The 144,179-nt window shown below is 39.4% G+C and overlaps 4 protein-coding genes across 7 annotated transcripts in view; 3 read left to right on the top strand and 1 right to left on the bottom strand.

The window, feature by feature from the left end:
* Positions 1 to 40,663: 40,663 nt before the first annotated feature.
* On the top strand, positions 40,664 to 119,167 carry LOC103458003 (heparan sulfate glucosamine 3-O-sulfotransferase 5). 2 transcript variants are annotated; one of them, XM_081602412.1, is made up of 4 exons: positions 40,666 to 41,211; positions 91,360 to 91,434; positions 114,431 to 114,572; positions 115,998 to 119,167. In XM_081602412.1, the coding sequence occupies exons 3-4, from the start codon at positions 114,466 to 114,468 to the stop codon at positions 116,920 to 116,922; spliced, it is 1,032 nt and encodes a 343-aa protein (XP_081458538.1). In that variant the 5' UTR covers positions 40,666 to 41,211; positions 91,360 to 91,434; positions 114,431 to 114,465; the 3' UTR covers positions 116,923 to 119,167. The 2 variants fall into 2 exon arrangements, with proteins under 2 accessions (XP_081458539.1, XP_081458538.1); XM_081602413.1 differs by lacking the exon at positions 91,360 to 91,434 and having other exon boundaries at positions 40,664 to 41,211.
* On the top strand, positions 79,640 to 83,462 carry LOC145549800 (uncharacterized). Of its 3 annotated transcripts, XM_081602659.1 has the most exons (5): positions 79,640 to 79,967; positions 80,663 to 80,694; positions 81,400 to 81,553; positions 81,891 to 81,983; positions 82,688 to 83,462. In XM_081602659.1, exons 3-5 carry the CDS (start codon positions 81,536 to 81,538, stop codon positions 82,964 to 82,966), a joined length of 390 nt encoding a protein of 129 aa, XP_081458785.1. In that variant the 5' UTR covers positions 79,640 to 79,967; positions 80,663 to 80,694; positions 81,400 to 81,535; the 3' UTR covers positions 82,967 to 83,462. The 3 variants fall into 3 exon arrangements, 2 of the variants coding, with proteins under 2 accessions (XP_081458785.1, XP_081458787.1); XM_081602661.1 differs by lacking the exon at positions 79,640 to 79,967 and having other exon boundaries at positions 80,072 to 80,694; XR_014085654.1 differs by lacking the exons at positions 79,640 to 79,967; positions 81,400 to 81,553; positions 81,891 to 81,983; positions 82,688 to 83,462 and adding an exon at positions 81,047 to 81,393 and having other exon boundaries at positions 80,072 to 80,694.
* Positions 119,168 to 123,930: 4,763 nt separating the features above from the next.
* LOC103458004 (histone deacetylase 2) lies at positions 123,931 to 139,002 on the top strand. The gene is made up of 14 exons (XM_081602326.1): positions 123,931 to 124,108; positions 129,490 to 129,602; positions 129,730 to 129,847; positions 129,952 to 130,026; positions 131,393 to 131,531; positions 131,620 to 131,761; positions 131,925 to 132,017; positions 134,168 to 134,276; positions 134,356 to 134,496; positions 135,322 to 135,430; positions 135,549 to 135,679; positions 137,443 to 137,595; positions 137,675 to 137,732; positions 138,736 to 139,002. Exons 1-14 carry the CDS (start codon positions 124,054 to 124,056, stop codon positions 138,767 to 138,769), a joined length of 1,470 nt encoding a protein of 489 aa, XP_081458452.1. The 5' UTR covers positions 123,931 to 124,053; the 3' UTR covers positions 138,770 to 139,002.
* A 4,091-nt stretch (positions 139,003 to 143,093) lies between these two features.
* The window catches only part of marcksa (myristoylated alanine-rich protein kinase C substrate a), a 2,128-nt gene continuing 1,042 nt past the window's right edge, over positions 143,094 to 144,179 (bottom strand). Inside the window, exon 2 of the mRNA XM_008398524.3 lies at positions 143,094 to 144,011. Coding sequence (XP_008396746.1) covers positions 143,322 to 144,011 — 690 coding nt within the window. The 3' untranslated portion in view covers positions 143,094 to 143,321. The remainder of the gene's footprint in view (positions 144,012 to 144,179) is intronic.

Raw genomic sequence — 144,179 nt, 5'->3', positions numbered from 1 at the left:
GCAGTCTGTTGAACTGTTCTGACTTTACCTGCTTGTTTTGGGGAGGAAGCTTCAAACAGGGAATTGTCTTTTATGGTTGTTTGTGATTCTGTGGAGGAGGATAAGAGGTCAAGGCATCAAGCACTGATGGGTTTCTGTGTAGAAAGGGTCGTGGGTGAACATGTTTACCAATCTAATTGTCATCATAAACCAGGCAAACACAATTAATGTGTAATTTCCTTACAGCTCCTTGTTTCAGAGGTATTCATTAGCAGGTAGGAGGAGAAAATATGAGACCAAAGAGACGTCATTCTGACTTCTATACAATCATGATCTTTAATATACACATTTTAAGTGTCAAAGTTTGAACAAAGGAAAAAAGTATTGTTAACTGTTGTTGTAAAACTTGAATTTTTGATCATTTTATTCTTGCCAGAGTAGTGATATTTGAAAACAATTACATACTGGCATTCATTTCTTTTGCACTAAACATGCTAAATGGCAGAATACTGAAGCACTGAATTTTCTACAAATCTGAGGTTTTCTAGTCTGGTTAAACAACAGACTCTTGTTCTACGCTTCACTTTGTACACATCCTCAGCTGCTGAGAAACGTTTGTTTCTGTGTAGAAATGGCAATTGTTTCTCAATAGCTGAGGATCTGTATGAAGCCAAGCGTAGAACAAGAGTCTGGTTTTTAGAAAACTTCAGAATTTGTAAAAAAAAAATAAAAAATAAAAATAAAAAATACCCAGTGCTTCAGTATTCTGGAATTTAGCTAATTTGAATAATTTACTGACCTAAAGCAGGAAAGGTTTAGTGACAAAAATAGCTGAGCAGCAGGAACAGTACTTCAAAAATGAGTTGACATAAGAAAAAAATTATGTGGACATTTTGAGGCAACATTTCAGGACAACACACAGATGGATGTATGGGATGGACAATTCCCTTGAACAAACCTCCATGTTAGTAACAGAACAGCTTAAAGATAAGAAAGTAAATGTGGCATGAAATGTTCATATCACGCACAAAATATGTCTCTCATTCATATTCTGATACTTTCTATGGCTTGGGGACCTCACTGTGTTTCAGATAGCAATGAATGAATGTACACAGGTTGAACAATGAAAGGGTTCACTCTGAGGTGATGAGGCATGGATGGTCACAAAACACCACCATTCACTGCCTTCATGACAAGAGAGACAGTATCAGGACCTAATTTTCCATCTCTCACTGTGGAAGATTTCATAAAAGTGTCCCCTAGATGGAACATTGGGGTCTCCCTTGTGTGATTTTGTCCACCATGATGAAAAGTTGCCTACTGCAAAGATGTCCCTGTTCTCTAGGTGAGATCTGAACCAGTCAAGTACTGTTCCAGAGAGTCCTATCCAGCTCTCTTGCCTCAATAATGTCATGGTCAACAGTGTTAAGTGCTGCTGTAAAGTCCAACAGAACCAGCGCCGTGGTTCTTCCAGTCTATGTTCATGTGGATGTCCTTGAACACTTTGACAAGGACAGACTCAGAACTGTGATGAGCATGGAAACCAGGCTGAAAGGTATCAAAGGGATTGATCATGATGGTATTTACCTGTTCAAACAGCTTTTTTCAATAAGCTTTTTGCAATAGTGACTCGTCCAGACAGCTGTTTTTCTGTAGTAGTTTTAAAAGCCCCATGAGCTGATGAGAGGGACGACTTTATCTGGATCAAATGAGATACTATGACTGGCAAAACTGCCCTAAAATGGTTGTGGGTGAAATATTGAGACAGTAAGAGCTTAATTGATGTAGACAGTGCATCTAGTATTTACATCGCTTCACTTTGTCCATATTTTATGTTCCAGCCCTCTTTCAAGTTGCATTGAATTGATGTCTTTTCTTAAAATTCTGCACAACAATGACCCATTATGGTGTGTAATGCTGGTACAGTAAGAACAGGAATTTCTTTGCGTCAGTAGAAATTTGTAGAAAATTTGCCAAATTTATTAGTTTCTCCTTTCTATTAGTGGTTATACGTGAGTCACATTTGGATGGCAGCCTTGCCTCTGTCAGGTGCGCCAAGGCAATTGGTGATACAACAAAATCAGCAAGTGAATGTGTTGATGAATAGGTGAATGATTGACTGTAGTGCAGTGAAAATATAAAAACAGTCTGTGAAAATTCTGGGAAAAAAGAACTTGAGCTTTATGGACAAAACATGAAGCCCTAGTTTTATCTGTTTCTCTCCCACCTGCTCATGTGAATCGTTTAATCTTTAAGCCAGAACGACAAAGAGTTTGTGGACTCTTTCTTGAAAAAACCCCCAGATGTGTCTGAGCCCTTCCAGATAAGATATACGAGCTTGTTTGACCTTCATTGACATTCCTCTCCCTTTTCTTAGAAGAGTTTGCACAGGGGGTCACTTGGCTGTCCATCTCTGAAATGACACCTGACTGAGGCCTGGAGACAAATAAATTCCCCTCATTTACACAAAGAAGCGAAGATGGGTTGCCCTCTCAATCACACTCCGCGGCATGACCATGAATCTCAGAACATTTCATAAAGTCTGCGGAAATAAATGAATAAAATGTGACCCTCTCTGAGCATCAGGGTCATGTCTGTCAACTCCCATCTTCTTATGTCCAACCTTGGGGCGGAGGCCATGACTTGCAGTCCCAGAGAGCGGACTGAGACTGACGGACAAAGAGAAGACAGACAGGCAGACCCAGAGAGGAGCCTGTCGTGATGTGAATTCAGCTACAGCTCTCTGGCGCCAATGTGACAACACCCCACCCATCTTTGCGCACTCATGGGACAACAGGCAGATTTCTCTCACTTCCACTGGCAGCCTTTCATTTTCCACACTACTGGAAACTGGACACTGTCATCTGTTATTGAGTTTGTGGGCTGCTGAGGCCATCTCTAGACGACAAATTGAAAGCAAGGCTTTTTGTTATAAGTGGGATTCCTTTACTCTGGTGGACCACTGAGCCACACCTGAGGACAGCATGATAAATGAAACTCATCACTCACCAGGCTGGATTCTGTGCTTTGCTAATATGTTAAGTTGCTCAATACATGCTCATAGAGACACACAGCCTTTTAAAATAACACTGAATGATTATGAACTAAAAAAAACCCCCAAAAAACCCTTAAAACTGACGATTTACTATCCTGGTGAAAACCAGCCCATTGTTTTACGCTTTGCTTCGTGCAGAGGCTCTGGACTCTCGGCTATTAAAAAACGATTGCTTACTGGAGTTGTGGACTTAAGTTTGAAATTGTATCCAATCATTAACGTTTGGCTGTGACATGTAATGTGCTATGCTGTGAAGCTTACTGGATATTCTGTTAGGAGTAAACAACCATCCTCCACAGGGAAGTGCAGAGCTAAACAAGGTGGCTGTAAATGAGAGTTGCTGCAATTTAGTCTTAAACATTTCTCCATTCCAACTTTATTTGCTCAGTATTTTAAACCAACATGAACTGAATGACTTGGTTCACTCCCTCCTCTGTCATTGCCAAACTATGACCACAGACAGACTATAATCCATAAAACAGTTCAGAGAATTCATGTCATTGTTCAGAACTGCTCCTTCTGTTTACTGATTGACCCGCTTGAAATTTAACAGGAGAAATCCAGCTCAAAGGATGGAGCACTGAAGGAGATGAAAGTCTAGCAGAAATACGTAGGAATGCAATGGCTAGGCTAGGTATTTACATACACTCCATAAAAATCGACATGCCTATTTGGACTTTGACTTCTGAAAATAGTTGGTTGGATTTTAATTAGGAGCATCATTTTAATTAGGGAGCCGAGTACCAATCAACATCAGTTTTCTTTTCTTCTTTTTTGATGTTTTAAGAACTGTAAATATATGCATCATATTCCTCCCTCTTAAATGTGCATTACTTTGTGTAAGTTTAAAATCCAAATATATTCATTGAATTTTGTGATAAACTGTGGAACAGTTTGACTACTGTACTAGGTACATCACTGTGTTATTTAGCATCCAGCCTTTAAAACAGTACTTGTGATGGTGTATTATCATAAGGTATCACGGCAGAGCTTTGAGATCCTGTGGATAATCCAACATAATAAAAGAGCAAGACATCCATCATCCATCCAATTACCTTTCAGGCCAAATTACAGGTTGTCAACAAAAAAAAGGTCAAGGTTGTGTTACTGCCAGTGTTAATCGTCACCTCGTGAAGCGCGACTTGATTTTGATAGTCGATTTCCTCTAGTTCTTCTCTTAAAGGATGGAGCTTTTCACACATCCAGAGCTGTCAGGAGCAAGGAGGCTGCATCGCTAACCTAAATAACCCTACCTGTGACAGCCTTCACCGCCTGGGAAGGAATAAATCTGCCATGCTACCCAGGGCCAATTTAATAAAACTCAAGAGACTGCTTCTTGGCAAGCAGCGATTGGGCTCTGCATATATAGCACAGTAAATGTCACACTGTTCAGGTATGACAACCGAACAATAAATCTTTACTGGCACAAAATATGACACACTAACCTAATAAGCATAAAACAATTTTCTCCTGTGATTAGTGTCACTGATGTCAAGTGCATTTCCTTCCTTAATTTGAAGGAAGGAAAGTTATTTTAGGGCTCAAATCACTTGAGATTTGTGTCATCACATTTTGAACATCACTGCTTTTCATGCTATTGCATTCAACTACTTTTAGGGGGTAAATATAATATAAAATATCCAGTAATGCAACATGTGCATAGTAATGAGTAATACTTAGAACTCAATATTTGATCAAATATATAATAACAAAATAATGGTCATGAAGCTGGTCTAGGCCTGAAAACAGAACCAGGGGAGAATAATGAAAACATGTCAGGAAGGACATTTAGGATTTTCTTGTGCTACAGGCTCAATTTTCTTTTCAAATTCAGACTGAGGGGCTACATGATGAAGACGCTACATTACCATTTATACACTTGAGAAACTATAAATACTTTATGCTTTTATACATAATTTGAATATATGTATATTTTTATTTTTGTCCGTCCTCAGATTAGTGCATTTTACGCCATTTAAAAGCAACTTTCATCTCGTTGCTGTCCATCTAGCTACATATGGGGTATTAAGCATGATCAACCTTTTGGAATCTACTTTCAGGTTTATTTCAGTGTCAGTCTTGTCAATATTGTAATCTGTAAATGTCCTTGGCTCATTTTTTTCTTGTTTAAGTTCACAGAGTTTTAGCCTTGAATTCAGCTGTCAGTGGATGAGAGGCTGCATACCCTGGTCAGGTCATGTGTATCACAGAGCCGAAACAAAGAGAAGTTCCTCACAGCAACAGTCAAACAGCTAGTAAAGGTAAAGAAACCCATACAGACATGGAGAGGACATTTAAACTCCACCCAGACAGTTGAGAGTGGTAATAAAGCCACAGGAAGGTGGTATTCAAACTTTGTGTCTTATGGGCCAAAAGTTAAAAGGAAAAAATGCTGCTTCTGAGTTTTATTGTGATTTTGTTTATTGCTCAACAATAAATTATGCCAGCTAATGCAACAAAAACATAATCCTGTCTTTCTCAACAAAGGTATTTAGGACAGTTAGAAGCACCTCCTGTCGTAGAGGGGAAATAAATGGGTTGTCATCACTGTGAATAAAGATTAATGGCCGTTTGAAATGTTTGTGCAGCACGTGAGCAGAGTAAGAGAGGAGACACCTGGGCTATGGTTTGATCATGACACCTACCAGCTGTGAGTGCATTCTTATGTACAACACTTTGGGTTACAGCCCTTGGGGTCATTAGCAGAGCTTCTGCTTCAGTGTTTCAACCAAAAATCTATTAATCTGGTTTTCTCATATTGATCTGCGGTGTCTTCCTGCTCTCAGTGTCAGACCTCAACTAAATCTTCTAATCTTTCAACAGGGACGGGTAGTGAAACAGGAAGGAAAACAGAATGCCTCAGCAGTGTCCTTCTAGCCCCTTTGGCTCTTCCTTCACCTATATGGCAGCATAATTCCACACACCGAGAAAGGAAACTACCACCATTCATCTGCGTCACCCCGTCCCGCTGCCTGCAGTGGGCTCTGCTGCTGTGCTTCAGTGAACAGTAAGCAGACAGACGCTGGGAGCCATTTCCAACCATCTCTGAGAGAATATCAGGTGCTCTCCCAGTAATGAGACCTTCAATGGAGCTGTCTGCCTTCTCCTCTTCAATGCCTTTACCTCTTTGTAAGCACAGCTCCTCTCCAGTCTTACTCTGATGGTCAGTGTTTCTCTGTTTCTATTGGTTGAGCAGTAGCAGAGTTTTGGGAACATAGCTGATAGATCTGAAGAAGATAGTAATATGTTCATGCTGAACTTTACACATAATATAAATTTATAACACAAGTGGAGTGTTTTTAACTCAAATTAAAACACACCTTGGTTTACAGAAGGACACAAACTACTCTATTAGCCTGATTAAAAGGGCAATGTTATGTAAAATAGACTGTTTTTATCATGTTATTCCCTGTGATGGCACAATGTGGATTCTGCATTCAGCTTGTTGAATATTAATTATAAACCAAATGAAAATGAAATAGAAATACAAGTCATTGTTATCGTTTTGGAAACTGACAGTTAAAACTAGATTATGAAAGGATGTTTTTGACCCCATTAGTCAAAATGAAAGCCTCTGACATGGACACATAAATATTCACACTGATCTTTGAATTGAAGTTCAGAAATTTTGGGGTCAAATCATTTGCTAAAAAAAAAAAACTGCCTATGTCTGCAGATATTTTTGTAGAGCAGATACTTCAAAAGAAAAATGCAGCTCTGGAAGCTGAAACATGCTGTCGCAATGCTGGACTGTAGATGTTAGCTTCTGCAGTAGCGCTAAGGTAAACACCACTATTCTAATGGTGTTTGAACTATAGAATAGGTAACTATATGTTTGTTAGATGGGGTCTGAAGGATTTCAGCTACAGTCCCTAACCACCCCCTTCGAATGCCCAGGTCACCTGAACGCACCATTACAGCACTCCACCCACCGACCCTCCCTCTCTTCCTTTCATTTCATTTCATTTCATTTCCCTCCCTCCCTCCCTTTGCATTGTAAGACTTATTGCAACCACTTATTAAAAGGCAATTGCTTGTTAATATAAGGAAAGGTTGGATTGGACAGTTTGTTTACCCAAATAAATAAAATCTGTTCAAACTTAATTTCTGCAGGTTGTTTGTTAGAATAATTTGGATGATCTGAAACGCTATGGTAATAAAAACTCTTAATGATAATTTTATGTTTTCTTAACACCATGAATGTGGGTTATGATTTACCCTGTAAAACCTTGCAGGATGCTGTGATAAGAGCAGAGGAAGTATACTTCTAAATAGCAGTAAAAAGTTGAGCTGAAGTTACTGCATGAGTCATAAACTCATGCAGTAACTTCAGCTCATCATTCTGAGATGTATGGATATGAGCTCAGCAAAAGGCTTCTAAATATTTCCTCAGTGTTGCTTAACAAAGCAATTTCTCTTTCTTTGTATCAACTGTATCGTTTTCATACAAACCCTTGTTATCATTATTTCCATAACAAAGGCTGTTTTTACCATAATTGTGCTTAAAACGTCCACAATTTGTGTCCATTATGATGAAACTGCTCTATAAATCATGGAGCGCCACTGGGGAGGAGAGCAACTAATAGGAATTTTATGCTGCTGCCTTTTGCTGCTAATTACAGCTCTTTGCTTTCTGATTTGCCTAACAAATAAATGGCCCATAAATGCTCTAATGTTCACGTTGTATTTATTAGTGTAGTAAACAGAGGAGACTCAGTGGGCAGAACAGGACCAGGCTGGATGAAAGTCACCCCGCTGGTTGCAGTAGATGAAACTCGATTTAGCCTGAGTGAGATTCTGTGCGGACCCCCTGCTGTGATGTGTCCTCCTGCTGCTGCTGATGATAATGGGACGCTTGGCCCTTATTGTCCTGTCAGCTGTTACAGATGTGCTGTTCCCCCCTGTAGGTCACCCTCAGGCTGCTGCAGCTGCCTCCTCCTGCTCAGCGCCACTCACCCACCTTCCCTTTAAGACGGCACCAACCAAACCTCAAGATTCACTGCCTCACAGACAGCTGCTGGCACCAACAGCTTTACAAAGGACTAAACTTATCTGATGTAAAAACGTGAACACAATTAATTAATGAATTGCTTGTCTGAAGTGTTTGGATCTGTTTCCTTTCATGTTGATGTATAAACTGATCCATAAATATTGAAATAACCCCTATTAAATTTCTATTGTTTTCATGAGCCAATGACACTGATGACATATTCTCAGATTCCAGTCACATAGGTTTTATGCATTGGTTGTACTAACAGAAAAGAGTGAACTGCAACTTTGTCTTTACATTTTTGTGCACTCAGCACAATTAAGCTGCTCATGTATTCCACTTGTCAGCATAAACAGGTCTGTTTATTCTTTTCTCTTCCTTTCACTGTCAGATGAATTGTTTTATCATCCTGCTGTCTAGATTTGCATGACTTGTACCAACATGTGAAGGGCCAGCTGTGGCCGAATGTGCTGACTGAACGATCCATTACCAAACCGTTAGAATGTCTCTGATTTTGATTAATACTTTTTACAATCCATACATTTTTAACATCTTTTCACACCAATGTAATTTGGTACTATACAAAGTTTGACTCCTGTGTCTTACACCATAAAACATTATTTATAGTGAAAACCTAATATTTGCATTTCCTGCATTATAACATAATGCTGGGAATCAACTTTAAAGCTGCAGTATGTAACTTTTATAAATATATATATATATATATATATATATATATATATATATATATATATATATATATATATATATATATATATATATATATATATATATATATTTTTTTTTACATAACTGTCACTCTGTCATGACAGTATGGTATGCTCCTGCCTTCTCCCGGTGCTAACTAAAAAAAACAACCCATCAGAGCCAGGAGGCGGGTCTTAATGCTGTCAATCACAATCCCATGTGAGCTGCTCATTCTCCCCTCACCCTCTTGCTCCATACTACACTGCAGCTAGCATAGCCTGTTGTGAATGCTCAGTCTAGTTAGCATAGACACCCATGATGGCAGATAAATGGTTTTCCTGTAATGGTGAGTCGTTTCTCCACCGTTAGCACATTTAGTAGCGAGTACATGAGGATGACTGACAGCTTTAAGTCCCTCCTCCTGGCTGTGATTGGTTGGTTTTGGCTGCATTTCTTCAGACCTCAATAGTAGCACAGGGAGGAGGAGGAGTCTGATCTTTCCACAAATTATCTGTCTCACAACAAACTGCCACAAAATGGTGACAAATTTAACAAATATGTAAGAAATTGCATATCTAACCTGCTGCAGCTTTAAAGCAGTAATGATGCGTTGTGTTTATTTGGGCAGGTGTAGCGGTTGAGACAAGAGAGGAAGAATCACTCTGGAATCAGGAATCAAGATCGGTTTATTCCTGTTCAAAACAAAAATACTCTCAGCACAACAGTTCTTGGGTTCTGGCTTCCTCACAAACACCTTCACCAACCAAAAGAACAAAAAATAATCACATTGGCACAGAAACTTGATAGATGTTACTAACGTGGGAAGTAAATGCCCAGTACAGTGCTGCGCTAAACATATATATATATATATATATATATATATATATATATATATATATATATATATAAAGGCTTCTCCACCAAAATAAAATCAATATAAAACAGAAATAGCCCTGCTGATTGCAAAGGTGATAACAGACAAGTCAATTCAAAGAATAGGAGTTTTAAGAAGGTTCACAAAGAAAATGAAAATAAATAAGTAAATAAAATTAACTTTGCTACACACACACTGTAGGAACAGATGATGAATGATTTAGTGATGGCAATGTTTCTTTCTGTTGGTCAACAGTTACAGTGCAATTAATTTCCTGAACTGCATGTAAATAGAGAAGAAGTCATCAGAGGTTTGCATGAGTTGTTAGACTGTGGAACAACAAGAAAATCAGAGTGAAAAACTTAATTAATGTTAAGTATGTGTAATTAATTACACAATCAGGAGTAAACTGCTCTATGAGAAAAGGGCAAAACAAAAATATGAGCGTTTGTTCTTTCAGTGAAAGCTTATTCACAGCAGTCTACTTTTCTTTTCTTCCCATGTTGCTTCATGAATTCTTCTTTTCCAAGCTGAACCAGGGAGAGGAGGCTGGTGAATTAGAGCTGCAGCTGAGGACGAAGAAGAGAAGGGAGAAAAAGGAAGAGCCTTCATCTTCATCACTTCATCTCTGCTGAGCCGGGTCGCAGGAGTCACGGGGCTATCATGCATGTCAGGCGGCCCAGCCTTTAATCACAGAGGAGATGCTCTTCTACTTTTTCTTCCGTTGCCTCATCACTTACCCCAGATCAGCCGAGCAATCTGCCAGCTCCCTGTCCAACCGGCTGCTGAGTCAGCTAACAAATGGGTGTCTGAAGATTTGCCCGCTGAACGCCCTGTGATTACAGAAGTGACACTCTCAGACAGAGCCACGGATAAACAGGCAGGATTTACTGTCCGTTTGGGTGACAGAAATCAAAGCCTTAGTGGAAACCAAAAAGCTTTTTCTAGTTTGTAAAGTTGCTGATGCGTAAAAGTTAAATAGTCAGTGAACTGAACTGAAGTGTCTGCACTCCTTGAGCTTTTCCACATTCTATCATTCTACATAACACAATGCTCAGATTCACAGTATTAACACTTTTATTGTTGACAGAATGATTATATTGTCTCTGGTCACAAAAAGAATAATTATTATACTTTTGATTTATTAAATAATTAAGCAAAGTAAAGAAACGGATTTGAACTCAAGCTACACAAAGGGAATTCTCAAAGGACTGGATAAAAACTGAACTACGTCAAAGCTGTCTCTCATTCACTGGAAAAGTAAACTCAGCTCACTGGCACAATTTAGAGTTTCTGTATGTCTGACTGGAAGCTGAGGGAAACTTAGCAAAAGAAGAACAAACTCTGAGTTAGCCGCCTGGCCTTTCTGATGAGTTTGGACAGTCGGTGCAGTTCCCACAGTCCCATCTGAGTCACTTCAGGATATGAATCTACTTTGATTTAAACCATTCCATTGTAGCTCTGGCTGCATGTTTATGGTCCTGCTGGAGCAAAAGACATCTGCCTCAGTGTTAGCATTTTACAGACTTTAGTAGATATTCTTCCTCGTTTGCCCGATAGTTACCTTCACCCAAATAGTGAGGCATCCCACAGTTTTCATCAGATTTTTATTGTGCAAGAAATGTTTTAAAATCATGTACCATTTTCTTCCACTGCACAGTTTGATCTACTCTGTCTTTATCTGGCTCATAAAATTCCAATAAATGAGATTGAAGTTAAAGTCGAGTTTGTTGGTGGTTTTACCGCCTCACCACGTTATCAGAAATACGACAGTTTTGACTCTGTTTACGCATTCAAATAAGGAAACGTTCCGAAATAAATACATTTTGAGCAATACTATATAAAGCACTAATCTAATGCATGAAAACTGTCAGAACAATTTGTCCTTTCAACTGAGTAAAAAACATCAAAAACAGCAGAAATCTGAGGTTATCAACTTGTGTGCTAATTTTATTGTTAGAGGAATTTTTGATGTGTTCCTGTAGAACTAGAAATGTCTTTTATGCAGCAATCAGCTAGTTTAAAAAAGAAAAGAAAAACATATATAAACGATGTTTGCAAGATTTTTCAGAAAATTATTTATTCTTTATTTGATTGCTAATAGGGGCATTTAAAAATAAGAGACAGTATATCTGGGGGTGTTTTGGAGCTCCATGATGCCACAAAAACATTTGCAAGATCATACTGTTTTTTTGTCGCTGCTTCGGCTGCTTTTCTGCCAGCTTTCCTGTATAAATCACAGGTTGAGGTTTTTTAATGTATGCCACAGCCTCGCCTTGGGACTTCCAGGCATCATGAGCAGTGAGATGACGATGCCTTAGAGGAAGAGGATCACACTGTCTCACTCTTTAAACATCCTCATTAGCAGCTTTAAGTTGCAAGCTGCACAACACTTTAGAACCAGCGGCTGCATTTAGCTATGAACTTCTGATTAACTTGGTCTGATTTAAATAGACCCACTTAGGACTAATCTATATAATCAGGCATTACACCCCCGTGTCTCATTCAGCATCAAAATGTCAATGTGAGCATTAGTCAAAGATGAGCACTCAGGAAAGGTTTCATTTCAAAATATTGCATTAATCTAGTTGGACTTATGAGGCAGAGCTGCAGCAGCAGAGAGAGTTGCAGCAGAATTATCCCTCAACCGGAGCTGGACTGGGTCAAACCTTTTGGCTCGTACTGTGTAGGAAACCATTGATTTTATGCACAGTAGTACATAATGGACATTAGCTTGAATATAAGTGTGTATTAATTTATCAAATAAACATAAACATAGACTGAAACCAAATGATTCAGCAAAGATCTGAATCTAAGTTGCCGTATTCAGTAATTGAGTGATTTTTCAGCTTATTTTCTTTCTGACAGCTCCTCTAAATGTTGTGGACGTCTTAATACACACGCACATGCAAACCCATTGCACGGTTGCTACTCTGACAGCGTACACTGACCTGACAGAACATTGGACCCCCCTAGCTCTGCCCTTGGTGTGAAATAGTTTTAATTTCAGCATTAAAGCCATGATTTTGGACCGCTAACCTTCAAGCTAATATTTGTGTAACAACACCTTGTAAGCTGGGATTTGTGTATTTTTTGTGAGGCAGCAGTACTGGCCGCTGCTACACTGTGTAAAAATGTTGTAAAGCTTTATTTACTTTTAAAAATGGAGGTAAATTAAGAAGCAGGTTTATTTTTCCATGTGACTCTCTCCTTTCATCTTTGACAATGATACATTTTTTTTCGTTTACCATTTTCTCGGTCTCTGTTTAAAAACTCATTCATAATACATTTGGAAAACTAATCCATAAATCACAAATATGAAACATGCAGTCTGCTAAATGTTCTGAGGTAGCAGCCTTTAAAAATATCTCACATTTACAGTCGCAGAATTTAACAGGCATGTAAAAGTCAGAGTGACAGGAGCTCCTGTCATGAGCCATATTTTCTTCTTGTACTATTTGACAGCATCCACAGAGCTAAGCTAGGAGCTAAAGCACTCTAATCATAAATGCCTTAATCAGCAGGACATTTTATGAGGTGTTACACGAGTTGCTTTTCCTTCATCTATAATTACATTGCTTAAAAAAAGTTTAGAATGCCAAGCTGTCGTTTATCTGACTCCTAATAATTAAGCTATTTGGAAAGAATATTTTTACAGAACTAATATTTTCTTAGCTGTTTCTAATAATGTTAAGTATTTCTTGGCTCATGGTCTTTAGAGCGAAATTCCCCAGAGGTTTGAGTCTTCGTAATTCAATGATTCCATCTTCCCTCAGATCAGGTGTTGCACTGCATGAGAAACATTTTTGTCAACTTAAACATAATGATTTAAATGCTGTGTTACCACAAATATCCAAATTAATCATTCACTGTGAGTGCTTCCAAATTATTTTTGCACACTTAGGAGTCAGTGCAGGGCGATGACCTGTTAAAGAGAAAGTACCTGCTCCTTAATTGCATTGTCTGCTCAGTAAAGGTCTGGAAAACAGTGCTTGTGATGAAATGGCCATGCATGGTCATGCATGGCTTGCTTGGCAGCGACAAGGAGAGCTACGGTTCACTTATACCACATTTGGACCTGCTGAGCACTGCAAATATTTGAAATGTCAATCTGTTTGATAATGTCACCAGGCTCTGGAAAGCAGACTCTGCACTAAAGGCGAGTCCGGTGCATGAATCTGAGCTGCCCTGTTCCCCCACATCCCCTGTAATGTTTTTGTTGACTTCTCTCCTTTTCTGTAGACGCATCGGGACACGTTACGAGCAGCAAGCAAGCAGTGAGGTTACCATGTTGCACATGACTTGTGAAAAACTACGTAATGTTGATTATAGAGGTTTTCATAAGCTGAGGTGTAAAACAACCAATGATATGACGTGAATATCCAAGGGACCTTTTTTTTTGCTCACTGAAAATAAACACTATTATGTCTTGTTTCAGACTGAAAAGTCAGTTTGTCCATCTGCAAAATCATACATGTGAGCAGCATTGAAGAAGAAATTCAACATTTGAACGTATTTTAGTTGTTGGCAACCAGACATTTAGACATTTTTGTTGTCCGCCATTTAGACTGACAGCATCAAAAATAAATAAATAAAAAATCTATTTTTAAATGAAATTGACATAGGCTAGTTTAATTTTTATGCAGTTTAATTAATATTCAGCAAGTTAAACAGAGAATCCAGATCCCATCATACATCAAGCAGATGAATACATTCCACAAGTCACATGATCAACAGCCGAATGTTGGCCGTCGGCAAAAACCATAAAGGAGTCAGGAAGAAGTAGGAGGTCGATGGTTAGTTTTTGTGTTTTTTCGGTCAATGTGCAGCTGGCTCCACCAGAGCTTTCACAGCATCACAGTTCATAAAAGGTTTTGTCATTACAACGTGTTGTATCATAACTCTTCTGTAAAATCGACAACTATAATTTCCCCAAAACAGCAAGTAGGCGGGGCTTGCTCTAACCGCTGAATGTTAAGCACATCTCCATTGTGGCTACATTCAGAACTCCAGAATTTTTAAAACGGGATACTGTATTCATTAGCATATGCTGCAGTTTGTTGGAAGTTTTCTATATGTCAAATATCGAAACAAACCCCAATATTGTGATTATCTATAAATACTCCGTAGACAGAGCAATTTCAGCTGTACCACCAACATTTTTGACTCCACACTCCCAAAAGACGGTTCCTACGTCACACACAGCTCCAGATTGAGTGTTGATAGCAGCTGAATGTGATACAGCAACCCGACAGACACGCTGACTCCAGCAGCCTGAACACCCAGTCAATGTCTGAGGATTTCTGCCATGATTGCATTTATGGAAATAATGCTGTTTCTAGAATCAGTACAAATGTTAATGTGTGCCATCCTGCATGCGGAGAGTGGAGTAATCCATCACTTTGTCTATTCAGCTGAAACAAACTGGATTGGCGCGTGTGTTCTTTCATACTGGCTCTTTTCCCTCTCAGTGTGCTCTGATCAGAGCTGAGGAAAAGTCCACATAAAATACTTCGATGTGCAGAGAAAGTGTGTGACATGCTTCTGATTGCAGCTTTAAAATAAAGAGTTGTTTATGTCGGGTGTGTGTTATGATGAGGCTCATCACCAGTTTATAAAACTTCTTATCTTTGAACATAGATAAGATAGTAAACGTTGATATTTCCATGACTGATTTCCAGCTGAAAATGAGACACAATTCACTCATTTTTCTCTTGAACATCCTCAAAGCCTGTCCATACATACAGCCTTCTCTATCCTTGTGAGCCACTTAATGATAATGGTGACAGACATGTTAATCTCCCAGCTGCAGGATGTGAGAGAACCCAACACAGTCACAGATCAAAGAGAGATATTGGGCTCCCTTTTCATTCAGTGCATCATATCTGCCCTCTGACAGTGATATGAACCACTGAGGCACAATAAGTTTCCCTCAGGCTCATTTCCCCTTTTCATTCATCTACTTAATAGAGACAAAAAATGGGACATCAGGAGAAAGAAGGAGAGAGCAAGAAAGAGAGAGAGAGAGAGAGAGAGACATCTGTACATTCAAATGTCTAAAGCTCTACAGGGTGGAAGGGGAAAAGCTGAACTCGAACCTGAGCATACTGAGCATCACCCATAAATTAGTTCATCACACACAGCCAATCAAAAGCAACAGACTTATTTCAGAAATATCCTGTCAAATAATATAATGACCTACACATTACTGAGCACACGCCCCTGCCTCACATGGTGTCAGCAGTTTACATATTAGCTCCAAATGTATTTTCTTACCTTGTTATTCAACAAGGAGTCAGTTGTTACCTTACCTTGTTATTCAACAAGGTAAGAAAATAATGAACTAATGAACTAACTGTGAACTAATTGTTTTTGTCATCAAACAGTCACTAAGGTACTTTATATTATCGTTATTTTACCAGGAAGTCCTGTGAGATTAAACCTCTGTGTGGAGAGAGAACTGGCCAACAGGCACAGCAGTGTACACTATGCAAAATAATTAAAAAAGACTGATAACCTAATTTAAGATAAATAAGTTAGATAAACATTAGATAGATAAATATTCAGGTAATACTTTATTTGAAGGGGTGTGCATAAGACTGACATGACATCTGTCATAAACAACATAAACAAGTCTTTATGAATGTTTATGACAGTTGTCATGAAGTGTCATTTGGTAAATAATGACACTTTTAATGAAAAGTTCATTAAAAATGCCAACTTTGCATTAAATTATCATTTACAAAATCACGTACGTCATTAATAGATTTAGATTATCTATCTATCTATCTATCTATCTATCTATCTATCTATCTATCTATCTATCTATCTATCTATCTATCTATCTATCTATCTATCTATCTATCTATCTATCTATCTATCTATCTATCTATCTATCTATCTATCTATCTATCTATCTATCTATCTATCTATCTATCTATCTATCTATCTATCTATCTATCTATCTATCTATCTATCTATCTATCTATCTATCTATCTATCTATCTATCTATCTATCTATCTATCTATCTATCTATCTATCTATCTATCTATCTATCTATCTATCTATCTATCTATCTATCTATCTATCTATCTATCTATCTATCTGGTACTTTAGACTTAAATGAGATTGTTTGACAAAACAAAGTGAGATTATTTCGCTCTGTTTATGTCTCCTTTACAGAGTGGCTCGCTCTTGCTCAGCCATTTTGTGAGTGAAAAAAAAGCATCCATTCTCTTAAATCACCAATGCATGAGCAGATGATAGACTAAGAATGAATTCTTCCAACGGTTATTGATTTCTATTTCAGTTAGAATTTAATCAAATATTTCTTCCTTGGAATAAGGTTTTATTATTGCACATTTCTGGTGTTGCTGTATGAAGAAATAAACACCATATTTTGGAAGGAAATTTGAATTAGTCAAAACTAATGAACACATTCCAAGTTGTTCATAAAATGAATCTGGGTTCTCAATATTCACAATTCATTCTGAACTCTGACATCATTTTAATTGTTCTATTTTTATCTAGTTTATTTTAGTTTAATCAACAATGTGAATTCTGATTCCCAACACTCCTCAAGTCTTTTAGCTCTCAGGTAATTTCAGACTGACACAGAACAGTCCACATGCCTGGACGCTCTTCTGGTTGTGGTTGTCTAATGTCAGTTTGTCCTGTGGGAGGAGGCTGGGTCCACATTGGATTCATGTGGACGGAGTGGCCAGCGGCGGCCAGCGGCGGTGTGGGTCTCCTGGGCGGCTGCTGCTCACACAGAGCACACAAAGGCAGCTGCTGTGATTGGATTCAGATCAGGTGTCTCAGAAAGGCTGAGCTCAATGACAATGAGGGTTTCCTCAGAGACCGCGGCCGTGTGGATCCATCGCTTCCTGCAGCCGGCTGAGTTTACACAGCAGCAGCCAGACAGAAGGGCTCTCTCTCTCTGATGTGGCCTCGTGGCCCCCCGGGTCCTTGGCCTGCCATCACAGCCACCTCTTTGTTTAAATGTGACATTCTAAAAAGCTGAACAATATTTCTTTCATACATGGTGTTTTTTTTTGTTTGTATTTCCCACCTAACAGAGAGGTCTGGCCCATATCAGGTCAGCACTGCTGGCACGTCAACCGGTGTTTTAACCGGTACTGGGTCAGTTCTGGCAATAATGGCACAGATTTTATTATGGCATACCACAATGGCCCGATAATGGTTTGGTCTATGTGACCCGAATCTGTAGATACCATATGGGTTGATGCATGTGCTTGTTGTGAACCTCAAATAATTAATTCATATCTTTCTTTTGTACATTCAGTGATGTCATTCTTACTTTCGATCAGTCTTCTCCCCTGTCCACATCCAAGTATGTCCAGATCTTACTTTTGTTGGTCATTCTTTTCACTGTTATTTGTCCCCAAACTGTGTTGTTATGTTTTCCGATATTATGTTTTCCAATATTTAGTACAATTTTGAAATTGCAGTGTTTCCATTAAATGCAAAATTAAATCAAAACCAAACATGAATAAATTTGTTCATGCGATAAGTCATTAAAAATCATGGGGCTCCATCTTCCTCCTACCACTCCACTTCCTGTCGTCTTCTTTTTGGTTTTTTTGCCAGTAAGATTTTGAGTAGTTTTACCAAAGGATCAACAAAAGCCAAAAAGACCATGTCTTATTATGTAGTAAATGTAACTTGTGGTTGTCTGGTGTAAAACTGATGCATAGGTAATCAGTCTCTGTTCAGAGTCTGTAGTTCAGTTTAATAAATAAATCAGACCGCAGATGCTGACAGATTCACTGCTACAAACAGCTTAGGGGCCTAGACATACAACGGTCAGCTAACTTCATTTCAGTCATAACTTATCCTCAGCACAGATGATGCTGAGAAAGAGTCCAGCTAACACCACACTTCCAATCTAATCAGCAGGCTGACTGCTAGAAAAGGGGACAGATGTGGAAGTAATCATGGTCTGCTTGTGTTGGCAAAGCTTAACTTGAAAGTAAACTCTGCAGCCATCATCACTTTGCAGAAAGAAGAACCCACATGAAAGGAGAGGGCTGCGCCAAAAGGAAGAGTTTACTAGATCAAGAGAGAAGTTGAAACATGTGAGTGAGCTCCTTCTAAACCCAGAACACATTAAACTGTTCTGATGTGTTTGCATTTGAAGTGACAAAAACAACATTTTCTGTTGCTCAGCTTCAACCTAAATAAAAAGCCTAAAAAATATGTCACATCTAAGCTCAGAGGGACATAAAAAATGAAGTTTTTCTAAAGGTCACAACTGATAAAGCACAGAATGAATATTCTACAAAGTCATGTCACATGTTATTACCCTCATTCAATTCAAGGCATGAAACCCTGCAGCCTGTTGTGGTGAAATAACGTCCACAGTATGTCAAGTCATGTTGCATATTATTTCACTACAGCACAACATTCTGGCATGTTGTGTCATTTTTTTATACTATGTAACGTGACAGGATGGCATGATGCCCTGCAGTTTTATCCTAAAGACAAATCAAACAGCATGCAGAAGTTTGCCTGAAGTTATGTTCTGTTTGTTCTCATTTCTGTATCACAATATTGTTTTAAAGTGCTTATGATTCACACTGGGAGCTCAAGAATCCATGGATGAATTAACTTTACCTGTTAGTCAAAACAAAAAAGTTTATTCAAAGTTCTACTAAATGCTGTGTAAACTTTTTTAATGACTCGAAACTTGTGCTTTTATGGTCATAAATAAACAAGAAGGAAAAATGCATTGTACAAAATGTTCATACAAATATGTACAATAGGGTTGAGTGCATTCACTCATGAGGGACATGGATGGAATGGATAGAATCTAAACTTCGTGGTGGAATGTATATACAACAAATTCAGGGATCTTATTTAAAAATGTCTTGGATATAAACACAGCCAATCACAAAGGGGTAATTAACAGTGCTAAGACCCTCCCCTTGGCTCTGATTGGTTGTTTCTGACTGAGCAGTGTACAGACGAGTTAGATTTTTTTAATTGTTTGTCTCATAATAAACTGTCACAACACTGCCAGTAAAAAAAAAAAGAAAAAACTCCCCTGCAAAAAACAACTTTTTAAATAAAAATTATCTATACTGCATTATTCTAACATGGTATTTTATGTCAATTTGTAATAATATGATTTTGCTTCCACTGATAACTTAGTGGGCTGCACAGTGGCGCAGTTGGTAGAGCTGTTGCCTTGCAGCAAGAAGGTTCTGGGTTTGATTCCCGGCCCCGGTCTTTCTGCATGGAGTTTGCATGTTCTCCCTGTGCATGCGTGGGTTTTCTCTGGGTACTCCGGTTTCCTCCCACAATCCAAAAACATGACTGTTAGATTAATTGGTCTGTCTAAATTGCCCCTAGGTGTGTGTGCATGGTTGTGTGTCCTGTGTGTCTCTGTGCTGCCCTGCAACAGACTGGCAATCTGTCCAGGGTGAACCCTGCCTCTCGCCCGGTACGTTAGCTGGAGATGGGCACCAGCAACCCTCCTGACCCCACTGAGGGACAAGGGTGAAAGAAAATGGATGGATGGATGATAACTTAGTGGCTGTTTGTTATGAAGATAAATATCTATTTTAACATGTCACTTGGGATCCCTAGTCAGAATGTGCCCAGGGTCAGAGGTCATCAGGATTCATCCATGGTGTATATAATATTTACAACAAGTTTTCAAATCATTTTAAACTCACAGACAAAGTCTCTACCTGCACAAGATTCAGGTTCTTCATCTTTATGGAACTTCTGTGTCAGAGGATTCATAACTTTGTTTTATGAACATGAGTTTTTTTGCTTTCTTGGATCACAGCACAATATAAGCTTTAATTTTGGAAAGAAAACCACACTTTGGTTGTTTACAGGTGCCAGGCTCCGCCTCCTCCCCACTCATACACACAAACAGAGCCGCCTTCAGTGTGTCATAATATTTAGACCCCAGTTAGAGGAGATGTCAGCAGCGTGTTTCTGGACCTGTGCTTGCTGGGATTTATGGGCCATTTCATGCTCCCATTTCCTTTAGTAGGTAATACACGTCACTTTTATAACACTGCTGAAGTTGAAGTGTGGAGGTGAAATGTTAAGTGATGCTTCAGCGATATGCAAAAAGAAGAGATTGGTTTAGGCTTTAAGTGGATAATCCAGCACTCATCCAGCCTCCAGCCGGTGCCCAGCTCCAACAGAGCAGATCTGTGTCCTTGATGAGCCCTTGCAGTGGATCACAGCCTCCAGGAGGACAACTTTCCACAGAACTGACACTTCAGTCATTTTCCCAAAGAATTTCATTTCTTATTTGCATCATAAAGTAAATGTATCTATCATCTCTTGTTAACCAATAGTTCTATATGTTATGGCCAAATGTTAGCAATTGGGTAAATTTAAAAACCTCTACGGAGTCCACGCCTCCAGAAAGCAATCGTTTCTCAACAGCTGGCAATCCAGACCCTATGTGCAAAACAGAGTGCAGAACGAGGGAGTGCATTTTACCAAGCAGCAGGAAATATTCCATGGAAAGAAATATAAATGTTGAAGCCATAAAATTGCAACCTTTTAGACAGCATTGTACAAATGTGTCGGTCATTAATTATTATCTGTATTTAAGAGTATTTTGCATAGAAACATCAGTATTTCTGTTGGTGCAGTGAGTGTGTGTGTGTGAGAGATGTGTGTCTGTGTAGAAAGGCGAAAGAGAGTTATAATAACCACTCGTCCTTTAAATTCAACCATAAACTTTTAATTAATCAGATGGACTTGAGTGGCTCAAGCAGTAGCTGCATTATGAGCGGCAGCAGAGGAGGTGTTGGGGTCATGGTGGTGTCTGCCAGGGACACGACGCTCTGTGGAGGTTTTCTGCTGGATCATGAACTGCTAACCTGGCAAAACACTCTTGACCTCTGACTCAGACTGCGTGGAAACACCGCTGCTCTGCGGACTGGCAAACCATTTAAACTTGCTGACTTCTATCATTTTCTGCGCAATGCCAAGAAAGGTATCCATGAATCAATTCAATTAAAAGAAACATATCTGTCATGTTCATTTAATAGCACATTGGACAGTGTTAGTGTTCAGTGTGGGAGCTGTAACATGGATTGATGGAGCTGAAAGATATCCTGGCAGATTAATAGCATTTAGTTTGATTTCATTACTCTGGATTAGGGTCTAGAGGCCCAGAAGATGTGGAAACAGCAGTGAGAATGTATACAGCAGCAGTTAGCCTCCTTTAAAGCTCTGGCTTAATGCAGGCTAATGGAATGTCTTTGATGTGCATGAATGAAAGAAAATTAAGGTTAAAATGACACTTTTTAAACCTGCTCTGTTATCCAACCATTGTAACCTGTTGTCCTCTGTTGATAGCATGCTGACTTCAAACTAACCTTTAACTTTGAACACTTGCCAAACTTAGACTTTTATTTGCTGTGATATTTAGAAAGAACTATGCATTTATTTACTTCTTTTATTCATCTTTTCCAGATGTCCAGAAAAACGATACATAATTCCAAAGCCACATTATAATGGAGTCTCTCCTCAGTGAAACAGCCTGAAAACGCGGAGTCCTGGTCAGATATTTGCTGAATTTCAATGTACAGGGCAAGCAGCACTACTACAGAATGTTCCTCTGGATGGCGTAGCGCCTTTTCATAAAATTTGCTTTGTTGAACTCCCTGTTTCCTTCTTAAGTGCCTTAAATTTTCATGGCACAAATCCAGCAAATTGTTAGAAGCATTCCTCAGAGAATCTGGTCCAGAGTGACACAATAGCATCCAAGAATTGCTGCAAATTTGTCGGCTGGACCTGGATGATAAAAATCTAAAGTTCCACCACATCCCAAAGGTTTACTGTTTGCTAAAGATACAATGAACTTACCATAATGTCCAAGAAACCATGATCTGATCTTTGAGTCTGGGTGGATTGCTCATAAAAAGATGGGTACACTGTGGCCATAAAGGGATGAAGATGGTCCACAGCAACATTCAGGTAGACTGTGGGATTTAATCAAGGCTCAGTTGATTCTAGGGGACTAGGCAGTGTCCTCCACACCATTGTACCACCATAACGTCTGCTGCCTTGATATTTTCTTTTCTTTGTGCCATTTCCTTTAACCTTCCCACAGTCTTAGTGCAATACTCAGACAGAGTACGGTAGATGTTATGGTCGGACTATATGGAAGTGATGAGGTTGTCCAATCAGATCATCAGTTCCCAAAATCATGCACAAGGTTTTCTCCAGAGAAAAGGAGAGCAGGGATACAAAGTAAGTATAGGATGAAGTGATTGGTTAGGTTTGGCTGACAGGATGAGGGGAGGAGAGAGCTTGGAGAGGGGCGGGGCCAGAACAGACATTCTGGGTAGGGCTTGGAACCCATCCGATAACTATTTGCGGTCTAATTTGGATTTGATGATTTTTGTTGTTTAGATACAATTTCGAGAGGCACTGAGGAATCCAAGATGGCTGCTGGATATGTTCATCTTTTCTGACTTCCATACATTTTTTAATAAAACAATGTAAAATCACATGGTGCAAACTTTACTAATACATTGCTGAGGAAAATGACTGCAGTCCTAAGCAGTCCCCTCTGATGTTACCAGACGGTAAACATACTTCTGTCTTTCAGTTACCTTACATAGTACATGTACTGTAATAAGGAATGGTTGCTTTCATATAGCCACCAGCTTGCTCTTGTTCAAGTTATAAATGTTTCCTGTGTTAATGAGGACTCTGACTTAGTATAAAACGTCTCTTGGTTTTTCTTGACTGTAATGATCGACAGTTGCCTTATGATCTTTCTCCATCACGACCTTGTGAAATTTCAATTTTCAGGATAAACCTCTGTTTGCTGTCAAGAAGTTCTACTAACAAGATCCTCTGAGGATGCTGTCAAATATTTCACTATGTTTAGTCGAAGTGCTTTCACTCAGAGATAGGATTTGCTTGAGTCAGAAACGTGTTTCTGAAAGGCATTTTCTTATGTCTACAAGGCCCTAAATCTAACCACAAACTTTACCTGCCACTACCTTTTTCCTCATTCTTTGTTTTTGGGATGATTTAGCTGGAGTTTGAATGAACCCTGTAGAATTTTTTTACATGTTTGGAAGGTCATTCTGCCATTTGATTGAAGTGTTTGGGAGCCGGGGAGATTCTCTACGTTCGGGACTTCAACCTTTAAACACTGAACTTTGAGACTTCTGTCTTAAACAAAGGCAACAAACCAGGTGAGTAGTTTTACATACATGATGATAATGACTTAAACTCATTAATTTCATCCAATCATTCATAGAGCTATGATCAACAGTCAACGAGTTCCTACTGGAAATGCCGGCCAGATCTAAGCTATTGCATTTCTATATTGTCTCTGTTTCCTCCTGTTTATGACATCAAACAGTTAATCAGACTCAAAAATATTCAAAAGAGCAATAAACTGGCCATGTAGGAAAGTAACTACAAGTCAAAGAATGTGTTTTAAACTATGATCATGAGGCTGTAGAGTTTGATAAGGATGCAGAGTAGTGCTGTCATGTTTGGAGCATCGTGTTGTGCTCTTGGAAGTCCATTTTCTGCTTTCGAAGAGTTACAGTCATCTAACAATGTTAGAAGGAAATACGACTGTGGTGAAGAGCAACACATCCTGCCAGTAAGAATCCATCTCTCTTTACAGTGGCCTTGTACTGGATACTAAGAAGTCACACTTTAGCCAGGCAAACCCAGACATGACCTCATGAAAAATGATCACATAGACCTTGTGTGGTCCATCTTTTATATCTACAGTCTGATAATCCATATATTCGTCCCCTTAATCAGTCAAAAGTGTCTGATTTATCTTTTTTCAATCTAAGGAAGAGAACTGAACAAAGAATGAAACCAATTCCTGAGTTATGAAGCTTGCAGCTGAACTTCAGCATTTAAACTGGATGTGACCTTTGATTGTCACAAACAACTAATCATGTTACTGTCCACCTATAAACAATGCCTTAGTTACTTTAGCAAATGTACCAGTAGAGGCTGAGGTGCATATTATGAGGTGTGCCCAGTGTGTGCAGAAGAGACAGAATTAAAACTTGTGATTTTTCTAATAAGAGAAAAAAAAGCATGGATTCTCAAAACAAGAAGAATGACCATGCAGTGAGCATTTGATCTTTTTATTGGATAAAGTTACAAAAACAACAATATACCTTTGTGAAAAGGCATATTGCCATGTCTTTTCACAAATTCAGAAAGCCCTGATGATGACATCATGGATGCACTTAATGCAACACCTCTAACACTCTGCTTCCTTGTGTGATATCATGGGAAAATGTTTGAAAATTAATTCTTTAAAAAGAACAACCAAGACAGAAATCGCAAGTCATATACTCTCTCTTAGATCTGTACTTGCAAACTTCCCAGCAAAATGAAAATGAAATGAGTTACAGTTAGTAGGTCATAGACTTCTCTGACAAACAAATGATACGCCCTGGTCTTAATGCACTTCCTACGTTCTGTGCACAGATGTAAGGTGGGTGTTTTATAACTCTGTAAAAACACTTGGAAACAACAATACCTCATCTAACAAAATCCTCGTCTCAAACAGGAAATTTACTTACAAGCTTAATTTTTCTATGTGATATAAATGCTGCAATGTGTAAATTTCATCGTCAATATGTCACATTATTCTGACACTAGACTGTAGCCTTATTAGCATGGGATAAGCATAATAACTGAATGACTGCCAACTGCTTATGTGGTGCATTCAACCGATAACCAAAGCCTGAGATTTTGCTGAAATTTATGGACATCACGACTCATTGTGATTCTATTTTGATAATATGAAAAAGCCAGAACGCAACAGGAAATAAAGCTGAGAGATTGTACATACGTACTTCATACAGATTGGTTTATATTCATTTCCATACAGAGTGACGACACTGTAAACCACCACAATTCTAGTAGAAAGCAAATTCTGACAGAGAAGCATGTTTACCATATACAATTAATCTATTTGGAGGGTAATTCAGCAACACATATAATAAGTTGCTAAAATAATTAGCTTCACACAGAAAACGGTTCTCAAATCCACCAGAGTTCTCAACCCTTAAAAGCAAACAAACTTTTAATCAGAATTTATCAGCACATTGTGATTTGACCAAAATGAAATGTAGAAGCTTTGATGATGCTCCTAAGGCTTGACTTCATAAGGGAGACCAACCCCTGTCTGATATTTATTTATACATATCCATCTGTGTGTTATACAAGAATCCCTGTATAAAAGGCTATCATCTTAACAGTTCTCCGTTGGTTTATGTCTTTTGTCACACTTAACTGTTTCAGATCATAAAACACATTTCATTGTCAAACGAGATGTAAAACCCTTTTCCCATCAATAAGAGCCACTGGTCAAACATTTTGTCCACTGCTAAGCTTGTGTTTGTAATTCAGAGTTCAGTCGTTGCTGTGCTTCCAGTTGCTGTTCTGATGCCAAACCAAAGCTTAAAATCACAGCCGATTACTTTATCATTCAGAATTTAATTTGCCAAATTATATCTGTCTATTAAATATTAATATGACTTATCCACCTCTAGCTTGTGAGTCCAAGCTCAACAATTCTAAAGATTAAATGGAAAAATTTTCATTTAGGGGTGAAAGTTGTAAAGAATTCTCAACCTTTGTGGTTTCTACGGGACAGCAGTCAGACAGAGCTTCTGTTTTTTGCATTCTGTGTAAGAAACTCAGACTTGTGTGGTATTCTTGCAGCATTTCATGTCTAATCACAGCATTAGTGGACCACAGTGGGTCTGACAGGAAGAACCAGCAGTGTTTTCAGTCTGAAGCAGCTCAGTGAGATCCCTCACCATCTCCCCCCTTTATTGACCCACCACCATATAGAAAGTTGGGGGATTGCTCCTCTCATGCATCACTGCTCTGCCTCATTCGCTCTCAGGTAAACATTGTGTGTGTGTCCCCCAACCCCCAGATTCAGTTGGAGAATCCACCCCCCCAAAAAATTGAGCTTAAACTGACCAACCTGTACATCTCAATACTCCCAGCAGTCTGAACAATGGCAGTTAGCTTCCTCCAAAATTGTCTCACATTAGAGCCCATCTGTCTTCATTGGACCTGCAGGATGGATCCTCAGCATGCCAAGACAGGACAGAGACTTCAGCCATCTATCTTGATCTGTTAGCTGAAGAGACTTTCAGTCTCCAGATATTATGACTGGTTACCAAGGACAGTCTCTCTCCCATGGCCATCATGCCTTTTTTCATGTATGAGGGATGGCGATTGCTGTAAACCTCCAAGGTCCAGCTTGACCTCAAGGGTTTTCTTTTAAAAGGGTAAAATGAAAGGAAACACGAGTTGAATTCAACAATCCAGAGACACACAGGAAGTGAAACGTGCAGGAAAAAACAACATTCATGTAAGCATCTCCTACAGCAGCCAACGCAAGCAAGTCAGTTTCCAAGTTTTACTGTGACCTGACATCAAATATGTTACTAACATTGGATTAATCCTGGAAGGCAGAAGCTGGGTTTTTACAATCAGTTGTCATTTACATGCTGCCTGAAACACAAAACGTCTTGAGTTACAATCAAATTAAGCAATTCATCTGGGCTTTGGCTCATCCTTTCATTTCATGTCTTCTATCTAAATGACCCTGTCCCAGTAGTGTGTTATCTGCCTTCTTCTCTTTTCCTCTTTCCCTCAGCCTGCCTGCCTGGTCTTTTCTCACAGCTGCACCTGCTACCAATCACCCACCTGCTCCCCATCTGGTAACTGCTACAACACATTGCTGAATTCTCCTGGTTTGCAGTTTCTTCATTTCCTGCTCATGTTGTCTGATGGTTCCTGTTTCCCTCTAAGGCCACCTCAAAGTTTTTCTATTGCCTTTTGTTAAAGTTTTAGTTCTGCCTCTGACTATGCCTCCACTTGAGTCCTACCTCAACCACAGTCTTACACGACACAACCAGCATAAATTGAATCCTTTATTGTTTGAAGATGCAAAGAATCAACAGATTAAAACCTGAGAGGAAAGGTCCTAAATGAATTCTTTGTTCTCGTCTGTGGCTGTAAATTGATTTCTTGGTGTCCAGGCGAGTGCGTGATTTTGAAATAATGGCTGGTAGATGGAGAGGATTTCATTTGCGAGCTCCTCTCATCCAGATGAAGGCCAAGGAGGGTCACAGTTCCCCCACAGAGAGGCCCTGCCAAATGACGCTCTCTTCCCATAAGAGGGAAAGACAGAGAAGGTAATTTCATACTTGTTTATACCCCACATTTCCTGGCTCTCCTCATATCACAGCAAATTGATTTCACTCCTCATATTGCACCGATCCTCCAGTTTCATCCACTCGATCCTAAAATTAATCATGGTAATGTCTCCTCTAAGTGAAAAGACAATTAATTTCCACTGCCACACTGATCAAACTAATAACGGGGTACAAGTATGGAGAAAATTGGAAATCATTACTAAGCGAACATTATCTTTATTATTTGTAGCCATTTTTGAGCAGAAATGAAGCGGCAGCAGTGCAGGCAGAGACGTTGAAGTGTGTCTGACTTTTAGTGAGATCCTGGAGAAGGCATTAAAAAGGCCAGAGGCCATTGATTCCTGACTAACAGCAGAAAGAGGAGAGAAGGGGGAGAAAAAGCTCCAACAACTTTCTTTAAAAAAAAAGCCCACCATCCATGCATGTTATTAAAGTCATTGAGCTGAAATACCTCATTGAAAGACACGGGACAGGGAAGATAGGATCAGGACACTAAACTCACAAAGTCGTAACTTATTAATGTGTATTTGACTTCCATAAATCAAAATGACAACCAAAGGAAATCCTTATTTATGACCTAAAGCAAAATCTGTCTAGTCACACGCTGAGCTCCTGCTGCTCCTGGTGGCAAATAACCTTTCATCTGTTATTTCTGTCATTTATATGATTTCTCCCACCTTTTGTTACAATTTTATTCATATTTAATATAGTGAAAATAGAGAATAGAGATCTGACTTTAAAATATTGAGTTAATTTGTTACATGTGAACAGATTAAGTTTGTCAGACTTTATTGATTTAAGTTCATTTAACATGAAAACTTAAGAAATGTAACACATTTACTTGGATAAACTTAATTTGATTACTTGTAACAACAACATAACTAAAAGTTTTTCTAAGTTGGATCATCTGTTTTCTGTTTACAGTGTAATCTGTAAAGGAATGATGACACATAGATGAAGACTTCATATTGCATATAGACTGAACAAAACCCTAATATCCTTCACTTCAGTAAATAAATATTGACATTTCTTTCCTGGATCATAAGCAATAATAAGTAGAGGTTTAAAATACAAACAGAAGAAACAGGAGCAAGAGAAGAAAACATTAAATATGTTAAACTGTAAACATCAGTGTCTGCAGATACATCTGACTTTCATAATCTCATGATGGCAAAAACAAAAAGGCTGTCTGAGGCAGCAGGCCTCAGTCACTGCAGCGGTTAAACACGGTGAGAGAGTCAGTTTAAGGAAACATTCAAGGCAGAATCAAATCAGAGGCTTACTCACAAATGTCAGTTTCAAAGCTTTACTTGATCAAGAAAACAATGAGGTACAGTGTGTAAATCATCAAACTTCTAACACAGAGATGCTCTCACGTTTTATCCTTCACATGTTTATGGTACATTGGGTCAGTTCAGCTCTGGAAAAAACCCAAAACATCCTTATTTTCTGCATCCAGTTCCCACCTCATGACAGGAAACAACCCGTGAACTTTAACCTTTCCACAAACCATGAAGTCTCATGTGTCAGCTTTCACTTCAACCATCTACATGTCCATTGTTCTAAGCCATATCATGTCTAGAACAGCAACAAATTGCTGTTCTAGACAGCAATTTGTTTGCATTTATCGAATTCATTTATCAATGAATTCGATAAATGCTAAATAATTCTTAGGTTAATAAACAAAAAGGTGTAAATAAATCTTGTAGAAGTAAACTAAACACTAGATAAGTAAAACAAAGATGATAATGCAATGAGCAAATATGTAATAACATAATAATAACATTTTTCTAACAGAGTTTCATTGTTTTAGTAAAAGATCCTGATAGGATTCATACAGAAGAGCCAGTTGTGAGGCTCCCCCAAAAATATCTGAATTGTGCCACTAAATCAGATACATATCCATTTGTTTTCAAAGCGTCTGCAGTCAGAACGATCATGTTGCACTTTATCCAACTGTTACGTCATTGACATGAGACCTGCGTCATTATTCTGCATCAGCAGAAACCAGACGCAGTAAATCTGGAAGTAAACAATGGCTGAAAAATTCTGAATGTATGAAAGAAATCTGTGTCACATCACATCCCACCAGTTCTGGTTCCGACTACGCTTCCAAACAGAACTCTCTGCAGTCAATGCTCCACAAAAGGTTTAGTTGCAGTTTTTGTTATGTTCTTTCATGTTGTTATGATCTTGAGCTCCATGTCTGAATATTTTTAAACTGGATCCATAGACGGTGTGATCCATCATTACTGCCTTAAACAGTGAGCTGCTGTGTGATGGCTACGTTCTTCTTCTGCAGGTCACTTTGGGGTCACAAACCATCCACACAGAAGTCTGACACATTTAATTATGAATGACCATGCAAAAAAAAGCTTTACTTAAGTTTAACTTACAAGTAACAGTTCAGCATGATATAGGAGCTTGTTTTAAGTAAACAATTCTTGAATAAGATAATAAAAACCTACTGGTTCCATTGGCAGATTTGTTTTCACTAAAAACAAAACATTTTTGCCATGTGAAGAGTAGAATAATCTGCCAGAAGAACTTGTACTTTTTAATCTATACTCAGTAACAAGCTCCTGTGTTTTGCTGAAAGTTACTTGTAAATCAGTTTTGTCTTACTTCACTATGACTAAGACATTTCCACTAGAAACTAAACAAAAAATACTTGGTAAGATTTTGAGTTTTTGCAATGCAACTGACACTCCCTGAAAACTAACCATCCAACCACATCATAACTGGAAATTGTGCAGTAAGATCTCTTCTAATGTAGAGAAGATTTCCTGTTTCCTTATTAAAGGCTGATAGATTTGCTACCTCCTCCATCAGATTGACTCCACCAGCGTGTTTGAACGGACACACAGGGCAGTTAAAGGTTCTGGGCAGCGTGAGACGAATGGCTGGCAGAGGATAATACTGGATTTCTCCATCAAGTGAACAAACAAGCCGCGGTCTTCGTCTACCCACCTGTATACAAACCACATTTCATAAAGCATGGACACACAGGAGCTCATATTATATGTCATATGTCTTTCCTGTTCAGACTCATCATTTGCAATGCAGGAAGGTGTTATTACCCATATATAAACATAAATACTGTGTGCACTGAATAGCAGTGAATGCAGCTTCTTCTCATTTTATTGATTGAAATATGTGTACAAAGGTTTTCTGATGGTAATTATGTGGGCCTGGTACTGGTCAGTATCTCTGAGTAATTATTGCCACAAGAACCAGAACTTGTGAGAGATGCTCATGCACACTGAAGTGGAGCTGAGAACACACGTATTTTATTCTAAGTATGAATCATCAGGAGAGCTGAGCTGAGGTTGTTTCCTCAACAACCTGAAAGACTGCATCATGTATGAAGCAGCTTTTGTTATCAACACAGTAAATATCTATGGCAGAATTTGACAATGTTCAAATTATTTTCGGATCACTTTGCTTATAGAAGCTGTGGTTTCTCAGAGGAGCGGTGATACATTCAAAACTTCAAAATATTACACAATCAACTCGAATCCAAATGGCTCAACCAGACATTTTTACCATACTGATTAAAAGAAACATGAACTCAGAGAGTCTCTGATGCACTGCAACGTCACTGATGAGCTGAACATTAGTCAGTGGATCTGTGGTATGCAGAGTGTAGGGAAGCATAGTAATGGCAGCTAAATGGCTTCTATGTTTGTTCTTGGATTGTGGTTCCATTTATTTCCTGTTTCTTTTGTAGAAAATCTTTCTTCTCTCAATGGGTAATATCTGAGGTTTGGTCAGACAGTCCCTCTTGCTTAGAGAGGATACTAGCAGAGAGAAATGAGCCGTAAGTGTCCTAATAGCAGCCGAGATGAGAGTTGGGTTCATTATCCAGATCTTAAGGATGGGGGCTGCAGTGCGTTCATTATTAACTCCTGCCTTAGAAAACACTGAACAAGAGAAGAAGACACCATCGCACTAACTGAGCAACACTCAGTCACTGTTACTGTGCTCCTGATATTTGGGACTCATGTGAACATCTGCAGCCTCAGAGTCTTTTCTGTTCTTGTGATGATCAATATAATAAAGGTTCTGTACATTAAGGGTGGGTTGTTTTTGTCAGTCTTGTTGACGCCCAGATGAATGACTTTGTTTTCTGTTTTAACACATTTACTTTTCAAAATTAGATTAATGAAGGAGTTGGATACTTTGTTTTGTATTCCTTGTTTCGTAAGACTTGAAAACAAAAACCATTAAAAATTGTTAATCATCTCAAAATGATCAACCTGGCAACATTTCTACAAATTAGCATAATCATATCCAAAGTTATGCAAAATTAAAATGCAAAAGAAAAAAAGACTCTATGCTTCTCCTCCCAGACTTTATGTCAACCTATTTTGTTTGTTTCCACCATGACTCCACTGTGAACAGACAGTGGAGTCATGGAGATGTCTATAATGTCTGTATGTTATAAAAATAGTTAACGAGTTTAAACTTCAGTGTTTTGAGTACCTTTAGATGTGACTTAGGAACTGAAACCAGCTAAAGTTACAAAATACTCTGTATTTACACTGATCATTTAAAGAGCATTACACAAAGCCACATTCATCCAGCAAGCACACACATTCATGTTTAACATCAGTAGGCCTGAAAAGAATAGAATAGAATAGAATAGAATAGAATAGAATAGAATAGAATAGAATAGAATAGACCTATTTCTTTTTAGTGGGGAAATTCAGGTGTAACAGCAGCAAAGGGAATTGAAGCATCCAGATTGACTGAAACAATGAAAACAGAAAGCAAGAATAGAAGACTGAAAGTTAATACTGAACAGTTATTAAAAGTAGTATTAAAATGTTTAACTGAGTAAAGTCATTTAAAAAATAGACAAAATTTGCATTTGATATTTGTACGTAAAAAAAAAGAACAGACTATCAACAGAAAACAGAAAGTTTGCAGCTGCATGACGATGTCCCAAGTGGAGAACTGTTGTGACAGCAGTGAGTATTCATGTGTTTCTTTCAAGCATGAAACTTATTGGTTGAAACCTGTGAGTAGCCAAACAGCCTGTATGTCAGTCAGCTGTGGGTTTACCTGCTGGCTTGGATCTACTCAGTGAACTTGTTAAAAATTCAGTTTGTTTCAATTTCAAAACCACTAAACTGCATTTTGCAGCACAAAGTGGTTTCTTCATGATCTCAATAAGTATATTTGACATAAGAACAAAAATCACCATCGTCTCATAAATTGATTATTTGTATCTTTTGTCTCAGTCTCTGTTCTGGTGACTGGTTCTTGATTTTGCCATAGCACCTGTTGTGGAAAAAATATTACCAAGCACTGTTCATGTGAAACCACTCAATCAGGTTTATTCATATATTGTGCACGATACAGAGAGCCTATTGGACAATCAATAAGGAAGCAGATCTGGATGAAAAAGCCTCCCGGGCAGAGACAACATGAGTTTTACACTAAGGGATCCAAAAGAAAAGGGTGAGACAGTCTGGTTCTCATGCAACTGTGGAACACAAGTCCCAACCTTGTACATGTAACCCAAACAACTTCAGTTTTGGTGGGAATAGACAGGAACTTAGAATAAACATATAGCAATATAACTAGCAGGTGTGAACTTATTGTGATTTTCCACTTCACATCACAGAAATGTTAGAGTGACACCTACTCAAACCAAGAGTATGCATGGAATATACAAGATTATTTCTTCTAATGTGGTTGGATGAACGATAAAAGAGACATAAAAGCTAAATGTTTTGGTCATCAGGATGCTACTGGATACTCTCTGAGTGGATGTCTAAGGAGGCCGCTCTTCACATGACTGAGGGCAGACAGAGTGATCACTGGACGTGAATGTCATGTATGAGAGATCAATGGAGTGACAGGAGCCAGCAGACAAGTCCAACATGAATATTTATGTCCTTGCCCTTCTCTGTGTCTATGGGGGCCAAACTCACCCTTTTCACTTTCAGTTTGACATGTACGGATCACTCTGTGTGCAGATGCCACTGTGTTTCCTGACAAGCAAAACTGGCTGTTGTTTACATGCTCAGCTGATGAATCAGAGATCAGTTTCTGTATGAGCTGGGATTCAATCTCCAGCAGTCATTGGGCAATAGAGGCGGGGCTAAACGTCGGACGGGTCAGCATATTGTTCAGCTGAGTTTAAGGCCTTTCAAATGAACCTTGGTCCAATCCTTCAACAGAACCCAACTTGCCATTGTGGCCAGAATCTAAGCCAAAGTCCCATCAACCAAGCCTTATCTGGTTTGGTTCACTGTCAGACTCCAGCAGCATCAACGGCAGATTGAACTGCAGAAACTGTCAAACAGCTACAGCTGCTTTATGTTTTAACACTCTTTCCAAAACACCCACACTTACCTCTGAGTCTAATTTGAATTCTAGAAGTGAAAGTTTGAACTTTTTCCACTGTTCATTCCAGATAGGATGAATGTATTTGTTGATAAGTGCAGCTGCAAATCCATAACACATGAATAAGTGAAATATCAATACCCTAAAAAAAATGGCATTATGATTCAAATGTTTATTAAGGATAGGAAGAATTTCCATATAATTATTAAAATATCTGTCAGAATATGAATAATACATTTGTACAAGGAAGAATTGATTGATAATTAAAAACGCTCCTTGAAATCAGCCTGAGATCAGAAAAAAGACAAATAGTGAGAGACTACATACTACTGGGTTTAAAAGCTTTTATGTCCATAAGTCGTTTATTCTTATATTAATATTGAAGAATATTAGCCTTCAATGTCACACCATTCTAAATAAAATGATAAAATTGTACATTTGTTGGAGAAATTGAATCTGAACAGTTCAACTACAGCATTCATTCATGTAGCTGCACATTGGGCAAATACCATGCACATGATGGCATCTGGAGCAATTGTGTTTTCAGTACCACCTGCACCAGGGAATAAATGATTAACCTTTTAATTTAACATACACCATGGACTGTTAACCAGTGCATCACAGCGCCAGCACAGAGACAAATGAGGGAAACAACCTTTGCATCCATAAACTCACAAAGGTCATGGTGGAATTACCAATAAGCCTAACATGTTTGTGCCTGTAGAGAGCTGAACCCAGAGGTGACACCATGCAGCTGGTATGATGTCATGGGATCCAGCTGTGTGGGAATACCGACTTCATATATCACGAAAATGGGCTGCTGCAGTGCATTCTGGGATTCAGCCTTGACCAGTCTCTTTCATTTTAGTCCTTGTTCCCCATGTGGCTGAGGTGGAAACCCAACACTGCCTACAGTCACAATTTACTCCTACAAAGTATGAAAGTAAAACTATTAATATATATTTTTTTCATTTACTTTGCTATTTATTCATTATTTGGATCAATTGTAGTTAAATCTGCTTCCTGATGAGGAGAGAAAACTTTGTATTGAGCCTACAGTTGTCATGGTGATGCTGAATATGACCATACATCTGCTATTTCATCTGGGTCCCTGCAATTTAACAGGTGTTATATCACCAAAGGTATCCCTTGCCTTTAACTCTCAATTATTAGCTTTAATTTTTTTTATCAGAAAACATTTATTAACATTTAGAAGTGCTGTTTTTGTTGAATCAGATTCAACAAAAACAGAAGTGTTAGTGGAGCAGTGAGAGCGCCATCAGTCACACAAACAAAGGTATAATCATAGGATGAGAGATGCTATGCAGTTGCATGGAATTCAATGGTGCGTTCACTTGCACTTGGAAATCAAATCTTTATCCAGTAAGTACTGATCTTGATGGCATTTTTTTAAACAAATGAGTGTAAAAAAGTAACTTTTTCAAAAAAAGATTATTTAATGTAATGAAAATTTTACTCATGAGTATTTTCAAAGGGACAGTATTGGGCATCTGGTGGCATTTAATAGCATAAACAAGTAACTATGTCACCTTCAGTCGTTATAAACAATGTGTCTACCAAATATGACTTAAAATACATTTTGCTTTGTAATTTAATGCCTTGAAATTGGTTCTCTGTCTCTTTAAAACCTCCTGCTCTTTCTGAAACTCCTCCTTCAGGAAGGCATCACAACATGGCTCCTCTATTGACCTTTTATCAACATTTTTACCAGCATTGCTCAGATAATGAACTCAGTAGATGCCCAGTTCTACCAGGTGTTTGCTGATTGCTGCTGCTAGTCTGGAGGAGCAGAGTGGAGGAGGGGTGAGAGAGGGCTGCTATGTGAGGCAGAAGCTTGGGAAACTGCAGCTCAAAGGGAAAAGATGAGGAGCTGTGCCTCTGTCCAACCAGGCCTTTTGCACAGCTGAATGGTTTCCACTGAAAGAATTTCTCAAACATGCGTGAAAGAATCAAAGCAACGTTTCCCAGGAGTGTTTTTGATGAAGGAATAACATTATAACATTATGTAAAGCTGATTAAAGTTGATTTTACATAATTCTGACCCTCTGACTGTAACTTAATCAAGCATTTTCTTTAGTAACTGTAAGAGAGTTTAGTTATTTTTATTTTTTCATTAAGTTATTTTGAATGTATGTAGATGAACTCCAAATCTGTTTACAATTGTGTTCAGGTGAAAATCCACATTTCTGCAACAGTGGTCGTTTAATATTTTTTTGACAAGGGTCGATTAAATATCAGCACAGTCATTACAGACCCTACAGTGTCGAATTAGAGGCCGAGGGTCTCTGGAAGGTTCCTGAGTATAGAGCACATAAGTAGCTTATTTGCATCGTCTGAAGATGTGCAAATAAGGAGTGATGTTTTTTGTTGAATCATATTCAGCAAAAAACCCAGCACAATTTAAAATGTAAGCAACACGTACAGGTGATATGAACCTCTTGTCTGAAGATGCACAGTGAGACTATTTGTAAAATTTGAGTGACTCTTAACAGAAGAGGTAAGTTAAGAGCTTTACTGTAGAGCTCTTAACTTTACTGTTAACCACTTTGGTCTCCAGGTGAGAGCAGCTAGAGACCAAAGTGGATTAATGCTAGGCTCTCGTAGTGAATACATTCCTTCATCTCCTCGTGAGTAGAAACGCACACGCAGACACACACACACGCACACACACGCACACGTCCGGACATTAATGCATTTGACTGTAAACATGAGAACATGTCTGTGTCAGTCAGGTCAGATCAGCCCAACCTTGACAAAAGTGGGAAACGTTTCAATTGAGGGCAAGTGGGGGAGAAGCTAAAATACAGATCATAAATCATTTCTAATGTGACCATATATGACATGGGGATATTTTGTAATGGCATGTATTCATAGTGTCAATGGCTCTGTAAAAGTGACAGGCGTTATCCTGGGAAATTATGGCTCCAATCATGATCCTTGCCATCAGTAAAGCTTCACTCTAATATCACTAATGGCCACTATGGTAATTGTAGCACATTAAAGGAGGCACGTTATGTCTTTCTGAAAATTTATGACAATGTTTTGGTTTATAGCATTTCATACGTTCCTGTCTAACTCCAGTCATTTCCATAATTGTGCTTGACACAGGCTGACTTAATGTGATGCATTAAAGGGTGGCATAAACAGACACTGTGTATCTATTAAAAAGCTTAACTGCTTGCTCTGTGATGAGCTGCTGGAAGCTCGGCTTTCGCACATAAAAGCTGGATCAGGTGAATAATTTATCATTCTCATCCCTCTCTGTGAAAGCAGAACACATTCTGCATCTGATCAGAGGAAGACGAGCATTAAAAACAACAACAACAAAAAACAGAAAAAAATTCCAGCCATGCAGTAAATTGTGAACCAGGCCTAAATTGTGAGTCACTTTAAATTTGAATGGGGAGTTATGCAACCTGCTTGTGTTTCTGCAGTGGCGGCCCCATCTGCTGGGGTTCCCTGTTGCAGGCAGAGGCCAGCCAAGCTGTCTAATACATGACGGCTTCAGTCTGCTGTGGGTCGGCTGAATAATTCAGAATTCCTGCTCAGGACCGGCTGGCAGCCAGATGCAGGCATCCGAGACACCACCAAGGTTTTACAAATAGACGCAGGAAAGCTATCACTGGATATCAAAAATTCACATTTTCTCAATGTGAATTAAGAAAATATTTTAATTAGCTGAAATTAATAGAAATAGAAGTATTTTTTATATATATATATATATATATATATATATATATATATATATATATATATATATATATATATATATATATGTGTGTGTGTGTGTGTGTGTGTGTGTGTGTGAGTGTGCGTGTGCGTGTGTGTGTGATGTGTGTATATCTGGGGTTGTTTGAGTTTGGTTTTGGATTTTTTGTCATTTTTGGTGTTCCGTAGTTCTTTTCAATTCAGTTCTACCTTAGTTTCCATTTCTGTACTTCCTTAGTGATGAACAGAAGTTTCTAGTTGCTCTGGGTTTATTGGTGGTTGGCAAAAAATGTTAAGTAAGCATTACCGCCACCAACTGGTAAGGAGTGTGGACCAAAAAAAAAAAAGAAATAGATCAACAATGTCCAATTTTATTTTCATATTACTAAGGTTCTTAATCTGGTAATTCCAGCAATGCAACATAATATGTTCTATTGTCTCATCTTCCCCATGGTCACATTTCCCTGTCTGGTGTTCCCTTATCAAAAATAATGAGCTTTTCAATCCAGTGTGTCGAAAGTCATGAAATAATTATCTCTTCTCTCTTGTTTCTATCTGTTCTTCTCATTTCTTCAATTCTCTTTTAGATTTTATAAAACCTCCGTCCTTTCCTTCCTTCTACCCTGAAATTCCCCCCCTCTCTTTCATTTATTGTTTAATTATATCCTTTATTTCTGTTTTACTAAAACTAACATTAATATCTATCCTTACCTGATTTGTACTCTCCTTAGCCGTCCTGTCTGCCACTTCATTCCCCTTAAACCTGTGATGTGCTGGAACCCATATAGCATGTATTGTTACCCTCATCACATTGATTCCACAAAGTGTTTGTTGTATTTTAATTAATATGTCTAGTCTTTGTCACTTTCTCTCCCCCCTCCTCAGCCTGTCTCCTGCTCCAACTACTCACAGTTGCAATCAATTAGTTCATCAGCCCAGGTCTTCAGTCTAGCTCTCAACCTTCAAAGTACTTAAGCTCTTCATAATCTGTCACTACTCGCCGGTTCGTCCTGTTACTCCTCGTCTCTCGTCTCTACATTTTTATCAATCAATCAATAAAATCCCCACCGTAACAAACTTACAAATTGCATATCATGCTGCTAGCACTTAGCAATTAGCAACAACTCAGAGGTCGAAGTGAGAACTTGAGCACCAAAACCAGTCACTCAGCTGGAACACGGTGTGCTAAATGTTTAAACATTATTTAATGAAGCTTTGAGGCAAGTCATTTTCCTCAAGGAATTTTAATAATCGAAGTACTTGAACCATTGGAGGAATCGTTACTGCCCAATGCTCTCTCTTTTGGCTCAGCATGCTTGAACACATCTTTAAAGCACTGAACTTTTTAGTAAGCAGTTCTCAAAGGCCCAGTGTGACAAGCTGAGGCAAGTCAGTTTGTTTTACTGAATCACAGATTTTTATAACATCCTCATCTGAGCCTGACAAATCTTTAAGAAGTGTTTAGTCTATTCAGTGTATACGTCAGTCCCAATTCCTTTTGTGCTGATGCTGCTCCTGTAGTTTAATGGAAAACATCCATCCATCCATTTTCTGTACACCCTTATCCCTTAGTAGGGTTGGGAGGTGCTGGTGCCTATCTCCAGCTAACGTTCTGGGCATGAGGCGGGGTTCACCCTGGACAGGTCGACAGTCTGTCACAGGGCAACACAGAGACACACAGGACAAATAACCATGCACACACACACTCACCTAGGGACAATTTAGAGAGACCAATTAACCTGACAGTGATGTTTTGCCGGAGAACCCGGAGAAAACCCACAGGGAGAACATGCAAACTATGCAGAAAGGGCTCAGAATCGAACCCAGAACCTTCTTGCTGCAAGGCAGTAGCTCTACCAACTGCACCACTGTGCAGCCCTTTAATGGAAAACATACATTTCTGAAATTAGGCCCATATATGTCATCCCTCATCTATGTGTTCCCTTAAGTGAGCAATCAAAGCATTGGTTCCCTCACACAGAGTGAGACGCTGCATTTCATAACGGCAGAATCACAGGAGACGGCTGCCATAACAGTTTGGTGGCGGAAGAAGTGTCTTTAATATGCAATAGAAAAGCTTGGAATTTTTTCAGCACATTTTTTTCTATGTTGTTTTTATGATGATTACAAATATACATACAGTGAGGGAAACTGTACTAAACAATTTAAACCCTGTTGTTTCACAAAGAGCTACAACTGGCTCCCTGCAGCTCAGAGAATAGACTTTAAAACATTTCTGTTAGTTTATAAATCACTGAACAGTTTAGCACCACAATACATTAAAGATCTGTTGCTGTTCTATCAACCTTCCAGACCCCTCAGGTCTTCTGGTTCTGGTTCTGCTCTGCATCCCCAGAACCAGAACCAAACGTGCAGCATTAGCTTCTATGCACCACAAATCTGGAACTAACATCCCAAAACTGCAAAACAGCAGAAACACTGAGTTCCTTTAAATCAGATTAAAAAGCCACCAGGTCAGCGTTGCTTTAGAACCATAGTAAACATGATCATATCTGATGTGTATTGATGACATTAAGATGACACGAAGTAATGTTTGTTATTGGTTTTCACAACTGTTGATGATAGGATGTTTTTTATATTTTCGTGATGATGAAGATTGATTGATTGATTGATTGATTGATTGATTGATTGATTGATTGATTGATTGATTGATTGATTGATTGATTGATTGATCATCCTAAGGGTCAGATCTTGGGTTAGTTCTTCTTGTTCTCTGGTTTCAGTGTGAGAAAAATGAAACAGAATTTTAGATCATTCATGAGGTCTACCCATGAGTCACATGCTATAGGCTCAGCACAAGCCATTACCCTTTTCTTTGTCCAGAAACAAAACTGACCATCTTTTCCAAACTTTTCTTCCTCACTCTGGAGCGTCTTTGCGCATCCTCTGTCCATCCTCCTCCTCCTTGCAGAACACGCCCCAGCAGCCTCCAGCCTCCAGCACACAGCGGCAGCAGCAGCAGCAGCAGCAGTGAGTCTCAGCTCCGCCACGGTGTCGCTCCTGGAGGGCGATCCGGTCCGACTGGACTTCCCGAACAACTTCTGTCAGAGTTCCGTGGACCTTCGGAGGAAGCAGAGACAACAGAGCCGGGAGGAAACGCTCTCTGCCTCCTTCCTTGTGGTTTTCTTCAGCGGTCCTTTTTGACATCCCGAACTGACTTTTCATTTCTGTCCTCCGATCCGCTCCCGACCTGCGGGGAGCCGCAGGTCTGGACGGGAAGAACAGCCGCCCGGTCCGGGGAAGGATGCCATACAGGTAAGGAGAGACTCCGACATTTAACCCCGGAGTTAGCGGGGAAAGTATGTAAGTAGGCGGTTCGGCTTGTTCTGGGTCACTTCTGAAGAAATGTGCAGCATCAGTGCTGAGAATAAAAGAAGCAGGATATTTAAGGCTCCGGGTGAAGCTGAGTAGCAGGATGCTCCTGTGCAGACAGCGTGACCCTGACAGCCTTCACTTCTGTTTGGGCTCCATGACAGCTGGATCAGTTCTGAACATTGGAAAGTTGAGTTCAACCTTTCTCTGACTTCCTCCCCTCCCAGACTCAGAGCCATCAATCCCACCTCAGCTGGGTTCATTGTTGTCTCAGAGGACAGGCTGATCGTCATCATCTCTCCTAGAAGGCTCAGGTATAGTCAAAGCTCTGGAGCAGAGAGGGAGAGCGGAGGCAGGTGTGCAGGGATAGAAGGTGATTTTTTTCTCTTTTTTTTAGTTTTGGTTTCATAAAGATAAATAGCCAGTTATTTGAATGAAAAGAACAAGCAGGAGCCTGGTCAGCATGTGCAGTGACACTTTGGATTACTGAATGTTTTATCAATCACAATGGCTCCAAAACACGGTCCAGTGGTCATGATGACTGATCAGCCTGATGCCTCTGCATCCTCAATAAACACCGTTTAGAGATAAGTAGACATTTTTGTTTCCACAAAGCCAAACACTTTAGTTCTTTTGGAAAATGAAACAACACAGAGGGTGACGGGAGGCTCTGAGAGTTTTGTTCAAAATAGCAGCTACAGCATCAGAAAGTTTGAGGGAAAGTCAGAAAAAGAAAGCAAACATAAAAATATTGAAATCAATATATTTTTTAATCATACATTTTCTTTCCAATTTTTTTATTTAATCATAAAATATATGTTTTTAATCATTATTATAAAATATAAATATATAAAAACATTTTTTTAAATGTTATTTGCCATTCTCACCTGTCTGATTGGCTCCAAGTCAAATTTAAATGGAAAATGGGAAGGCTTCTGACACAAAAAACAGAAGGGAGTCCACATATCGAGGCATAAAAGAAACACATTAATTTAATAGCTAATAAGTTAGAGTCTTTGATCCAAAGCTGCTGTCAGTAGAATGTTTCCAGCCCTGATTTAAAGGAACCAACAGTTTGTTCATATCAGGTTTGGGAGTTTGTTCCTGAGCTGAGGAGGAGAGAAACTAATTGTTGCCTGACTGTGTTTAGATCTGGTCCTGGAAAATCTGAAGAACAGAGGCATCAACATGGTTCATACATGACAGGCAGCTCAGAAATGGATTCCAGACCCTTTGGTTCTTTATGATTCTGATATTTATAAGGAACTTAAAAAGACCAGTTAAAATCCTGCACTTACAAATTATTCTTCCATGCATGTTTGAGAAATCCTTTAATCTCCATAGCAATCGTTCAGCTGTGCAAAACACCTGGTTGGACCTAGCTCCGCCTTCAAGGTGCAGCTCCTCCTTGAAGCTGCAGGTCCTCACCACTCAGGGAGGGAATGGAGAGTACAACTCACACTTTACGAGTTCAGATTTCAACAACAATATATTTATTTACTCTGAGGGAATGAAGACCGTGAACCTATGATGAAATTCTGTACATATTTTATAGAATATTTTCCAAACCAGACGCTCTCCTATCCTGACCCGTCAGCTTCTTCAAACTAGCAAACCCCTGTTGGAACTGCACATCTGCTGGGCTCATTATGTGAGCTACATGACTTGGTAAACGTTAAATGGTTAATAGAGGAGCCATGTTATGTGATGAGTTTCAGAAAGATCAGAAGGTTTAAAGAGACAGAGGCCCATTTTTAAAGCATTAAATTGCAAAATCAAATTTCTTTTAAGTCATATTTGATATGCAAAGCATTTTTATAATAATTGCATATAAAATTGTTAGTTGATTGTGCTATAAAATTACACTATTTGCCTGGAAAACGCACAATACTGTCCCTTAGTTCTATGTGGATCAGTGTCTTGCCAAAAGTGATTTTTTTGAAAAACAACACTGCTACCAAAAATAAATGTGGGACGCCTGACGTGACCGCCCTTCATCCTGTCCATGACATCATAATGACATTTAAATATGTGGCTGCAGGAAAACATCTAAACAGTGTCGGGGTCAGGATAGGAGAGCATCTGGTTTGGTAAATATTCTATAAAATATCACTGTACAGAACTTCATCACAGATTCAGATCTTCATTGCCTCAGAGTAAATAAACATATTGTTGTTGAAGTCTGAACTCATAAAGTGTGAGTTCTGCTAGAGGTCTGAATGAAGGTTGTGATGACACAGAGGTCCCAGCAGCTCGGACGTCTTACTGTCCCATTCATCATAGTGACTGTTGTTGGCGCTTCTGCAGCAGCCGTTGGCTGTGGGGCGGATCTGTAAACTCTGTCCTGTGACCGTGTGAGCAGGGCAGCTCACGCCCTGAGCAGCTCAACAAGCTGCCTTCTGGGAAACTGTCAGGATGGGGACAGGGTGGGAGGCAGCGTTTTTTAAAGTGGGGGGGATCCACCTGGAGGCCACCTGGGGGCGCTGTGGGGACCTCAGAAAGGTGAAGGGAAGATGAGAAAAAGAAAATGCAAAAATAAATAAAAATGTGAATCCCATCAAATCTTAAATTTTTCATCATAATTTTTGTTTTCTGTTATTAAATTATTTTTTAATATAAAATATAAGTTCAGATAATTGATTTAGATGTTATTTCTGATGCTTCTAATCTGATTGGCTGCCAGTCAGATTGATCTAGTTGCTTTGCTCCTCAAGCTAGCATAGCAAACCAGAAATGGAAAAGTTTGTGACAAGAAAGAGACCAAAGGAAGCAGCACCGCTGTGGAGGACTCTGCTGCAAAACAACATAAGAATGTGGGAATAAAATAGCATTTGATGTGATTAATGTAAAATATTGCATATTTTCTTATAAGCATAACGGGAATTGTAAAAAAAAATTGTATGGTCTGGTAATATAATTTTTAACATAATTTTCTGTGGTGGAAAATTGTAAAATTTTGCACCACATGAAACTCATGGCCATCTAAACTCAGATGGTGTGAGGCAGCATTTATTCTAAATGAATGTAATAATTATTGAGTAGTGAATAAAATAAACATTCTAAAAGTTGATGTTTATTTACACATTTTGTTGCATTGTCTGTGAGCCAGAGGTCAATGCTCTTTGAGGAACCATGACATGAGGTAGAAATAGAGCCGGGATGTGGGAGTCTGATTCCTGCTCGGTGTGAACACTCTTCCCGGTTTTGAAATGCTAAATGAGTGCCAAGCTCCACCCACTGGGCCGCCTTGACCTTGGCTACCTGCTCCTGGTGCCTTTAAGAAGCATCACATCTCAAAGAGAGTTCAGCCCCGCAGCTTGCTGTGTCATCACTCAACTCTCCCAATGGCCGACCTACTGTGTCCAATTTACAAAGACGTGTTTGGGTCGCTGCAGCGTGGATTAATTTCTGCCCCAGCCAGCAATTATGGAGGCAGGAGGGGATGAAGGGAGAGGATGGAGGGGTGAAATCTGAGGAGGGTGCAGAAATTTGTCAGCTCTCAGCACTGACACCCTCATCCAAGTCGTCTTCTAACGGATGGTGATATATGACTAAGGTGACCATATTCATTATTCACACAGCCGTCCTCTTTGTTTTCCCCGGCATCGTTCCCTCCCGGGTCTGATCAAGTGTGTTCCGTTCTGCGGCAGTAATGATATGAGGAGGTGTGTGTTGCCGTAACATTTGAAGGACGGCATGTTGCAGAGCCTTCCAAAACAATATCATAACCCAAATCCATTAGCAATATGGGTTCCATTGGCCAGATTTGCTTGATGCAATTTGGGCATCCTCCCACTGCAGAGCCACGGTGCAAAGCTGGGATTCATTTCATTAGCTGCTGTTTTTATCCCCTCCTTCTAGAGCAGTGTTTCTCAACCTTTTTTGGCCCAGCGCCCCCCCAGCCTTTATCCAGGTCCCTCACTGCCCCCCACCAAACAATGTGTAGGCTACTTTGCACTGACCATTATTTTTTCATTAATATTACTATCACTATTGTAGATGTTTTGATTTTCATGCTTGTTTATGTATTTATCATAAAAAATAATTTCACAGAGAACAAAAAAGTCATGGAAATAGAAATTATTTTCACAGGCATCTACAAAAAAATGCAATGAACATTAAAGTTAAAATCAGTAGGCCTAACAGCAGCCAATCAGAGCGGAAAAAATACTCTTATTTTGTGCTATTTTCTAGTTAAATATTACACAAAATGACCAGATAAAAGATGTTCAACATGCCAGTTTAAACTTTGAACTATTTGCAAACCGACTGAGCTCTGCAACATTAAAACATGGATAGAACTGTAACTACATTAATCATAGCTCTTCTTCAGTGTTTCTGTTTCTGGTGGTGCAGCTCTGTGCTGCCTTCAGGAGAATGGGACATCAGAGTATCATCCATAAAACTTCACCTACATGACATTTATTGTGCAAACCAGAGCTTTCAGTGGAAAAACAAAAGTTCCAGATCCTTTTAATGCCATACAAATACGAGACAGAAACACGGATTATATCTTTATATAGACCTGTCTATTGATTTATAGATTATTAGTTTTACTGGACAGAAATTACAAAGAACAAATCTGGTTCTTAATCAAATCCTAATGAGTCAAATTGAAAGTGTCATGGAGTCATCAGCCTCATGACATTAACACTGACATGAAAAATAATATTGAAGAAATAAATATATCAAATCTAATTAAAAACAAAAATAAGTGATCAGTTATTTACTGTTATGGTCTGTAAGATATATTTATTCTCAGTACTAAATATGGTCTCAACAAACCCATCACACTTCAACAATATTATTTTACCTTTTATCTGGAAATAGTGTCTGTTTATTCTTGCCATACAGTCTCTGTATTAATTATTGCTCTAAAGGTTTTGCCATACCAGTTTATTCCTCTGTTACTTTAGTTTCTTAGTTTATTCTTGCATTTTGTTCTTCATTCATTTCCATTTAGTTTCCTTTGATTAGTATTATCCTCTCTTGGTTTATTGCTATGTCCACTTTAGGTTCTTTCACTAAGACCTTTCACTTTAGCTCAGTCATTTTGCAAATAGTTCAAAGTTTAAACTGGCATGTTGTTCATCTTTTATTTGCTCATTTTGTGGAATATTTAACAACTGGTTGCTGTTAGGCCTACCAAGTTTAACTTGAATGTTTGTTGCATTTTTCGTAGATGCCTGTGAAAATAATTTCTATTCCCATGACTTTTTTGTTGTCTGGGAAATTATTTTTGATGATAAATACCAGAGGTGTGCCGATCGATCGGTCACCGATCATAATCGGCCGATTACCGTGAAAAAGTGTATGATCGGTGATTGGCAATCATTGGCTCTTGTTGCCGATACCGATCACCTGCATCTCATTTCGCAGCCTGCCTGTGCAGCTGGTCTCCTCTTTCCTTCACACTGCGCAAACGTGCAGCAACAAATCCTAAGCGATGTGGAACAATAACGCACTGAGTGAATGGGGACATTTGCGTGTTGCGGCCGAAAATTGAAGCAGGTCAAAATGCATCAACACAACGAAGCTAATATGACATAAAAACAATGGCATACTTGATGGAGTTTGGCTACATCGAGGCTCTTTTTTATGTTTGTCTTTTTTACTGAAGGGCAGTAAAAAAGACATATGGAGGATCAGATAGCAGGTAAAGCAGCGCACAGCTACAAACACTCACCCAGATTAGCAAAGCTAAACAAATAACCTGGAAAATTATTTAAGTCTTCGAGCTGCGATGTAAGATGCTGGTTCTGCTCTCGCTGTTGGACCGCTGCTACGTGCTACAGGTAGTAATATTTCACTACCTTATATATTAACACAGACCTTAATATTTCACAGACGGAGCGCCGCTTCTGGTCCGCCTGGTAGTGACTCTCACACCGAAGGTAGTGACTCTCACACCGAACCTTTGCTTAAAGCTGCAGCATCTAACTTAGCGGTTCTCAACGTGGGCGGTACCGCCCCCCAAGGGTCGTTCAGAGGTCGGCAGGGGGCGCTGGCGGACATTTTTCCAAAAGGGGGCGCTGGGATGCCTTTGGGGGGCGTTTAGTCGAAGGTAAACTTTACACCTTATATGCACAACAATACCAGTTTAGACTTTGAGCAACTTGGTAAAACTGTGTTGTGTAACATTAAATCATGCTTGGCTGCAACTGTATCGATGGCAGCTCTTCTTCTATTCAGTGTTTGTTAGCTTCTTGGCGCAGTTCCGCTCCTGCTACTGGTAGCTAAAATCACGATAAAAAAGATAAATCACTGTGTATCCCTCTGAAAAATGAACCCATTTAAATAAAGAAATCCCTCCATGGGTGACACCACGATATAGAGCGTTCATTTTATAGCGTTAACACGGTGCTGTAAGTGGTCCGGTATGAAACGGGGGCTTTAGAACAGCACAGCACTTTTAAATTTCAATAATCAGAATGCAGAAATTGTTTCCGTTGTTTTAAAAGGTTTATGTCAGTCTGCCTTTTCCCCATCTATCGATGGGGGCGGTCGCTTCCCGACTGCCCTGCTCCATAGGGGCTTAAAAAAAAGACGCGCACATTGCGCAAAACTCTGAAATGAGAAGCGGGACATAAAACGGAGCAGTGGCGCAACTACACATTATTTAGGTGGATGCGACAACATAAATCCCCCCCACCCCCACCCGAGGGAAGGAACGTCAGGGTGAAGGAGCGACGCTCACTCGAGGCATCCACCCCCCCGAGGCGACGATACGTGAAGGGTAAGACTCGCTACATTTACCTCATTATGTGCGCGAGGTGAAGGAGCGTAAGGTGACCTGAAATGTATGGGAAACTAAACTAAAGTTTACCTTCGACTAAACGCCCCCCAAAGGCATCCCAGTGCCCCCCTTTTGTAAAATTGTCCGCCAGCGCCCCCCTGCCGACCTCTGAACGCCCCCTGGGGGGCGGTACCGTCCACGTTGAGAACCGCTATTCTAGAGCCTTTCACACCCACTGCCAAGGACAGCTTTCACCTCAGATCTGCTCTAATGCTAGAACAGAACTGCTAATGGGAATGGTTACATAACACATCGTTTTACTTTAATAACATGACCTCATTGACAAGCACACACACACACCCAAAAAAAAAGAAATCCTAAATAAAATGTTGACGAAAAGCATTTGAATAAGTACGATGTCATAGGGAAAGTGAATAGAATTTATTAGTTATGGGTAATAATTTGATTAAGAAGATCAATCAATGCTCTGATGATCAACTGATTCACTAAACTAGTTTTACATTTACAGTCGACGTTCCAGAGCTCTTAGTCACTTTGATGAGGATAAAACTTAACGTCTCATGTAGATGTGAGTTGGTTCCTGATACCAAGCTTTGTCCATGTTTAGCTCCTGGGACTCCCTTCATTATGCCCATTGGACACAAATAGATGCTTCTTTAAAGATAGTCGTGAATTATTATGCATGGATGACATAAGTTTAAATCTGGGCTTTGTATAGCTTTAATACTATCTGATATGTTCTCACTACAACAGAGCACATCATCCCAGTTTAATGTCATTCCACTGGCTTCCTGGAGGTCAGAGAATAGATTTTAAAATTCTCTGAGTTACAGGGAATTTATAAACTTCTGCTACGTTCGCACAGCTCAGGAAATGGAGTCAAACAGTTGGCTGATGATGTAAATGAATGCTCTGGGCAGGGCAAACATTACAGGCTGGAGGTGTCATAATGGGAGAATACATCGGCACAAGAACAAGCTCTGGAATTTGTAATTGTAATTAGAATTAGAATATATGATGTAATTATTGCTTTACTTAAATAAAGTAACTGATTAACTGCATATGTGTGTATATGTGTGTGCCAGTGACTGGGTTTGTGTGTTTGTGTGTTGTGACTGGGAAAGCAACTTGCAGCGTTGTGATTTATGTCTGGTTTTATCTTTGTGTATTTTGTGACTAGTTTCGTCTACAATCTGGTACAAAGCTTCAAATGGTGGCATTTATGTTTGACTTGTTCATCGTCCCTTTTTAAATGTAGTTCATTGTCATCATTCTCTGCAGCCAAACCAGCTCAGGGGACAGAATTCTCCAGCTCTGCTGTAAAATATTATTAATGGCTAAATATTTAATCATGTTTTTTTTTTTCCTTGTTGGGACTCTAAAAAAGTAAACCGATGTTTTGTTTCAGTTTTGTCTCCCCATCTCAGAGTGCGGAGCAGCAGAAAACTCTCTGTGTGTTGGGAGAACAGGTGTGATCTGACACAAAGAGCTCGCAGATTTCCAACATGAAGTAACACGTGTTTTTATATGTTTATGACATCAGCACTATGTGAATAAAAAAGCTAATAGGGAGCAGGTGAATGAAAAATACCTGATTTATTCCTGAGGAAATGTGATGATCATCAACTTAAGATGTTCTCTAACTCATTTGGTATCTTGGTGTGATCAGGTCGCTGGTTCTATACACAGTGAGTAGAGAATGTTATGGCTCAGGTTACTGTGGTCAGTATCTATAATGCTGCCGTCTTAAAACCTTCTGATTAAAGTTGTTCTGGTTTTGTATAGATCCATATTTATTAGCCCTGCTGTGCTGGCTGTAGAATTGACCTCTGAACACATAAATAATAGGAGCAGTTATGACTCCTCTCTCTGAATGTCTGTCCTCTGCCACACACACACACACACACACACACACACACACACACACACACACACACACACACACACACACACACACACACACACACACACACACACACACACACACACACACGCACACACACACACACACACACCCTCAGTTCTCATACAGTGATAGGCAGGAAGTGAACACCAGCTGTAGTCCTGGTGGAGGAAGTGGATAATGATAACACATCAAGTAGCTGGAGGGGCCCCACTCCACCAGGGGCCACTCTGCTTTGTTTGGGTCTTATCAGTTACATCTGATCGAGTTTACATCATAACTTTACAAGATCACAGCTTAGCAGAACTGCAGAGTTCTGATAAGCTGAAACATTTCCACTTTAGCGACTGATATTCATAGAAGAACTGCTGTGTTTACAGAAATCTCAGTCGTTCATTTAAGCTGCAGTCAAAGCAAACAGCTTTGCGTTCCTACAGGTCAGAGCAGTTCGCTTTACGACAGAATCACCAGGAACGGTGGAATGCTGAGACAGCCACAGAACTTGTTCTCTCTCCCTGTGAGGTCGGAATGGTTATTTAGCAAATCATTTTCATAACCAGATGTTTAAAATCATGTTGTTTCTTTTATGAATACAGGATATAAACTTTTAAACTGTGTTTTTACTGCTTTCATTTTTATAGCTCCATTTGAGTAAGCAGTGTTACTTTTGAATTTTTATCTTTTCTTTAATATCTTCCAGCTGCAGTTTGTCTCTTGTTGTAACCTCAGGTTGAGTTAAATGCAGATCTCCTGGGATGTGTGACTGAAAGGATCCTGTCCTCTGCTGCTGCTTTAGCGGACCAGGACAGAGCACTGTGCTTGGTAATCTAATCGTTTTTTTCTTCAACAAGGTCAACTGCCCACTCCTGTATTTAGACTATAAATACATTAACATATCATAGTATTTTCCTCAGCTTCCTCTGTTCTCTGTGGACTCATTAAGTCGTCACTTCAGCACAACTTTGAATGCCCTTTTGAACCAGACATGCTCCAAAGTGTCTGCTCCTGATCAGTAAGATGCATCTGGTCAGTGTCCATGTCAGAGATGATATTCAGAAGGACCTTAATATTATCAATTTTTTTAGATATCACTGTGCTGTAGTCTGTGCGTAAAAAAACATCCGTGCATCTGCACCTATAGTCAGGAGAGTAAATTGTAATGTTTTCACCTCTAATGCTGTAAGAAGACAAAACGTTAAGGTAACAGTTTTCTCTCCAAAACTTTGAACACTGAGAAAGCAGCAGATATTCTTTCTCTGGGATGTAAGGAGGTTCAGTCCTCATGCAGTCCAGATATAAACTGTACTTAACTCCAAAATCTCACTGAGATAGAAACAGCGTCAGTCAACAGTCTGTCTACTGGATGACGATCCACTGTGTGCTAAATGTTCCATCGAATGCAGCAAGTTTAGAGTCACTCGTTTGAACTTCACTGGATTTCATCACCGTTCCAGGATTCACTCTGATTGAATTATTCTGCATTTTTGCTACATCTTGTCATGCTTCAGCCTGCATGTGTAAGCCTTTCTTCACCGCAGCCAGCTGTGTTGACAGGAAGGCTAAAATCTATCTGCTCCTGCAAATGTGCCAATAGACACAGTAATTAGGCAGCTTTAGCTTCTGTTGCATCATGGCTCTGTACATTCTTTGATAGCGTTAACCTTGCTGCTGCTGCTGCTGCTGCTTCTTTTGGTAAAATGCAGCCATAAAATAGATTTAACGCTCAAAATTGAATAAGTTGCAAGGACATATTGCAGCTAGTCCAAATGCAAAAATCATTTTTAATTATATTTGTTGCCAGAAGCAAATTCACTTTGAGTCATTTGAGTAGAGTTATGTCATCTTTAGTAAGCTGATGTCTGGCTCATCACGTTTTCTTTCCTCTGGAAGAATTCAAAGACAGTGAAAGGTATTAATATCTGACTTTTTCCACTCTGAGGATAATAATTCCCCATTTTAGCTTGTATGAAACAAGCAGAAGAAAATGGAGGTTATTCCAACAGAATTTGGTTTAATTGATGAACAAAATGATTTGTCTGAATGTTACCCAGCCGCCTGCGCCGTAGATCTCCTGTTGAATCAGTGACTGTTGTTTAATTTTCTGCAGCTATCAGCCGCTATCAATTAGGGCTTTTATGGGGAGATGCTGTCAGTTGCCATAGCAACCAATATGGTTGGCAGTCCATATCATCCCCTGCAGGGCTGTGAATGGAGCGCTTGTGAGTGTCGCCGCTCTGAACGTTTAAAAGATTCAAAATCCTCCCAAAGCAAGACAGAAACAATGAGCAAGAAATACTGTTCACACTGCCAGACCTGAGCTGTGCATGCAGCTTCTCCTCAGCTTTATGACTTGGTTAGAATTACACTAATACTGACAATGTTAAAAAATAGCTTTGAAAATTGAAGGAAATTGTAAAAATATTTACCAGGCAAAAGAAGTGATTTACTACGAGCTCAGAGTTCCACAGTGTCGTTTACAAGCTGCTTTAGATCGCTGTCCAATGAAAAGTCTCTGTTAACAACTTGCTATTTTTCTATGACATACTTTACTAACTGTGATGTTATGATTGGACACATCAAATAACTTTACAGGTGCTGTTATCGAATGCCTGGAGATGTTGACTCAGTGAAGTCAGGACCAGACCTCCATCTGAGCCAGCGGGTCCTGATGGTAGAGAGCCGTGGTAAAAAGAGAAAACATGCTCTTTATGTCTGGGAGTTTATATCCCAGCACATAAAAGGATCTGGTCCCTCAAAATAACTCCATTCAGCTCAGTTTTTTTCTATAGTGTCAATTTACAACAAATGTCATCTCGAGGCACTTTACAAAGAAAATATTTTTGATTCAATCAAAAAAATACATTCTAACTACTCCTAAAAGCATATTAAGCTCAGTTAATTATTCAAAGACGTTTAGAAAGTTTCTATTTAAGGAAACCCAGCAGATCATTGACTTGCAGCGTTCACTCCTCCTGGACCAGCAGGGGGCGACACTAGAAAATTGCTTGGGTTGTGTCGTTGACTTTACAGCAATCCCTTATACCAGTGGTCCCCAAAGTAGGTCCTGACGGGCCGGCATCCTGTATGTTTTAGTTCTCCAACAGTAACAACCTTTTCACCATGTCAATGTTCTTCTTAGACCTTCTAATTAGCCATCATTTGACCCAGGTGTGTTAAACCAGGGAGAGAACTAAAACACACAGGATGCCGACCCTCCAGGACCTACTTTGGACACCACTGTCTTACGCTCATGTTGAATGAAGCGACAGTGGAGAGAAATTGGAGAAGAATGGGAATGTTTAGTGGATATCAGCTGATGAACCACAGATTCAACTACGTCATTCATTTTTTAAACCAAAAGGAAGCAAAAGTGGAAGAGCTACCTGTTCATTCCATGTTTTGGTTGTATTTACCCAGAATGCCCTGTGATGTAGTCCACTTCCTGCTTTTGGAGCAGTCTCCGATCTGCTTGACGTTCACATAATCTTTTAAACCGCACCAGAGTTCACTTCAACCAACTGAGGCAGAGGTTTGTAGGCGGACCAGAGTTCGGTTACACATTCACACTTTCCCAAACGGACTGGACTTTCTACACAAATAAACTGGAGTTTGATTAAAGCTGGTGTGAATGCTCCCGGTGATACCTGCTGACTGCTAGGTCATGCAGCAATGCCCAATACAGACCCTAAACTGGATTAAACATGGGCAGGAACTGATGGATGACGTATTGTCTGTGTGTGTGTTTGTTGACACTGAATAGTAGTAATTAGAATTTTCTCCATGGATGTGAAAAGCTCAGCGCCTGCTCTGAGTTATGGCCCCTGCTTATCTGATGGAGCACTTAGTCTCCCGCTCTGCCTCGTTGTCAAGTATTCTTTACACTTGCGCTCGATCGATGGCTGTTGCCAAGTGTTAATGATGAGTCATACTATTAAATGTGATGACCTGCGGCCGTATTCTATTACCTCTTGTTTTCTGCTCCTGCAGACTTCTGTAATCAAAGTTTAAAGTAGATGCTGTCTGAGACACGGATTGGTGCCAGAACTCAATTATAAATGGCCTTTGCGCACATACCACAGAAGAAGAAGTGTTCAGCGTGGTTTAAAAGTTTGAATGCCTTATTGGTTTCTGTCCCCTGAGGAGATGAATGTTTTCTTTAAAGCGATGCTGAGATAAAATAGTGCTGTACAAGTGGCAGCATAATCATTTACAGTAATGAACCACCAGCTCCGGCCCCTTCACATACACACTGCTTTGGGCTTTTTATGGACTCTGCTGGAAAAGTGCGATGCAGATCAAATTCGGAGGGCTCCAGCTGTACTGGGAGAGTTTTCTGCTCATTAATAATACAGCGTGACAAAGCTAGATGTTACATTGTTGCGTAATACTAAGCCTCCTCACCCCGAGACTCATTCTTTAACTGTCAAAGGGTGTTAAAAGAATTGCAAGCGACTTCATGATTTTTATTCGCCTTTCATCATCTTCATGTCAAAGGTTGGCGGATCCTCTCAGATTGGCTGCCACGGGGGATAATAAAAGCGGCATGGAGCCATTTCTGCTGCTCACCAGGCCCGTCCCACATGCGACCTCACCCACTTTCATTTGATGCCGAGCTGAATTATTCATCATAAGAGCAAATCAAATAAGTCCACAAGAATTGGTGATGTCTGCATATTTTCCGCCCAGTGGTCTTCAGCTGGACGTCTGTCCTGTTGGGTTGTCTAATTAAGGCTTTTTGACACCAAGTCATAATTTACTCTTTTGACCAGACCAACGACAACACTGTACATGGAGTTAGAAAAAAACAACACTCCAGTAATATGAGTGTTCTTATTTAGCTTTATGAGAGAAGAATAAACTTTTTCTAATATCTTGTTTTCTCTCAGATAGTTTGTTATAGCTATAGGAATTCAGACCTGCTCTTTTGGTCATTATTGAACATGTGAACAAGGTTTTCACGCATTGCAGACATTTCAGTAGCCAGCCTTCCTGTGATGGAGTCCCAGCTCCTCAGGTGTGGCAGCATTTTCTGCATGTGGCCGATTGTACACTTCTGCATTCAGGTCAGCTCTCTGAAGCTCAAAGGAATTCAATACAGAAAGTGTCAAAGACCACAGAGGCTGTAAAACTGAACAATAGAAACAGAACATCATATCCATATTAAAAAGCACTCAGATGGAAAAGAGCACACTGGCTTTATTTATTTATTTATTTATTTTACTCATTAAGCTTGGTTATCAGTAATTATGAATCAGACATTTGGCTCATGGTAGCATTCCTCTAGAAACTCTGCTAGACTTTCACTCAAACATGTCAGGTAACATGACATAAAGGGACAGTCATGCTTACATATGTATGTGTGTGTATAGGTGTATATATGTATACATTTAAATGTAGAACGGAGTCAACAAATTTCTGGTACCGTCTGAGATGAAATGTTCCAGATTCCCAGTGTGCAGCAGTAGTGCAGTTTGCCACTTATGTTCTGACTCCATTCATACCTAAGAACGGTAAAGCAAAGGGAGTTCAATGTTTCGGTCCAACTTCCCCATTAAAACTATCCATCCTGCTCTCTGTATGAAGAAACAGCTTTTGGAAGTTGAACAGTTGGAACTGTTTTCCTCATAGAGGAGGAAACTAGTGCGCACAACTCCAATGTAAAAAAAGTGGGAATAAAGTAATGTGTGCCTGTTTCACATATTTCAATGTGGGCAAAAATTTAGAATTGGTGTTGAACTGTTTTCTTTAACTTTTATGATTTTATGTATTTATAAGTGTTTACATTTATGAAACGTTGCATATTATTGTTGTGTGTCATTTATTATGCTCGTTTATCACATGTCTTGATTCTGATTGGCTTACATGCCTGTTGCTCTCCGTAAGACACATTAGTGATGTTTCCATTACAAATGTGTGCAAATCTTTGTTTGTATTCTGCTAATGTAAAAAAAAACACCCTTTAAAATCACATGTGAATAGACTTAAGTTTGTTCACATGATAAGTCAATAGAAATAGATAAAATAGTTACTCCTCATCTATCAGCCATCAGAGGAGACATCAGTGTCTTCCTAAGGCGCTGGAGTGCAAGCCCCTTATATAGCACTTTATGTAATATTTTTAAAGTAGAGTTATGAATTCAATATGTTGGAATAACACATCATTTTTTTTAACTGAGAGCTCTGGTGGAGTCATCCTTCACATTCTCCAAAAAAGCAAAACAAACCATCATCTTGTCACTTCCTGTCGTCTCCTTTGATATTTCCTCCAGTAGTAACATCTGGCTGTTGATCATGTGACTTGTGTGATGTAAAAAAATGTTTCCACTGCAGTTTTTATTTCGACTCGGCTGACAAACAACCACAAAAACTTACTGAAAAACGTGTTTTCAAAGTTGCAGTGTTTCTATTACGAGAATTTCATAACTTTCTTTTATTGCCCACATTAAAAATTTTATTTTCTGCTGGTTATTCCCATTTTCTATCTTTTTACACATAAGGAAACATACCCATAAAATTTAGACCAATTACAAGACAGTTTTGGTGAAAAGCTCACAAGGGGGGTTGATGTCAAGAAGAGGACGGCGACATGAGGCTGAGAACAAAACGACTCGATCTTCTTCATGCAACTGCAACAATGAGAACTGATTTCACATGTTGGCCTTTTATTAAAGACCACTAGTGGCAAAGAAAGTCTTTAAAAAAAAGTAAAACAACATTATACATCCTGTGCAACTTATCAGAAGTGATGGAAGAAACAGAAGGAAAATGTCTCTGCACCTCATAAGGATGAAGTCTTCTCCTCAGAAGCTCATATAACACATCCAGAGTTTTTGTCACAGAGTAGAAGGAGGTGGAAACGTGTTTCAAGTCAGAGTACAGGGCATCCTCTGGGATCTAACCTAGATGTTTTTATCTGCACTGATCTGCTGCCATGCCTGCCACATCACTGTGTCTGTGCTGTTGCTCTGATGACCTCGGGGGAAACGGAGGAAGAGGCTAGGCTCTGTAATATCACAGAAAAAAGGAAATGTGCTAACCTCTGAGCCTTTCTGCTTCAACATGTATTTTGCTCACATGCGGGAGAATATTTACACATCAGCTCCAGATTGTCTGCCTGGACGCAGCTCTCTGGGGGCTCTGAGTTTTGCTCCAGATCATATAACATCTCTGAAGCTGCAATTAAAGCGCTGCAGGAAACATCAAGTTCTCATTCTTCACTGCTGTTCTGCTGACTCCCCGTTTCCAGTGTTTTCTCACCTGCATAAAGAGCAGAAATGAGCCTCTTCTCCGGTTTTGCACCTTCAGCATGCGCGCCACACTTTATCACCTTGTTTTAATTCCCTGCAACACACATCAGTAAACACACTTTCTGCTCTGATCATTATTAACGTGCCACAATGTTAATTCCTTCTCAAAAGGTAATCTTACATCAGAATGTGCACAGTTAAAATTAATGAGTGTGGGGGATTTTATGATGCAACAAAGGAACTCGTGAATCTTTGCAGCATATTTTATGAGCCGATTGCTGCTCACCAAAACAGGAACCCAGCAGATCGGATCGGATCGCCGGGGTTTTATTTTGATGCTCCACAGGCACCAGCATCCTCACACATATAGTACAGCCAACACGCTGTTATGCTCACATGTACACATGTACATACACTATGTATTAGGGCCGTTGTGGATACAAAATAAAAGGAGTACATTTCTGCCAAAAATCTGAAATGTTCTTCAAAACAACTGAATTTATTGAGTTTGAAAAGTTGAAAATTTGCTACAAAAAACTCAGAAATACTGAGATTAATCTCGAAACTTTGAAAACTTTGAAATTTCTGAGTTTCAAAAGTCAAACATGTTCAACTTTTGGAAATTTTCTGAATTACAAAACAAAAACTTTATGAAGGTTGGAGGTTTTATGTCAGTTTTGAAGTTTTGCTGTGCGGTGCTGCTGGGATTAGCACTGCTGCTTCACAGCAAGTTCTGCTTCAGGTTTGTTCAAGATCCTCTGTCTCTCTGTGGTCCTACTGCCATGTGCAGAAATACACCATTTGGTCAGAAACAACCAATCAGAGCCAGAGCTGTCAATCATCCTTGTGTGTGCTCTGCTCACACCCTCCTCCATGCTCTTTGCTACTCTACAGCTTCTTCACCTGCCATGACATAGCCACCCAAGCTCAAGATTGACAGCCATCAACCTTGAGCTTGTGTGAGGGAGCTAGCTGTTTTAGAAATTCAGCCTTTCTAAAACACTGACATCGATGACAATTTTGATGTCATCGATGTCTTTGCTCACACCCTCAGTGTGAGCAAAGACATCGGGAGAGATTAAATTGATCTTTGTATTTTTTATGTTTTATTTCAGACAAAATGAAATGAATGAACTGTTACAGTCCTGATGTTTAACTTTTGGCTTTCATCTGTTGAGAAACTCAAACATAAACATATTGATGTTTCTTATTGTGACCTAATCGGTCTTGTCATATTGTTTCATTAGTAATGATTTTAACTGTATCCATTCATTCCTCTGTATTTAGCCTCTTGGTTTATTCTTGCTTGTTTTTTTGTATTTGTTTCCAGTAGATTATGTCTCAGGCTTTCACCTTTCGATCCAGTCCCTCTTCAGCCTCTTCTTTCTTCATTTTTCATCTTCTACCCATTTGCCTTCCCTCCAGTTGCACTCGCTTTGTAATCAACCACCTGCATCTTCTCAGCAATCACACTCCTCAGCGTTTAGGCCTCTGTCTCTGTCACTCCCTGCTGGATTCTTCCATTGCCTCCTGTTTCATAAGCTGTTAAATTGATCCCAGTTCCTTGTCCTGATCCCTTCATGCCACATTGTTTTTTATGGTGTCATTGTTAATAATACATTTTATTTTATTTGTAGGCGCCTTTCTGGACATCCAAAGTCACCTTGACATAAAAACAAGCAAAATACATACCAGTAATAAAAAACATAAAAACACAAACAAGATTTATAAGACAGTACAAAGATAATTAAAGGATGTATGCTAGTTCAAACAAGTGGGTTTTGAGTTTGGACTTAAAATATTGCAGAGACTCGATGTTCCGGAGATCAGGTGGGAGTGAGTTCCAGAGTTTGGGAGCTGAGCGGCTGAATGCTCTGCTCCCCATAGTGACAAGACGACCAGGGGGGACGGTGAGATGGACAGAAGAAGAGGATCTGAGGGAACGGGTGGGTGTGGCAATGTGAAGGAGGTACGAGAGATATGAAGGTGTGAGGTTGTGAATTACTTTAAAAGTTAGAAGAAGTATTTTATAGTTGATGCGATATGTGATTGGAAGCCAATGGAGCTGTTGTAAAATAGGTGTGATGAATTAAAGGGGTCTGTGTAATGATACGAGCAGCTGAATTTTGAACCAATTGTAATTTATGCAGAGTTTTCTGTGGCAGACCAAAAAGTAGAGAATTACAATGGTCTAAACGAGATGTGACCAAACTGGACCAGAACAGCAGTGGAGTGCGGAGTGAGAGAAGGACGGAGACGGCGAATATTTCAGAGATGAAAATAAGCTGACCGAGTGATATTATTGACATGGGAGGCAAAAGAGAGGGTGCTATCGAGGATGACACCCAGACTCTTAACCTGAGGGGAGGGAAAAATGGAGGAGTTATCAACTGAAATGGAGAAATTATCAAGTTTACTTAGTATTGAATTAGTACCAATTAAGAGAAGTTCAGTTTTACTGGAATTTAATTTGAGGAAGTTAAGAGTAAACCATTGTTTTATTTCAAGAAGACAGTCAGTGAGGGAGGAAAATGGAAGCATGGAATTAGGTTTGGTTGAAACATAGAGTTGGGTGTCATCCACGTAGCAGTGAAACTGGATGTTATGTTTGCGAAAAATATTACCAAGGGGGAGAAGGTAAATGATAAACAACAAGGGTCCCAGGACAGAGCCCTGGGGAACACCTGAGGAGACAGGAACTGGGTGAGAGGAATATTATTTTAACTGAACAAACAGAGAGCGGCCTGAGAGATATGAACGAAACCAGTTGAGAGGTATATTTACAATGCCAAGAGAGGATAATCTGTCAATAAGGATGTTATGTGAAATTGTATCAAAAGCCACAGTCAGATCAAGGAGAAGGAGTATCGATAATAAACCAGTCAGCAGCAAGAAGGAGATCATTTGTAATTTTAAGAAGCGCTGTTTCTGTACTGTGGAGTGGACGGAAGCCAGATTGGAATTGTTCATATAAATTATTGCTGGAAAGATGAGAATGGAGTTGAGCAGCAACTGTCTTTTCTAGAAATTTTGAAATAAATGGAAGATTTGAGATAGGACGAAAATTATTGAGTTCATTGGGATCTGAACCAGGTTTCTGAAGTATTTGAGTTATTGCTGCAGTTTTGAGAGCCAAGGGAACAACAGCAGTAGTAAGGACAGAATGTATAATTTTAGTGATGAGAGGGGACAGAGAGGGGAGGGTCGCTTTAACAAGAACAGTGGGAAGAAGATCTAAATGGCAGGTTGAAGATTTAAATTTTTGAATTCATTTGGTGACATCATCAACAGAGGGAAGGCTGAAGACTGAGAATGAATTGGTAGGAACAACTGAAACTGGGACAGGTGATGTTAAGGCGAGACTGGGTATAAGTTCCTGATGGATAATTTCTATCTTAGAAGTAAAAAAATGATACCAAAGTGTTACAAAAATCAGAGGTACACAGGTGGGGAGGAAGGGAATTGAGTGGTTTGGTAATGTTTGCAAGTACATAAAATAAAGTTTTGGAGTTATCCTTGTTAGAATTGATTAAAGTGGAGTAATATGTTGATTTGGCTGAAGAAAATGCATCTTTGTATAAAAGAATGTGACTGGAATACATGTCTTCGTGAACAGTGAGACCAGTTTTTCGGTACAGTCTTTCAAGGCGACGTCCTTTTGTTTTTAACTGTCGAAGAGTGGAATTAAACCAAGGTGCAGTATGAGTAAAAGAAACAGATCTGGTTTTAAGTGGAGCAAGATTGTTCAGGATGTTGTGAAGATTTTTGTTGTAGTGAGCCAATAGTTCATCTGTGGAAGAGAAATGATCAGCAGTAGGTAGTCTATTAATACAATGTGATAAATTATCCAGGTCAATGTCCTTAATTTTACGGAAGGTTATGTCACGTGGGGGGTTAGATTTAGAAAGTGAAATATGAACTCCAAATGATAAAAAGAAATGATCTGAGAATGGCAGGGAATCCGCTTTACAGTCAGTGGGTGTAACTCCTGAGCAGCAGATTAAATCCAATATATGTCCTTTAGTATGTGTGGGAAAAGTTGTGTATTGCTGAAGTCCAAAGCTGTCCAAGCACGATATGAAGTCTTTGGAAAGTGGAGACTCTTGATTATCAATATGAATGTTAAAATCCCCAATAACTATTACATTTGGTGAGATCGTAGAAAGATGCGTGAGGAAGCCAGCAAGCTCAGAAATAAAATCCTTATTATATTTCGGGGGGCGATACAAGGCGGCAATTATAGTGGGAGTTGATCCAGATAGTTGACATACAGTTGCTTCAAACGAATGACAGACAGGGACAGTTACAGGGGTAACCCTTCATTTCTGGCGGTAGATTATGGCGGTCCCGATGAACTGTAGATCAGGTGGATTCAATGGAGTTAGGTCCGTTACTGCAGAAGACCCGGCGAGAGCCTCGATGGATGTATTTCTTACGGGGCAGGTAGAAAATATTGGGATGTAGAAGCAGAGCTGGTGATGTAGAAGCAGAGCTGGTGATGTAGAAGCAGAGCTGGTGATGTAGAAGCAGAGCTGGTGATGTAGAAGCAGAGCTGGTGATGTAGACGCAGAGCTGGTGATGTAGAAGCAGAGCTGGTGATGTAGAAGCAGAGCTGGTGATGTAGTCGCAGAGCTGGTGATGTAGAAGCAGAGCTGGTGGTGGTGATCCATGTAGCTGTAAGCGGATTTTGAAGAGTTCCGTGGCAGAGTACCGGAGGACTGCTGTCGTCAGGTGATGGACCAAAAATAGGACAATCCAGGTTAGTATAAGCCACGGATAACAACTCCAAATAGTTGCCGGAGACATAACATTAAATTTGGCCGATGGTATTTTTGAAAAAAGAGAGAAGAAGAAAGAGAAAGACTGGGAAGCAGCGGCTGCCAAAACGTGCCAGCGTTCACTTCTCACCGGAAGATGTTAAAAGCCCTTCACTTTACCTTTCTGCCTCTGGTGCTGCCTGCATTTAAGAAAATTAAATAAATATGTTCTCAGTAAGTTCGTCAGGGACTGTAAAACATAATCTAACTGTAATATGTTCATTAATGTCTGGTTGCTTGGCAGGGCTTTGTCAATGAAATCAGAAAATAACTCAACATACCAAATACAAACAAACCATAGATGGGTTACTGACCTGAATGTTAACCGATGCCTCCACAGGTCTCTGGTGTCCTTTGTTGCCTCCAACGATCAGACAGCCAGTCAGCCTTTCCATGATTAGGTGCAGCTCCAGTCTCATATCTACGGTCAGTTGGAGGTGAGGAGGGAGGAAGATAAGTCCAGCAGAGGGATTCTCACTGTGATATCAGATGGAGCTTCAATGAAAACATCTGAAAACCAGATGACGGTTCCAACCTTCAGTGGTTAGGTTTCGTAGAGGTCAGTGATGCTGCACAACAATCATTCCTCTGCTTTAACACTAAAGAACAGACCTGATGTAGTAAACTGGGTGGAAGTCCTGATAGAAATCAGAACTCGCTTTGATTTCCATCAACACTTATGGAAAAATGAACAAGTCACACGTTAACACAAGTAAAAGGTCAGAATGAAAAGTATTCAGAAGAAAAAAGTATTTTTGATTGTGACATCAAAATTACAAGTGTTAGAATTGAGTGTACAAAGAAAAAAAAGAGAAAAAGAGTCCAACTTTGGGTATTTGTAGGGTTTGTTGATATGATAGAGGGAAAAAAACAGAGAAAAAAAAAAAAAAAAAAAAAAAAATAATAATAATAATAGTAAAGTAATATCAATATTAGCAATAATAAATTAAAGCTGTCTGCCACTGAGTAGGCTCTTCATTTTTCTATTATGCTGAATTAAGAAGCTCACTTTCCCTGACCTGTGCCAAAATAGGAGTGAAAATTCTGATTTATTTAAGAAGTGAAGAACAATTTTATTGTATACATTGGAATGAATCCTCATCATACTGTTACTGTTCATAATGTCACATAAAAAGCAGAAAGTCTCTTGTCAGACTGTTAATATTTAAAACCACAAAACCTTGAGAATAAAATCTGTACCCATCACAGCCTCTCTCCATCGATGTTTGTTTCAGTCATTTGGGGTTTAAAATTTGCAAATGTCCTTGTGTGTGTTGAAAGGCAGCCCCTGTGAAGAGTTCAGTGTTCTGGCCATCATTACAGATGAGGTGTGATAATTATAATGATCTTGAGCTCTTTACAGGAGCAGTTGCTATTTGTTGGCAGAGTCCAGATCCTAGGTTTCTCAGTGTGAGACTCAGTGAGTCCATTACTGAGACCAGTGTGATGCAGGATAAATACTGATGCTCCAGTCTGATGGCTGCAGTGTTGTTGCATTAACCACGTCTCCAGGTCCTTGGACTTTCTTTTAAATGTGATGTGTATGCTGGTGTGTGCCTTGCATGTTAAATTTCAGCCTCTCGTTGTTGTTAGCATCAGCGCCGCGGCCTTGAATGTCTGCTCTGCCTCTGCTGAACAGCCTCAACGTGGCCAAATTCATTTTGTTGTGTGAAGTTAAAAGCGCGCTCTCTGTGGCTCGTTTTGGTGCACATGTTGCATATCGGACAGCGACAGTCCCAGCGGTACGATCATCCTGCTCTGCAGATCTGACTTCTGTTTAATGAGACCGACACCTTCACGCTCCACTTAATGAATCCACCTGTGACTCTCCCAACATGTGCAGCCTCAGCCTTCACATGGCGCAGAGAAACAACTTCTACTGACTGTCGCTGCATCTGGATATGTCTGTTGTTTTTTACCAGTTTATTGATATGAATGATGTGTGTGTAAAACCCCAAACCCATCTTAGAGGTGGAGGGGATTTCTCCTTCTCTGGTCTCACTGTTAGCTGCTGACAGAATGCAACCATGAACTTCTGAGACTTTAATGCAAGCAGGCTACAATGTGTTTCACCACACACTGGCATAAACCAAGCTGGCACTGGGAAAGCTGTGATAGACAGCTGGGCTATATGTTATAATGAAGTGCCAGTTTAGCTCTGTAACTTCCTCTCTTTACAAATTGTGTTTTGACCAGAATCTAATTTTGCCTTTAGATTACGTTTTCTTTTCCTGAAACCACTCACTGAGCCGTACCTATTCTAATCTGTAGAGTTTATAACCTTTTTTGTTTTTACCTCTTGTCTAGTGGTACTACATGACAGAAAGACGGATGGATGCTTTCCATGTTTCATTCTCTAAGATTACTTCAGCTTTCTGCTATATATGGGAAAATATCCAAGTGATTACAAGGATTCCAGCTTTTAGACCAGTGTTTATAAAACCAATACAAGTGGTGACCAGAAGCACAAAATAAAGTTTAAGCTAAATCTCTCACAAACGGTTTCCATTACAAATGTATGTAAATTTTTACAAAAAAAATCTGTGCAAAAAAAAGACAAATAAAAAAAACATAATTTAGCAATTGCCGTGTTTCCATTTCATAAGAAATTCAATTAAAATCACATGTGAGTAAGTTGTCAAAAATCACCACAGCGACGGATGTAAACAGTCAAATGAGATATATTCATAATTCAGTCATGGTCATCATAATTACCTTCTGTAAATCTGTGACATAATGTGCAGCCCTCCTCTAAACACAAACATACTGATGATAAAAACCAAAGACTGACATTTCAGGAGAGCCATTTCTATTTATCCTAATTTGTGGAAAACATTCTCCTGAAAGAATGAGGCTAAAGCAAAACACTAAAAGACATTAGAAAACATTGAATAAATGTACTGATGGCAAGAACAGCAACAATAACCCCTCAAAGTATGAAGAGCATTAAAACAGGAGGAGAATACAGCAGAAGAGAAATCCGTCTAAATTCCAGATTTTGTATAACATATAGGAAAAACATGCTGATGGGAAACAATTTTAAAAAATCCTCAAGAAGTTAATATTAAAGATCAAAAGAAGAGAAGAGCTGATGTTTTCCAATTATGCGTTTTTCTTGGTACAGAATTCAATTATTCAATTCAATTATTCTTCACGGACATCTTCCTCAATGTCATATTTGGCTTTATTTTACTCTTGCTTGATGAATAATCTCATCTTCTTGATCTTTAACAACATGTCCCACTTTTAAAGTCCAAACTGAACCTTTCTCAGCAGTTTTCTTTTTGTTGAGTTCTGCAGCTTCACATTAGAGCGTAATGACATCAGGCCAGCCAGGAGCAACGCTGGAGCCTCAAGCCTCAGATCAGGAGTTTATTTATGCAACTTTGTCATAATTTACTGTTAAATTCCTACATTGTTTCTTTTTACCGTCAGACGGAGGAACTGTACCTGGACAGCTTGGTTCAACTATAATTTTAGACAATCATTAGAAAAGTGTGGACTCTTAAACTGAATTAAGCCTGATACAAAAATGGGAAGTATGTACTGGATAGGATATGTAGCTAAGGAAGAGTTGAAATTAAAAGAATATTTGCCAGAAGAAGGTAGGAGTACGCTGTAATATTTTGGGAAACTTACAATTCAAACTATCTTATATTCCCCACTTTATTCCCCGTCCTCCATCCTATTGGACAATCAGTTCAGACTAGTCACATGTCATTGTGACTAGTCAGTGGGTAACAAAGAGTCATTGCAGAGCTCAGAATGGAGGAGTTTAAAAGTTGACCAGTTGTTGCCGGAGCTCAGAGGAGGCTGAGCTTTTTCTGACAGGAGTTTTCAGTATCTGCTGTTAAAACCTTTATTTAGAGTAATTTCATGTCAATTTCATGGTTGTTGTTTCCATTATATTTTAGATGTTGGTTTGTTTTTTATCTTAAAGCTGTTTTATTTAATTCCTGCCAGTTTCTGTTCTCTCTTCCTGTTTACCATCATATGTATTATTGCTGTCTGGATTATAGTTGCCTTGAACAGCACTTTGTTTCCTTTGAGGAGTTTTAAGAGGATTTCCAAAGAAAATTGAACTGGAGGTTATATCTGACTAAGCTATAAAACTTGTAGAACAAATACATTTGGACAAATGAGCTGAAAGCAGATATTTTATTCACTTTACTTTAGAGCCTCTGAAGCCTCAGATCAGCTGTAGAGCACAGTGGTGAAGAGCTGATAAACCAGCTACAGGACCAGTTCATACCTCCACTGAGTTGATTCAACAGGAAGGATTCCAGTTACAGACAATGTGAAACGTTGCCATAGTTTCTGAAAAAACTGAAGAAATACTGTGAGGCAGATTCGGCTGAATTCATCCAAAATGATGAGAGATAAACCTGGAAATCTTTCTGTGTTTTTGTATTTTTGAGATTCAAATTGAACATTTGTAAAACTTGGTCTTTCTTTTGGAAGATTTTAATGGAAGATTTTAGAATTAAAGTCGTTGTGCTTTTTTCAACCCATCACTGGGATATTAAAGGACCATAGTGCTGTTTTTATAGTGCAATCCAGTAACTATGTTAACTTCAGTTGATATAGTTAACTTTTAACTTTAAGTCAAATGTGACTTAAAATAAAATCTTTCTGTCCTGTTCTTCATGTTCTTCTGTCCTTTTAAAAACTCCTGCTCTTTGTGAAACTCCGCCTTCAGAACGCCATCACAACGTGGCTCCTCTATTAACCCTTTAACAATGTTTTTTACTGAGAAGTAGCAGATGCACAGTTCCACCAGATTTTTGCTAACTGCTGCTGGCTAGTCTGAAGGAGCTGAGTGGGGGGGTTATGGTTGAGCGTTTCTCTGGGAGGCAGAATCTTGGAAACTGCAGCTCTGGGGAGGAGCTGCGTCTCAAAGATCTCACCAAGCGTTTTGTGCAGCTGAATGGTTGCCGTGGAGATTAAAGGATTTCTCAAACATACATGAAAGAATCAAAGTAAACTCCAGGTATGTTTTGGTTGAGGGAATGACATTATAACATGATGTGAAGCTCAGAATAGTTGATTTAGCATAATATTGCCCCTTTAAGATGTTTTCTTCATAAATGTCTGCTTGGTTAGACTGAGACCTGAGTACACTCTGAGCCCAGTGACCGCAGCCTGAGGGGCCATGCTGACACCCAGGGGAGGAGGCCGAGGTTTGTGCTGCGTGTGCAGCAGCTGGAGGAGGATCATGTGAGCCGGTGGCATTGCTGAATCAGCCTCTCCAGCTGAGAGGCTGATTCAGCAACAAGCTGAGCAGGCCGCTTCGCTCAGGCTGCAGTCACAGTGCAGCCCGAGTTCCTCGGTTCCTCTCTGGTTAAGGAACTTCATGTGGCAGATCGTCACATCGCTTCAGTGTCAGGAAGCAGTTTATGCAGTCAGTTAAACGGCGGTCACCACAACCCTCAGTGCATTCACAAAGCTGGACAAATACTGTACATTACACTTGTCAATTTTTTCTGCAATAACGGTTACAAATCTTTTGTCCTTTCTTATTTGCAAAACACATGCACCCATGTACCCAGTGGCCTGGGTTTTGACTAGGCCACTGTTCTAATGGCAGGCGCCTCCACACTGTTTCAGGAACTGATCTGGATTTACCTCCATTCATCCAGCAGCAGCTGAGTTTCCTTCAACGATTTTTAATCACATTTGTAAGTGGAACATGTCGATGTTAACTGTTGAATTCAAAATAACGTCTTCATTTTCACAAAAAAGGATTTCACACTTGTTGAGGTGGTTTTTTGCTTTTCCATGAAAGGAGTTGAAACACTAAAGGGGAGATGGGAACTCATTTCCTGAATAAGTTCAGAGGAATCAAACCTGGAACATTCAAACCTCCAGCTCAGAGGGGAGGACTCTCTCAACTGTTTTTGAGTTGTGTGGTCAGTGCTAGTTGGGAACCTCTGCACCTTGTTTATTGCAGCCATTTGTAGCATCAACATGTGATGAAATCAGGCTCTAGTTAACCTGGTTGATTCCAAACCAGCAGATGAAACATTCCTGTTCACGTTTTCTTATTCCATTTTAAAAGCTCCTTTAAAAACCTTTTCCATCGATCCTGAGGGAAAGCATTACCACAGCATGATGCTGCCACTCACGTGTTTAACAGTAGCCTTGTTCCTGGCCTGTCTGCTGTGTTTCTTGGTCTTCCTGATGCCGTTTGGTGCTCTGAGATCGTTGAAGAATGTCACATCAATACTACGTATCATTCAGCCACATAACATTTATTAATGCTGCTGCTCTGTAGCAGGAAAACTGCTCCAACTTTGACAAACCTGAGCTCTTCTAATGTTTTTTTTCTAATAAGCAGCGTATGCAGGACGGATGATGGACAACCGAGGGGCTGTCCATCATCCGTCCTGTCAGCAGTTTCTGCAGGATTCACCCCAGGCAAGAGGAGAAATTATAAATCAATCTGTGAATATGTGACAGGGCTGCTACATGAGGCACAGGACGAATGGATGAAAACCAGCCCTGACTTATGAGGAAGGCTTTATGAAATGTTTTAATTCTCTGCTGTAACTAAAACCATGTTGCCGATGGGTTGATGTGCTGATGAAAAACGACCAGAACTCATTTGTATTTCTTCTAACTCTTTCATGCAGCTTTTCTTTGGATTTACAGGGAGGTTCCTGCTCACAACAATATTCTACAATCTTTTCTCTTCTTCAGTTCAGTCAAACGACTGAATGAGCTTTCTTTCATTTTATCGCTGTATGATAATATGCTCAGACCACAAACGTAAAATAATCCTCGTTCTGGATAAATTAAATGGAACCTTTACTGCACCTTCAACTGGTTTCTTCAACCTTCAGCAGCCATTCTACTTCACATGTCATCTGCAGAAAGCAGGCAAGAATATATTCCAACTATTTCAACTATTTACAGTTAGACTAATAAAATAATTTGCAACTCGCTCTTCACCCGGTGAAATTCCCACAAACAGCTACGGATGTCAGAAGTTTTATTTTTAGCACAGTGTCTCTCCATTTATGAAAGCTTACATTTTTGCAAAACCCTGTTCTGGTGCTGTTGTTCACTATGAATTTGTTTGTCTTGGAGATGATAATCTCACTCTGAACAAAATTATCTGTAGTGCTGCTAGTGATGATGTCACTGATGTTTGGGTCATTTCCTCACTGATCCTCTCACCTGTGTGAAGTGAAGCTGTGAATACTTTCCAAATGTTCTATTCTTTTGTTTAGATGGATATTGTTCTGACATCAATATCCATCTTGATGGAATTCTGTTTATGCAGAACATATCCTCATATTTCTTTTGTCATTGTTCATCTTCAGAGAAATTTGCTTGTGGATGATTTTAACCCACAAAAGCAGTTTACTGCATTGTTCTTTGGTTTAATCTTCCAGAAAACAATGCAAATGATGCAAATTATTTAAATCTGAACTGTATGAACAAAACAAACCAATTTCATAATGTCCTTATTTTAAAACTGTCATGACGACATCAGTGTCCTCATGCAGACTGATGTATGTATGCCTATGGAGGGTGGCAGGTAATGAAAACTGGAAGAAAAATGGAGAACGGTCGACTTCAGGTCACTAAAACATTTCGTGAAATAAAATCCAAGAAAATCAACAGCAGAACTCAGGAAGAAACATTGTAAAGAGAAGTCAGGGGTTGAGACTGGATAAAAAACACTGATGTTGGTGAAAAATGAAAGCAGCGCTGGGTGGAAATAAATCTGGTGACATTGCAGAAGCTCATTGAAACAAAGCTGTTATAATGAAAGCTAAAGGAGAGTCGAGTCAGTAAGTCCTTATGGCCAGACAGTGTGGTCAGTAAAAACCTGTCATTCTAAAAACCACAGTGTTATGAATTATTGTTTCTGCTGCTTCATGCCTCCCATTGTTGAGCTGATCCTCCTGTACATGTCCTGCTTTCATTGACCAATTATGGTCAAGCTTTAGGTCAGCCATTTTCTACAGATAAAAAGCTTTCTCTTGGCAGAATAAGCTCTACTTATAAAGTGTTTCCTCTTACTGTCATAATCTTTATCGTTTTATGATGCTAAATGATGTCTGAGGGGTGAGGGATGGAGAGGATCTCACCTGCATGTCCGCACAGTCTGACCAGTGAATTTTTTTTTTGCTTAAATCAATAATCAGTGGTCTAATTCTTCTTCTTGTTTTTTATAGGTTACGTTCTTAATTTAGTACCTAAACCCAATTAGACTGGATGTACTTTCCTGCATCCAGGACTGTATGATCTGGTGAGTAAAAGTGGGTGGAACATTGGAACACATTTGAGCCAAGATGCTCAATGTTTATTCAGAAACAGAGCATCTTGGCGTTGGATTTCCAGTTATTGTCGTCCCAGCAGGAAGTGAAACAGAGCCGTCTTCCTGCCGGGCCTCATGAGGATTCAGAGTTTTTCTCTCCAGGCAGCGGGCCGGCTGGGCCTCAGCTGCTGGAGCAGACCCCGCTTCACGTTCACTGGATGTTCACTTGCCTGTGCTGATGTGATTTACTCTGAGCCTCCAGCTGCTCCTCGCATTATTTGTCAACACTGCCAGCCATTACCTATTAATGACTTCTTCATGCTTTATTAAACGCACCGTCACATCACCTCATCTGGGACTGTGCAGGGAGCAGGAAAATGCTGAAAGCTCCAGTTGTTTATGTCTCATTTTCTCCTGGTTTTGCTCTCAGAATGTGACGTAGAAACTCGTGGTCAGATCAGACATGAAAGGATGGAGCTGTTCTCCATCAGCAGTGTTTGATGTGAGCCGGACGTCAGAGGAGACCTCTGAGGCGTGGGCTTCACCAGACAGATCAGCTGAAAGCGCAGATCAAATCTTCTGATTCCTCTTCGCAGGGTTTACTTGATAAATGTTGGATAAACGCTGATTCATAAAGTCACAGTGGATATAATTTAAAAGCTTTTTTTTATTATATTTGTAACAAGAAAACGTCTTGTGTGGCAAAGTCAGAAAATCTGGTGCTGATCTTTGTGTTTTAATTTTAGTCACACAACATTTTAACACCAGTCAGATATAACCTTACATAATGGTTACATCACTGTCTCCATTGATTAAAATACATTCTGCTTTTTTATTACTGTTAATGTTCTGTTAAAATACAGTCATGTTTTTATGCACAAACAAAATGCACGACAGGCACTTAAATTCAGTAACAAAAGTATTTTTTCTTTTTTAATCTCTTTCTGTTTATTCAATGTCACGTTATTTTTCTTTAATTATGTAAAGCACGTTGAAATGCCTTGCTGCTGAAATGTGCTATACAAATAAAATTTGATTGAAACTCAGGTTGACAGTCTGATGGTCTCCAATCAGCTCCAGGCATGAGGTACAAAATGGGACAAACATCTGCTTTCTATACTGATGAAAGTTTTAGTTGATCCACCCGATACACTCCATTTCATGTTAATACAATTAGTATTCAGAATAAAATCAAACACTGATATTACAGATCCATGCCTGCTGAAACACTGTCTTCATATGTTCCCCAAACTCCACTGGGCGTCTGGCATCAAACAGTCTAATTGTAAGGAAAATACCAAAGTGCGAATCAAAAGCTACCTGAGTAAATACAAAAAGACTTGGCTCTGAGTGAGTAAATGATTGCTCAGGGCATAACAGGACATAAAAGTCATGGCTTGGTACATTTCTGTACACTTTGATCAAGTCAAAAATTCTTTATTTGGGAACTACTAAAATTAGTTTCTGTATTCTAAAACCTAAAAAAAGTAGAAAGTTCAAAACTGAAGGTTTGGGTGTTTTTTTTATTCAATAAAGCTTGACCAGTGCCTGGATAGATGGACTGAGCAACAATATGACACATGTGTTCAACATACGATATAGAGCTCAAAAAAGTATGTTTTGTGTAACACACCCCTCTTCAAATCAATGCATCATGCTCAGATCTAGAGAAAACCAAGAATCAGTCTCAAAAAGATTATAAAGTCATTTCTAAAGCTTTGGGATCTCCACTGAGTCAATATTTAATGGAGAACATAGAACAGTGGGGAACATTCAGGAGACATGATTTAAGTGTTTATTTCTGCTGATGTGCCTCACAATGGAAAGGTTCTCAGAGATCCTTAATGTTTCAAGGACAGAAGTTCAACATCTTCAGGATTTTCTCATGTGGTGCCGTTACATTTATGCGTCTCTCCTTCAGTCCAACTGTATGCAGCCACGTCTCAGGCTCTGGTTTAAAACACTTAAACTCTAGATGTCCACTCCACAGTTGTGCTCCGACAGCGATCAGAGCAGCTGCACATGTTGCTAAGCAGCAGCTGGGAAGGAGAGGAACAGGCAGGATCTCCACAATGACTTTACTGATGTAGATGTGGCAGGAGCAGTGTGGCAAGAATTGGTAACTTAAAATTTCAAAGCACCATTTTAATAAAGATGAAATTGGTTGCAATGACTCCACTAAACAGTTACCTTTAAGACAGACCCGCTACAGATGAGGCAATCTCACAATTCAGTTTTTATTTATTACACAGTTTTGGTTTAATCAAAAATACTAGTCTAAAACCACTCGCACATTAAAAGTCAGTTATAGCTCAACTCAGATGGGAGTGAAATTCAGGGTAGTGTCCTAAAAGAAAACAGCAAACAAAAGAAAATCGTGCACCAAACCAGGAGTAGTACCACCACCAACACCACCACGAGCTGACCGTTCCTGTTAAAATAAAGGAAAGACATTCAAATCACAGACAATACAATTATGCAGTTCAGTCCACGACCAATCAAGCAGCAATATTCCAAATCAAGATTCCGTCCTGGGAGAAACCGATCCGCTGTAGCAGACGCCACTCAGAGCGGCACTAGAAGGATTAGTCCGAGCTGGTCACCAATCAGCCACACTGGACGAGTGATAGGAGCCAGTCAGCAAACAGGACGACAGGTAGGCAGCTGACAGATGATCCAGATGACAGGCGGACCGCCAAGTCGGGGACAACCAGCCGGCCAAGGACAAACAGCAGCGGCTATCAAACATGTTAGAAATGAAATCTAAAAGCATGCAAAAACTAGCACTTCACTTACCACTGAGCTCTTTATGTAGTGCCTCCAACAGGAAGGAGGAAACGTGGAGCTTGTACAGGCGGCCTGGATATACAACAAAAGCTGAGCTAAAGCTAAGCTAACAAACGTTAAGTGGGGGAAGATTCTTGCCACAAGGCGATGGATCAGAGCGTCATTAAGCGCATTGTTTGAGCGCGCATTAATTTGCAGCTGTTGTACAAAAAATGGAAATAAATCACAAGTAATAAGCTTGATTGAGAGAGATGAAGCCTGCCTTATCTAGCGTGCAGCACCAACAAACGCCGAGGTCTGAACCGGAAGGAAAACACCGCGATGTCAGGGAGGGCCTTTTATATACAGGCAGCCAACGCCACAACCAATTAGATTCAGGCACTTGTGTGGTGCGTTCAAAGGCTACAGGGCAAACTGCCACATAGACAAAAAAAAAAAAAAAAAAACATAGCAAAGCAAAATTTTATACAGTTATTCAATTATTCAGTACTGAAGCAACACTAAGAGGTTCTGAAAAAGGATAAAAGCAACAAACACTTGAGAAATGACCCAGCCTGCTACATCTGAATAGCTTCAGAAATGATTTATCCTGAACAGCAGTGTTTAAGTCTACTAATCTAAAATAAAATGTGAAACAGTTCTGCAGTTTTTTTTTTTTTACAATCACTTTGGTGCATTTGTCACTACTACAATTTACACAACACATAGTCCATTTCCCAAAACAATTACAACAGTTGGTAACCTAGTTGGGATCATGCATACATTACAGCATGTGGCTGATTGAAAAACCCACTGGTTGTATTCAGTGTTCTGCCAATTTTTCTTTAACTTCCTCTATTATTTTTATATTTTTATTGCTCCTCTTCTTTTCTTACAAGTAGAACTAATAATCTTCTTATTTAGAGTGTTAATGTTTATTATATTTTCAGGTAAATGTTTAATAAATTGGATCTTTAACAAGGACAGAATGTCGATTGAAGGAAATGTTTTACGGCTTTTTGTAGGGGACTGATTCCCCTCAGAGATCAGCCATGTTTCTAAAAGCTTCCTCAGACACCTTGAGGCTCAGATTAGGAAGAACATCCTGACTCCATTTATTTGTCTTCTAGTCAAGGGAAAATGGGTAAACTCCAAATTACTGGCTTCTTTGTTTTGATGAGCCTAACTGGGTATAAATATCAGGGAAGAGGTGTCGCTGCCGGAATCTGACAGAATGCTGTCATACAGGAAGCAGTTTAGTGGTACATCCAGTCTCCCGCTGGAGCTGGGCAATTACGTGGGCAGGCAAACTCCCTTATCTCTAATGAACACTTGCAGTCCCTTTAAAAAGCTTCCAAAGGTCCTGGCAAAGAACATGGCTGCTTGGAGACGGCCCAGGGATGCTGTTGTCTCTAACAGTCATCCTTTTTTCAGGTGTTCACAAACACTGATGGCTTTCTAGGCTTTTCTCCTTGAGCAGAAGCTTGAAGAAAAAATTTTACTTTTCTTTCTTGAAGCATAAATTTAAGACACCAAACCGACAGTCAACTCAATATGATAAACTGTGAAAACCGGCCAATCAGAGTGCTGTTCAGATGGGAGAAGCTCTGCTTTATGTTGGAGCATAAACACCGTTTTACCTCTTGGTAAATAAATATGGTATAAATGGACCCAACAGCTGATAGTCCTCCGCATTAAATTATGAAAACATGACAGGAACGGACTGGACATAAATCCCAAAGTTTATGGAGCCGATGTGATGGACTGTAAAGGACAAATGATGTTTGAACAACCAACGCTCAAGGCCTTAATTCAGCAGTTATCACTTCAGTATATGAAATATAATGATGTTGTACTCAGTAGAAGGATGGGTTCAGAGCATTTAGATTCACCATGGTGGTCACCGAGTTTGACTGAAAACACATTCTTCTTTTCCTTTCATCTCTTTTAATAGCAGTTTTAGCAAACAAAGTTTCCTGTTTTAAGAGAAAAACCAAAGTTAATTGTTTTCGACAGCAACACTGATTCTGAGGACTTGATACTTTCTGTTTCCAGGTCATTTATATTAACGGATTATTAAAGTCATTGATTACGATGACTATCATCATCGCTCATAATCTTTGTGTTTGACGTTTGGAGCCAGATTCTTTCCCTGCTCCAGCTGCCAACCACCAGAGATGATTAAAAGATTCCTGCTTTTTGTAAGTGGAAGAAGAAACACATAATTAACACACATCCCTCTGAATCAGACCGCAGGCTTTGTCAGTTGCTAAGTAGATTAGAGCGGTATTGATTACTGAGTTCATTTGCTATCACGTTCTAATTATTTTTGTCCTTGCATGGAGCTCCACCCATATCCCTGAAGCTCAAACTTTGAGTTTAACCTGCAAACAAAACTCCTGAGAACGAACCGTAAGTAAAGCAACAGAAAAAACATCCGTCTGCAACTCCAAATGACATCCGCCCAGGTCATTAGCATGAATGAGTGTGGAAGCCTGACACAGCACACCGAGAGGCCGAACCAGAGGACGATTATGGAAAATCTGTGAGCTTGCCTATCTGTGGCACACAGACGCTATTGTTGATTGCTGCTCTTCCACAGCAGCAATCAGTCAGCAGAGTGTGGAGACAGCAAAAAGATGGAGAGTGGGTGGTGTTTATTCACTACAAAGGAGGCGCAGTCCATCCAAAACCCGGGCAGCGGGGCGGCCTGATTGACGGCCCGCCTGGTACCAATGATCTCTCAGGGAAGGAGCTGAAAAAGCTCGGTGCTATCACATGTCACCGGCCTCCGTGCGGAGGAACACGCACGTCAGCGCGTGACGACGGGTTGTCAGGGCAAATGTGACTGGGCTGGAGGAGACAGCAAAGGATTCCATTTTTCAGTGATGCTACAGGGAGCCGGGTGGGAGCTTTGCAGTTTCACACATCACTGACAGGTCAGACTCGGTTTCAATTCAATGAACTGCAAATACAGAGTTCACGTTCATACAATCAGCCGCTCAGCGTGGAACGCAAAAGGAGAGGGGTGAGAGGTCAGATGCTGGTCAGTGGTGTTTTCTACAGTATTATACCATCAAAATATGTCAGACCTGATTCATTGTGTGGAGAAATGGGAACAAAATGTATCTCTGCAGCACAAACCAAACACTGTTGGTTTTCTGTTGATGCAACACCGAGTGAGTGATCCAATTTACTGTTTCAATATGATAAGTCAGTGTTAATCAAAACATAATAGCGGTAATATTCCACTTGTGAGCATAAGTCAGTTGGAACTTCCCCTTGACCTTTAGACAAGAATCCTGAGCCTTTAAAAGTTCAGCAAACAGAAGTTTATAAAATGTTTTATCTTGATTTTGAAGAAGTTAGCATTGAGCTTGTGCTCTCTCCTCAGTTGGATGTGCCTTGAAAACCTCCAGTGGGAGTTTATCTGGGAATGGTTCTGATGTTCAAACCATCAGCCGGTTCCTCTCCAAGTAGAGGAGCAGTGACTCTTCTTGGGTTTTACTCAGAGTGACGGCAGTCCTCCTCACCCTGTCTCTGAGTGAGACGGTGTCATTTCACTCTTAACCCCAATTAGTTGATTCACCATTTTAGTTTTTACACATTGATGAAACTAAACTGGTTCAGTTCACTTAGGTACAATTTAGCAAACACATTTATCTGTCTTTACTAAAACTGATTAACTCGCACATATTTCTTAGCTGTAAAAAAAATATTATTTTAAACTAAACTTACATAGTTTAATTAGCAAATAACAAATATGTTATTATTTAAGCATATCTATAATAGCATTCTCTCATTACCTAATTGATTTTATCTTGAAATTGTAACACTGAAGTGCTATACCAATATGAATGTTTAGCTGATGCTAATGTGTCCTCAGCATGGTCAAATTTAGTGTTGCACATCTATGTGTCTGAGTTGCACTTTAGCAACTGATACTTTGGAACAGAATCAGCCCTGGATACAGTTTTCTAGGAGTTGAATGTTAACTCTGTTACTACTTGTGCTGGCAGGACTTTGGTCAGAAAGCATGCAGGAGATCAGCAGATTACAGGCTGTAGCTCCACACCAAGGCATTCTGGGTATAGAAGAAATGTCATTTTCTGCACTGCATCATGGGTGGAGAACATGAGGAGGCTCTCAATAAGTCACACATCTGAATTTGTCCATGTATTTATATGTAAATATTCATGTCTATTTGTTTATGTAAGTGCTGTTCTTTTCATAAAGTTTATAGAAAAATAGTAGAGCTTCAAAAATATAATATCCTTCATTTTCTCGACTTAATATTATTACACTCTATGTCTTAGTAGAAAAGTACAATCAACTAATTTTATTTAGTAATGAAACAACTTTTTACCAAACATAAGACTGGCTGGACATCAAGCTACATCACATTCACAGCAAATGCTATCAATGGAAATGTTTTACTGTAACTAGACTGAACTTATATAGTGCTTTTCCAATCTTTTTTGACCACTCAAAGCACTTTACACTAGAGTTACACTCATCCAATCGCACTCACAAACACACACAGATCGTTAGGCAATTTGGGATTAAGTGCCTTGCCCAAGGGGGCATCGACATTTGGCAGGACGAAGCTGGAATCAAACCTACAACCTTCCGATCGCAAGATGACTACTTTACCCACACAGCCACAGTCGCCACATACTACTGTAGACCAATACCTTTCGGATGAAGAGATTCAAGAAATCAGAAAAAGAAAAACTCAATTTGTTGAGTTTGTGGCAAAATCTATAAGAATAAAGGATAAAACCCTTTTTGCAGTGGAAATTAAAACTTAATTTTTCTTTCAGGTAATATGAGAAACTCTTCCATTCTCATTCTCCTGAACTCAATGTTGTGTTTTGTCCCATCTTGTGAGTTTTATGTATCCCTACACTCCTAGTGCTCCTACAGTAAAGAGGATATCACAATATCTTTGAATCTCTCCAGTAAACTACAGTCATTGTGAGATCTGCACTGGCAGCACAATATGGATCAGTAAACTCAGCAACATCTTTTGTAAAACACCAAATCAGAGCAAATCAAACTCCAACTTCAATCTTTGAGTTTTTATAGTGCCTACCATCTAACTGTCTCTGGTTCCGACTCCTCTACGGCTCTGCTTGTGGTCAGACGTCTTCTTCTGTTGGCCAACATGTAAAGGTCTTCATATCAGCGGGTCGCAGAGCCTTCTGAGCTGTTCTCTGACAGGACCGGCGGCGCCACAGGCAGATGAATCTGGACTTTGGATGAAGCCTGCCATTTTTACAGCTGACCTTGACTAGAGGTCCTTCTAGTAATTTATAGCAAATAATGTTCAAAGGAGTCCCATTTCCAAGATTCACTGTCACTTTGTGTTCAACCATCACTCTGCCTCCAAAGCCAATGTGCTCTCCTGACATGAACGTCCCATAAAAAATATTAGCAGCCGCGCTGGTGTCCTATCCAATTATGTGAAGAGTGAATTAATGCTTCTGAAAGTGGTGAATTTTTAACTGTTGCTGCAACTCCAGACTTTGCAGTCTTATTGCTCTACATGTGTTTGTCCAAATGACAGCAAGCTGCTTCTAAAAGGTTTTAATTTGTTGATTGTTGGTACTTTATGGAAACACATGAATCCATTTGAGCTTTTAATGAATGTTGATGTTTTCTGTTAAAATGCAGACATGTTTTTATGCACAAACTCAGGATGACAACAGCCATACAGGCTTCCAATAAGCTCCAGGCACGAGGTACAAAATGTGTTGTTTTGTTAGCAGGGCAAACATCTGCTTTCTGTGTTATTGATGAAAGTTTTAGCAGCAGAGTGTTGTGTGTAGAGAGTGTTCCCCCCTAAAGCACTCTGTCTCATCTTTATACAATAATTAGGATTAAGAAGAAACCCAAAGTGTTCCTCAAAGCCACTGGGCAGCTGGGCAGAAGGCTTGGTATAGGACTGGTTAAGGAAATGTGACAAAATTGGTCAGTAGTTTCAAAATTGTTCTGTATTATTCCATTTGCTAGCTGCTGCACTCCTTGGGTGTTTTTTTAATTTGCAGTGAAATAATTATCCTTGACACAAACCTAGCATGTCCACAACCTTTTATCTCTCTACAGCTGTGAGGTTGTAGAGATGGGAAATAAAGAAGAATTGAGTGCCTGGTACACTTATTTGGCAGCTGTCCTGAAAAGTAGCCTGATGTGAATTTGTGCAGGACTAACTGCTGAATGGGATAACAAAAATCCCTTTTTATGGAGTTTATGTGATTTTTAATTTTTGCGTATGAACCATTTGTAAACATATTCCACAGCCATAAAGTCTGAATTTTGAGTCTACAAAGTGATTTTAACAGAATTTAGATAATTTATCTGTCCAGAAAATTATTAATTCCTTCTGTACCAAAATTCCAATCTAATTTCAGCAGATGGTATTTTTTAGAGCACAACACACACAGATTTGGTCTTTGAGAATGGAAAAGAAATATATCTGGCAGTAATTTACACAGATTTGTCAGGATGCAAAATTGACATCAACATTGGCTGATGCTAGTTATTCTTTTAGCATATTGGTCTAATAAGCCAACATGAATAAAACATTTATTTTGATCTTGTTGCTGCTCCTGGTTGGTCTGTGTTTGGTCATGTAACACACTCTAAAAAGTGTATTTGGGCTGTAGTTAATGTTATGGTCTTTTTTACTTTAACTTGACTTAATTGTTTGGCTTTAGTTGTGTCAACTTACTTTCATGAGTTCAATTAACTTAAAAGTCACACATTTCATCTAAAACAAACGTTTAACTTTGAGTTGAAGTGAACCAATTAAGTTGAATGCAGTTTTACGTCTGACGTCATTACGTAAGCTTTGCCCGAGACAGATCCACTTTACCGACCGTGTGTGCAGCCGCCATTTCTTCTGACCGTTGACTGTTCATCGGATTGTAATAAAACAGTAAGTATTCTACACACCATGACAACATATTATTTAAACGGTGTAAAAATATTAATGACTTTTTCTACCTTTAATTTGAAACAGTTAACTGTGTTTAACGTCGAAGTATTATCAGTTATTTGCTTTGAACACATTTGCTAGTTGTAATTAGCCGCGCTATTCAGCGGAGCATGTTTGAACTTAACTGCTCTGTTAGTTAGTGAACGTTTATTTTGGGTGTATACTTTTAATTTGACCCTAAAGAACTTAAATAGCTAGAAGCCTTGTAGGTAGTGAACAATATGAAATGTGGACCGAGGACTGCTGGCGTGTTCCGGTCGGAAGCTAGACTGGGTCAAAGTGTGGGAGCAGCTAATGCACTGCAGTGGTGGCCAGACTTTATAACAGGAACTACTGGACAGGTTGTTTTTAATGGGTAAGCTTAACGTACAGTTACGGAGGTGTCAGTGTTATACGCAAAACTTATTTAATGTGACGCAACTGCGCTCTGCTCGTCACCGTGAGCTGCAGTCAGGGAAGACATTTGTTCCAAATGTCAGGCTGCTTACTGACGACATGATATAAAACGCATAATATCCTAACTTCGCTAATAATCCATAAGATGTCATTTCTCTTAAAAAGGGAAAAGCAAAAAATAAAATAAGCAATTCATGTTTATAGGAACTTTGAGTTAACTTCTCTTTCCTACTCTCCAGGCCTGGAACCAAGCATCATCAGACCATAGAAGGTAAGCCATATTTGCTTCACTAAGCTTCTAATTTAACAAAAAAAAAGTTATTAGTTAATATGCTGTATTGTATTGATAATATGAAAAACACATACTCTAAACTAATTCAAAAATAGGTTCGATAAATAACGTCATTTAGGGAGTTTAAAGTAAAAGAAATAATAGTTGGTCAAAGAACGAGATGAAATTAATTTCCTCCAAAGGGTTGATGAGCTCTCCCTCAACATGGGGTCAGAAGCTCAGTCATCTCGGAGAGTACTCAAAATTGACTCTGCATCCATATTTGTTTCATCTTCCTTGCCTTCAGATTTGGCAACATACATGTAACTCAGTTCCTGTCTTATCCTTCTAGTGTTGCACTTCATGTGGAGATGCAAAGACTGCGAGAGCGTGTTTTCCAGAAGATCTGAATTGCTCAAGCACTACAAACTAAATCACAGGCATTATGGACGGGGCTATTCATGTCCATGCACATATTTAAGTTGCGCGTGTAGATTCAAGACCTGGAATGCTTTACTGAACCATTTATCAAGACATCATCCAGTCCACCAAACAGTTACCAATGACTTAACCACATTCAAATGCCCCATTTGCAGTGCAAGTAATGCAGATTGAGGATTTTTACTTAGATTTTGGAATGATTGGTCAGTATTTACTTTTAAGTCATTTTGTAACATACTAAATAAGTTTTATTTTGTTTTTCAGATTAATGCGGAGTTCCTGAGACTCATGGCTCTTCCCCTTGAGCAGACTTGCTTTGCCTAGTTGGACAGTCTCAAGCCAGCTGATTAAAGTCATCAAAGCCAAGGGAGGAGCAACACGTGCAAAAATAGCTGTAATCATGAGAACCTATGATGAGGTATGGATATCATCGATAGGAACACTGAGGGACATTTACCATTTTTAATTTAAAACAAAGAAGTTAAAGTCTCTAGTTACTTTCAGACTTTTTGTTTTAATTATTAATACTTGATACACTTTGTGCAAAGCTGATATCACTCAAAGAAAAGCAATTTTAACTGTCTTATGTATTTTTGGTGGATTTAGTCAGTCAGTCTGTATTGCGTGCGGTTCATTCATGAATTTCATAAAATACACCTTTCAGTCCAACTTGCCAGAAACATTTTTTTATATTACTGTTTCATCCGAAATCTTGTCAGAGATATGGAATATTGATAACAATCATTTTTCTGCAGGTGGAGGACACTGGGAGTCGAAGGGAATGTGTTCTGAAAGGGCTCATCACCTTTGTTGGAGAGGATCCAGAAGACCTTATTAAGGAATACTGTGTAAGTTTCTTTTAAAGGTTTGAAGTTGCATCTTAATCCATTCAGAAAAATTGAAAAATTCAATGTCAGTTGCTTTTACATTTTTAAATTATTTCTGGCCTGGCTTTTCTATATGTAAACATCTGTTTTAATACAGCAGGCAGATTTGGTGTTGAATTGTAAATTTAACATGGCTACGTCCTGCTTAAATCCAGCAGTGGTGTCCTTTGCTATTCAGCAGAGACCATTATCTAACTTCACTATCACTTTACTGTTCCCCAACATAATAAAAACAAGTTAATAAGACTGTTTTGGTCATGCTATTTTCATACCAGCTCCAAAATATCTGATAAGCAACAGAAATGTGCATTTTGTGTTGATTTTCAACCTAAGATTACCATTGGCTTGGATTACTATTCTGCTTTGATGTATAATCTACGAATTTGTTTAAGATAAAGCCTGCAATATGACAAAACACATATAAAGTTACATGCTTGCATTATCTTTAAAAAAAACATTAAAAATCACCCTTTGAGTTATTCAATTTGTAATGCAACTGTGAACTTTGAAAATTTATCAAGGATATTTCAGATGCCATAAACGATTCTCTTCAATTCACAAGCTGTACACCTTTACACTTATACTTGTATTTATAAGGCTTTTCTTTTTCAATTGAGAGATTAGTTACAGTCTTCAAGTTTAACATATTGTTTATCTCACTACAGGGCAGCAGTGGAGATGATGCCCAGATGAAACTCAAACAGCTCACCCTGGCAGTGTTTGTGATTCGGAAGGAGGGAGAGGGATTGAAAGAATCCCCAGAAGACATTGTCACTGGGGGAGTGGAGGTGTTGCATGACCTGACTTCAGTTGCCTCAGCATGTGCCCTGCTTCTGGGTTTGATATATGCCCTTAACCTGGCTTATCCAAAGCCTCTGCGCTTCACATTTGAAGTGTTTCAAAAAATCTTCATGCAACTTGACCAACATAAGATGTCTCCTTAAGTTCAGAATTTGTTTGGAAGACTTCAGACCTCACAGTGAAGACAATTACATGTTGTGCAAAAGGAAAGATTATTTTCTGTCTTTGTTTGAACATGAGGGGCCATGTATTGGAAGCTTATCCTCAAGGGACTGGACTTTTTGAATTTCTTTTGGGACATTGTGCATATTAAAGCCACAGCATTAGTAGGCTGCTGTAGTATTGTTCACAGACACTTTCACAGCGTTTTTTCTTCTTTTTTTTTCAATTTAGATTAAGCAGTGCTTAATGTTTACTATTCTGTTCTGATGTCAGTTAAATAAGTATCGGACATGGTTTAAATGCTGCAGCCATGACCCCACGCCCTTGTTTGAAAGGATGTAGATGTTATTGCTCCTTTTCAGTTTGTTATTGAAGATGTTAAAGACAGTCACACATGTTGTTACATTTTATGTAAAAACAGTTTAGGGATTGAGAATGTTGATTTCCTTTATTTTAGGAGGACTTGTGGTAAATCTATAAAACCTTATTTTTCAGAGGAATACTTCTGGATTCTACAAGTTCACACAGGGATGTCCAAGGTTTGTTCTGGAGAGCCATCAATGTGCAACTTTCAGATGGACTATTTCAATACCACCTTACTGAATTCACACACCAGCAGACACTCAGCTGAGCAGAGACATAGTAATTAGCAGTTGATTTGATTTGGAGATTGGATTCATCTGAAAGTTGGAGGATGGTAGCTCTCCAGAACTGGACTTAGGATACCCCATGTTGAGTTTACTAAAAAGCTAACCCAATTAAGCAGAAAAGCAAAAGATCTGTGTAGTATGTTCAGTGCATATGTTGTGAAAAATCTGTAAGTTTGTGATTTCACAATAAAATTACAAATTTTCTATTTGTGCAATGTTATTATAACCAAGTTGAATTTTTGAGTAGTGTAAAGGAATTATACTCCTATTGTAAAAGCTAAAACATACTTTAAAAGTGATTTATATTTAAGTATTATTATAAGTACAAAATATGTACAAAACGACTTTGGGGTAGTTTCATTTTTTAAGTTAGAACAACTTACATTTTTGAGTTGACTTTCTATAAATTTAAGTTAGAGGGATTAAAAATTTGTATATGAATTAAAGTAAATAAATTGAGTTAGACTGACCTACATTTATCAAGTTAAACAAACTAAAAAATATATGTTGATCCAACTTAATTGAATTACTTGTTACCTACAGAAGTAATTCAATTAAGTTGGATCAACTTTTTTCTTTTTAGAGTGCAGTGATAGTGAAGTGGTGAAGGACAGAAGCAGAAACACGTCATTAATGGGTTTTTATTGTGTTGAAATAGGAAAGAAATAATGTCTGTAAATATCATATCACAGCAATATTGTTACTATTGTATATTGATATCTGCCCAAGTTTTCACATTGGTGCATCTCTATAGATTTAAAATACTAACTATAGTAACAGTAAATGCATGTGTCATGCATGTGTTCAGCTTCTTTAAGTGTCATTCAGATTATATTTGTGGTTTAGTTCTAAAACAGGCATAAAGGTATTTCTTAAGACACAAAGTTAAATTAAACACAAAAATTTAATCAGCTGCTAAAACATTACAAAAAGACATAAGTGTTGAGTTCTGTTGAAGTTTGTTCATTTTTTAAAATGAAAATCTTCCTAATGGGATAAGATTCAAATGTTTGAGGCATTGTGCTAAAAATCAAGCCTTTTAAAACAAACAAGTCTTTTTGATAGGAAAGTTTAGTACATATACTTATAAGCAAGGCTTAATTTTTTATGCATAGCAAGCAAATGTAAATTTAATCCTGTTGATTGTATCTTTTTAAAATAATCATATTTGAATTTCTCCGTGTCTGCATGGACCAGCTTTGTGTTGATGGATCATGGTATTAACCAGTACTTAGTCCTGCCTCACTGAGGACTCAGCTGTGGTTGGTATTACACTTCAGGCTTTGATGAAACCAGCAAGTTTCACCTAATAATTGCAGCTGTCACACGAGGACATTTGTTTCCTCAGGCTGCATCAGCACTTCCTCTGTAACGCTGTGCCTAAATTGCACTCATGTGGTGACGCTGCAGTTTTATTTTTTACATAACAACCTTTCTCCTCACTTTCTCTTTCTCTCTGAGCCTGATGCCAGCTCATGTTATGCAGATCGCATTAGCAGTGTTGGTTAGGATACTGTGGCCTGATAAAACCAGGTTGCAGAGCAGCAACAACCTCACAGCTGTAGAGATAAAAGGTCGTGGACATGCTAGGTTTTTGTCATGGATCATTATTTCACTGCTAATTAAAAAAAACACTCAAGGAGTGCAGCAGCTAGCAAATGGAATTGTTTTTATAAAGTGTTGTTTAAGAAAAACACACTTCATGAATCAATTGTTGGAGAAGCAGAATTAATTTCTTGTTTTCAGTCATTTGTGTGTTTGCTAAAGTTCACAGTCATGTTAGTTCATAGATACAGAATTCATATTGAGGTCAAGGTCTGTGAGCTCATTGGATCTGTCCAGTGAGATGATTTCATCGATCAATAGTCAACCGGTAGGTTACATGGTAAACTTGGCAATCACAGTTAATATTCCAGAGGGCAATGCAATAGCTACATGTGGCTTAATCACAGCTTTCTGAAACGTTAGATGCAGCAAGGAAGTTTGGAAGATTTTAAGGTTGCATTCACACCAGCCCTGATCAGTCCGCTCCAGTCGAGTTCTGGTTAGTTTACCTAAAAGTCCGGTTCATTTGGAGAGGTGAGAATCTATAATCAAACTCTGATCCACCTAAAAATGTAGATCTTAGTTTGGTTGAAGTGAACTGTGAAGGTGTGTGGGTGCATATGAATGCCAATCAGAGTGTAATCTCAACAGATTAAATGTGATCACATGTAATCAAGTTGCCTATTCTGAATGCTGAGATCCTTTTTTGTCATAATCCAAGATGCCAATCACACAATAAACCAAGTTGAACCACTCTTTTTAATAAAGTGCTATTGCCATAGGGGAGGTGATCTCGTTAAGGCTCCTCATAGCAACAGCAGCTTGCTCTTTGTTTTGTTTGTTTTTTTCCACTGTAACTGTGATTGTGGGTTTGTCACATTCTTTTGGGCATGAGGATCAGTTTGTCTTCCCACTGACTGCTCAGACTTGTTGGCAAACCTCTTTTCTCCTTTGTCTCATTTCCTGCGCTTGTCCAATCACGTCTTGTTAGCTGTGGTTATGAAAGGCATGGCTTTGAGTGAAAGTATATGGTTATATTCCAATAGTTTTTTAAACAGTCAAATTTTACTCACTTTGTTAAAACAATTGAGGAGGAAGTCATCTTTGTACTGGAGCTCCCAATGAGCTTCTAGTGTCTTGGTTTTAGGGAGTCTCATAACCCACATGCAGAACCAGCCATGAATGAGAACGTAGACATGAACACGATGGTTTATTCACTGGATTTGCCAGGTGAATGTACAACACTGGAGGAAGGAATGCCTGGAAGAGAGACTGGATCAGTTTGATCACTATTGGAAGGATAGATTTCTCTACATGCTGTTGAAGCGAGTGACACGTTGGAGGAGAAGTTGGAACCTGCTGTGTTTGGGTTGAACCTTACTTGCTGTGTGTGAGTCAGAGTGGAGCGTTCACCAAGGAAAGATCCAGATCAGGTCAGACACAAAAGGCTGGAGTAACGACAAAGAAAACCTTCTAACAGGAGGACTCACAGACACACAATGGGAAGGCAACATCTATTGTCTAACATAGTAAAACAGACTGGATTCGTCTAATCTAATTAGACTAATTAGACAGAATGGTTACTTATTCAGTCAAACGATCAGTTGAGTCAGTCAAGTTTATTTGTACACATGTAAACGTTGCAGGTCTCTGGCCGTTAAGGACTCTGCATTAGAAACTCTACATCCAAACTGACTGAGCCTGAATTGTTAAGTATAAGTAGAAACCTCTCAGCCTCTTTAAGTTCCAGGCCAGTAGGTACAACCTCACAAACCTGGCAGCTGTGACTGCAGTAAAAACTCTTTCTTCAAACTATCAGCTCAGAGGCACTGAATACAAATCCATGTCAATCCTTTGTGTGTTTTTCTCATGTGAAAACTAGATATTGTCAGAATTATAAACCATTGGAATCAAGAACTATTACCCAGCAGTAAGAGTTTAACAAACCAAGCAGAGGATATGTGTGTGAAAGTGTGAATGGGACTGATTTTATTTAAAGCCTATATCTGTTTTTCTGGAAACTGATTTAGATTTAGATTTTATTTATTGTCATTGCGCAAAGACACAAAAGTGAATTTGGCAATGAAATGTTGTTACTGGAATACCCAGAAAAAAACACTAAAAAATTGTAAGTGTGACTGTGAATGCATATAGGTATTAAAACATTTTACTGATGGAGGTAAGAAATAAAAATATATTAATTTGTTTATTTCACAAGGTAGTGAACATATCTTTTACTTTTACCTGATTTAGCCGTTCATGTTATTTTTGTGGAGTTGACGTTCTTTTCCCACCATTAATATGAATCCTTAGAGATATAATTTGATCCTTTAGAAATGAGTTTTAATTATTTTCAGATTGATTTTGTGTATTTTGTGATTTTGTTTGTTTGTTTCTTTGCTGGAGGCTGATTATTTTAGGCTACATGAAATAGATCTATTTTAAATCAAATCTAATAGATTTTTTTATTATCTTGTACTGATCAATAATATAGAAGATTGTATTTCTACATATATGCAGAGATATTTTCTTTTAGATGTACGCCATGTCATCACAGCTGGAAGCAGAGCAGCAGAAGTTATGGGAGAACCCCGAGGGCGCAATGTTGGTCCCACATGTCATTCAGTCTCCATAGTAACCAGCCAGTGCACCAGTTGGTGGATGATAGCGGTCCATACCTCCTCCAGTAACACTGAGGATTTGAACTCAGAAATGCACCACAGCATCAGGATGTGGGGTCAAAAACAGAAACACAGCAGTCTCATAAGGACATCACACAACCTTTCAGTCTGTCAACAAGCAAACTTGACTTTTGTATAGCAAGAGATCGTTAAGAAAAAACTTTAAAAATTCAAAGATTGACTGCAAACAATCATATTAGACCTCTTTGCATGTCAATAGATTTTTGTAGTTTTGAATATTTATTGTTTTTTGTAACTGATCTTTGGAATAAATGAATTTAGTTTATTGTGCTCCTTGTTTATGCCTACAGACCAATTCTCCAAACTTTCTTCATTGGTATTATTGTTGAAGAGTTGTGTATTCTTTCTAGGGTGAAACAGAGTGCGTGCGTGTGTGTCTGTGTGTGTGCTATAGCTTTTAGTCTGGATGGTTAATTAAATGGGAATGTTATCTGCTGAACTTTATAGTTTACTATAGAAACATTTTAAATGCCATTGGCAAGTGGAAAAGGCCTGATCCATCCTAATTACTGAAAGGGTAAATACTTAGTCATGAAACATAAGCCAAGATAAAACTTTACTGTTAGTTTAAAGAAGTTTGTTACATCTTATCTGCTTCGCTGAACCTGCACCAGTTCATACTTTCAGCATGATCATGTGACCAGAACAAATTGAAGATTCATCACTGAATTACACTTTCACTGCTTTCATTCTTTTGCACATATTTTATGGAATCTTAAGGAATCTGCATTTTTTGAAGGAATCCTAACCTCCCACTCAGCTCCTCCAAACTAGCAGCAGCAAAGTGGCATTATGTGCCAGGAAAATACAAAATACCAACAATTTAAATTATCAAGCGCTAAAGCCTGGATGAACCAGCTTCTTTACTTAAAGCACTTTTCTTTTAAACATATACTATAGGGAGCTCATTTTATCTACACTTCTAGAACCCTACTAGAGTTGATTACAAGTGGAGCATTTAATTAATGCTTGCCTATTTGGCCGTGTGCACATTATTACATTTACACACCAGAACTTTTTCCAGTGTTTGTATCTCTCCTCTGCACACTGATGGAGGTTTTGTGGCAAGTACTGAGACCTTAATAAACATATTCCAAATTAAATATTTTGAATTCCTCAGTTTGTGATGTATCCATCAGTGACATGCGGTCAGGGGAGGTCATCATGGAAAAATATATAATAATAAAATCATTTATAAAGATATTTTCACCCTGTGGTTTGTACTATAAAGTAGCCTACCTATTTCATTTAATTTAACCAAATCTGATGTTATTTTTCTTCAAAATCGCTGAATTTTCGCATTTTCCCATTCAAATGGTTAGAAGCGAAGCCGGTGTTCTGTCAGATAAAAACAGAACACCGGCTGTTTCCTGTAGCATATAGCATGTATCCTGTATGCTACAGGATACATGCTATCCTGTAGCATACAGCATGTATCCTGGATGCTACAGAATACATGCTGTATGCTACAGGATACATGTTATCCTGTAGCATACAGCATGTATCCTGTAGCATACAGCATGTATCCTGTATGCTACATGATACATGTTATCCTGTAGCATACAGGATACATGTTATCCTGTAGCATACAGCATGTATCCTGGATGCTACAGGATACATGCTATCCTCTAGCATACATGCTATCCTGACAGCGTATATGCAGTGAGTACGCATGCCCGCGCATGCGCATTAAGAAGTCCGACCGTCAATGGCGTTGTCAGTTCAGCATACGCAACAAGTTATAACGAAAATGTCATTAAATTGTTTATAATATGACATAATATGATAACTAGATAGATATACATGCGTTGTCGTGGTTTCAAAGTGTATTTAAAGCAGGTCTAGCTGCAGTCAACTACAACACATGCCCATGTAAAACTCAATAACCTACTTAACCGCTAAGTCAGGATGCCATATGACTGTTAATAACAAAGTGTATGATGATCTACGTCATGATTCTATGTTGCTGATTAAATAAAATCATATGGTAATGACAGCGTGTCTGAGCTAAGCGTATGACTATCTGATAACTATGCTGATCTGACAGAACACCCTGTGAGGCAGCAGCGAGCTGAGCTTCACCTGGGATTGCGCAACCTCTCGCTAACTGCACCGGTTGCCACTCTATGAGAGCATGCTCCTCCTGTCCGTACGTCGCCAATTAAATGGTTAAAAACATTTAATGTATGAACAGATTTTACATAATTTAGCTTATGTATTTAATGTACTGTGTTTTTATTGTCACCAACTGTGTGTGTACCGTGTTTCGTGTGCTAAGGAGCGATCAGAAACGGCAGAGAACAGATTCAAGGTGAGGCAGGCAGTTCTCGTGCCTCATCGCTGGGGGCGCTCATGATCCCAGACATTGTGACTCCACAACTGCAGAGTAAGAGACAGTAACAGCGATCTAGTCATACAGAAGCTGCGCTGATACAGAGAGCGAGGAAGACGTGGTTTTGAGTTGTACTTTAACGGTTTCTGCCTTTGCTGTTAAGCACAGCACGAAATTAATAATATTTACATGTCTAAGTTTGATTGAGATAACGGAATTATTCTGCAGCGGCGGCGCGGCTAAGCATCACATGTTAAAGAATAGTCTTTTGCCCTCCAGCATTGTACGCATGCGCGAAATTTCCTTATGTAAACAATAACATGCAGGGGTCTAGATTTGTAAACCCGATTTTAATTAAGTCGGTGCCTCACCAGCTACGAACCTCACCGCACGTCACTGGTATCCATGTAGACTGTACACCTGGAATCTTTAGCAATAATGACATAGAGAGCTGCTTTTATGTTTTTATTTTCCTATTTTTATCTTACGTTGTCCAGACTGTGTTAAATTTGAAGTGTAAAGTCAGGAAGGTATATGACAGAAAACTGGAGCTGTAACTATTTTGGAAGAATTCTGTGTCCCACAGTTTGACCTCACTGATTTCGAGGTTTTCAACTCCTGCGGTTAGATATTACAGCCTTTCTGACAATGTGTAGCTGTCTATAGTTTTTTCTAACATGTAGCTGAGGCCTTGGAGACCAATTCTACACCTTGAGTTCACACTCTACAGTGTGTGACATTTGTAACCGTAGCTAATGACTACATAGCACTTCTGAATGTAGCGCAAGTGATTTCTCCCAACCCTGATCCCTGATAGCTTGATCCATGAGACTCACTGTGTTTCACACATTCCTGCTGAGCCATTTTAACTTTAGAACATTAAACTCTCACTCAGATGATGGAAAGTTATTGATGAACTGAGATGTGGGACAATTCCATCCAGATGAGATGGGTTTCATTTTCATCAGTGTGTGTGGTTGTTTTCTAGTTTTTATGTAAAATCCGTTTTGCATATTGGAACAAAAATGAGCCACAACTTACTCTGAGAATCAGTCAGGGAAAATGTACACCGTCCTCTCTGCTGTTATAAAACATCGAACCTGTTAGCGATTGCCTTTGACTGTACTTTTCTCTTTATCACACAGATACTGGATCCACAGGTGTGCTTAAACAAGCATCCAGGTTCAAACCATCCCTCTGGCAGACATGAGGAACAGAGGGTATGTTCTAACCTCTCCTATCTCCATGACTATCTATGATTTTATTTAACTGAGGCAGAAAAACGTTTTTTTCAAGGTGTTGAAATTGTAGCGAAGTACATATGATATAAACAATATTGGTAAATATCAGTTATAGGTCATAACAGCAATATTAAAACTGGATATTGATATCTGCTTTTATTTTCACATTGGTAGAATTTGGATTTGCAACATTATTCTCCACCAATAATGTTGCATTTAAGGTTGTATGTTTGAGCCTGGCTGAACAGAGACATCCCCTTCACATGAGCAGGGTTTTCCCCACTAAGCCTGGAGGGCCACCAGACTTTACTTGCCTTCCCTCCAGGCTAAGCATTGTTTATTTGAAATAGGGCTGGCGAATTGCCCTAGCACCTCCTACCAGTAGCAGGTTTTCTGGGGGAAATGCTACCTGTAGATCATTTGAAACTTTCCACCTCAGCCTGCCTCATATACAGCAGTTCACAGGAAACCTAAACTCCGGTCAGGTCCTTTAGATACTGGTTCTGGTTGCTCCTTCAGTCTCTAACGAGGAAGACGTCCACCTTAGTTGCCTCCACACGAGTCCATAGCGTATTAGCAGAGAAATGGAAGCAAAAGAACCAAATGATAACAGGCAACAGTTCTCACAGTCATTTAGTTGTGGCCTTAAAGCTGACTGAAGACAGAAGATGTTTTTCTCCAGTTTGACCTTAGCTGTCCCCAAATCTTGCCAAGATGGAAGATCGACTGCTGCTTCTCTTGGCTCATGTTGTTAACCAGGCACAGACCTCAGTAGGATGGAGCTGGTGTAGAGTGTAGGTAGGTCCAGTAGTAAATTTGCACCACGCTCATCTATCACCATGGCCATGGCTCTGCCTCCGCCTTTTTCTTCAGCTGAGCTGAGCTACGTCCCTGCTTATGCACGTTCTCTGGCACATAATTAATTCTGCCTCTCATATCTCTTCCTGTGTGTCAGCACCTCTGCTGCTTTATAGGCTCATTCTGGAATGAACTGACAGGTCTGCTTTGAAATATCACCAAATTAAGACTGCTGGCATGTGTAAGCAACTCAAATAAACACAAAAATCCACAAATCAAACGGAGGGCGCCATGGATGCCTCCTATTAAAACTTTGTCCACCCTGTGATCTTCAGAGGTTTGTTTTGTGGGCTGGAACGTTTGAACTGATTCCACATTCATCATGTCTGTGTTTCATTCAGCTTCGGCTTGCACACATCCAACACATGATGTGTTAGATGCTGGGTTCCTTCAGTCCTAAAACCGTCTGTCATTAATCCAGGTCAAAGTGGGTGTATTTTGTTAGTAATAAATGTTTTCAGTGTGTTTACCGGCTTCCTGCTCGTTCATTCCAGTTGTTTTTTTCCTAACAAAATTCATTCATTTTTGCTCCTCAAGGAGCTGGGAGGTTTGCCCAAGAACAGAGTGTAAATCCTTGGTCAGCAATATTGTCTGTCCATCTGGTTTCCATAGTAACAAACATTTACATGCTCAAAATCAGTAACGTCAAACTGTGAAAACACTGTAGTCTGACAGTGTTTTCACACCGTATGGTTCAGTAGACTTGGCTTGGTCGGGAACCAAAATTACAACATTTTTTACATTTTGGCCTGTTGTGGTTTGCTTTCACACCACGCTGCATCAAATGAACCAAACCTGTTCCCCCACTCAACTCTGGGGGCGCTACACCAAGAACCACTGAAGGAAACAACATGGAAACCTCTGAAGAAGACTCTGAGCACAACTTTGTTTTTCACAATGATGCAGTGGAGTTTAGTGGTGGTTGGATTTCTCTTTGTCTTTGATGAAAGACAATGAACCATATCTCCCCTTACGTTAGACTTGCGTGTTTGATTTGGTTATATTTACCCATGATGCCATACATTGTAGTCCACTTCCTGCTTTTGTCTCTGGTCCGCTTGGCGTTCACATATGCATTCAAACTGAACCAGAGTTCAACTTCTTCTATCAGTCATGTTTACTCATACCACTAGGTAGGTTCTCAAGACAAGTTGTTGCATTTAATTCTGAAGCTGAAGGTTAAAAATCCTTCTGTGCACATCTGGACAGAACATGTGCACGTGAAGATGTGCATGTGAACATGTGCATGTGAAGATGTGCATGTGAAGGTGGCCGTGTGCAGCTCTAGTTTCATCCTGTTGTGTTTCCCTCTCTTACGTCTGGGTGAAGCTAAACACCGTGATCTGATGGAAATCACTGCAAGGAGATATGACAAGCTTTATTAACGAGGTTGCACTTACAGACGGAAAATATCCATGTACACACACAGTCCACTCAAGTCTGAGGCACAGCTTGGCAAACAGCTGTTCATCTGTGTTTAAATGATCACCTGTCAACCTGAATTTAGCTTGCAAGAGGTGGAATGTAAATTTTCTGTTCAGCCATTGTGGAGAAATCACCCACCACACCTCCTTCCGCTGTCATCTATCATAAAGTAGAGCCAGTGTGGTCCAGCGATTAATTTTTCTGATGTTCAAAGCTCCTCTCAGGAAGCTCTGAAAATAGCTCCAGTTTTATACAGGGATAGATTTGGGGGAAAAAGTTCAGTTATCTACTAGAAGACATGACAAATTTGATTTGTGAGAAATCATTTTATCTTTACCTCTTGGATTACCAATAACAACATCTACTTGTTTCCTGCACAAGATTTTGTATTGTATCTCAGTCTCAGAAGAAGCAGGCGTCACTAAAGGCTATAAAGCCTCTGAAAACCTTTATTTAGGTGAAGAAAACACCTAAATATGCCTTTGTAATGAATTAGTGTGATGCTGTACCAAACTGTACCAATTAAAGCTCCAGTTGACTTGAATAAAACAGGACTGATGAATGTTGAAGCTACTTGTCTGTTGCTGTGTTGCCATTGACCATATAATTGCTCTAACGGGATTTACAGAAATATATTTGATAAATTAAAGTAAACTAAAGTTTAAAAAAAAACTTCAGTTTTTTGATAGAACATTTTTGTACTACGATGAGTAGCTGGTTTTTCAGCCGCATCAAAATGATGCATTTCATAAAACTGCAATGGATAAAAAATGTTTGCACTTGAACTCTTTGATTCTTTTCTTTTGCAATCTCTTCTGCTAACCGGTTTATTTCCATGTGTTCCTGCATAGACGATGTTTGCAGCAAACCTGACCACTTCATCCATTTCCTGTTTCCATTAAGTGGTGGTCACACATTCATTCAACATGTTCCAATTTACAAGGGCAAGAAAATAATTTGTTCTTTGATTAGTATGCAAGACTTTCAGATGGAGCACTACATCACCGTGCAATAGAACATGATTTATCCACTTAATTGATTTCTAGGGTTTCCAGCTCCTTCATCTATTTTTTTAAATGAAACTCAAGAGATGATTTTCATTCCATGAAGCGATTAAATAAACTAAAAAAAAAGAAAGAAAATACTGCAGCTAAACCCTGTGAAGTGATATCCAGGGTCATTACCTTCAGACTCTATGGTATTTTATAGTTTCATAATGCCGTCCTGACATGCTGCTGATGCCCAGCCATAAAGGAGAATAATAAAAGACAGTAGCCATGTTTATGTCAAAAGGCAGACGCGGTGAGGTCGTCTCAGGCCACTGACGTCGCCACGTAACTTCTCCTCCTCCAGATATTTGACAGAGACTCCAGAGCACATCCAGCATCAAACAGGCACATAAACCTCCGTCCTTCACGCTGGGCCTTTCTTCATTGCTTTCTCGTCTGGGCCACTTAAGACGTGATCAGATGAGAGCGAGCAGAAGGACAGAGGAAATGCAGATTGGCATCAGTCTGGTCTGGAGCAGAACAGCTGCATTACAGAGACACCTGTCAGGCATTAAAGCCTCCACCCATTATTTTTCTGCAACATTAGCTTCTGATGGCTTTGTGTCTGCACCATCAGGACAATGCAGAGTGTAGGAGAAGGTAAAAGGATAAAAAATCCTTATAATGTCTTTGATTTTATTATGTTTTAGTCTATATTTAGTCTCTTTAGTTACACAGCCTCAGGGGGAAAAAGAGGGAAAGAAAACAGTCTCTTTATTTTATGAGTTGCTCTGCTGCGTCCGGCGCTCTGACTTGTTCTATTTCTGGGTTTATGTAGTGTGAGAGGTGGAGCAGGTTCACTGTCATGTTTCTTAGTGGGCTAATAATGCCACTTGGATCCGGCTCAACATTTTACATTAAATATGCACTATGCAGATGTTTTATTTCACAAATACCTTAAACTAAGCAAACTCTTAATGGAGTTTTTTTTTTTGTCTAAAAAAATAATAGTTTTGAGTTTTTTTCATAATTAAAATTGGGGATTGAAAATCAAATGAAAGTGCTTGATTCCATAAGTGGTTTGAAAATGTGATTAAAGTAAATTTTGGGAGGATTCTGCACTCTGAATGGCAAACCTAATCGGATTTTAAACTGCTTTATTTCAGCTGGAAGCACTTAAACCATCGATCTGGTTGTTTGCTACATAAAATGCATTTGAAACCTATTTATTACCTGAATACACTGTATGCTTATTACATAGGCTGGAAAGACATTTCAAAGTTTTTTCTCACTCTCTGACAGCAGTAGCTCTTCCTGTTTCAGGGCAGTCAGGATGACCTGAATGATCTCTATTTGCTCATTGTTGAGGGTATGTTTGACAGAAGGGCTTTTTTTCAAGGAGTTTTTCAAATTTAAAAGTTTTAACTCGCTAAAAGATTGTGACTAGATCTTTAAACAATTTGGGAAATTTCAGATGACAATATGTTTTTTGTAATTTTCATTCTGTTGAGTTAAACTGAGGCATGCGTATGAGGGCATTTTCACGGTGAATGAGTGTTTCAGCATTTATTTGCTCAATCCATGAAGTAAGCATGAACACTGAAGGAAACAGGTTTGTGGTGAGATGAAACTTTTGTGGTTCCAGATTTCTGCCAAACCCCCTGAACTAAAGCAGGCTGAACACTAGACCGAGTTAAACGGCACCTTGGAAGTAGTTTAGTTTTGACTTAAAAGACATTCATAGAAGTACATAAAAAACCAACGTACAGCTTGCAAATGCAGAAATAAACTACGTGACATCTGATAGAACTAAAATTAATGTTAGCCCATTGCATGTTGTTACATTTGGAGGAAATCAGGATTTGATGGAACATTGATGGTTTACGGCTAATTTATAAAACCTCATTTCAGCGTGTGATGTGTGTTCAGAAGATGGTTGTGTGCTGCAGTTATTCTGTTATTCCACAATTTTGTGAAAAAGGCTTTGAGATCACTAAGAATTGAAACCCCTGGTGTTCAGACAGCAGATGAAGAATTATGCTTATTATAAATAGATTTTATAAAAAACAAACTGCATAGACACATATTTTTTTTTACACTGGTCATCAACTTTTTATGAGCCACCATGTATTGGCCAGTGACTTCATTTGTAGCAACAGGCTCTGTGGTTCCAAACCCTCAGCCACACTCCATGCCTGCCATGTTGGACTGGGGCTCCCGCCTGGTTAATGCACTGGTATGAATTATTAATTGTAATAAGTGAAGCTTCCAGGCTCTGTTCTTTATTGCGTCTTCCTTCACTGCTCTGTGGCATTAAAGAAATGGCAAAAGTGTCTCAGACAGATTGAGCCCATTAATAACAAAACTCTGCTTTGGCTCTTTCAGGACTTCCGACCTCTCAGCTCAAATGGCCTTTTCAGTGTCTGGCTGTCTGGAATGTAAAGCAGTTAAACTTCTTCTCCAAACCTTGTATTATATCTTCCTCTAGCTTCTTCATGTGAGGGCATCATCAGTGCTTTAATGCAAATATTTGTACCTAATAGAAACCCTATAAATAGTTTTCAACTACATTACCAGATTTGGTGGATTAAACAGAGGTCATTTTGATTCTTGTTTCTGTTGCTTCTTTAAGAAAAGGGAAATAAACTGTCTTGTGCTGCATTTATGGCCATTTGTCCTTTTAACTGAGCCACTGTCACATATTCTGTAGTCTCTAATGTTAAAAGGTATAACTGTTTATGTACCAAACTTGATTAGAGTCTACTAGAAAAGCCTTTCTGGAGGGAAAATGGTAAGCCAGTTGTAAAATATTAAAGAATTTCAGCATACATTCTTCTAAACCTGGCTCATCTATTCCATGTTTTTCCCACTTGTGGAAAATACTGTGAAAAATATACTTAGAACCATTACTTGAATATATAATTCTGTGTGTAGAATGGAAATTTCTGTACATCCCACAACTGCCTTCTGACATACAGTTGCAAAATGAGGAATCTTTCAGTATCATTAAGAAAAGTGTATAGACAGAACTAGAGCATATCATCAGGGTGTCATGCATTCAGCTCTGTGCATCACAGAAGTTCCACACAACTCTCAGAATGTAGGTAATCAAGCACATCAGTTTGATGATTTGCACTGTTTTTAACAAAGTTCCTTTATTTAACTGATCAAGAGCCCAACAGATGCACAAGCAAGTCCAAGTGGTGAATTTCTGAACTACAGTGGATCACTGCACAAACCTCCATTTGCAGTTCCATCCATCCATCCATTTTCTTGCACCCTTGTCCCTCAGTGGGGTCGGGAGGATTGCTGGTGTCCATCTCCAGCTAACGTTCCGGGCGAGAGGCGGGGTCACCCTGGACAGGTCGCCAGTCTGTCGCAGGGCAACACAGAGACACACAGGACACACAACCATGCACACACACACTCACACCTAGGGGCAATTTGGAGAGGCCAATTAACCTGACAGTCATGTTTTTGGACTGTGGGAGGAAACCGGAGTACCCGGAGAAAACCCACGCATGCACAGGGAGAACATGCAAACTCCATGCAGAAAGACCCCAGGCCGGGAATCGAACCCAGAACCTTCTTGCTGCAAGGCAACAGCTCTACCAACTGCACCACTGTGCAGCCCATTTGCAGTTCATTATTCATAAATACTTTTTGTCTAACGTAACTCTAAATTATTCAGGAAATCCTGCCTCTTCATGGATGTTTTTGCAGAGCTTATCTGAAATATTAAAAAGAAACTGCAGTTTGGGAAGCTTAACTACTTGCCGCGTTGCTGGGGTTGGCAAAGCAGCCAATCCAGGAGCACCATTTGTTTTCCTTGGTATTAATTGGCTGTACCTTTAAGAGTCAAGCTAACACGGTACGTTCAAACCGAACACCTTTAGTGCATCAAAAACACTTCAAGTTTGACGCGTGTGACATTGAAAACTTCAAAACTTACAAGACTTAGCTGACGTAGTTTACAAGACAGCTAAATACATTGGTGATTTAGAATTTACCTGGAAACATTGATTTAGGGAAAGCTAAGTGTTTCAATGTTAGCACTAAACTGTCGCTAATGCGCTGTTAGCAGATTAGTGGAAGTGTCCCACTGCTTATCAGCTATGTGAACTATTGGTGATTTAAAAACAATGGCAACCCACTGACCTCTACTGGAATAAAAAATGTCTGAGAGGAAAGACAAAGAGACTAAACAAATTCTCTTTGGATGGCACTTCAAAGCTTCAGCCTTGGAAATAGGTTATCTTCTCCTTCAAGGTTAAAGGTTGCATTGTGGCCTTAACAACAGTTAATGATTGAAAACCTCACATGAAAAGTTGCTTACTTTTCATATGAGGTTTTGTACTTTTCTTGCTTGCTCCCTCGTTTTAAACCATAATCAGCTTAAATGGTTACAAATATAATCCTAAAGCACAGCTGAGCACAATTTCAAACTCTATTGGTCTCTTTGTGCTCGACAGTTGCAAATACCTCAGAAAATCTCCAGAGGTCTGATTTTTGTGTCCAAACCACCTGAAGAATTTTCTAGGTCCGATTGACAAATATACAAAAGCTAGAAACCAAACTGTGACCCTACTGCAGTTTGGACCAGAGCAGCCAAACATCCACAGTCACTGTGTGCTGTCCAAATCACATGTGGTCAGCAGAACTTGTCCCACGTTGAGACATGGTGTCTTCGATTACGAGTGTTTGTTCCACAGGTAGTGCGACCACTCAATGCATGTTAGCCATGCTGGCTATCAAGTACCAAGTTGGTGATCTAATATTAATACAGACAGGGGCTCATAACAGGAAGGTCAGATTTGATTGCCGTCACAAACGTCCCATCTATCAGCAGCTGTGTGTGCTGTCAGGATGTCCTTGAGTGAGACGCTGCTCTGCTCCTGTTCTCTTTACCGCCTGTCCCTCTGGATCAGTGTCAGTGGAATGACCGCTCTACAGACGGACGGTGGTTACACATGGCCATCTGTGACTGACATCAGTCTGTGTCGTTACATGACACAATATGAAAAGAATGTCTCAGAACTGGAAAAAACTATTGATCTGTGAGAAAACAAGTTAGTCCCTGTGTCAGCATCTGTAATGATCAATATTTCTGGGAAAATATTTGTAATCACCATGAAGGTGTGCTTGTGTGTATATGGACACAGCGTTGGGGGTTTGGAGTTCTGTACCTGGCTCTTCGGCTATGCAGTGCTGCCTTCTGCCACACAACATTTCATGTCATTTCAGATCTGCCAGTGGGACATTTTGTACTTTAAGAAGTCTGCTCAGTTCTCATCTCCCTTCAGGATTTCTCCTACTGAGCTGGATTCTTCTGGTGGAGTTTCAACCAACCAGTGAACAAGTAGAAGGAGGAGTTGTGAAAGATTATGTTTTTTAGAATTGTAGTTTGCCTATTCTTGTAGTTTGGTAATGGGGTTGGAAGAAGTGAATGAAGCCATTCAGTCCATGTTGGCCACGGTTCCAAATATGAAGCAACTAAAGGCGGAGCAAAAGGAATGTTTATGATATGTCATTGTGGACTTTTCTCCACATGGAGTTGTTTACTGCGCATGTCGTTTCCTGTTAGCTTCCAGAAAGCAGTCGTTCCGAATATCCGAGGGTCCAGACCGTCTGTACGAAGCAAAGCGTAGAACAAAGGCCTGGTTTTACCAGGTGAGTCTAAACTCAATCCCTAGTGAGAAATTTTTCCTTCACTCTACAATGATGGACTCTTTTGTGTTGGTTGTTTAAATACTAAAAGCCCAAGGAAACTTGCAGTGTGTAAAGTGTGCAAGTTGAAGGGGTATGAATGACACCAACACACACTTCCTTATTTCTGTCAGTCTGCATCCTGTCTGATGTGCAGCATTAGGTGAAAATGCCAAAACTGTATGACTTGTGATTCTGAAGAAAAAGGTTTTTACTATCTATCATAAAGTATTATGACAATGAGTTAATGCAGCACATCTTGAAGGCTGTTTTACTGTGTGCTACTTCTTGTGGGCAACTGTGACATTATCCAGGCAGCCATGACAGCGATGATGATCATCAAGAAAGAGGATCCATTTTTCAACACGCACACTGGTGTCTTTACTCAAAGCAGACCTGTCAGTGGCAATCAGGAGTTACCTGATGACTGGAAAAACTTTGAAAGTTTTTGCTTAAAAGCTGCATGACTTATTACCCCCCCTGCACATGTTGCCTCCTGCTGCAGGCCTCCCTCCGTACCTCCAGCGACCCCCTGGTCTCCCTCACAGCTCCACAATCTTGAGCAATCTCCAAGACGTTCACACAGGCTGTCAGACCCCTGCAAACATCCTGTCTGCATCAACGGAAGCTGAGTGGGTTGGGAAAGAAGCATCTCATCCTTTGATGTAGTTTCTGAAGGCTGCATTTATATTGCACTGCAACTGATTAGAACTGGAAGGATGTCCCAAGGTTGCTGCATTACCAGTCAGTGAAGACAAACTGATAACAGCCTAATCTGACTGTCAGGGAGGTGAATCATAAAGCAGATATAACAGCTAACCCTGCAGTGTTTGTCATGACTTGGACACTCATCATCTCCAGTACACATTACTCAAATTTAACCTCTGCTGGCCTGTTTAACATCTCCTTGTGTCTCCCAGAGGCTCTTGGCCAGCCCGGATATGAGATGACATAACAAGGTTTTTCCTCTGTGTCATGTTGTTGGATGTCTGTTGTTCAAATTGGTTGCATCTTCATGTCAGGTAGCAGTCATGCAATGCTGTAAAAACTCAGATCCTTGCATTACTCGACAGTGTTTTCAAAAGCAAATGTAATGCTTCTCTAATCCTAGGTGCATACCCAGTAGAGATGGGCCGGTCGCGAACGTTTCAGCTTTTAGAGTGCACAACGAGAGCCATGCTTCAACATAAGGGGCAGGGCTACGAGTAGCACACCACATGAGAGGTGGACGGAGAGAGGATAAGAAGGAGAGAGAGAGAGAGAGAGAGAAACAAAGAGGAAGCCACCCCACCACATTTTTTACCTTTTGCTGCTCAGTTCTCACTCAGCAGAGCTTTGCTTTGATTAGCGTGGCGGCCTTGTGGCCAATCACGTTTGAGCTTGTGGGATCAAGTCATTATGTGAAGTCAGAGAGGGGGACAGTCAGGTGAGTCCATCCTAATAGGGTGTGGTGTGGAGGAGAGTTTTTTTTGGAAAAACCTGTAAGAGAAGCAGCATTTGGCTGGAGATTAAGGTTATTATATAATAAAACATGTATTATTATAGGTCTGTTTGGTGGATTTTTTTTGCAGTGATTTCTTCATTTGCTTTTGTTAATTAAAATTCTGATTAAAATATTATACAAAAGTAAGAATGTGTGTTTTCATAACAGAATACATACAATTAAGGAAATAAAAGGCTTTTCATGTAGGGAACAGTGACTGCAAAATGTTATATGAGGCTGCAGATGACAATAAATAAAGAGCCATTTGGGAGCCGAAAGAATCGGCTCTGTGAAAAGAAAATTCCCATCACTCCTACCCAGGTGTTTCACACAGTTGAATGGTTGCTATTGGAGACTCAGGTTTTTCAATCATGCATGAAAGGATTAAAGCAACACTCCAGGTTTGTTTTTGATGAGAGAATGACATTATGACATGATGGAAAGCTCAACAAAGATGACTTTGAAAGTTTATCACAGTGTTAATGGAAAAGATTTTCTGGAGTATACTCCAACTTTATTCATTTCCAATATAAAACCTGAAATATTTTCTAACAATCCATGTTTTATTCTTACGTTTGATTGAGGTGACACTAACATAGCTAGCGTCACTAGATATTTTTGAAGCAGTTTTAGGAGCTGGTTGTTTCAAACATCTTGTGGCAGTTTTTTTTCTGTGGATTTGTCCTATTTTGTGTCTACAGTTTTGTCATCTTGTCACTTGAATCCAGACAGACGCACAATGGAGAACTCATCACTCTGCAGGGGGCACGCCATCTGCTGCACAACAATTTCCTTTTTCTTCTGAGGTTGAGAGCAGCGTTGTAGTTCTTTGACAGCAGAGTGGAGCAGAGCTGATCCGATAACTGAAGAATTCAAACATCTGAAGTGGCAAAAATTGTTTCTATGGCACTTTCACAGGAGGAAACTTGTCAATGAAGGGTGTGTCCCCATCTGTCAAACCAACTGTGCCTCTGACAATGGCATTTTCAGTTTCCCAATTAGTTTCCTAATGTCTGCTCAATTTATTGACTTTGAAACTAATGGCTTCAGACGCAAGAGAAAATAGCACAAGGTTTTCTAATATAGTATCATGTTATGTGATGTATTCAGCATTCCATCTTTATCTTAATTCTGTGCTGAAAATTTCACAAGTTGGAATTACAAAAATAAATTTGCTGATGGACACATGCCAGTTTTGAAATAAGTCACGTTTTTCAATGAAAAGTTTTTGCCTCAGGTTGAGGGGGTTTTTCAGCCTTATTGAAATGTGTGTATTTCACAGAACTAAACTGTAAAAGTTTTTTCCGCATCATGAGTATAAAGCAGTAACATACTGCTGGCCTCAGCGTGCAGCTGGCTCCAGAGGCCTCACACTTCAGCCAAAGTTTATCATGAAGTTCTTCTGTAAAATCGCTGGCTGTAATTTCCCCAAAATGCTGCATAAGCAGCCGCTCCCAAGTAGGCGGGGCTTGTTGCTCTGACGTCTCCTCTGATTGACTGATAGATTATGAGCGCTAGCACCATGACTCAATTATGAATATATACCACGTAACTCTTTACAGCCATCAAAACCATGATCTTTGATGTGATTTTAATTCAATTTCTTGTTTATTGGAATCATAGAAATTGCAGAATGTATTTTTTTTTTTACATTAGCAGAATATATGCAAAGTTTTGTGGTGATTTGTAATGGAAATGCAGCTGCTGTTGCAGGCTGACCCCTCCTGAGCCTGTCCTGCTCCGTACATCAGGCTTCTGAGATGATTTCATCTGCAGGAAGAATTCAGAAAGACCTTTTCCTCTATCTCACCCCAACACGAGGAGCAGAAAGCGTTGGACAGCATGTCGGGGAAACCGAACAAACCCCACAGAGACAGGCTGTGGCGTGGCAGAGAGTTCTGGGAATGGAGCACAGACATGACAGGTGGCGCCTGGAGGCCCAGTAACGCTGCCTGTCTGTCTGGAAGGCCAGAGCCAGGTCCCAGCCGCTCCCTGCTGCTTCCCCAGCAGAGATCTGGATGGCTGGTCGGGCCACAGAGCCTCCTCTGTCCTCTGTGGAGTTCTTTCTGCTTCCAGGTGTTTTTACCTGATGTTCAGGGTTCTCTCAGATGTTAAACAGTCTCCTGTAACACACACACACACACGCACACACACACACACACGCACGCACGCACGCACACGCACACACACACACACACACACTCATGCAAACACTCTCTGCATCACGCTTTTCACATGCCCTCTAACAAATCCTATTAGTGCACTTAACTCGAAAGCTAAAAACAGGCCTTCATACTTAATCCTGTTAGTTTTGACAGTGTACAGTGAAGATGTGGCACAAAGCAAACAATCATATCAGTCTCATGGTGGAGGAAGTCAGATCTGCTGTCAGTAATGGATTAGATCTGATGTGTGACTATCCAGAGCAGGTCAAAGGGCCTACTTCAAGTCAGATCATGTTTTTAGGCTTCCAAACCTCTGACTCAGTTTCCTATACAGGAACGAAAGAATTCTTGAATTCAGAAATTGAGGCCTTGTCCACAAACAGCTGGGTGTTTTTAAAAATGAATATTTACACCTCATCCCTTAACACAAGGTTGGTTTCAGAAACATTTTCATCCACATGAACCTGCACAAATATGTCCTGTAGTGTTGTTTTAAACATGCCAAACCCATAGGTGGCAGTGCAGAGCAAAGCTAAAACCTGTCAGCCAATCAGATTGCTTAAAAAAAAAACAGACTTCTTATCAGGAATTAAACATGGCCGCAGGAAGTTCATGTATGTGGACCTATATACAGTTTGGATTACTTATAAGCAGTGTATTGGAATGAAAATCAAAATCAAATCAATCAAATTTTATTTGTCTAGCACATTTCAGCAGCAAGGCATTTCAAAGTGCTTTACATGATAACAAACACAAACAGAGTCATGCAACATAGAATCAACAATCAAAACATTACATTAAGTCAAGTGTCTTAGTGAAGTTACTAAGACACGAGGTGATGGTGGTTGGGAGTCATGTCAAAGCAAGTATGTGGATATATACTTGCTTTGTATACACTATATCCACATTGCTTTCTATTGGAGCATTATTGTGACTGTAATGCGCGGAACCATAAGTCTCTGTTTTCTCATGTACAAACACAAATATGGAGTTTTATCAAATCTCCACTCTGGTCAAAATTTTTAATAAATAATAGTTTTTAGTGATATAAAATGGAATCTTTGTGTGGATGAACAGTCAAAGCGAATACAAGTATATTTGTTTTCCCAGATATCTCTCTGTATGTATGTTTGTGTGAACCACATGATTCATATTTAATACTAAAATGAGGTCACATTTCTCATTGATAATTGTTTCTTATTCCAGTGTCTCTCATAAATGAATAAAGCTTTATGTATTTACTTTCAAAATTCCATTTTCCATCCATCCATCCATCCATCCATCCATCCATCCATCCATCCATCCATCCATCCATCCATCCATCCATCCATCCATCCATCCATCCATCCATCCATCCATCCATCCTTCCATCCATCCATCCATCCATCCATCCATCCATCCATCCATCCATCCATCCATCCATCCATCCATCCATCCATCCATCCATCCATCCATCCATCCATTTTCTTACACCCATGTCCCTTAGTGAGGTCAGGAGGTGCTGGTGCCTCTCCGGCTAACATCAAATCTCCATTTTATCTTATAAAATTCATTCAGTCAAATCTATTGATTACTGATCCACAGATCAGAGGTTTTGTTCTTGCTCTTGCCGCCTCAAGTAAACAATCACATTTTTCTGTTCCTGCAGAGTATGTTGGTCTTAAAAATGAACTAAATATGCAAATTAAAGAATAACCAAAATCCCAAAGATCATGGCAGCAGTGTGGCAGGTTGCTTTTTTCTCCCTCTGCGTTCACATCAGGAGTCTCCAGCCCTGGAGAAGAACTGTGCTGTGATTTTTACATGGATTGCTCCCTACACCTGCATCAGAAAACTGAATTACCAATTAGCTCTTACTCTGATTTACCTAAATATGGGTCGACATTCCACTAAGTGGATGCATAATGCCTCATTTAAATGTAGAACAACTGTGTCAGCCCAGAGAGACACTGTTAGCTGTGTGAAGCTATTTCAGGAGCAGATCTGTGTTTGTGTCTATTTTCTAAATTAGGAGCACAAGCAAACTCAGGTCTGCTAACATTCAGCACCTGCAGATACAGGAGCTGTGTGCAACTGCTCCTCAAATAATATCTCCCTGTTTATTCGAACATCTTGCAGAAATGTTTTCAGCTGTTTGTGTCAGCGCTTTCTCCTCCACTGTGAAGCCAAGCTCTTCATCTGGGTCTTCTTTACTGAACAGTCCTGGCAGAGAATGGCGGTTTGCTGGATTTTCAGTCATTTAAACTAAAAGATCTCTGAGATTTTAAAATACATTCTGCTTCCTGTACTCCATGAAACTGTACAGCAGATCATGACAAATTCATCAACGGGTGCATGAATTATCGGCCCGATATGAAGAAAGTGTGACGTCATTCTTATCTGTCTGACATCTTAACTAATTGCCTTAACTTCTCCCTTCTTCATGGACACAGAGCAGCAACACAAAGGAATGAGTACTTGACTTCTCTCCAGAGTTGAGTGCTGTTTGTGTCGGCTGTTTCTAAAGAGCGTTGGAGATTCATTTTCACATCAGAGGCAGAGCTTGGTCTTAGCAGACGGTCTTTGCAGTGTGAACCAGTTCTGTCACTGGCTAACATCTAGAGTCTGTGTGAAGGTCACCATGGTGACTTGCTGTTTGTAGTCTCCGCCCCACAAGAAGCAGAAAGAAGCCCATCTCATTCAGGTGCTGATCTGTTTCGTTTTACGTTCAAGATGATGGTTTTTAAAAGAGCTAAATTATTATTATTATTATTTAATTTTTTCTTTTTACCTGGGATGAATCAAACAAACCGTTTGACAGGCACAGAGTAAAAATAAAGTTCATATTTTATATTATTCCACAACATGATATATTTCTGACACAATATTTATATTTCATAAATATAGAGGAGCCATATGTTGTCTTGTGTAAAAATGTTTTTGACATGAACCCAAACATAAAAAATTATGCCCATTTTGTGAAACTTAGTCCTCTGGTGTTTAACACCTTTTATACTCTTTCATGTTGTGTATTGCATGTGTTAGTATGAAGGGTGTGTAAAATATATAGCTTTTATGTTTTGTATTTTTCATTGTTACATGTTTCTTGTTATTGATGCCCCGGCCATCTTGGATTGAAAGTTCAATGTTCTGTTAGTGGCTCTAAGTGAACAAAGTCTCCTGCCTGGCCAGAAGCTTCACACTGTTGTGTTTCTGAGGGGACCGGGTTTTCATCAGCCTGCATCGTGCAGCATGATATATAACATTAACAATATTATTCAGAAGCAACTGATCCCCAAGAGTCAGAATCACTTTATTTAGATGCGTCAGCATCAACCTTGAGCACTTCAGTCTTTTTAGCAGACGGCAAAAAAAGTCATTTGACAATTTTTTTCTGAAATGTAATATTAAATATTTTTACTGGAAAAGAATTGAATGAGAAATAAATCAGTAGAGGACTATATCTCCTTTCAAGTAAAGTTTTGTAGCTTTTAAATGAAACATCTAAAATAATACAGTAGCTGTTAGAACATGATTTTCTACCTTGGACATTATCCTTACGGTTCCTCAGTGTTCTGCCGTTCCTTGGCATCTTGCTTGAATATTTTTTTGCTATGAAAGCAACAACTCACTGAACGCTTACTGAAAAAGGGTCAATAAATCAGCAGAAGCTCGGTGAATTAAGTGAAGAAGAGGAAAAGGCAATCCTTTAAAATGATAGATATCGGCACTGCACAGCTTTCGTCCCCATAGTTGTTCTGTCACACCAGCCAGCTGCTGCTGCTGCTGCTGCTGTTCACAGGAGTAATTCTCCAGTTTGTGATGAGACGGGCAGCATGAGGGCGGTGGTCTTCTGCTTTTCCTACAGCAGTAATACTTTAGTATTACCACATAGAGCATCACGGAAAAGACTAATGAGATCCCTGTTCTAGTCGTCTATTTCTAGCACTGCTGATCTGAGCTTCTTTAGCAGAGGACACACTGCTTGCATTGCATAATGTGGGACTCACCAAGCGCTTGAATGCATCGTCACCATAAACTGACACTTTAATTAATGAAGTCTTTAAACTCCATGTTCCAGTTTTTAAAAACTAATTAAAATAGTAATTTTGTTTGCAAACAGCAATCATTTTCATTGCTTGAGTTATTATAAGAATGCCAGTCAGCAGTTTAAATTTCAATCTTAACTACTCATCAGGCAATGCTTGTTAAGCATTAACTAAAGTGGGCTCTTTTTTCTCTGCCTCATTTGCGCCAAAGTTTCAATAAAAACATGTCAGTTCTGACCTAATATTACATTTTCAACACATAAAGCAAATCAGAGAACAGATTACAGTAGGTTACAGGTAAAAAAAACAACTGAAATTACTGGAAATAAATATCAACACACAAATTTAGGAAATATTTTGGGAAAATACTTTTTTTAAAAGACAACTTTCAGACACCTGCTCCTTGGAGATAGAAGTCACAAATTACTCTGGTGTGTTTTTGACCCATTCTTTAAAAAAATGTTGTCTTCAAGCTTCGACCTCACAGAGCAGCACTCCCTGTCAACTCCCCCACCCGGTTCCTTCAGACTAGCCAGCAGCAGTTAGCAAACACCTGGTGGAGCTACGCAGCAGAGCTCACCAGATGAGCTACTTGATAGAAAGCTGGTTGAAAGAAGAGCCATGTTGTGATGACGTCCTGAAGGCTGCGTTTCAGAAAGAGCTGACATTTTTAAGGAGAGAGAAGCCCAATTTCAAGGCGTAAAATTGCAAAGTCATTTAAAAAAAATCATATTTGATATATACAGCATTTCTATAACAACTGAAGGTAACAAAGTTTGTATTATAAAATGGCACTATATGCCTGAAAAGCACACAATACTGCCCATTTTAAGTCTTGCTATCATTTGTGTCAAAACACAAGAACAGTCAATAATTATGGACTAACCAGCACACACTGAGCTAACAAATTGTGCCCAGTTGGACTAACTGAGCCTGGATCCACTTGTTCCAAACAGGAACAGCCTGTCACTGTGGCCTGATGCTAACGAACCTTTTTAGCCTACAGCTAAAAGCCTAAAGAGAGACGGCAGAACCTGGATCAGAAGCCCAGGCTGGTTTAGAGACAGCCCAGCTGGAGACTCTGTCTCCTGTCCATGTTCAGTCCATCGTTAGAGTGTTTAGAATAAAAAAAAGTTATAAAGTGTAGCAGTCTACTGTCAAATCAGAGCTTTGAATTCCACAATGAAAGCTTCTCTCTCCCATTGTCAGCCTCTGAGTGGGACCTTGGTCGCCATGACTGCATTGGGAGGAGTTACAGTTCAGCCCTGATTAAATGCTAACGGTGGCAATGCTCAGAAAGAAAGACAGCCGGGGGAAAAATGGGAAAAAAATATTCTGGGAAAGAATATAGTGAGTCTCACAATACTGGACTGACACCTTATATGTCCGTCTAGTTTCCCTTCTAGCTTACTTTGCTCCTGCTTCCAGGAGTCTTGGAGACCCTACCTCCATTATGACCGGGATTGAGTGTTTTGTCAGATGTGTCACCAGCAGCTCCCATTCATTACAACGGTGCATAACATTTCTACCATGTGATGCACTAACACAGGTCTGACTAATGAAATGGGACTTCTGGTCATCTGCTACGTCTTGCAGGTAATGAATGCTCTTGTAAAACTGAGACAGTTTCAACACCAGGTGACTTCTTCTTCCTGGACAACATTGGGAGACAGATGTACATCCTACATTTGTGCTGTTTAGATAAAGTTGTATCACCATTTTATATGGAAGCTGTTAAAATTTCTAAGAATATTTTTTTTTCATAATAAAATGAGGTCAAAACTGTGTTTAATTGCCATGTACTTTTATGAGTGAATGGGTCTTCTGCAGGTACTCTGCTTTCCTTCCTGAGACATTTGTCACTAGTTTTTTGTTGTTGTTGTGTTTTTTTTATTAAAAAATTGTTACAGGAATTTGGAAAGTTGCTAAATATAGCCAAAAGGTAGTTATGAATAAGTTGGCAAGTGCTTCTTTTTCGTGATGACTAGGATGGAATTTTTTTTATTTTTTTGTCTGGGGTTGGAGTTATTACAATGATGTATTTCTGCAAATTTACATCAAAAAAACTTCCAGAAAATTTCCGAGATTAATCTCATGATTTAAAAAAAAGGAAATATCTGACTTTGAAAAGTCAAACATTTGTTACTTTAGAAACTTCCAAGTTGTTTCTAGTAAATTTCTGAGATTAATCTAAAAATTTCTGAGTTTTTTCTAGAAAATAGTAAACTTTTCCTAAAGAAAAAATGGAGATTTAGATAATTTAATCCTTTTCTTTTTTCTATCTACAATGGCCTACTGTAGTTCATGCTTTCATAGCTTAGTTTCACTTTTAGTTTGTGTGTGCATAAAATCCACTGTGTCTGTGCTGCTCTAGGATAAAGTGCTCCCCTTACAGGATTAATTATCATTAGAAAATGAATGAATACATACTGTACATACACAGCATTTCCTGAATTGAATCATTTCTGCTTAGTCTGCATGTGGGGTTGTGGTGGGTAATTGTTAGTTTTTGTTTGTTTTAATTGATCTGTAGAGCACTTTGAGCTGTTTTTAGTATGAAGGATGCTTTATAAATAAAATTGATTGATTGATTGATGGCAAAATACTTTCTGCTTACTCTCTGCTTGCTCCTCACCATCGGTTGTAAAGATTGTCAGAAATTTCCTTTTCCCTGCGTGGTTGTTAAAAATATTCTCAGAAGAGGCTGAGGAAAATGCATAGTTAATGAAAATAAAACGCTTTATAATTGATAATTCTCTCTGGGCACCTTCTGCTGCTCCCTGGCAGGAACAGCTGTTCTAGTTGCAATTCCTTGTCAGGGCAAAACACTCATTTGTGGGTGTGTGTGCATGTGTGTATGTGCGTGTGTATCATGTGGGTTATAAATGAGTCATGAAGAACGTGATGCATGCTATTCAGTAGGGCGATGTAGTACATGCTGCTCAAACTCTTTGTCAAGCTGAAATTCTTTCACAGCATTTATAGCAATTTAATATTTTGTCATTATAAATGACTTTGACTATGCTGTTGCTTTTAAGGAAGCTTATGTAACCTAACAGTTCTTAGACTGACAATAAATCCAGAGTATGATTCTGGAGCACTTCACTGTACCCTGCATTCATACCACTGAAGTTCTCCATGTTGTCACCTTAAAACCTCAATCAAAGAGTTTTTACATGAGACCAAAACAAGGAAGGGATAATTGTGAAATGGAAAAAATAATGTTTTCCCTCAGCCTCCACAGATAATCAGGTTAAAGTTAATGGAAAGGGTGATTGTTAAAATTTTGGGTAGAACTCACCTTCCAGCTGAAACGACATTAAGTCTATAACCAGAGCTGAAACAGACTAGTTTAGGTTAAACTATATTCACGTATTAATGTGGCACAAAGTCTAGAAATAGAACCAACAGAATATGTGACAATACATAAAAATCTCTGATGTGGATGCTCTGACTGGGCTTCAGTTAATCTACAAGTAAAACTGGGAGAAGCTGGTACTGATCCAACCCAAAAGACTTGGATTAGTACTCCCAGTGTCAGGTTGTTCTCCACAGTGTTAACTCATAGCTGCTAAATGCAAATGCCCACCACACTTTTCAGATTTTTATAAGCAAAAACACAATAAAAAATAAATAAATCTAAACAGTAATTTTCCTTCTGTTTACAATTATGCGCCACCCTGTGCTGGTCAAACAAATAAAATGGCAATAAAGGTTGTGGTTCCTATGTGACAAAATGTGAAAAACATCTGCAAAGAACTGCATTTACTACATTATACACCATAATAAAAGATGTATCTCTAGATCACACTTGGTGCAAATCAATTTATTGACAAAAACACTACACATAGAGTAAATTAATATTCTGGTGTGTTTTCAGGCTCTTTTGTTTAGTCATGGTACCAACTCTCACAGGTGTTAAATTTTTATGGTTAAACAAAGCGTCATGAAACCTGCTGACTTAGCCTATTTTGCTGATACAGTCATGCGTCAACCAAATACATAGCAGAGAGACAAGTAAGGTAAGGTAATTTTATTTATATAGCACATTTTCATCAACGAGGCAATTCAAAGTGCTTTACATAATTAAAAGGAAATACAAACAAAATAAACCAAAGGAAAGAAAAAGAAGAAAAAAAGCAAAATGAATCATCTAAATCCTCTTCTGGTGTAAAGTGAGTAGTTACAGTTTCTAAAAAGTAGTAATATAAAAGTAATTAAGTAGTGACTCTACCTGTTAAGTATTTCTGGATTCTTATTCTAATTCTAATTCTAATTCTAATTCTGATTCTGATTCTGATTCTGATTCTTATTCCATTTCTGGGCTGTATAACATTGATCTAAATAGTGCAAACTCCACAATTTCTAATATTACTAATAAACTAAAATAATCCTTTTCTGGGTATTTTTTTTCACAGTATGGTAAAGATTGATGTTTATCTGCTGTGATGTTTTTTTCTGTTTGTGATTTTTATATTTTTTATTTTTGAGAAATTGGTTTCTAACTCTAGTTTTCAGTCAGGCACAACAACATCAATCTGCCTCACTGTATGTGGATGGTAGAGATCTGTACCATTTCTTTATTCTGGTTGGTTTATTGACTTATTCCAGCAAGTCAAGCTGAAACAGACAGCAGTTTTTTTTATTAAAGCAAACAAACTTACAGATGGACTTTGACTACTGACTTTATTATTGTGCTTTTCTTCAGACACTCTGATGAAATCACAGAGGCTCTTTTGTTCTCTCTTCAAAATCCACGGTGGGGAATAAATTAAAATTGTTTCCAGTCTCAGCAGACAAACGCTCCCTACACTTGTTTTTGAGACACTACAAGAGATACTACAATATGTGCTCTATTTGGGACAGAGTTATGTAATTGAGTCCTTAGCTGAATTAGAGAGCATCGTGGTTTTTAATAGCTTTGTGACTCATGTTACTCTCTGTTGTGATTTATGCAGGTATACTTGTTACTAAAAGATGAAACAGAATGAGTTTGAATATCGAAGGACATCTTTTAATTAGGGGCATAGCTCAGTTCCGTTGGGTTGAAGGGATTTGGTGCCCTCTGTTGGTTAACCTGCCAAATTACAGTCTAAATCAAAACTTTTTACAGATGATTTATAAGATTTAGAAGGGAAACGAGAGCAGTCCTATGAAGATCAATTTTAAAGACATACTTGAGGTTAAATGTAAACATAATATTAACAACACAATGAACACAACCTAATTTTTATCTGGGAATCTAATCCCATGATTTGGACTATAATAGAGTTATTGGAAGTAGTTGGAAAAAATATATTTTGGCTAAAAGGTGTCTGCTGCATAAAGTGAGATGTGTTTTGATATTGTAGCTTAAATGTATTTCATATGATATATTGTTTGACTTGGAAATAGGACATGAATAATGGATCACTACCTTTGACAAAGTAAAATATTTATATTGATGTTTAGATATGAAATAGTTTCTTTCAATTTCCAGTTAAATTTCAATAATTCCCACATTTCACTTACATTTGTAATTTTTCAAGCCTATTTGCAATTCTGTGTCAACATTCATTTTCAAAAAAACTGCATTAAGTCATTTATTCATTAAATATGTGTAATAATCGGGCTGCACAGTGGCGCAGTTGGTAGAGCTGTTGCCTTGCAGCAAGAAGGTTCTGGGTTCGATTCCTGGCCCCAGTCTTTCTGCATGGAGTTTGCATGTTCTCCCTGTGCATGGTGGGTTTTCTCTGGGTACTCCGGTTTCCTCCCACAGTCCAAAAACATGACTGTCAGGTTAATTGGTCTGTCTAAATTGCCCCTAGGTGTGAGTGTGTGTGTGTGCATGGTTGTTTGTCCTGTGTGTCTCTGTGTTGCCCTGCGACAGACTGGCGACCTGTCCAGGGTGACCCCGCCTCTCGCCCGGAACGTTAGCTGGAGATAGACACCAGCAATCCTCCCGACCCCACTGAGGGACAAGGGTGTAAAGAAAATGGATGGATGGATGTGTAATATTCCCCTTATGTTCCTGTTTTAATCTACATGAATTTGTCTGACAGCCTTATTTTTTCTTCCTGAATTGGAACAAGGTCACAGTCTTACACAGTGATGCCGTAGATCAGATTAAATTTGATTCTCGGCCTGTCCAAAATAAATAAATTGATGCAAGCAAAGTGGTGGTGGTGCATTTCCTCTGATCATTAGAGTCTAATGGCGCTGCAGCGCATTGCGGGCGCGGGCGAGTGTGGCTTAATCACTTGTAAAACTTGATTGAGTGTGTGTTAATAAACATTAGGCTGTCTCTCTTTCCCTGCTGATTAGTGGTTCATGTGCTCGCAGGCTGAAGACGCAGTCCTGAATATTGATGGAGGGCCATGCTATTCAAACAGCAGGCACTGCTGAGACAGAAGCTCTTCGTTCTGGGCAGCCTTGTGATCGGAAGTGTCCTCTATCTTGTGGCCAGGGTTGGGACTTTGGATAGGTGAGTTATCACTGTGACATGAGAAACATGCATCACAGACTTAAGGGCATCTTGTAATGTCTTAAATCTACCGTCCCTCCACGGGACGGGTTCTGTAAGCTGTCTTAATGGGAAAGAATTTATTCTGTACTTCGAGAGAGAAAATACTTCCTCTGAGACTCAGTTTACAGCAACATCTCCCCAAGGCAGGAGCAGAAGGAACATGAAGGTCTAGTTGTTAAGGATGATTTTCTCTAACACCTTCAAATATTGGCAGCCGACCAACAGACCTTCAGCTGAAGCATTTTCTACATAAGTTTTGTGCAAAAAGGCAGGTTAGTTAACATGTATTGTTGGAAAACTAAGTCAAGACTTAGAAAGTTCTTCCTCACTGTAGCTCCAAAATCAGACTTTAAACCACTTCTGTTCGTTTATATTTAACTGAATGTCATTGCACCAAAATACATGAAAGACCTGTTACCAACATTCCAGACCTCTCAGGTCTTCTGGTTCTGGTCTGAACCAAACATGGAGAAGCAGCATTCAGTTTTCACTGAACAAATGTCTGGAAAAGTGCAAAAATGCAGAAAGACAGTTCTTTTAAATCAAGGCTTTAAGCCTCGGCTAACTGCTGGTTATTCAACAGCGCAGAGCCGGGCTTCCACTTCTGACATCCTCACCTCCAAAGATACAAAATGCCACCTGTATCACAAGTACCAGCAGGAGAGACAGGAGGAGCAACCATCTAATCTTAGCTAATGCTAAGCCAGCGCAAATTTAACTAAGTCCTTACCATGCCAAAAAAAAGCATGTGTAACACAAAAGGTTCGCAAAAAGTAAGGTGTAGCAACAGAAAACATGTTTTAATATAGACTACTTATATGTTAGAATTACTCAGTCAAGTCTCAGAGCAGAAAATAGATGAAATCAAGAAAGTTTCAAACACCAGCAAATCCTTGAAGTGCAACAGTAACAAAAGGAAGTGCAGCAATATGTCTCCATTCACAGAGCAATGAGTTAAAACTTCATGCTGAAAATGCCCAATAACTAGCTTCAAATAAATAGATTAACTTGTGTGTTTATCTTGCTGACAAATACTTGATGGAATACATTATTCTCTCTCTGGTGCCATTTAAGAGTTGTTTCTGTAACACATGACGGATTGTCAGCACATATGAAAACCAAAGGCCCCTGGTTTAAGTCACTCTGTCATTTAATCAATTGTACGCTGAATATACATGCAACATTGTATATTATGTTACCAGATTGTGAAGCATTCTCTCCGACATCATTGGCATCAGGCCAGACCTCAGTGGGTGATGCACTGCCGGAAACTAAAGAGTTAAAATAATGAGATTGTATAATATATCTTAAGCTTATTTGAGAATGGTGTTGAATGAGAAAAATAGTTTTGTTGAATGTACAGTATATATTTTTGTTTTTCAGATTACAACCCATTTGCCCCATTGAGAGCAGATTTCACCCGTCTGAGCAAATCCCTCTTCGTACGCTGCAGTTTAAACGTGGGCTGCTCCATGAACTACGCAAGGGCAATGCCACCAAAGAGCAAATCCGCCTGCACAACCTGGTCCAGCAGCTGCCTCGGGCCATCATCATCGGCGTTCGCAAGGGGGGCACCCGCGCCCTGCTGGAAATGCTCAACCTGCACCCAGCCGTGGTCAAGGCTTCGCAGGAGATTCACTTCTTCGACAACGACAAAAACTACGCCCGCGGCATTGACTGGTACAGGGGTAAAATGCCCTTCTCCCTCCCTCACCAGATCACAATTGAGAAGAGCCCTGCCTACTTCATCACAGAGGAGGTTCCCGAGCGCATCTTCAAGATGAACTCTTCCATCAAGCTGCTGATTATCGTCCGAGAGCCCACCACCAGAGCCGTGTCCGACTACACCCAAGTGCTTGAGGGCAAGGAGCGCAAGAACAAGACTTACCACAAGTTTGAAAATCTAGCCATTGACGCCAACACGTGCGAAGTGAACACCAAATACAAAGCCGTCCGCACCAGCATCTACACAAAACACCTGGAGCGCTGGCTCAAGTATTTCCCTGTGGAGCAGTTCCACATAGTGGACGGGGATCGGCTCATTACGGACCCGCTACCAGAGCTGCAGCTGGTCGAGCGCTTCCTGAACCTCCCCTCCAGGATTAGTCAGTATAACCTGTACTTTAACGCCACCAGGGGATTTTACTGTCTGCGATTCAACATTGTCTTCAACAAGTGCCTGGCCGGCAGCAAGGGCCGCATCCATCCTGAGGTGGACCCGTCTGTAGTGACTAAGCTGCAGAAGTTCTTCCACCCTTTTAATCAGAAGTTTTACCAGATCACTGGAAGAACATTTAACTGGCCATGAAATTTGTCTTTCATACAAAAAAAAGTAAAAAAAAAAAAAAGATCTCACAAGGTATGAACAGCACTTTGTTTAGTTTAACACAAGTATGATATTGTGACCAAATAATAATACTTGATGTAAGTTTGCTCTATGTGTGTAAAATGCAACACAATAGTTTGATGTTTTCACTTAGAGGTTAGGTGGGCAGAGCCAATTCTTTAAAGTCAGTTTACATGTCTGTCTGTGTTTCTCCTCCTAAAATAGAACATTTTCATGCGTGTGTTTACAGTTACTTGCAAAGTAAGAGTTAGAGAAGCAGAACTTCTTGAACTCTTCTAGATTTTGTCATGTCCCAACCTGTGAAATGAGTGAAATCTGAAAATGTTGGAGTGCATCTGTAATCACAATCCTTTTTAAACCAGTAAGCAGATTAAAGTGGAACTAATCATGCATAACAACCCTTATATAGATCTCAGAACAAACAGCATTATGAGGCCTAAAGGTCACAGCAGACTAGTCAGGCAGAAAGCACTAGTGGAGCCTAAAGCAGAATTATGTTCCAAAACATCATCCCAAGCTTTGAACATCTCAAATCTCTGTTCAATCTATCATCTGAATACAGAAGACGGCCCAACTGCAAACCTACCAAGACCTGAACATTCACCTATTCCAAGAGACCAAACAGGGAGAGCATTGGTCAGAGGAGCAGGACTGGTAGACCTGGAGAAACTGCAAAGATCCAGAGATCAGATGGGAGAATCTCTCAGCATCACAGATCTGACCTCTTTGAAAGAGATACAAGAAAAAAGTCATTGAATGAAAGCCGTCAGAAGTTCAGTTAGACGCCCTGATATTAGACACTTGATTATAATTTCAGTTTATGTATATTATCCTGATTAACAATAAATTTCTCAATTCACTTTACAATAAAAACAATATTTTGCAGCAATCCTTCATACATGTTCTGACAGTGGAGAGCAGAACCTACATTTAAAAGGACGGATCCTCTAGTAGGACAAGGTTGGGTTGAGCATCCGTCTGACACAAACAACGAATCCAGATTCCAATCCAACTGAAAACCTGACAAGATTTCAAAATCATTATTCAAAGACATTCTCAGTCCAGTCTGAGGTTGAGCTGTCTTCCCCCACTCTCATTACCCACTTTCATGTCTGACTGCTCTCAAATAAAGGCAAGTAGGGCCAATGAAACCTTTTTATCTGTTTTTTTTTCAAAGAAAAGATATTTAGTTGGAGAGCTTGTGCTGACCCAGCAGAGCTGAATACACACACACAGTTTTCAGATTTTATTTGTAAATAAAAATTGAGAAGAGTGTTTGATTTTCTTTCCACTTCACGATTATGCAGTAAAACGTTGTGTTGGTCTATCACATACAATCCCAACAAAACACACTGAAGTTGGGTTGTAACATGACAAAATGTGAAAATGAGTGTTTGCAAGGCGCTGTACCTACAAACGATTGTTTTTAAGACCATCCTCACAGATATTTATAGTGTTAATATAAACTTTAAATGTAAACCTTTGAATCAAGATAAGGCAGATTTAAGATGACAAAGAAAAATCCATTTTTTTGTTATTGCCTTGACCCAAACAGCATGTTCAGTTCAGGTGCCATAACACCATGGTCAAATGGTTTAAATATCATCCACTAGTTTTCAATCTTTAATTTAATATTACCTTAGGCTAACCTGTTAGCCTGTAGCATCCTTTGGTTTTCAGCAGAGGTTAATCTGTCCTGTGCAGAGCTAGCATTAGCCTGGCTTATTCAGATTCAACTGGACAACTTTTAGGACAACTGCTCTCAGGTGGGATATGTTGTTAAAATGAAATGTACTTTTTGTATGCTTCCTTACGACAGAGGTCTTGATAATAATACTGCTTTAGACAGTGTAAGAATGGGTTTTACCAATTCTCAATCCATCTTGGAATAATCACACGTGTAGTTAGCGCCACTTAGTGCCATCAGATAGCCTAGAAAGCTCTAATTTCATCATAGCTTTCACAACCTGATCTTGCAGTTTTAATTTAATGATGTATTGTCACGTCCCACAGACGTTTCTTTTCCCAAATTCACCAAGTCATGCTGCAAAAGGCCACAGTAGGTAAAATAATGTTGTCCTCTAATGATTCCTATCAAATTAAGTTAAATAGATTATGATCAGCTCCATTTGTCTGTTTCAATGGGAACATGCATTATGTATCATAATTGTGTTGTTAAAAAATATTAAACTAAAAGTACATGTGACATTTTTTCTGACCATTTGTGTATTGTGTCACCTTATTGTGTATTATGCAAGTGAAAGTAGATTTAGAGTTTTGCAATTAAGTAGATGCTATTTGGCACACTATTGGTTGGTGATTGCAAAGCAGCCAACCCAGGAGCACCATTCTTTTACCTTGGAGACACGCAAGACTGTATGTTAGCTTTTGTGGTAGACAAATATGTCTACCACATATCTGTCTATTATTAAGGTTATTAAGGTACACATTAAGGTATATCAACCTTAATGTGTACCTTAATAACCTTAATAAATCTGCCCCACAAGAAGCCAGACTCCATAAATCTATCCAGGTGTTAACAATGGCTGAAAATTATAACTAAGAAATTATGAGAAGTCAGAGGAGCACATCATATACCAATTCCACCACTTCTGGTCTGACACTCATCCAAACAAATTTCTCTATAGAAGTTGCCATCAATGCTCCACAAAAGGCCATTGTTGTAACTTGTGCTTTCTTCTTATTAACTTCCTTTGTTTTGTTCTGATTTTGTGACATTGCTGCTGTCTCTGCATAACGTTAGAATTAATTTATAGATGGTTACATTGATCATAAAGCACTGACCTTCATAACCCGGGTCAATAATATTGACACCCTTTTTTTTAACCACAAAATTCATGATTATGTATGGCATAGTGGTGGTGGCTCTCCTTCCATGTGAAAAACGCATAGCAAACTAAAACACTGCGTTATTTTTAATGCTTTACTTTTAAAACTACTACATTCTACAGCTGAAAACACTTAGCTTGTTCTGTTTTATAGTAGGTGTTTCCAATGGGAGGGTCATTTTGCACATCATAAAAACAAACCTGGTGGACTTTTTTACTCCAGACAAAGCAATAAAATATGGTGTTTAGTATGAATGGCAACATATTAAAAACATTCCATCAACTGATTCACTTTAGAGATAAAGCAATGATGTCATAAGACTTAATTCAACAAAGGTCCTGAGGATCCGTTGATGCCCAATAAAAGAGAAACTGTTGTCAAGTTAGCAGACAATACAGGAAAGTCTGGATGTGCAAACTCTAATTAGAGAAAAGTTTTTAGTTTTTCTCCAAGTCGCACTTTGAGTGGTTTAACAAGAGTGACTGCTCATAACACACCAATCAAAAGTGTCATCTGAAACATCTGAATTAAACATTGAGACTAAATGAAACACTGTTGCTGGCTTGCAGTGAGTGGGAAACAGTGACTGTGTGAAAGGAAAGGAAATCATATTACAGGAAAATGAAATATCTGATTCCACCTTCCTAATCAGGTTAAACTTTTACAAACGTTTTTAAAAATGGGCCCAGTCTATGCAGAATGCATTAAAAATCATTTGCTGCAGTACAAAAGTATTAATCACAGGGGGTGAATGGGAAGAATTCATGAGCCACTTCAATCAATATGGCATACAAAGCTAAGCTTATTACTGGTAAACTTTCAAGCAGAGAAGCTGTAACAAAATTTGGAGTAAAAGAAAGCTATCTTCTTCAAAGTAATCGGAGAAATCAGCAGAAGATTATAGGCTAAACTAGAAAATTTCTTAAGAAATTTAACCGGGGCCTGCCAAAGTGTGCCCGTCGGTTGGAACCCAGCGTTCTGATGCTAAAAATGAGTATCAATGGTAAAGAAAGCTGCAATGTACTCAACAGCATGTGGAGAGTCACAAGCATGTTGAGTAACATGGACTTATGCCATTCTGTATGTTAAATTAGTGTATAAGCTAAAATTAGCCAAAATGCTAATGTTAGCCTAAATGCTGGCAGTAGCATGTGGAGCATCACTAGCATGTTGTTTTAGTTTGACTTGCTCCATTCAGTATACTAAACATGTCTAATTAATAAGAAAATTAGCTAATAGCTAACTTTAGGGAAAAGGCTAATGCTAATGGGGGGCAGTGAAATGCTAATGTTTGTGCTAATGTTCACTGACCTGAGAGAAAAAGATAATAAAGGCTAATGTTATTGCCTCCGTAGGCGGTGCACTAACATGAGAGAAATATTGAGGCTTTTATTTTGAAACTTTCAGTAAGCTTAATTTTAAATGACCACACTAATTCAATGTGTAACAGTGATTGTTTAAACCAGTCACATATAAAGCCCAAAAGAGCAATTACCTTGATGTGAAAAATGTCAAGGCTTTTATCTTGAAATTTTCAGTAAGCTTCATTTTAAATGGCCACAATAATCCAATGTGTAACAGTGGTTTGGTTAATCCATCTATATAATGCCCAAAACAGCAAGTAGTTATAAATACCAGCTCAGCCCTCCTCTGTAGAAAGTACGGAGCCCTCCGGGGGACATGGGGAATTGTTTTTCTTTTGCGTTCCCTCGCAATGATCTACTGATCAGTTCATGCGGCATAATTGAATACTGTAAGCCTTTTTTACGGTGGCCGCCGTACTTTCTGCTTTAATACAAGCTTATATAAGGTTTTTTCATGGACTATTGAGTTATTATCGAGGGGGAATAAGTCATCTGATTGTGTCTCTGTTGTGTTCGTAGTCTGAATGGTTTAAAGGGCTGCTTTCAGTGCCGTTCCTAGTCTTAACAGACATAAACATGCAGTAAATAAATCAATTTTCAATCAGTTTTTTGCACCAAAGCGTTAATAATAATAAACACATTTTATTATTATAAAACACAGCAAACTAATGGTGGTAGAGGGCCGCACTGGGTTAACTCGGGGAATCTCATCTGTCCGTGTATCAATCAACTCCAAACCTCTTTGTTCTGTCACAATTATCGATTTATTTAATTTTGATTATCATGCTCCAAACTTTGCGAGGACTGACCACCCCGCTCAACCGCTTCCTCATACACACAGAGCCAGCAGCCAGTAACCTTCCCATTCATACTTGATGACAGTCACGCCCACATCGACACGCCCACCACCAGGTGTCAAAGCCGCTGCTCCTGTCATATCAATAATTACTTATTTAATTCATATGGCTCTTATAGAGCCTCAGTGAAAACTTGTTTATTATTATTAACTCTTTGGTGCAGAAAACTGATTGAAAATCGATTCATTTACTGCATGTTTATGTCTGTTATGGCTCAGATAGAACGGCACTGAAAGCAGCTCTTTAAACCATTCAGACACGAACACAATCAGATGACTTATTACCCCGCGATAATAACTCAATAGTCCATGGAAAAACCTCATATAAGCTTGTATTAAAGCAGAAAGTACGGCGGCCACCGTAAGAAAGGCTTACAGTATTCAATTATGCCGCATGAACAGATCAGTAGATTATTGCGAGGGAACGCAAAAGAAAAACAATTCCCCATGTCCCCTGGAGGGCTCCGTACGTACATGACCGAGAGCAATTTAAAAATCATTTTGGGGTCAAAAATCCACCCCTTTTCTCACTGTAATGGAGTGGTGTCAGTTACACTCTGCGTTTCGGCAGTTGGAAATTTTGCTCGTTTTTCGCTTTTTACACCGCCATTTTTACTCGAAACCCCAATAAAAAGAATAGCCGTCATGCCGGGATCAAGTCACACGTGAATTGATCCCGGCATGTCACGTGATGGGAGCAGTGAGCCACTGCTCTTCCCTATGTAATGCTACGGCAGGCCCCAATGATAAAAAACAGGAGACTTGGCTCAGTGTTCATTTCTATCTAGCTCATAATTGACTGACTGTAAGTGGAGGATAGCACCCTGAGGATCAAGGGTTAAAAACACAGCTTCAACATTTTTATTAATTAACTGATCAGATCTCAAAAGAAAGAGCTTCATAAATCCTACAGAAAATCTGTGGGTATAATGGAGGAGCCGATGTCTGGATGGTTTAAGAGGTCAACGCTTCGTCTCACTCTGGGTTCAAACCACGTGACACGTTTTAGAAGAAAACTCAGCCCTGTCCTACTGGTGAAAAGGGATTTGAAGATTATAATAGTTGTGCAATCACAATTCTGTTTAAAACAATTATTTTTCTTTTTTTTTATCTCGATGAAGTTAAAAGTTTGATTTTTCCACAGTTAGATTTTACAACTAAAAATAAAATGTATTTTATTTTAAAAGCTTATTAGCAATTGTCAGCAACATTTAGTCTATGACCTTAAAAAATTGTAACTCTTAAAATTTCATGTGTGATAGTTAAGGTTGCAAGAGATGAGTGAATGTCGGACCACAATGGTGGAAATAATTAAAGCAACTCAAAGATGTTTAACCTTTTCTTTTCTTAAACCTGTGCAATAAAAATGCTTGGTGGGTTGTACTTTGTGGCCTCACTGATAAACAGAGGACGGCTGAGTAGCCAAAATTGTGCTCAACTAACTCATTACTTATATATTTTTACTGAAGTAGGTAAAAAGTATAACGTTACTTAATGATGTAAGAGTAAGAAACTATTCAATTTATTAATAAGGAAATACTTTTATGAAGACTAAAATGTTAAAAAATATAAAAATAAGGGAAAAAAACTAGCAAGATTCAGAAATTAACATAAATTGCAAGATGTTTTTTTCTTTCTTTTCTGTTTCAAAAACGTATTCAAATAATTGTGACAGAGTAATAGTTACCTCTGTTGATAACTTAAAACAACTACTACTAACATACTATAGCTCTGTATCATATGTTCGATTTTTGAATTAGCATATATTTTATTAAACATTCTTAAGTATTAATTCTGTAAGGGAACCCAAAAAATGATATTCGGGTCATTTGAACTCATGGTCCATCGCTGAGACGGCCCCCACCTCTCCGTCGCCTGTCAGCGGGTCGCCTCGCCTCGCCTCTCCGCCCCGTCCAGAAGTTGCTCCTCCTACCAAGCAGAGCCGTGTTGATGTCGCCCATCCTCTTTGCCGTTTGATCAAATTAATTCAAAACTGTTCCCCCCCAAAAAGCTGATTCCGACATGGCTTACACCACAGCAGGTGGGACCAAGAAGAAGGTCTGCTACTACTACGACGGTATGTGACGAATTACTGCTGTATTTGGCAGGCTAACATTAGCCATGAAGCTAATAGCTGCTGCTGCAGGTGATTGTAGCGACAGCTAACTAGCAACACACAAGTAGCCTGATTAAGGATGGCTCAATGGCGTCCACGGAGCTCAGTCACCCAGCGTTCTATATTTCAACTAACTTAGCTTAATTACGAAAATGGCTACCAAAATATTTCAAACATGCCGGAATTAAGTGTTAGATAATAAATACGTGTATACTAATAATTATTTAAAACAATATAATTTGATAAGACGAAGGCGGCTGAAATTTTCCTAATTCAGTTACATGGGCTGTGTTTGCCCTGGGGATTTTATCTCCAGACTGTTTAGTCGTTGCTGTTTTCAAATGAGTGCAATAAAATTGACTAGGAACTCTGCACGCTGATTTAATGAAGTTGGTGAAGAAAGAGTAAAAGAAAATGTATTACACATTGGCTGCACTCAGATCTGATTGCTTTGTGTTGTCCAAGGGTGAAAGTAGTTTTAAATTCTTGGGGGTACTATGACAATATATATATATATATATATATATATAAGCTGGGTAGCTCTTGTATTGCTACAAAATAAAGCTAAAGCTGTATTTCTCTCAGCACACTGGCTGCAATGTTGACACCTTGAGATGCCATGAAACCTAAACTCTGAACATCATGGCATGGACTACATCCCTGTTTTCCATGTCTGGCATATAACCATTTTATCTTTTAAACAGGTTATATTGATCCTGTGTCAAGACAGAGGGATAATCAGTAGCCTAGAATCATGACCTGTTTGTTCTGAAGATCCTGCAGCTTCCACTTCTCTTCCTAACATGGCGCCTCCTCACCCTGACTCTCATACTGACAGGAGGAACCACAGAGCTCTGTTAAGTTAAAAGCTCATCTTCTGAAGTTGGGATATTTTTCCTCCAACGGTTCCAGAGGAATCACCTCAAACGAGATGTTGGACTGGATTTTATTTCAATGTCATTTGTGAATGTTAGCTTCTCATTTTCAACAGTGGAGCTATAAAGGTTGAACAAGGTTACCATTTTGGAGAAAGTCTCACTAACATCAATATTTCCACTAAATAAGAGGCAAAAAAATAATTGTTTGATAAAGGAAAAGCCTCTCAGACTCTGTGCCCAACAGCACCAAACTACTTTTTATATTAGACAGTTTAATTTCACATAATTATTGCGGTAGAAGCCATTTGTTTGTTAAATACTTAATGAAACATATTTACCGTGTTTGATGTTTGTTGTAAATGACGTATACTCACAAAGAACGAGGTAATTAGTCCAAGTTTGTCGTTTATTGAATGTTCAGAAACTACAGCGGCTGAGATGCACCAATACAAAGGTAAAACAACCCGAACAGGTGATCAACTCTAAACCACTCGCACATTTTTACTCTCCGTCTCTCTGGCATTTAAGCACACCTGTTGCCGTGGCAACCGCCTGCGCTCCACAAGCCGACCAGAGATTACATTAAAAACATAACATTCAGTCCGTTACAATATCAGGTTTTCAGGCTTGATATTTATTTTGTGATCATTAATAAGTGCTCCCTGAACACAGCTGTGATTGATTAGTTCATTTTAAACTCCTGCTCTGCTCGTTATTTTGGTAATGGAACCGAAACGCACAGAATTGCGCAACACCTTGTTGAAACAATAACTGAGATTATTATTGCGGTTGGGTCATTAATTTGAACATGTTTTGTTGATTTTTTTGTTGTTGTTTAATAAAGTTACGGAAGTTTTGATAAGGAGTCAGAGGAGGACGTGCTGCTCTCAGGACGCTGTTTGTATTAATGCCTTCCAAGATCGACATATTGCAGCTCTGCTCTAGCAAGTTCAGAACAGTTCAGAAACAATATGAAATGGGAAAAAAAAAGTTATTTATTAACTGATTAAGTCTGTTTTAGATTGTTCTTGAAAAACGAATCAGTCACGGCTAATTAGTGAACGCACTTGCTGCTGCACAGTGAACCCACTGATTTTTTACAGCAGACAGCCGCTCCCCTCTCTTTCAGGTACTTCGTACCCCCTCTAAATCTTTTAGGGGTACGCAGTACCCTGCCGTACCCCTTTACTTTCACCCCTGGCGTTGTCTTGTATCTTTGGTAAATGTTCTTGTATCTCCCATAACTATTGGTTTGTTTAAACAGAAGTGATTATGTCATTAAGTGCACTTCAGTTTATCACATCTTGAAAAGTTCTCATGCCTCTTGAAAACATTCATGGGAAAAATCCAAAAGAAGATGTGCGTCCACAGAGTTTGAAATTCACGTTTAGTAAATGGCTTGACAAGAAACGCACCAAAGATGCATCTGCCTTCATTTATTAGCCATTCAGTTGGATATTATTCTACCAGGCTTTCTTTTCTCTTTGGATGGATGACAGGAGGGATGTTACTGAACTGTTTTCTTTTTTTCTGTTATTACTAGGGTAAAACATGTCGTTTATGAAAAGTATTCACCAACCCCCTCTTCCATTTCTTATATTTTGCATTTCAGCCACAAACTTCCATATGTATTCTTGGGTTTTCATATCATAAATTGGAGGAAAAACTGTCTTGTTTATGCAAAGAACACCAAAATCTGAAGTGTAGTGTAGGGTGCATATGTATTCAGAAAAACTACCATTCACCTGGCAGTTTGTTGGCATTTAAATGCACTAGGAGAGCAGTGACTGATCAGCTCCACCTTTCCTAATTTGTGGCATTGATTCAACAGCAGGAAAAAGACTGAAGCAAAGTAGAATTCACAATGATGCGAGGACAAATCCTGGAAAGGCAGTGATGTTAGAGTTTGTCTTTCACTTTCACTGCAGAAAACTAAAAGTTACATTTGAGTAGCCTCATGTAGGCCTGTTTACTACTTGCCACATATCTTTAAGAAATGCAATTACAGATGAGGAACTTTTACTGAAATGTATCACACTAGCAAGTGTTACAGAAAGGTATCTATAGAGTTTAAAATGTAAGTGACTGTTTTCGGAACGGATGAAGGAAATGACTAACTAGTCGTGCTACCTTAAATATTGCTGTTTGACATATCCTGTGGGTTTCTCATGCTTGAGCACACACACACACACACACACACACACACGCAGCAGCAAAGGCTCTCCCCGTAACCCCCTTCTTTAATGATAGATACACGCAGACCCAACAAGAAGACAATCTGTTTAAAACCTGAGATAGTTACAACATTCCTAATCTAAATCAACATGATTTAGAATATAGTATATTTATTTATTTACTTACAAGTAAATGATTCTGTTTCTATTGCTTAATTCAAAGAGTTCAGGAGGAGTTAACGGTGAGCAGATGGTCACAAAGAGAGGTCGGGAGGTCACAACAACACCAAATAATGCACCGTAAGCTGAATATTTACAGTAAAACAGTTAAATTGTTGTTTTCCTTCTGAGGGTATCCCTCATACCTAGCTAAAAGTCTGTTGTCCAAAAACAAATAACGCACCGTAAGCTAAATATTGCAGTAAAACAGTTAAACTGTTGTTGTCTTTCAGAGGTTTCTACCCGCTCTTATGCAGGGACATACAAATACTTTGGTGTGCTGGACAGAGGTCAGTCCCTCTTACCAGACTATAAGTCTGTTGTCCAACACCAAATAACGCACCGTAAGCTAAATATTGTAGTAAAACAGTTAAACTGTTGTTTTCCTTCAGAGGTAGTCTAACATCAAATAATGCACTGTAAGCTATTGTCAGAAGGAATGTCTGACGTATCCTGTGGGTTTCTCATGCTTGAGGACACACACGCACACACACACACACACACACCGGCAGCAAGACTCCCCGGCCCCATTCTTTAATGACAGACACACGCATGCACACGCAGCATGACAATCTGTTTAAAACCTGAGATAGTTACATTATTCCTAATCTAATTCAACATGGTTTAGAATATAGTATATTTATTTATTCACTTACAAGTAAATGATTCCTATTTGTTAATTCAAAGAGTTCGGGAGGAGTTAACGCTGAGCAGATGGTCACAGAGAGAGGTCAGGAGGTTACAAAGTTCCCGTATGATTAAAGTATTTGTTCGTGGGGGAATTTCCGGTCACAGGAAGGGGGGAGGGGTTTAATATCAATTAATCCTTCAAACTCCAATTAAAATTTGACTGAAGGGTATCGGAGGTCACAGGGTCACAAACGTCCTATGGGGGGAGGGGAGGAGGTCAGAAAGTTTCCATAGGGGAAGGTCACGAGGTCACAAACGTCCTATGGGGGGAAGGGTGAGGTTACAAAGTTTCCATAGGGGAAGGTCACGAGGTCACAAACGTCCTATGGGGGAGGGGGAGGTTACAAAGTTTCCATAGGGGAAGGTCACAAGGTCACAAACGTCCTATGGGGGGAGGGGGGAGGTTACAAAGTTTCCATAGGGGAAGGTCACAAGGTCACAAACGTCCTATGGGGGGAGGGGGGAGGTTACAAAGTTTCCATAGGGGAAGGTCACGAGGTCACAAACTTTCCTTGGGGGAAGGTCAGGAGGTCACAAATGTCCTATGGGGGAGGGGGGATTTAAAGGGGGCGGGCTTTGATAACGTTTAATCCATCAAACTCGGATTAAAATTTGACAGAAGGTGGTATATATAGTCTCTCTGACGTGCTTCAATTTTCCGCCGCAACACTCAAACTTCCCCATTCACTCATTATAGTTGCGTTATTGTTCCACATAGTTTAGGATTTGTTGCTGCGCATTTGCGCAGTGGGAAGGAAAGAGGAGACCAGCTGCACAGGCAGGCTGCGAAATGAGATGCAGGTGATCGATATCGGCAACAAGAGCCAATAATCACCGATCATGCACTTTTTTACGAAAATCGTCCGATTATGATCGGTGACCGATCGATCGGCACACCTCTACAAGGTATAATAAAGTATATTAATTCAGTAAAGTGCTGTATTATTACAAAGAAGGTTTTTATTTATTTTCTTTATACGTGCACACATTGCCTGTTTTGGGTTAAAATACAAGATTTCTTTTTCTTGAAGTGACCTTTTCATTCATAACTTTTATGTCAACATGTGACATGTTCATTTTAAACTGCAAATTAATGAAATAAAGAAACTGAAAAAAAGGAAATGAAGGTGCATGAGGGCTGTTGTGGGTTTGTCCATCACACAGACCTTCTAAGTAACATGCTAATCCTAAATCATTTTGGATCAAGTGACTATATAATGCTGTTAAATAAACTCGTTTTTGGCTCTTGCTAATTCACTTATTATTTGAACAATTTTCTTAAATAATGACATTACCATAACATTTTTATACTCTGAAATGTACCAAGAACATGACAAAGTCAGAAGCTTAACATTGAACTGATCCCTGATTTGCCTTGCAGGTGACATAGGAAATTATTACTACGGACAAGGTCATCCCATGAAGCCGCACCGCATCCGGATGACCCACAACCTTCTTCTGAACTACGGACTGTACAGAAAGATGGAGGTCTATGTACGTTGTCTGTGTACGACTCAACAGTTCTCTCTCTCATTGCTTAATTGAAAAGTCTGTCACCTCTTTCCCTGTCTGAGTTTTCATTGAGTGTGCGTGCGTGCGTGTGTGTGTGTTTGGCCCTCAGCGACCACATAAAGCCACTGCAGATGAGATGACCAAGTACCACAGTGACGACTACATCAAGTTCCTCAGATCCATCCGGCCGGACAACATGTCTGAGTTCAGCAAGCAGATGCAGCGATGTGAGAGCTCACTGTCTCTGGAGCATTTTTAGAATGCGGGTGAAAGTTTGGGTACCTTATTTATCTTGCGTATAGTTGATTAGTTTTTTATTGTTTCCTTCCAGTCAACGTTGGGGAGGACTGCCCTGTGTTTGATGGCTTGTTTGAGTTCTGCCAGCTGTCTGCAGGGGGCTCTGCTGGTGAGTCCCAATTATAATGGGCTGCATGCATAGAGAGGTTATGGATTTTGTCATTAAAACACATTAATTTCTTCAATCTATGGGTAACTCTGCTGGTAATTTGAACCCTTTATTCAAGATGGGCATATTTCTGCTAATTCTCAGATTGAGACGTGATATTTAAAGCTTGCTCATGTTACATCTCTGTGTAAATGGAGAGACAATGTACTTGGATGGGAATTCAGTCCGAGTCGTTATCCAGTTGGAACTAAAACATGAGTAGTTTGATCACCAGGTGACCCAGCCTGGTGAAATCTGTCCCTTGTTCTACACTTTGCTTCGTCCAGAGGATCTGGACCCTCGGCTGTTGAGAAATGATTGCTTCCTGAGGGCATGGAGTCTGTTGAAGTTTGAAATCTTATCTAATCACTAACATTTGGCCATGACATATTTAACTTGCCAGCTCAATCGTGAAGAAAGCTATAGCAGATGGTTGTTAATTAGTCCTAATCCTAACCCCATAGGGAGTAGAGCCATCATTTCCTGTCCAGCAATAAAATGTCTTATATATTCTTTTCTTGCTCTGACTTTAATTGCTCTGTATTTTGAAACGTATCCAACATGGTCTGAACAGCTTCGTTCACTTCCTCCACTGCCTATGCCAAACTACAAACATAAGCAGACTACAATCATAAAACAGCACAGAAAATCAAATTCATCTTTCACATCTCCTTCATTGAGTCGGTTGAAACTCAAATCAAACTCGATGGGAGAAATCAAGTTTTTCCCATCGAAGGGAGATGAGAAATGTAAGGAGGTAAACGCCAGGCTACCATTTACCTAGTTGTCTTGGAAATTATTATTGGTGTTGATACAAAATAATACATTAAATATTAACTAATGCATGTTGTTGGTCATGAATTATTATGAAGTATAGATGAGTCGACATGGAGTGGTGTGCTGGTGCAGCGATGATAAAAGTGCAACACTTTTCCTGCTGACTGACGAGCGTCTCCTGCTTTCAGAAATTGGGATGAAAAGATTAAACTTCAGGTCTATGTTTTAGATTTTTTTCAGTGGTGTTTAAAACCTTTAGGATTTTTATCTATTAAATGTATTGACAGGAGTGGAAACAAGCATCTAAAAATATTAAAAAATTTTAAAATGCTGACAGCCAAAGCAATTCAAAAGCCAATCGGTAGACTGATTGTATCGGCAAAAAGGATGCTTCACTATTTCAGATACAAATAGTTCTTGTTAGATTTGACCTGCATACCAGTTGACACAAGCTTCTATGTAGAAGAAGTTGCGTCGTGGAAATAGATCAGCAAGAGACATTTGTACCTCAGATCTTTCTCTTTAATGAAGCACCTTGTGTTCTGCGTAGCTGGCTCGGTGAAGCTGAACCGTCAGCAGACGGACATTGCAGTGAACTGGGCCGGAGGACTGCACCACGCCAAGAAGTCTGAAGCTTCAGGCTTCTGCTACGTCAATGACATCGTGTTGGCCATCTTGGAGCTGCTCAAGTAAGATTATCAACCAGTATTTTTAGTAAGGAAACAAACCTCCAGTTGTGCTTAACCAGACCTGGTGAAGTCTTTTTGTTTCCCCCAGGTACCACCAGAGGGTGCTCTATATTGATATTGACATCCATCATGGCGATGGAGTAGAGGAAGCATTCTACACTACAGACAGAGTCATGACCGTGTCCTTTCATAAATACGGAGAGTACTTCCCTGGAACCGGAGACCTCAGGGTGAGGAGAGAACAGAAAACATCCGGCCTCAGGATAGAGGCCGGAAAACACCGGCTCCAGCTGGGAGCTGGTTAATGTAGGAAAGGATGTTTAGAGGAAAATCATGATGGAGGCATACTGTTTCTGATAATTACAAGCTGATCAGGTTTGTGTTGCGTTTCAGGACATCGGAGCTGGAAAAGGCAAATATTACGCTGTCAACTTCCCACTGAGGGACGGCATCGACGACGAGTCCTACGAGAAAATCTTCAAACCTGTTCGTAGAAACCTGGACATTTTTCTACCTTCCACTTCTATTAGTTATGTCTTCAAAACTTTGTCTGACGTTTGTCTAAGAAATTGCTAATGACCAGCACTCTAACTGGGTGAGATAATCTCTGGGCTCTGAGTGCAGGTGGCCATTTTGATGTGGAAAAACTAAAGGGTTAACAAGCGACACATTGGCTTCATTTCCATTAAAAATGTGTGCAAACATTTTAAAAATATTTCTTGTTGGGAAAACACAATTCCACAATTGCAGTGTTTCCATTAAATAAGGAATGCAATTAAAATCACGTGAATAAGTTTGTTAATTAAAAAACACACTGCGCCATCCTCCTCCTCCTACCTACTGTTGTCCTCTTCTTTGTGGTTTGCAGCAGTGGCAACATGTTGTAGTTGATCATGTGACTTGTGTGACACAAAAAAAGTGTTTTCATTGCAATTTTAAGAAATAAACCAATTTCTGTATAGCCCAAAAAAATCCACCTTATCTCAGCGCCAAAACGTTAGAAAATTGTGTGTCTCCATCAAGCTAATTCATTTTCAGAACGTCAAATTGCTCAATTACACTGTCAATGGAAACACAACCACTGATAGTGAGCACACAGTTAGCACCTTAACACGACCAATATCAAAAGCTGATATAATGGTGGTCAGAACAGTTTGTCACTTTCCTGAAATGTATCACAAATCTCTATAGTGTTTTACTATCTAAGACAGGGATGTCAAAGTCAAATACACAGAGGGCCAAAAAAACAAATTTGCTACAAGCCGAGGGCCGGACTGGTTTAATGTTTATTAAAACATATTGAAATGATTGCACATAGCCTATTGAACCAAGACCTAACACAGTGTATATTATTTAACAATTAAATGAATAAAGCAATATTTTGTTATGGCTCTGTCAGTAACTTCAAGGGAAAACATTTTTCAAGAGGCAAACAGCAACAAATTTAATTGTTTTTAAAAACAAAATATGTTTCTTAATATCAAGATAAATGCATAAATCAAAGTGCATTTGATTTATGCACTTATAAACTGAAAATGCATTACTGTGCTGCTCTATGATCCTACCGATCACTGCTTTCAAATAGTAAAGTAAAAAAATAAATCAAATCAGTTGTATTCTTTCTCATGGCTCTTATCTGCAATTTTACCTGAATCCATTCAACTGAAAAATAAATACAATAAAATAAAATAAAATACAAAAATATATGGCACACAGACAAAACAATACTTCATTCAAAGAAAAATCACGTCTTGTAGAAACAAATGTAAAAATTTACCTGAAACTTATAAACTGAAAATACGTTACTGCTCTGTGATGCTCACTTGTCTGAGGCTGAGCCTGATACTTGGAGGTGTCTCATCTTTTGTACAAGTTCATCAATGTTCGGGGTGAGGCTCTGAGCTGATTAATAATGAAGCCGTTTGGGCGCGCTGTAGTCACTTCGCGGGCTACCGTTGCATTATGGGAAATGTAGTGTTTGCAGGCAAAACACGAGCGGGCGGCTCTGGCTTGCGGGCCGGTTCTCATAGTAATTAAATATCATTCAGGGGGCCATAGATAATTGATTTGCGGGCCGGATGTGGCCCGCGGGCCTTGACTTTGACATATGTGATCTAAGAGGTTATTAACTTAAATGACTGCTAGTTGGTAGAACATGTGCACCAAGAGACTGTCTTAAATTTACTTAAAAAAATGTATGTTATCATTTAATATGTTAATCACAAGTCTTAAATTTTGTTGTGGTAGGACTATTTAACATCTTATACATTAGATATTGAGTTGTGTGTCGACATCTTCACTGCGGTCTCTGACTAGGCAGTAACCATCTAGTTAGCAACATGCAATTTTCTTTTGCTACTGTTGCGATACAGATCTTAAATTTCATTCATAATGGTCTTAAAAAGTCTTACATTTCAGCTGTTGAAACCTGCAGAAACTGTTACAATCTATAGCTGTGTTTTTCAAATATTTACATTATCCACAAAGCCATCTGTGTTTGTTTCTCTCTGTTAAAGTGATTTTTAAATGGAGGCGACTTTATTCTCCACAAACACTCACTCCTGTCTTCAGCAGTAATTGGACACCAGAAGCGTAAAATTCCTCTCAGAATGGAATTGTGCTCTGTGATCCTGCAGGTGATGGCCAAGGTGATGGAGATGTACCAGCCCAGCGCCGTGGTGCTCCAGTGTGGCGCCGACTCTCTGTCTGGAGACCGCCTCGGATGCTTCAACCTCACCATCCGAGGTCCAGAGACACACCACACTCTGTCCAAGCGGGTGAAGCTTCCAGGAAGAGTTTGACGTTTGTCCCCGTGTCCAAACAGGTCACGCCAAGTGTGTGGAGTACATGAAGTCGTTTAACCTGCCACTGCTGATGCTGGGTGGAGGAGGATACACAATCCGGAACGTGGCTCGCTGCTGGACCTATGAGACGTCCGTCGCTCTGGATACAGACATCCCTGATGGTTCGTTGCTGGTCACTCATCAGTTGCTGTGAAAATGACCTGAAGCACTTCCTGTCAGCTTTGAACAGCGAATATGGTGTCAAAGGTCTCTAGTGTCAGTTTTCAAATTTCATTCTTACATTATCTGAGTGAGGTTGTGTGTGCGTGCGTGTGTGCGCGTGCGTGCGTGAGTGCTTGTACTGATGACCTCTGGTAACTGTGTGCTAAGTTATTCTTTCAGAGAGAAATGAAGAAGCTTTCTGTATTTTAGGGGACGTGTTCTGAGAACATTTTGTGCTGGACAAATAATTGGCGCAGCTAAAGCAGTAGCAGTATTATGTCTTTGCTAGGCACATAGTGCTATTTTATAGCATAATCAATTAACTGTGTTACCCTTCAGTTGTTATGATGTATTATGTTAAAATATATGTCAAATATGACTTAAAATACATTTTACTTACTGATTTAACATGTTGAAATTGGGCCTGTGTCTCTTTAAGAAACTCTTGTTCTTTCTGAGACTCCTTCAGGAAGTCATCACAACATGGCTCCTCTATTAACCCTTTAACAATGTTTTTATCAGTGTTTCTCTGAGTAGTTTGTATGATGAGTTCAGCAGCTGTGCAGTTCCAGGTGTTACAAAGCTGGTCAGGGTATCACCACAGTCCGATTCCCCCCCCCCCCCCAATTCTGACAAAACTGTGAAATTCTGTAAGGTTTTCCAGGACAATCAGCACTAACACCAGAAAGCAAGCTGAAGCAAGATCAGGAGGTGATTGAGTGGATCGGTGCTTCTCCCTCTGTTTCTCTTATTCTTATTGTGGCTTCCTCTTCTTCCTGTTGCAGAACTTCCATACAATGACTATTTTGAGTACTTTGGACCTGACTTCAAGCTGCACATCAGCCCCTCCAACATGACAAACCAGAACACAATGGAGTATATGGACAAGATCAAGTATGTGTGGTTGCTTTCTGCACCGGCAGCCTACCTAGAGATCAGTATTAACATTCATGCCGCTGTTGACCATTTGATCACAGAACATGCTTGACAGTGTTGAACTCTGACCTTTCAGGCAGCGGCTGTTTGAGAATCTGCGGATGCTGCCTCATGCCCCTGGGGTCCAGATGCAGGCCATCCCAGAGGACGCTGTCCCTGAGGACACGGTGGACGAGGACACCGAGGACCCTGACAAACGCTTGTCCAGTAAGGCTGTCCTCTGCTTCAGTCACAAGCTTGGATAAATCGTCTTGATAAAAACCAGGGATGGGCATTTAATTGTTTTGTTTATTGTGACAAATGCCTTATCATGATACAAAGTTTGATATATCGTCTCAATTAATGTAAAAAAAGAAGAAAAAAAAGACAGTTTTATTGGAAGTGTTATTTTTACTACTTTCCCTGTCAGTTATTCCACGAGAGCATCAATAAATATCAGTTTATTCACATGTGCCGTCACATGGGATCATAAAATGATTTAAAGATTAAATTGCTCCAATTTTAGACCCTTGGTTCTGCTGGAGTTCTTCCTCTCTCCTGTCACTACATGTTCAGAATGAAGAATTGCTCTGAAATCAATGAAACAAGTGACAGGCTACTGTCGCCCCCTGCTGGTCCAGGAGGAGCGAACGCCTCAAGCCAGCCAATGACTCCATGCAGTCCTCTGGGTGTCCTGAGAAACTTTTTGAACTAATTTGAATTTTAAACTGTGTCCGAATTCAGGGTCTGCATCCTTGGAAGGTCTGGTCTACGTAGGACGGGTCCTTCGAAGGCCGGGAATAAACTAAGACCGGAAGAAAAATATCTGTGGATTTGGACAGGTCTAGCCTTCACCAACTGTCCCTGCCCCCACCTCAGTGTAACTCATGTTGCCAAGCAACCGTGACGGCGTGAAGTAGAGAGTGGAGAAGAAAAAAAAACAACGGAGTCAAAGTTTGTTTTTCAGTCATGTATTAGTGATTTCTATATTATTCTTCACCTTTTATAGTAAAGGATGTTCCATAGTAAAAAGGAAATCTCTTAGTTTGATTCTAAAATGTTCAAATGTGTACTGCACTTTTCTACAGGGTGAAAAGTATAAGGAAATAATAAGCAAATTATTCGTTCACAAATATAATACTCTCCACATCGCAGATAGGACATTACGGTTAAATAAACCTATTATGTTTGAAGGCTTAACTTTAATTAATTAATCAAACTGATGTGCTCTGCTTTGAAATACTTTATAAACTAAACATTTTTCAACCTGACCTGTCTGAATAATATCTGTGTTTAACTCCCACTCATTGGGGAAAGCTAGCGGGAGTTTTTATAACAATGTGCCAGGAGTTGGGCGTTTTCTCTCGGTGTACGGAACCTGGAGCGCCCGGCCAGCTGACAGCTGGCGAGGGGAGCTGGGTGTAGCAGACAGGTCCGAAAATGTCAGAGCAATATTGCAATTAGGTGATGTATTGATGAACTGAGCAGATATTTGAGATTTACACACTTACATTCTCGCCTAAAAGCGTTGTACCAAATCACGTTGTGTCTTTTAAAGTATTATATAGCTAAACTCTGCCTGAATGCCCAGTTGGAACCCGCAATGAATTATGGGATACCCTGGGCAGTGAAGGATACACCGGACCCATCCTTCAAATCTGGGAAAAGGACGCATTTGAAGGAGTCTTTGAATTCGGACAGGCCTTGTCGCCACGTTATGTCGTAATCGGCCTACAAATCCGTCCCTCGAAGGATGCAGACCCTGAATTCGGACACAGCTCTGAACTGCTCTTAATGTGCTGTTTGATAACTAGGACCAGGTGGAATGTATGTGACAAATGACTTGTGTTGTAATGTGCCTTGAGACGACATTGGTTGATTTGATTCTATAGAAATAGACCAAATAGAGTCTGTGACAGATGTGTTTATTGGGTCTTTGTAGTCAGAATTTATGTAAGTTTCTTATGAAAGTATTCTTTGTGTAATTGCAGTTCGTGCCACAGATAAGAGGATAGCCTGTGATGAAGAGTTCTCTGACTCTGAGGATGAGGGGCAGGGAGGCAGGAGGAACACAGCCAATCACAAGAAGAGCACCAAAAGACCAAAAGTGGACGAGGAGAAGGAGAGCGAGGAGAAGAAAGCAGGTCACTCTGGAGGGATAGACGAGAATGAAGTTGTGCTTCAATAGCTGATAATAAATATTTCTGTTTCCTCATGTTTTAGATGTGAAAGAAGAGGATAAGACAAAAGACAGCGGCTCAGAAAAGGCTGAATCCATAGGGTAACGACAACAACGACCTTTTTCAAAAAAGAAATCCTGAAGTGAAAAATCAGAAAAGCTCTAAGAGTCTAAACTAGAGATGTGCTGATCAGGTTTTTTCCTGCCGATTCCGATTCTGATCACCCATGAGGGCCGATCACCGATACCGATAACAAAATTTTTTTTTTTTTTTATCATAAACACTACCGGTTACATTATGTGGAAAAAGGAACCATGAATTCACCTTAATTTAGACAAAAACTTGTTTTAATAACTTTTTCCAAGAAAAAAACAAAACAGGCATTGTGTAAATTGTACTGCTATCAGTAATACTATCTTTAACTGATAACATATGAAGGCTCTGAAGAGGCTAAATAATGCAAAGAGCCAAAAATAAAACCTCTCAACATTGCCAAAAAAATTCAAGCATAAAACTTAACATTCAAAGGCAAATACAGGATCCATTACAATAAACAATCCTGAGTTACTGAATGAAAACTTCCTGATAGCATGGCGGCTAGCTGATTACTGCTAGTTCTGAGTGGCTGTTTCTGACTGAGTGGAGTAATTATGCAGAACAGGGAGGAGATCGATTCTTTTTTCAGAGATTATCTGTCTCATGTTAGGACAGCGAAAGTTTTAATACATATGTAAAATGTATTTTTTAAGTTAGATGTTGCAGCTTTAAGCAGAGGTTCGGTGTGAGAGTCACTACCAGGTGGAGCAGAAGCGGCGCTCTGTCTACCTGTAGACGGTTCAACAGTGAGAGCAGAACCAGCGTCTTGCATCGCAGCTCGAAGACTTAAATAATTTTGCGGGTTATTTGTTTAGCTCTCTGACACTTTTTCACGGAAATCGTCCGATTATGATCGATCGGCACACCTCTAGTCTAAACAGTGTAATCATGCAGCAGACCTTATGTGGAATCCCTGTTGAACGCTCTGTTTGCACATTTAACTTAGGTGCATCAAATGTTTACTTCTGCTCATGGACATGTTAACGTATTCTTCCCATCGCCCTGCAGAACGGTGAAGAGCGAGCAGACCAGCAGCACCTGAAGTCTCCATCTTAACCACGTTTGACTCAACCAGTGCTGTCCGTTGTCATGGATCCATCTGTTTGCTGAGATGTTGTTTAGAGCGTTATATTTATTGTTAATCTCATGTTTTTTGATATGTAAATCTCATCTTTTTTTAGTCTGTCTGTCTGAGAACAGGGCGGAATCTGAGGATGAGCATGACCTGCTTTTGATTGAAATTTTCATATTTTAAATAAAACTTTTTATACTGCTGGTGTGATCTTGAATTTTTTTGTTCCAACTTTGTGTAGTGAAAGCGTTAATCCACACGGGGGCGCGTTGTCCAAAGGGAAAAGTGGCACTGGCATCCCAATCTTAAGTAAAAACGTTGGAGTGTATTTGTTGGCTAGCGTTGCTCTTAGCAATGTGAATGCATTTTAGATATCTGGAATGTAATTACGGCTGGTCAGATGAAACCGACTGCATGTTGAGGCATTTACCTGTTTATCAAAAGGTTTGTTTATCTGTGTGAAACAGATAAACCTTTTGGATTGTTTATCTGATGAATACAGAGTTAAAGTCCCTGGGAAAATCTGGTCAGATTTTAATTAAAGAATGCTAAAGAGCTGGTCAGTAAAATTGAATAATTTTTGTGCCTAACTTGATTTGTCTCATAAATTTATTTAATAATAAATTACAACAAATGTAATAATGGGTGTTTACCTGTTATTACCTGTTTATCTACATAAAACAAGGTTTGGTTTAAAATGTAAAACTATTTATATAGTTGTTTGAGTTGAGTTCTCTTTTTAAACCTTACCTGAGCTCCTGTGTTGTACTCCCAGGGCTTTTTAGTAAACCTTTATTAAGTAAAGTTTATTTATAAAGCGCTTTTCACAGACATAAAATCTCAAAGCGCAGTACAATAAAAATCAACCTTAAAAACCCTACAAAACACAAAACCACCATAAGAAACGGCAGTCAAGAGATAAAAGCCTGGAAAAATAATGTTTTTAGATGCTTTGACTGGTTTTGGACCGAGAACCAGGCGATAAGGAGGGCGCGTCGCCACGTAATAAATGAAATTGGTACTTTAGTTGAGCAGGTGTTTTACCAAATACTGGGGCAGTGCAACTATGATGGGCACATAAAATAAAAATGAAACATTTTATTTATGAATAATCAGATTTGTGGCATTCATTTGTTTTCAGCCTAAGTTAGTCAGTGTGGTGTAGAAACTACCCGTCGCTCCTCTCTACTAGCTTTAAACATCTAGAGATGGACATGTTCCCCCTTTCCTCTGGTTTTTTTATTTATTTTTTTACATTTGTAAAAACCACTTTAAGCTCTCCACTGAATTGGACGGGGCTGTTTTAACACATTGATACGTTTTGATGCAAACCACTCCATTGTAGCTGTGGCTTAGTGTCGCCATCTTCCTGGAAGGTGAACACGTGTTCAGATTTCCTGCAGCCTCCAAGAAGTTTCCTGTCAGTACTGTCCTGGTGGAGCTCCATTCATCTCTCCATCACCTCCATTATCTCCCCAGATGGATTTACTGCCAATAAATAACTCCTGGTTGCTCACAGAATGTTGGATGTTTTGGCACATTGGCCAGAATCATCAAGCCAAGAGTATAATGGACCAAAAACTGACATTTTTAACAAAATACATGTCTACTTTGTTATACTTGCTCAACAATAAATGGCATGTTTAATGAAATGTAGTTAAACTTTTTGTAGATGAACAGTGTGTAGATTAATATTGAGCTTAAACCGGCAAAGGAGTTTTGCCTGTTTTGTAGGGCTGAATCGGATTTATCATGATGAATCTATAATTGAAATAATCATCAACAACTTATTCATTGCTTAACTGGAGAATAAAGACTCTAAAACAGGGGTCACCAACTCCAGTCCTTGAGGGCCACCGTCCTGCAATTTTTAGATGCGTCTCTGCTCAAACACACCTGGATCAAATAAACTGCTCATTTACAACCTATTGCAGAGAGGAATGAATGCTGGTGAGGAAATTCAGACATTTTGGAGCAGAGGTGAATCTAAAAGTTGCAGGATGGTAGCCCTTGAGGACTGGAGTTGGTGACCCGTGATCTAAAACATGCCATTTGCTGAACAAACAACCTACAATTGTATATATTTTGTACAATTTGAGCCAAAATATACAAACTAAATACATTAAAATGAAAAACCTCTATAAATGTTCAACTCCCCAACTGGCAGTTTTTCTCCTGTCAAGCATCTTTTGCTATCTAATTATTAATCGGTTACTTTAAAAAAAATAGTCACCAGTTCATCTCTACACTATGTTGATGTTAAGTCAAGCAGAAATGACTGAGTTGTTCACATGTAGATGTTAGAAGTGTTTTTGTAGCTGCAGATGTATCCTTCACTACAAATGATCAAGCATTCACTAAAGGTTGCTAACGCTAAGAATTGCTAATTGATATTGCATTTTAGGTTAGAAAATGTGTTTTCTCTTTTTTTAAATGAATTGAATAATGTATTTGCATTTTCTTCTGTATTGCTTGTTGTATGCAATAAGCTTTAGTAGGTTAACTGAAAAATGTGCAGAATGTACCTTTTTTTATCCATTACTTGAAAAGTCCCACGGAAAAAAACAACTACATATGAGACTAAATTTAAGACCTATTTAAGATCAACTCACATTGATTAATCGGTAGCTGCAGGTAATGCTTTGCCATGATGTTTTGGGGGGAAAAAACAGCAAAATTTGTCGAGTAATAGAGTAAAAGTCACTGGAAAAATCTGGACAGATTTGAATTAAAGAATGCTAAGGTGCTGGTTAATAAAGTTGACTAATTTCTGTTGTGCCTAACTTGTTTTGTGTCATAAATTCATTGTAATTTAATAACTACCATTTCTGTCAACCACCATCGCTGGTTGGGCCAGATTTGTCCCATTATTGAATTGCAGTTGGGGGCCGTAGAAAAATACGTCCAGGGATTGCAAATAGCCCTCATACCATACTTTGGACACTCCACGTAGTTCATGCACCACTATGTGGAGGTCAATTATAAATGTCATAATTTACCGAATGACGCTTTATGATGACAGCCATAAATATTCATGAAGGCTTATTCATGTTCATGACAGGTGTTATGTCATGTTTATGACAGTGTCATGTCAGCCTTATTCACCCCCCTTCAAATAAAGTGTTACCATAAATTCTGACAAAATAAATGGAAGTTTATGGATACAACAGAACAAAATGTTGCATGGATGAATACTAGGTATTTATTCTAGAGTCAGTCTTGTGTTTGCTGCTCTTCTCAATAAATATGTAGTGTGAACTTCATCTTTAGTCTACTTCTTGATTCCTCTATTTTTGTTTTTCTTGGTGTGGTCAAAACTAAAATGTTTGTTCCCTTAATAAAGCAGAAAGCAGCAAAGTGTCGCGTTTCAATAACCAGAGATCCAGCTCACTTTTTCTTCACATTTATTGTTGCTTTTAGTGTGCTCACAGAAAATTAGAACACCTTAAGCAGGAGGGTTTTAATAGCAACTGTTTCGTAGACAAAAGTTACATTCCATCTCTAAGTCAAATCGAAGCTTCTCCAGTATTTACAAAAGAGAGAGAGAGAGAAAAAAGGAAGTAGATAAGAAAGACGAGATGCTACACAAACATTGCATCTGATAAGGTTGAAAAATTGAAGTGGAAAGGCGACCAGAAAAAAGAACTGTCTGCTGCAGGAGAACATACCACAGTATAGAAACGGTTACCACTCATCACAGCTTGGTTTTCAGTTCACAACTGCTTGAAAAGAGATTGGAGTGTGTAAGTGTGTGTGTGTGTGTGTGTGTGTAGGTATCTTACAAAAATGAGGAGGTTGAAAAAAAAGAGAGCTGCAAACCTTTATGTGCTTTTTGAGATCAAGATTTCTTTTGTACAATAATCACAGTTAAAAACACCCTGCCTATACATACTTACATGGGTTTCTTTTATACCAACAATTAACAATAAAGCCTATACAACTCATATCTCTACTGAATCTGACTGGTACAGCTAATGAGGAGTGGACAGCTTCCTATGGGTTTATATCAGGCCCTAACTACCTCTGGGGTCGGGAATCTGGTAAAAAACAAAGTCTTAGTGTTCCAAACCGAGCGCAGTTTCTAAAAGTTGCCCTCGGTTTTCTTTCTTAAAAGCTACTCATTGTATAATAGTCAGTGGCACATATTCCCAGGCCCCCAAGCCCCACGCTTCGTTTACAACTCCACTCCCACATCTCCATCACACCCTGGACGAGTCCGTTACTATTTTTGTTTACATTTTGTATAAAAATAAGAAACAAACCAAATAAAAAGGTAATACTGATGTAAAAATATATGGCAGAGCGTGGATCAGCTGGGCTGAAGCCACCCACCTCCGGGTTGTATCAGACTGAGATGGGTTTTGTATGGGGGGGGGAGGGAAAGAGGGATAGTGGGAACCAAAAATGAAATCTTAAGAAAGCTTTAAAATCTCCCTGGTTGCAGTTCTCCACAGCCAGCAGGTGGCGTCGCTCGGACAGGGAATGTTCTTTGATTATCTTGGTTTGGGATTTTCTTCCGTTGTTACTCTGAAGCCTCGGGGGCAGCGGCCGGGGTCTCTGCTGAGGCCGCCTCCTGTGTGGCCTCCTCCTCTGCCACTGCAGGGGTCTCGGCCGCTTTCTCCTCTGCCTTGGGCTCCTCCGGGGCTGCAGCCTCCTCGGTAGGTTTCTCCGGTTCTGTCGCCGCCGCCGTCGCCTCCTCCTCGGGCTTCTTCTCTACGTCCTCCTTGACCTGCTCTGCAGCTGGGGTCGCCTCTCCCTCCACCGGCTTGGCTTCCTCGGGGGCGTCCGCCGTCTCCTCCTTGCCCTCAGGCCCGGCCTCCTTGGCAGGTGCTACCGACTCGGCTGCTGCCTCCTGGGTCTCAGCCCCTTCGCCGGTCTCCTTCTTGGTCTTCTTGAAGGAAAAGCCGCTGAGTTTAAAAGACTTCTTGAAGGAGAACTTCTTCTTCTTCTTCTTGGGGGTCTCGTTGCTGGTGGAAGGTGTCGCTCCATCCTCCGGCTTGGCTGCGGCTTCTCCGTCGGCGGGCGCTGGAGACGCTGCTTCTACTTTCTCCTCGCCTCCGGCGTCCTTCTCGGCCGGGGCGGCCTCAGCCTTCTCCCCGTCCTCTTTGGAGCTCTCCTCGGCCGCCGCGCTGCCGTTCACCTGCACCTCCTCCTTGCCGTTCTCAGCTGCAGCGGGAGAGGCATCTCCGTTTGCTTTCACGTGCCCGTTTTCCTGTGAAGGAGGAACAGAGAGAGGGGGGGTCAGTGGCGGACAGTGCCACCAGCGGACACAAGGGGGCAGCAAACTCCATCAGATCAGCACAAACAAAAGCCACTCGAACACACATTTGTTCTGCTTTTAGGAGCAGGTCGCTACTTATGTGGAAGTGAGACAGAAAAG

This window comes from Poecilia reticulata, chromosome 21 (genome assembly GCF_904066995.2).
Source record: "Poecilia reticulata chromosome 21, P_reticulata-male-v2, whole genome shotgun sequence".
In the NCBI taxonomy this organism is placed as follows: domain Eukaryota; kingdom Metazoa; phylum Chordata; class Actinopteri; order Cyprinodontiformes; family Poeciliidae; genus Poecilia; species Poecilia reticulata.
The sequence above is the reverse complement of the archived record's forward strand: the minus strand, read 5'-3'. Positions and strand labels throughout refer to the sequence as shown.

Excerpts from the sequence above, each read along its gene's own strand:
- LOC145549800 (XM_081602659.1), top strand. Across the intron at positions 81,984-82,687 it reads ACCTTATTAAGGAATACTGT|GGCAGCAGTGGAGATGATGC; the intron begins GTAAGTTTCTTT and ends ATCTCACTACAG.
- LOC103458003 (XM_081602413.1), top strand. The coding sequence starts at position 114,466 with ATGCTATTCAAACAGCAGGCACTGCTGAGACAGAAGCTCTTCGTTCTG. Across the intron at positions 114,573-115,997 it reads AGGGTTGGGACTTTGGATAG|ATTACAACCCATTTGCCCCA; the intron begins GTGAGTTATCAC and ends TTTGTTTTTCAG.
- LOC103458004 (XM_081602326.1), top strand. The coding sequence starts at position 124,054 with ATGGCTTACACCACAGCAGGTGGGACCAAGAAGAAGGTCTGCTACTAC. Across the intron at positions 134,277-134,355 it reads CTTCAACCTCACCATCCGAG|GTCACGCCAAGTGTGTGGAG; the intron begins GTCCAGAGACAC and ends GTGTCCAAACAG. Across the intron at positions 135,431-135,548 it reads GAGTATATGGACAAGATCAA|GCAGCGGCTGTTTGAGAATC; the intron begins GTATGTGTGGTT and ends CTGACCTTTCAG.